Source organism: Micrasema longulum, unplaced genomic scaffold, assembly GCF_059751315.1.
Source record: "Micrasema longulum isolate JH-2025_06_02 unplaced genomic scaffold, ASM5975131v1 h1tg001279l, whole genome shotgun sequence".
In the NCBI taxonomy this organism is placed as follows: Eukaryota; Metazoa; Arthropoda; class Insecta; order Trichoptera; family Brachycentridae; genus Micrasema; species Micrasema longulum.
In genome coordinates, this window is record NW_028278466.1 from 1 (window position 1) to 121,378 (window position 121,378).

Here is a 121,378-nt window from a genome sequence, read left to right on the forward strand (position 1 = left end):
TCACCATAAAAGTTTGTAAAATTTCATATCTGGGGCATATAATGCGTGGAAAAGAGTATCACTTACTTCATTTAATTTTGAAAGGCAAGATTGAAGGTCACAGAGGGGCTGGAAGAAGACAGATGTCCTGGCTGCGAAATATACGAGACTGGACTGGCTTCAGGACTGTGGATCAGATTTTCCGGGCAGCACAGGACAGGGAGACTTTTGCCAGAGTGATTGCCAACGTTGGGGATACCTGACAGGGCACTAAGAAAAGATTATGTGCAAGGCTTATATTTACCGCAAACAGTATGATCCTTTAAACTACACATACTGTTTGGTGAGGATCTGGTGGGAAAATCACGTGCTCTTATTACGGAATTTCTCCGCATTTCCTTTAACTGATATAAACTGCTGACGAACAGTCAGCAGTGGACGTCCGGGACGTCGAGAACCTAATGTCTTGTAAATAAGGCAAGCGTTGTTAAGGCTCTCAGGAGGCATCCGCGGTATATGGTCCGGCCAACCTAATTTATTTATATTTATTTATTCATTTAAAATTACAGTCGTTTAAATATTAATGAACTTATTAAGGCTTATTAGGCTGTGTCCGTGTCAAGCCATAATAATGCAATAGAATAACAATCCAGAAAAACAGAGTATAAATAATAAATAATAAAATTCCAATGACAATAAATAAAAAAACAGATTTAAATATTAAAATGCAAATTATACAAATTTAGATTCATACATAATCAAATATACAAAATAATAGTATCATTGAAATCAATAGAAAAAAAAGTAATTGAAATGATAATTGAGATATGGTTTCTAGATGCTCACTCTATACTGTACTAAGAAATAAGAGTAATAAATAATATGCCAAATAACACTGAGTAGGTACTAAAATAAATAATACAAAAATACACAGTGAAAAATATGTTGCCTTCGCTTGATGACAGAGTAGTTGTTATGGAAGCGTTATACGGCATTTAATTTTCACTTAGTAAATATCCGATCGTAACATTTACTAATCTGATTCTCCAAGAGAAATATAAAACTGTCAAAACCTGATGAGATAAAGGGTGAAATCCAGTACTTGTCAGAAAGTATTAGGACATATTAAAAATCATTATGATTTAACAGTTTGCCTATAACACTTCTATTTCTTAAATCCTAAATCGTTTAATTATTGCTACCAACAAAATACAAAAGCGACTCTTATTTATGAGTATGTAAATTTCTGGAGTGTTATTTAAGGTATTTTCCTGATACACTAACAAAAACCTGTTCTCTGGTTTACTGACAAGGAATAGGGAACGTGGCTTAAATTCCTTTAGACTGTAATATAATGGATGGTGTACTGCCTACTGTCTACCAAAACGAGTGCGGACAGAACTTGTTAAAATTCGATCATTTTCAATTGTAAAACGGTGTAGAATGAATACATAAATATTATTTTTCATCTTGAAACAGTTAAAATTGACAATTTTAGTAAATCTGAGTGAAGATTTTATAAATATTTATCAATTTATTGTACCGGTGCCGATCAAGGAATAGGCATGACGCTAGTCAGGAGTCAAGAGCCAGGATTAGGCAGAAAAGCGAGGCAATAATATCAATTGCAGCCTAGCATTCTATCTTCTCTTCCTTCTTCGAACTCGTTGGAATCTAACAAACAATAGTAATTTATCTATATACAAGGTTACAATTTTTATTTAAAAATACATTTATATCAAAATCATACCCAGACGCATACCTGTACATATAGAAGTGGCAAACCGTGATGAATTTTAAAGGTAATTTACATAAAAATGATAATTAATTTGTACCTACATGTAAGTACATAATATATAAGTAATATTATTATAAATGACTATTTTTTCTGTGGTTCTGTGAAAATCAACTCAAAAAATAATTATTACTAACCACGCAATATACGTAGCTTTATTCTACACTATTTTAATACAATACTTGCACAAAATTTTATTAAAGAATACCACAATGACATTCAGCAGAAATTTCTATTATTATTTCAATGTCAGCACTGATCACTGACCGATTCCTTTTAAAATTAATAATGACAAAAACGGCCACTTCGAACGCCACATGTCCTATGTGATACATAATATGTCTACGGTATCCAATCAAAGAAAAATACTTTTTCGGATATAATGTTCGAAATACTAGATTAAGTGTTTTTACTGATATTTCTTAGTGGAACTTCATTTTAATAATAATAAAAAAATACATATATGGTTTTATTCTACTTTTATTAATAATTTTTACACCAGTCTGACGATGTCGGTCATGACAAAACCCGGTCACTGGTAAAAATTATAAATAAAACTGGAATAAAACCATATATTATCTATTTATATTATTCAAAATATTAGTTTCCAAATAGAGAATTTTCAAATGATATTTATAATCTGAAAGTTTGTTTTAGTGGTAAAAAATCTGACTGAGTTAAATATGTAAAATATAGTGTAGTTTTTTGTATGGAGTAATAAGCTTAAGTAATCGGCTAGTTTCATAGATCACCGCGAACTGGCTGGGCGCTAGGTGCGCTTCATAGATTTTTTTGTAGGAATATATAAATATTTTAATTATTTTCCCATAAACAAGTAGTTACCACAAAACATTATTACCGAAAGACATTTATAACAAATTGATGGTCTTCAGTTAAAAATAGAACACAACAAAATGTTAAAACAAAATATGCATTGAGCATAAACTTTGGGGTACCTCAAAGTAGAACTGCCTTTTTGCAAAGGCATTTTGCAGTATGTGGCCCCAGAGTTTTTAACATGTTGGACCCTGGCATAAAAGCGTCCGTCAGTTACAATGTATATAGGAAAATGGCGAGCAAGACCTTTTCATATCCTGAAAATTATTATTATTATTTTTTATTTATTTTTTAAGTTAGCTTATATTAAAACTAAAATAAACTATTATGTACATTTACATCATCTATATATATTTACATTTCCTTACAGTAACTTATACATTTATTTTTAAATTCTTTCAGACACTTTTCATTCTTCATACATTCAGGCATCTCATCATACATTTTTAAACCCTTATACATCAAACAATTTTGCGACTCAGCTCTTTTCAATAATGATAGTCTTATTTTATCCTTTATGACTAAAAGTTGTGTTGCTTTTATTCTTTTTATTTATACTTTATATGTTTTGTAATTTATATTTGTTTTAATTTTCTTATTATTTTTAGAATTTGCATTTATTCTTTTAATTATTAATGGTCTATTTTCTAATTTATATTTGTGCTTTCATTTTTATTGATATTGGTATATTTTCTAATTCATATTTATGTTCCATTTTTAAAAATGATTAATGGTATATTTTCTAATTTATATTTGTATTTCAATTTTTATTATTATCAATATGTTTTCTAATTTATATCTATTTTGAATTTTTTGATATTATTATTATTATTTAGATTTTTTTAGCATAATTTAATGAAATTAAAAAAAAAAAAAAAATGTAAAAAGAAGGTCCTTCCTAAACACAGGAATTTCCTAGCTAGTCGGTACCTGAAACAAAGAAACTCTGTACATTTTAAAACTGTGAAATAAATAAACAATGGTAAGCTGTGCATAATTGCTTATTTGGACGATTCGTCCCTGACATATAGTTTTAAAAAACACATGCGTGCATCATTTTTTACATCATTATGCTTATGTTAACGGATTTTAATAATTTGGTCTTATTTCCCAAAGAACATAGGTAGGTTAATTAACCTATGTAATTACATAGATAGGTACTAAGTTCATTAACTGATTAACTTCGAATAATGCGAGAGGGAATGAATTTCGCCTAAATTCATTATCTTGTAAATTGTATAATATACAGTTTGAAGGTATTATATAAATTTTTCCAAAAATTCCCAATAATCGCGATAAATTATATTTATTGCACTATTATTGTATTAAGTAGTCGATAAAAAATCATTATTATTATTCGGTACATGGGTTTAACTCCTTAAGCTTTTTTGTCTTTGTATTTGAAGATACGCTTTGATAGTGGAATCAATGAAAACATAAAAGAAAAAGTATGTATTTATTTTTTCATTCGGCCATTGGCTCGCTTTATACACTGAACAACGAGATTCTCTATGTAAACGAGTTATAAATACACTTAAAACAAAAAAACATTACCTACGTGTTCCTACTCGAAATAACTTGGGCAGGGTTATTTTGTTGTTTCGCGCTTGGAACCATTACACATACGCTGGGATTAGTATTTTTAAAGACAGGTGGAATATGATTTCCTTCGATAGCTTAAAAGTGATCTATAGTAAAATTCTGTCGCGTTTTCTATACATAAATGCGTTCTTTTTTAATGAAGTTCTCGTTTTTTTTTTCTTTTATTGAGGAAACATACAGTACAATTACATAGTTTTATAGACATAGGAACTCTCGTGGCTATCAGGAGTCATCTAGACAGCAAATCTGGCGGTGGGACTTCCGCATCCGGGGTTCAGGCTCCTAACCAAAATATAGAACAATCTACTGTAATTACATCGGATGACATGAAAAAATATATAATCCAGTTGAGATTGAAGTTTCACGGATGAAAATGGAAAAATCATCATCATGTCCGCTCCCTAGTTGGAGCATATGGTATCCACAAAGAGCCTCCATGCATCTCTATCGGTTGCCACTCCTTTTCCTCTATGTTACTTAACTCTTATGGATCAGTAAAGTTTCCATACTATTTATTTTTTTATTTATCTACACTTTTTTAATTTTTGTATTTTTTTTTTTTCAAAATAATGTTCCCTCCATGAGGTGTCCCGTGTCCGGTATATAATCATTATATCTAATCTTAATTCTATGATCTAAGGTTATCAATTAACATAAAAAACAGTAGTTTGAAAATTAGAATCAAAGTAAAAAAGTTATTTTTAAAAGTTTGTATAACTACTACTAACGTATTTATATAAATGTAAATAATACAAAAATATAAAAGTAATTAAAAGGTAAGAATTGAAATAAATAAGAATTTAAAAAAAACATGCTCAAATGCAGCAAAAAAACATTTACAAAAAGGAAAAAACACATATATATTTATACATATTTTAGGGGATTCAAAAAAGAAACGATAAGAAGAAACTTAAAAAGAAATAATAGATAATAAATTTAAGTTAATTTTAAAAACATATTTAAAAATAATGACACATTATAGCAAGAGAAGCAATATACAGTATTTAGAAGCAATTATAAAAGCAATTAAAAGTAGTTTCAAAGTATAAAAAACATGTCAAGCGTAGCTGAGAAAAAAGAAAGAATAACAAGTGCATCAAGTAATATTTAAAATTTGAAAAGGCAATATTAAGAGAAGATTTTAATCCAAAGGTAGTAAATAAAATTTGATTAAAGCAATATCAGCAGTAATAAAAGTTTCAGCTAAGAAATTTAATTAAAAAGAACAATATTAAAGTATGTAATGTGATGTGATGTAAGAGAAAATGGGTAAGAACTTATAATAGATCAACGGGAGTTTTATTCAAAAGTTTTCAATACACTGTTTTTAAATAATTGTAATCCTGTATGATCAATATCTATATATGGTTGAAAAGGCTGTTTAAAGTTGAACAATATCCATGTGAAAACGAATTCTGACGTTAGGTATTCGAAAGGTTGGGTAATTTTGTAGGGCACTCGATGGACCATTAATTTGAATTTTATTTAGGAGCTGAGACGAATCAGCTAGACTGTTTATAATTGTATAAAGGAAAATGAGTTGTTGAATATTATTTATTTTACATAAACGGCATAAATTGCCTTTAACATATATTGAACATAAATATGAAAAAAAAAATACATATATAAAAACATAACAAAAAATTATAAAATTGCATAACTATAACAATAGTAACAAGTATGTAAATACACATAAGCAACCAAAAATATTAACGAAATAAATACAAAAATATGAAAAAACAAAAAAAGGAAAAACATTTTTAAATATAAAGAAAGTTTAAGAATAATATTGCGAGAGAAAAAAATAAATCAGACTCGTTTTATAACTATCAAGTCCAGAACCAAATATATCAGCCTTGTGCTCATACTGATTACCATATCTATGGAGCCTAGGGATAGGCGAGTGCATGTGATAGTTGGTTCTAGAACTTGCAGAACAAAAAGGAGATCTGTGGCGGGTATGTCGACCAGGTACACAGAAACACACCAACTCCAGCAAATCTGAACAGTCAATTAATGAATTGATCACCTTAAAAAGTAATATTATCATTATTGTGCTACATTGTTTATATATAATATTCGTCTCAACTTAACAAAGGACTATGGTCCCATGGAGTTCAGACTTGGGTCCTGATAAATGTTGATAAAATTATATTGTGAATAAAGAAATAAATAAATTGGCACAGTTAGTAATTACTTCCTAACATTTTTTGCTAGTAAATATTTAAATTAGCCCACCGTTTTATCATATCGTTGATTTGTGTGGGTGTGCACACATATGGAAGTATATGTTGATATAACATGACGTATTAAAAAAACATACATACACATTACAGGTATTAAAAAAAACTAACTGCTGTTTTAAAACAGTTACTCTCCCGAAACACCTTAAACAGTTTCACAAAAATAAATTAAATTGTATAAAAAAAAAATTAAAAACCAAAGCACCAAGCGCAGAAGTAAATAAAAAAAAACATTTGCAACAACGCCCCACCACTTCCAGGGTTGGGATCGCACACTACACTAAACTGTTATTTTTTAAACGTCTACATGAAACAGCTTAATTTTTGAAACGGTAACTGTTATGTTATTGGCATCTCTAATACACATACACACCTCAAGCAGAAGTACGCACGCTCCTAATTAATAAGTGGTGGTTGAAAATACATTTTTGCAGAATTTTTACTAAAGTATGTATGTATTTTATGCAACAAATATGTACAAGCAAACATGCTTTAGTATATTGTTTGCTTTTGTAAATAATAAGTCAAGTTTTTGTTTGGCAAAATCAAGTTAACTCAACAGGCCTTCAGTTGAATTCCTGGTAGCAACAGACCAACTTCAATAAAGTCATTGGACATAATTTTAAATTTATAATGTCTACTTTTCATTCCGGTTTTAAAGCCCAACCCTCCCGCACAAAATGTCACAAGACGATTAATTACATTCGATGAACTAAACTTGAATTAAAATAAATAATAATTGTAATAATCAGTCGGCCTCGTGGTATGGTCAGCGCGTTTGCCTAACACGCGAGAGGTCTCGGGTTCGATTCCCGATATGGTCGATATGAAATTTTTATTTAAAAGTTGTTTTCACATCATAATATTCCATAGTCCCTAGACTAGTACCCGAAACGTAAGACTGATAATCTTATCTTCATGTTAAAAAAATGATCAAGATACGCTGCGATTGGTGTACCAATGCAGTGCCTTATGAACCATTAGGTGCTGAAAGGGAATGATGATGATGAATAATCATGTGCATATTGTATACATGTGTATGTAAATATTACATTTGTGTTAGTATTATAATTATAGACACATTGCATTAAAATTCAATATATTAACATTATCAGCATCATTCTCCTTTCCAGTGGAGCATGCAGCGTAGTCCGATCATCTGTCCCATTAAGGCAAGGTGATAAGTCTTACGATTAAGGTGCCAGTCCAGGAACAATGAAATATTGCCGTTCCAAAAACCTTTATTTTATTTATTTGGATAACCAACAGCTATAATTATCTCATATATATATATATATATATATATATAACAAAACAAATAACAAATAAGCCAATTACAGGTTTTCACAAGTAGCATCACAGTAAGTTAAAAAAGATTCTCGAACATAAAATGAATAGTAATTAAATGTAAATTTAAAAGAAAAGAAAAAATACTACGAGTTATTTCGAAAGCAAACGCCGCACGTTATTAAGATATTTGCAAATAAATCTATGTTAAATTATTTATTTATTACATTAGAATTATTAAAAGTTCGCCATAAATATGAATTTTGCCTATAATTAGATGAAACAAGAGGTATGTGAAGAAGAGGGTTATTTCTTAAAACTTTGGAAGGAACATTGATAGAAAGTTTGCAAAGTAGTTCAGGAGGCAATTTTAAGTATATAAATTATATCCGCTATTTCACGACGTTTTTGCAGAGGCAGTAGGTTATGTTTTTAAAAATCAATATTTCACGCCTATCTTGCCAGGAATCGAATCCAGGATCTCAAGAATGGTAGGCGAATGCGTCAACCACTTTACAGAGAGACGGATTTATCTCCACTCGATTTCTTTATTCAGGAATTTTACACGAGAGTAGCCATCGAGTCGAAAACGCTCATCCAGGAGTCTTGTTCTATTTTTTACATAGAACTGTTTTCTTCTTCCGTCTGGTCACATATATTACTGATGCTTATTAATAATTCTGTTGGAGTACTCATAATAAAAAAACACATCACTTTTGCTGTACACGAATATGGTTTAAACCTTTATAGGACAAATGAATTATTTTAAAATACTTATTGCCCACATAAAATAAATTTGATAAAAAAAAAATGTATATATTTTCCATCGGTCAATATACAGGGTGTTCTTTAAACCCTGTCACATCTGAAACCACGGTGATCAGTATGGGCAAGAAGACATATTAGCATATTAAAAAAAATATTTAGAACAAAGAATTAAAAAAAAAATAATAATAAAAAAAACAAATGGTTGCTTACTTCTGCAGGGGAGAAGTGAGGGGAGCGCGGCGCAGTATCACACTCCCCCCTTCCCACTCCTAATTTTACCTTTGCAAAAGTAAACAACCATTTGTTTTTTTGGATATATTTTTTTTTTTTAAATTATTCGTTTAAAAAATTATTTGAATGTGCCAATACGTATTCTTGCTCATACTGATCATCGTGGTTTTGGATGTAACAGGGTTTAATGAACACCCTGTATTGACCAATGATTGTTTAGAGTCATGTGAAAGAATAAATTTATGTAATAAAAATACACAGATATTCTTTACAAATTATTATTATAGATTATAAACAGTTAAAAATACAAGTATAAATATCAGTAATTACATTTTTTTACAACCGTTTGGACAATGGCATGAACACATGGATTTATAGGTAACCGCGCCAACTTCATGCGGTTGAAACAATTACTTAACCAACGACCGCTCTGGACAACGTATTGAAGTAATATTATTGAAATTTCTATTATTGGAAATATGAGCCTTAAAGTGACTGGTTAATATATTACCCATTTCGGCCTTTGCGCTATAAAGGGTTAAAACCTTTCAAAGCAAAAAAGTATAATAAAATAATTATTACAGCTAGTTCCCCATTATTTGATGTGCTGTCGTAAGTCGTGACATTTTCATATTTCTAAAGAAAACGTCACACGTGGAAACATGTGTACAATCTAGATATTTCCAGTTCAATTTTCCAGAAAACCTATTGATTTACTTAGAGAGTCAGCAAATGAACATTACCTACGTTGTGTGCACGGATGTTTAAATCAAATTTGTATGTGTATGTTGGAAAAAACTGTATGTATTTATTTTTGTAAAGATATCTCACAGGATAATATGTTTTATTTATATATTGGTAAAATTCTTTTTTGTGAAGGTACACAGACATTAAATGGACTCACTGGACTAAAAAATCACGACGTATTGAATATTGAAGTATCAGGGGACAACCACAAATTCTATTATTTTTATAATTCGCCGCAAAACAAATATGTAAATAATTAGAGGATTAATAAGACACCAATTTTGTTAGCGGGTAGTCAAAGATTGCTTAGTAAGTTAGACGTATCTTCTCCTAATGCCTCTTAATGTCAATGGTACAAATATCCAATACAGGAAATCTATAAAAATCCAGGAGTACTAATGGATGAACATCTCTGCTGGCGAGCTCATACTAATGAATTAAGCCGCAAAATATTTTTCAGTCTACACTCACTTAGAAGGTTGCAAAAATTCTTATCCATCAACAATAAATGCTCACTAGTACAAGCATTACTACTACTCGTTTTAGATTACGCTGATGTTTCCATGACTGATTTAAGCTATGAGCAACTCCATAAATTTGAACTACTTCAGAATACATTTATAAGGTATATTTTTGGTCTTGGGAAATATGACCACTTTTCTGATTATCGTAGGCAACTGAAATGACTCAAAATTAGACAGCGGAGAGACTATCACTCCCTTTCACTTTTAATTTTGTTGCAACGGAGAGGGAAAACATTTTTGAGAAGGGAATATGGGAGTCTATGCATTTACAGGGCTTATGACCTGTCATTGGCTGGTTTAAATGGCCACTTTACACACAGTGTAACATTTACCATTCTGCCTATGTTTGAACAACCAATTGAACAGCCAACGATAGGTCATAAGCCTTGTAAATGCCTAGACTCCCATATTCCCTTCTCAAAAATGTTTTCCCTCTGTTGCAAGGTCATAAGCCTTGTAAATGCCTAGACTCCCATATTCCCTTCTCAAAAATGTTTTCCCTCTGTTGCAACAAATTTGAAATGAACAACTTCTTAGGGAGAAAATCCAGCCAGTCTGCAAGCATTTGGACATACTTAAAACATTGTTGAATTAGAAGATTTATTTTTTGATCTTGTAATGTAGAGAAGTTGAGGGGAAGTAAATTTTTGTTTTCTTCTTCTTGGACTAGGTCGTATGCTGATGACATCCAGCTGTCCTTACATCTTTTCACGGCCTTACTGGTAGTCTTCTGATGCGGGGGTTTCAGACCCAATGCTTTTTGCCAGCCTAGTATCTTCCATGCGGTCCACATGGTCCCTCCTGCTTCTTTCCCACCTCACTATGTCTTCAACACCACAGACCTACCTAATCGTCTCATTTCTGATCCGATATGCCTGCGATGGAGCCTAGGGTTTTGCTGTATAACTGTGGCTTTATTAGTATGTGCTCGTATTTCACTATACGCGGGTTTTCAGGGCCAGACTGCGAAACTTCAGAGAAATATTCCTCATTTTAAGCTTTAAAAAAAATCCTAATAAAATATCTCCAAAAGGTAATTTAAAAAAAAAGTATTCTTTAAATATAGTAAATCCTTAATTTCTCAGACAAGCAGTCCCTTCACAAACCTCGTGTTATAATGAGGGTTTAACTGAAATTTTGCAATTCCTTGGTAATTAAAAATATGACGCTCCTTGACAGAACTAATCAAAAACCTAACAACTACCGATACAAATAATACAATCAGCAAATCATAGTACAAGTCATGTTTTTTCAATCAAAACAAACACCCACCACAATTAGTTTTATTAAATTTGAACGTCATTAAGATCCATCTAAATACCTATTACCTGCATTTTTATCGAGGTTACCAAGTTTATATAAAAATATGACAATTATAATTAGTATAATGATGTTATATGTTACAGTAAATACATCGCATTCTGATATGTAAATACATGCTCGTAGCACAAGTAGTTATCGTCATTTTATATAAATTGATGATAATTTAATTAGCAATCTTTACTTTAGTAGACAAGTGAGAACATTGTATTGCTATTTTTTTGTAACTATACAAGTACATTAAGTACTTCTACTATCACATACTTTTCCACAGGGGTAGGCAGACAATTTTTTTTATAGATTCACAGTATTTTAAATATCAATTCTGTAAATTAGATAGTGTGAAATCTTACTCGATATTTTTTAGAAAAAAAAAAATATTTTACATTTTTCTTTTGGTAAATGATATTGTTTAAGAATAAGTATTTATTATTGCAAACAATTACTTTTACTATTAATACTTGAATACTCACGACTTTTTTATTTGTTTTCAACATTCCTTAGTAATGTTATATGTTCTTTTCATAACTGTTATTTTTTAAAATGATTTTATGTTTTTTTTTCAATTGAAAATAATGTTCTGAAATTAATTATTTAGTTTGAATTATTCTTTAAACTATTATATTGTATGTTATCTTATGTTGTAATTAGTTCACTGTTGTGATTATAGTGTTTATGTTATGATTTTTTGAAAGGTTCTTTAAAAAATGTATGTATTCTGGGTTTGGGTCGAGAAAAATCGGAAAATTTACTCAAAATACATTCTTAAACAATAAATTGTATAAATTAATATTGTATAACTGTATAGTCAATGAACTAGTAGGTAGTAATGTTATTGTTTATTTTTGCATAAAAATGTCTGCCTTAAAACAGGTTGTACCTAGTTAGGCAGACTAGACATGATCCAGAGAAATCTATTACCTAAGTGTATATGTAGTAGATAAAGTAATTATTATTTTGTTAATAAACTATGATTTTTATTATTATTACTATTATTATTCAACTTACGAGATGTAATCCTGAATTTTGACACTCCTAAAAAAAGAAAATGATTCCGCGGAAAACTAATGCATAAGGTCGGTCGGGCAACAGTGTAAAACGGGGTACATTATAACAGTAATAATGTTTCCTTTATTTGTATTCATTGCAACCCTATTTTTTCTATAGCCAATGTAAATTCAATATCAGCCATCTTAATACTGAGCTAATTTCATAACTTAACGTTCTTACGATTTACCCAAATATTTCAATTTTGGGGGTTATTTTCAACGAGTTTCAACGAGAAAATATGAATCAGGTTGTGATAGAGATGTTCGAACCTCGGACCTCTGATCCGGGAGTCCAAGATGCTAGCCACGGGACACAACCCGGTTTTTAAAACCCTCTGAGACCCCCCAGATCTGGGGTACAGTGTAACAAGTAAGCGACTAGAGAAAATAAATTATTTTATTAATCACAAGTACGTTTTTCTGTTGTTTTATTTTAGTTAAGTCAAGCTTAAGGATAAACCATTGATTTACTGTAAGAAAAGTGTTAAAGAAAATAAAAATAAAAGAAGTAAATAAATACACATTTCTATAAAATTTAGGATAAAAATTGTTACACTGTGCCCCATTTGACGCTATAGCGATTTATTCTCTCTGTTTTTCACCGTAGGCGTAGAGAGCAAAAAATGTGAGTCTAATGAACGAGTAAAAAGGTGATGTTATTGTGTCCATTCGCAACAGGAAGGAAGCTGTTATTATAGACACGCCAAGGTTGCGCGTAATATAACGTACATGATTGTACCTGGGGATATTTTTAATAAATGTACTCATAAGTTGCAAAATAACAACTAAATTAAAAATAAATATAATTAGTTAGTGTCAACATATGCCTAACAGGTGTTTTAAAACAAATGAAAATCCGAACATAAGTGTTTACATTATAATGTAAAATTGAGATAGCTCTCTGCTATTAAATACATGTTATTAATTCATTTTCCATGTCCGCTCCCTAGTTGGAATATATGGTATCCAAAAAGAGCCTTCAGGCTTCTCTATCGTCTGTTAACTTCCTTACATCCTCCCAAGTCAGGATCGTTTTCCTTGGTTCTGACATGAACTGCCGACGAACAGTCAGCAGTGGACGTTCAGGACGTCGAGAACCTGATGCCTTGGCTGGAGGCATCCGCAGTATATGGCTTCCTCTCAGCTTGATAACAGTTGTCAATGGAAGTTTCTACGTGCACTACCGCTTTTTTTAATTTCTCACAAAGTTAAACCACCATTTGAGTGCATTTGAGCCTTTCTGCATTTTTCTTTGCAATTGTCCCCGTCTCAAGTCCATATGTAATTTTCTATGGTAGTGTAACTTTATTATCTAACATGTTTTACAGTCAATCAAAAACATCGTTGGGTTGTAACAGGGGTTAATCTTGAAAAACCAGTAACAATTTTTAATGAAGGTTGTTTCCGCTTACTCGAGATTTTGATCCAATCGCTATGCTAATTAATTTTTATCAGTAGGACGTTCAATAACTCGGCGAATGGCATTTCGCACTACGCTGGTTAGTATCTTGCATGTTGTAGACTGGACACTCAAGGTCGAAAAAGGTGTTATACTCGTACCTGTACCTGTAATATAAATATAGCGTTCGTAGAAAAAGTTTTCCTTTATGATTGAATATTAATTTATTTAAACACTTTATGTACATAATATAGTTTTCATAAATATAATGACGAGTAAACCTACCAAAATTTTTTTTTTTGAGAAGCACATAATAAATCGTATTGTATAACATACGAGTACACAATCTGAATTATAATTTTATATCAGAAGTAGGTAAAATAATTTTAAAAAAGGTTTGTAAATAATGATAGTAAATAAAATAGCTTTCAATTTAAGCAAACATCTACACTATTTTGGGGTGATGAGAGGGTAAAAATAGGAAGGAAAGAAGGAGGGGAAAAAAGCTCATATTCCGATATTTACAATTTGATTATGAAAAAGTATGTTCGTTCTAGCTGCTATAACTATTGTGTGAGGGTCTGGCGGTATAGTCAGCTGTGGTCTTGTTGGGGAACTTCTCCGCATTTGCTAACTGAAGAAGAGCCACAGAAAACTCATTCGGATGAAGCCGGACTATTGACAGACATCAACAGACCTTCAACAGATTTTGTGTTTCTTTTTCTTATTCCGGGATTGTGGAATTGGGTTGTGGTCTCAGACTCACCGACCAAAGGTCCGTGGTTCGAATCCTACTCTACCCCAACTTGGTTCCCATTTTTTAATAGTGAGTTATTTACAACTCGTTGAAAATGGCGCTCAAAATGAAATATTTGGGTAAATCATAAGAACGCAAATATTTCTTTTAAAAAAAATAAAAAAATTCCAACAATTGCCTTTACTATTTTCACCATGATATTACTTCAGGCGATTATTTAATTAACATGTTAAGACTATTTTCAAATCACTAATTTTAATGTTTAATGTAAATTTGGTGTATTTTTTTGGTAAAACGTTTTTCAGGTAATGTTAATTCATAAACGCAATAAATTGTAAAATATGACATTTTAGGTAAAGGTGTTATAATATATTACAGTTTATTGTATCCTTAAAAACTCACCTAAATATTCAAGAAAGTCATGTCCGTGGTATAATTTTATAATAGAATCACACCATAGGAAAAGAAACTGGAAATCTTCGTATATGAATCAAGCCGTTATACTTCAAGAGAATTCTTATATCATGAAGTCTTTTTTATGTTCGTGCTTATGTGTATTTTTTTTCATTTATTTAAGTATTTAATTTAGTAAATTTATTTGTAATACTGGTAAAAAAAAGTATTCTACCTAGTGCTTAATACTTAGAAATATATACTTTAAAAATATAATTTAATTATTTATTATTTTCGAAAATTCGTTTGGATTATAAAACATAAAATATGTCAAGTTATGTCTCGTCTAGTTATTATTATACTTATCATAATGTGCTTTTTAATGTTGATTTCAAATTTAAAATTCTAATTTTTACTTCCCCCCCCATTAATCAATATGTTTGTAACTGTACATATAAGTACGTATATGTTTACTGGCACAAAGCATTTATTAACATGATTTATAAACAATTACAATATTTACATAAGAAATACACATTAAGGCAAAGAGTACAAAATAAAAAAACAAAACGAAATACCACCCTAAAAAAAAGACAGCGGCATACATACATAAACAAATTAATGTATTAAAAACTGATGTCATGTGTGATCATTGATCATTAAAAACTGAGCTGTTTCTAATTTACTATGTGGACTTTGCTATTGCAAATTGGAAGGTGATAGTGCCAGTATTACATTATCATTATAGTATTACAGTATTTTCAGTGAGAGTTAAATTATAAATTGTTTAATCATACAATATATGTATATTTTAATAATTAAAATACTTCAACTTTTCATTCCTTTAGTGGTGAAAATGATAAATAAAGGAGGAATTAAAGTAAATACAAAATTTTATTGAACAATAGAAAAATTCAATGTACATAATATTGATTACTATGATTATATATTATTTCATTAATATATTGTACAAACAATGAGAAATAAAGAAAAGTACATTCGTTTTAAAATATTTCTTGAATAAACAATTCCGTATTGTTTCAGTAGGTAAAAAGGTATATTTTCATTATAATTTTATTTTATCTGTTCGGGATTCAGGCATTAAATATCAAAGTAAGTAAATAATATGTACACAATAAATAAATATAAATATCACAATGATCCAAATCATAGATTAAGAAAAGACGTTTGTATTATGTCTGTCTGTATAATCAACTAGAATTGTCAGAAAACTGAAATATTGTACGAATTAATATTGATATTTGCCTTACATGATAATACATTCATTTGAATTTGTCCAAATGTTTTTAGACAAGGGATGAAAATCAACAGATGAAAACTGAAAAAAATGTGTAATTTTAAACATAGGCAGAACAATGAATATTTTAAAGTGATCACTTTTGTATAGGTATAAATACTATTTGTGTAAACCACGCTGTAAAATTCCTACGTGCGTATATATCAGTCATCCATATGTGAACTTTGTGGTGGAATTTTATTGTGAATTTAAATGGCTCGAAATAGATGAAACATTAGTTTTTTTTTTCTAAAAACTACAAACAATACTGTTTTTAAATATGTTCGGAGTTTTACTCAACGGTATATGTATATTTTTTTCAATGAAATCAAATTGTCCGATATGACACAGATTTTACAGATCCTAACAGTCGGATTCCGGATAGGAGATGAATTTTAATTTTATTTTGATTAAATTGTGAGTACTTAATTGAAAACTTTAAAAATTACCGTTATAATGTTCCAGAAGAAACCGAAAGGCAATATGTTATGCCTTTTCGGGTGCAGAAGAGGCAAAAAGAAGGAAGTTAAAAATAATGCACAACTTGATAAAGGGAGGAACAGTCAGCCAGTGGGTTCCAAAGTCACCGAACGGCAACAGAATATCAAAAGGATCAACAAGCAAGACCCTAAACCTCCTGTAGTCGTTGCTGAGATTACTAAGCCGACCAGGGTGTCAGAAACGGTTAGAGCTTTGGTTGAATTGGAAAAGGCCCATTTGTTGTAATTTTAATGTTGACATTATCTGCTAAAATCAGGGCCTTAAGTATGTGTGAAATCGTAAAACCGTCCAAGCGGCCAATTTTTTCGTTATCTTACGGTTTTGGTGAAGCTGCAGTTCTTTTGTGTTACTGGGTCGAAGCTTCATAGAAAATAGAGGCCAAAGAAAATATTGGAAATAAAGATTTGATGGACTTTTGGTAATTCATTGTACATAGGTAAATGTCATTTTATTTATTGGTGGGATATCCAATATAAAAATTCACTGCATTTATTTCTACATTAATTTATTAATATACAGGAGTATAATGATACGAGTATATTGTTTTCGAAACCTTACCAATAATCTTTTGGTTACCTTCCCTATAATTTGAATGAAACTGCAAACGAAAGCATTGGTCCCTGGATGGCTATTAATAAACATACGACATATAAAATAGAAGGTGACATTTGTAGTGTAATGGCTTGGATACTCGACCCACGTACGGAAGGTTCCGGGTTCAATTCCCTGTGAAAACACAAAAAAATAATGTGACTTTTTCTAAAGCCTGGGTGTTCTGTGCTGTAAGTCAACACTGTGCTTGAGCTTCCTGGCCTGTTGTGGCGAAAAACAAAAAACAACTTAGGTGCAAAAATAATACGATTTTGCACATGCTTAAGGTTCTGTTATCATTATATTACCTGTAAAATTTCGTGGTGTGAGCGTGTCGTTTAAATGCAATCTGCTTATCATTTGTATGTCTCATATTCATTTTCCCCTCAGCAAAACGCACCATGTACGTTTATAAAAATATTCGTTATCGTTTTGGTAACTTGGTAATACAACATATTTATCAGTTGAATATCCGTTGTATTTATCACAAAAATTAACTTAATTTTTAAAGCTGGGAGGAGTGTGCTTATTCATCACTGCAACTGGATCCCTTTGTATATCGTGGTGCAAAAAAAAAACAAAAACAACTCAGATCCGTGGCAGCTATGTTTCGGTTAATTAAGGATTAAGGGTAAATTTAAACTAAGTCTAAAACTACATTTGGTGATGGCTATACAGTCATAACCCACGCCCCTGCCATTAGCGATAAAACTACGGTATGAAAGTATGGAATCTATAGTTTTTCATGAAAGACCGATACTAAAAAGTAAATTCGAAAATATTTGTGTTTTTTCTATTATTCTATCTATAGATTTTTAGTTCTTTTTCAATTTTGTATAATAATAGTGAATAGTGACATAGCAGGGGCGAATCATCCAAATAAGCGATTATGCACAGCTTACCATTATATTTAACTTTTGATAATAATGTTTTATAGTAACTATGTATGTTTAAGGGAAAATAAAAAAAATAATTGTTATTCATTATAAATTATTACCACAGTTTATATCTTCTACAAAATAAATCTATAAAGTGCACCCAGCGTCCAGCCTGTTCTTAGTGAACGATGAAACTAGCTGATTACCTCAGCTTATTTCTCCATACAAAAAGATACACTATACTTTTCGTCTTTAACCTAGTTACGTTTTTTCAGTACCAAAACAAGCTTGCAGATTACAAATATTATTTAAAGATTCTCTATTTGGAAACTAGTATTTTAAACATTGTTTCTAAAGGACTATTTTTCTTTGGTAGGATACCGTTGACATATTATGTATCACGTAGAACACGTGACGTTAGAAGTGGCCGTTTTTGTTGCTTTAACCAGTGCTCACAGATGTATTGAAATAGTGTATTTTAATTGTTGTTTGAGTTGATTTTTACAGAACCACAGATAAAACAGCATTTAAATTATATAACTTGCATATTATGTACTTGCATGCAGGTAAAAAATAATGAAATTTTTTTGTAGATTACTTATTTAAAAAATCACCGCTCAATACTGTGACATAGTCCACATAATTTAATATTTTTATCAGCAATTAAGTTATGAAATTTTTACGTTCGGAAGATGTAGTCATGTAGGGATAGTATTTTAATCTAACTAACAATTAAAGAATAACTATCCAAATGGAAGATATTACATTAAATAATAATAACAAATTAAACAATGTTAAAAATAACAATCTAATTTTGGAATAACTTATTTAGTCAGCTATTCATTTTGTGCTAGAAGCCGATTATTGTTTTTAAAAATTCATACATTTTTTTATGTGCATTTGTTTATTTTATAATATATTGCATAACTACACATGTTAAATATACAAAAACCCACTTTAAAAAAGTAAACCCGCTAAGGGGGTTGAACATATTTATGATTTTTTCAAATAAACACAACATTAACTGAAAAGTAAGTAAAAAATAAATAAACCTTGAACGAAATGTAATTTCGTGTTAATTTGTTCCATAAAAAAAAGTCTTATGGTATTAAAGTTATTTTTGTAAATAAAATAATTTATCTGTTTTCTACGGGTTTGCAATATTATAATATCTAAAGAACAATATTATAAAATCTAAAAAGAAAATCATGTTGAAAAACCTGTCAAAAGTTTTAAATTATTTGTTTCATTCACTGCTCGTATACATTCGGCTCGAGTAAAGAACTAAACGACAAACAAAAGAACTAAACGAACTAGAGACACGAAAGATATGAGGATAAAAATGATACGAAGATGCGGAGATATGATGACCTAAATGAGGTGAATGAGCTAAAGATACATTCGCTCAATTGAACTATGTAAAAGATTCGGTCCCTTCGGTGATACAGATCAATTGATACGTATCTTCTCGATGACAGGGTCTGACCCACGTCTGTATGAGAAACTTCAGCTCTACGAGAAATTAGATACAAAAAATGATAAAAATTAGAACATTATGTACGGCAAAGTTTCTTGAAAATGTACGAAAAAATAATAATAAATATTTTAATAAAAACGCGCTACTCTCAACGACGTCACTGGTTCATATGAACCAACCAATAATATGAGAGCTATAGGATATCCGGTTTGCTTACCTTAAACAAACCAATCGGAAGAACTGACAGAGAAGGACCTCTGACAGTTCTCTGTCAGACCTCTGTTATTTCAGAAATACACAACTTAAAAAAAAATAAAGCGCTGATGATACGATATATAAAAAAAGGCTTTGTTTATGTAAGGAATGTAGGTATTTTGTTGGTGACAACAGTATATCTACAGTCGTCTGCATACCCACACAGCTTGGCAAGTCATTCTAGATTTGTCTCTCCTAGTAAACAGTCGCTCTCTAACCACAGTAATATAGGCATTTAGAATAAACCTTAGTGAACTACAATAAGTCTTATTATTGATCTTTATATACCACCATAGGGTATAACAGTTAAATAGTCTATTAACAAATACAAAAATTAAAGAAGCACTGAACGTCGACAACATTTTACATACAACACAATCATTATTGTAATGCACTTATACTCCTACGTGGCTGTTGTATTCGGCAAGGTGAGCGGCTATTGGCTATCCACTCTTAGAGTATGCATAATATAAATAAATGTACCTACAGTAATTGATCATATGGGAAAATTCATGGTCAATCATATTGAAATAAAACTGTGATATCGACACCGTTATTTGAAAGGAGGAAATGTATGGAGCAGAAATGTGAATTCGAGAAAATACTTCCGATATAACCCAAGATACCTGTAACCCATTACAATAAAAACCTACGAGTATATCATCATTTGTTCGCACTTCTCCGTGTCCTGGCGAATAAATAATACAGTTCTGTGCGAGACTGTAAAATAGAACCAGAATCCTGGTGGCTACTCTCGGCTAAAAATCTTGAAAAAGGAAATCGAGTGGTGATAAGTCCGCCTTATTTATTTTATTTATTTATTTATAAATTTATAGCAACAAAATAATATACATACATAATAACAGGGAGTCTATATAAAACCAATAAATGTAAAATGAAAACTGAGTGTTCTCTGTTTATGATAGTCTCCATCTAACATGGCACAGCCTATTCTAAGATGGAGACTTCATATCTTTAAAGCATAAGTAGTCCTATACTAATAAAACAATAACATAAAAAAGAAAAACTAAAACTACTTAATTATAAATACCTAGATAATCAAATGTAAGAAATTAAAAATCATTATTATACAAATATAAAGTATTTATATGTGCCAAGAAAACATGTTACTTAAACATAAATTATACAGTATAATATATAATAAAACAAATATAAAGCAATGAAATACATAAAAATATAAATAATATGTGTACCAATTATATAAAGTACTATGTTTTTTTTATTTACATATATTTTTCAAAAAAATCTCTCGCTACACTATTTATATGTGCAGTTATTTTTACTTGAAAGTTTGTTTTACATTTTGAGTCTTTTATATTTGGCAATAAACCATTAAATATTTTTGGAGCAATTACATTGTATTGCTTTTTACCAAAGGCGGTTAATACAAATGGGACAATTATATTGTAATGGTTGGAGCGTTCGTCGACGTTCGCGGTTTGACCCGAAATATTTATTGTAAAGGTGGTTTTGACACTGCAAAATTTAATTAGTCTTGTTCTGACACCCTCATCGTAAGACTAATTACCTTACCTTTATGTAAATTCATAGAGGCCTCCGTAGTGTAGTGGTTAAGATGCTTAAATCACACTCGGAAGGTTCTAGGTTCAATTTCCGGTGAGGGGACAAAAAGTTAATTAGATTGTTAAAGACTGGGAGTTCTGTGCTAGTAATTTAACACTGCATTCGGGCCTCCTGGCCTGTTGTATTGCAAAAAATTCAAAAATTATAGGATGGTAAATATACGCTGCATTTGGTGAGCGAATGCAGTGCCATATGCGCCACAAAGTGTTGATGATGGTGATGATATGTAACTTACAAGAACATACTAGAAATTAGAACTAGAATTTTTCATATAGTTTAATTATTTTCATAATTACTACTTTAATATTTTTTTTAACACGTTGATTATATTTATGTCTTGGACACATTTATAATCAAAATACCCATCACTTCTTCCAATTTCAGTAAGGAAATGTAACTTTTTTTTACATTTTTAAAGTAATAAAGGTCTATGAAATACTGTCCAGTAAAAAAATATTTTTTTGTTACTTAAAAGTAGCATAAAAAATTGTAATTTTGAATTCCCACAAAAACGGCAATTCCATCGGCCACGCCCCTAATACGTCACGATTCATGTTCATTTATTCCTGACTATTCAAATTTGTTCAGAAAATTGTCACAAATCTTGACGTCACAACTAACAAGGCCAAACATGTCGCGTTTTTTCTATTTTAAAAAAAAAATCTTTCTTAAATTTATGTATAAAAACATTTCTCTACAATATCCATATTGATTTTGAAAATACAATTAATGTTCTTATATTCTTACATATTAATAAATATTATTATATATTAAAAATATAAGTGGTATCAAGTGCCACATCCCCTTTAGAGACTAATAAAAGGTGTCCATAGTAATTTGATGTGGGTCAAACCTTAAATTCCTGCCTCAAATAAACAGTTGTTGTATAGACAAACATGAATGAGAAATAAACCCAAATCCATTGATCTCACAGCGTTATCAATTAAAATAACAGGCTATAAATTATATATTATACAATTGGTAATACTTGCAATTCTTTAGCAGAGGCTTTTTAGACACAATCTGCCTTTCAATTTGACCCTATTCGTAAATGTGTTTATGTGAGGGATTGTGTTACATCGGTAGGCACTTCGGTGTAATTTGTGGTTTAGGTATAGGTAATATACATACCATATCTTTATCAGACTGCTCAGCTGTAGCTTGCTTCAACTCCAGACATGCTTTAAATACATACAACATACGAGTATATACATATATCTACATAATATTGCCACATAATATATGAATTTACCACTCCCGGCGACATGACGCCAATGCAAGCATAATAAATTGCCACAAGTCTAAATGCTTCAAATTGAGAAAACGACTTTGAAGTTTGCAATTTTCGATCACATAATTTTTTTCTCTCAATACTGTAATATTTATTTAATAACAACAATTATTTATTAAAGAATATCTTTAACAGTTTATTTTGACACTAACTAAATATATTCTCACTATAGATAAATATCATGTGAGAGTGCTATTATGCACTGCGTTTGCGGTTTTATTTTTTTTTTTACTTATAGCAGTTTGACACAGTGTATTCGTTTCCAAATTCTATTAAATATCATGCTTAACTCACAATAGTCACAACACGTTAATTTTTCTTTTAGCACCCTTGGCAAGGGGGTGCGATATTTTTGTTTAGTCTAGAGTGGCGAACGGCCGATATCGAAAACCCACACGACACCGTAAAATTAGGGTGGATTAATATTAATTATTTTATTTGATGTTTTTAGTGGCTACTCTCAAGCAAAAATCTTTCAAACGAAATCGAGTAAAGATTAATCGGTCTCATAGTGTGCTGGTTTGCCTGCCTTAAGATAAACATAAAAAGAAAATAATTATAATACAATAAAAATCAATCCTTCCTACGTAATTTTGCGATAATATAATGAATGAATAATTTGCAAGTACAAAAATAAAATGAATGTCAATCCACGGTAAGTAAACCATGCCGTGGGGATTTGGACGAGTCGTGTGAAATGGGCTAAAAGGACAATAGTTTTGAGATACAGTCAAAAGGCGCACAGGACGATGAAATGAGTTTGTAATTCCCTCCCCTTTAATGATCATCCGCTTTAATACTGGGTGCTTAATTTTTTTATTATAAAAGAATATTGAGGAAAATATCGCATGAGTAATGGGTTAGAAAAAAATAGATGCGAAATATGTCTGACTTGAGAAAAAAGTAGGTTGTATTTATATTCAAATGCCTATCTAGTAAGTATCATGGTTCTCTGCAATTTTATTATGACTATAGTCTGTATTTATTCAGGAAAATTTGACAAAATACTTTGGTATTTATGTACATCAGCCCAGACTTCATTAGGCTCTTTGAAAGCAATCGTAAAAAAATTAAATAAACCATATGGACGTAATGAAGAAAAAAAAAGTTTGTTTATTTTAAGAATAGCGTATTTTTTTGTTTATTATTATGTATTTATTTGCTTTTTACAATAAATTCAACTAATACAGAATTTACTATAACATAAACGAAAAAATCTCACAAAAATATTTTTATTCAATTTCATTAAAGGCTACTGGAAGAATGCCATATGGTACATTAAATAAAGAAGCTATTTAAACCTGCTTTATCATCCACATTAAAAAAATATGTATTTCGTAACAAATTCAAAAAATGTCTCTATCATTTAAATTGAACAGTTTTAAAGCTATGATGAACTGTATAAAATAATGTGAAATAGTCCAAAATACCAATGAAATAATCATTATAAGAAACTTAGGTTATTCAGATAATACAGTTTAATAAATTTTTATTTTAATGTAAAAGTTTAAATTCTAAATGCGTACCTACCTCGACTTCCTCGAGCCGGTCATTTTTTTTGCCATATTCGCGCTTTCAAATAATTATTGTAATTATTATTCTTGATTCCAATCTACGCATTTGGATTATACCCTGTTTTTGATTTCACATTTTTTTATCTTTCGTCTGGCCGATTCCCGTTATGAGTTATGAGCCTTATCGCAGAACCATAACCACGAGCTAATGAATCTCAGGAACCAAGTAACTACATGTAGCTTGCCTTATTAAATTTGCGACTATTAGCGAACCCGTAACTTAATAATTATTTTAAGTAATTACATACGATAGCATTTCAAAGGCTCCGATTTAGCGCTCAGTGGACTGTCTCGTCCCGCTTGTCAATAACGAAAAGTATAAAAACATAATACCAATTATATTTTTATTTGTAAATTTACACCACGGACATAAGTTGGAGTTTAGAAATATGCCGCAATATTTATATAGTTTGAAATATTTGATTTACTGCTGTTACTATGCATAATTTTAATCCTGATCGTTTAAAACTTCGTTAGTCAACTTTTAGGCTCTAGACCAGGACATATTGCGGGACAGGCGGCCTCCGTGGTGTAGTGGTCAAGACGCTTGACTCACACACGGAAGGTTCCGGGTTCGATTCCCGGTGAGAACACAAAAATTAAAATGTGATTTTTCTCAAGCCTGGGTGCTCTGTGATGTAATTCACCACTGTAATTAGGCCTCCTGGCCTGTTGTGGTGCAAAAAAAAAAAAAAAATGTAAAATGTAAAAAAAATGTAAAAAAAAATATTTTGAATGACACGCATCGTTTACGGATGATCCGCGTACTTTTGCGAGACCTTATTCTCAGCGTTGAACAAATATTATTTTTTTTAAATACCCCGACTGACTGACTAATGAAGTTTTTAAAGCTTTCTAATATTTAAAATGCACAAAATACCGACTGAAATACTGAAGATTTAGCAAATGCAATTCAGCAACAAAAATATCATTTAAATAATGATAAATAAATAGGTCAAAAACAAAACTCTTTCATTTAATAGGGCTGCAAAAATTATTAAAATTTCTAGGTGACACGGCACCCGGGTTAAGCTAGGTTTTTTTTTGAATTTTGATACGTCGAGCTAAAAAGGTTTAATGATTTATTTATGATAGTTTATTGAGCGCCATTTTTGTGCGGCGCTGTACAATAAACCCCTTGCAGCTATAGAGCGTATAGGCGGTTGGGATTCTAGTTCCCCATTTCCAATAAAGTTAATTTTAATAATTATGTAGGAGCTAGATTAAAACACGTCTTGCAGCTACATAGCGCACAGACATATGAGCAGAATGGTGAATGTTACACAGTGTGTAAAGTGGCCACTTAAACCAGCCATTGACAGGTCATAAACCCTGTAGATGTCTAGACTTCTATATTACCTTCTCTTGAATGTTCTTCATCTCTGTTGTAATATGCAATAATTATGATTCTATTTTATTGAATACTGGTTATGTTTGTTACTACATAACATATATGTATGATTTTTTTTTATATTTTTTATTTTTATTTAAATCTTAAAGTAGGGCACACATATCATACATATTGTTATGTGTGTTCTAATAATAACATTGAAAATATATTTAATTTATAAATTGTTTATCACATATGTCTTGACCATTATTTTAAATTTTGATATGTTTTTTTCTTCATAAATATTTTTTTCCATTTCGTAATACTTTTTAATTGCTTTAAATAAAATTGAATTTTGTGACTTTGCCTTTTTCCTAAATGGAAGTCTAATTTTGTTCTTTTCTCTAGTATTGTGATCGTGTTCATGCTGGTTCCGATCAATTTTTTTCCAAAATTCTGTTTTTTTATTAGAGTTTATAATTTTATGAACAAATATCATTGTATTGTAAAATATTCTTTGTTTATATGTTAATAATTTCATTTCATTTACCATCGACTTTACCCTCGTATATCTGTTTTTTTTCAAAATGATTCTAAAGGCTTTATTTTGTAATACAGTTAGTTTATCTATGTTTTCTTTGTTTGATAAAAATAAAATGCTACTACAGTAGTTAACGTGTGGTTCAATAATTGCTTTGTAAATAGTTTTGCAGGAGTCCTTATCAATAAATCTTCTGATCCTTCCCAAAATCGATTTTTTTTTTGCAATCTTATTTATTACCATCTTAGCGTTTTGGTGAAATGTAAGTTTTGAATCCAACATTACACCTAAATATTTAATTTCAGTGACTTCATTAAGTTTTTCATTTTCTATTACAATTGATGGTGTAATTTCTATTCTTTTGTTTCCTATATTCATATATTTAGTTTTGTTAACATTTAATTTTAATTTATTAATTTTTAGCCACAGTGATACACTATTAAGATCATGATTTAGTCTGTCCATAATTGTTTTATAATTTTCTCCCGATATATATATTAAGGCATCGTCTGCAAAGAGTCTTATTTTTGAATATTTTAATGTTTCGACAATATCATTTATGTATATAATAAACAAAACCGGTCCGAGAACCGATCCTTGTGGTACTCCCAATGAAATTTTGAGGGGCTCGGAAATTTCATCATTGATTTATATATTTTTTAAAGTATTTCATGTTGTTTCTTTTATTTGGATTTTTTTTTAATTTCAATATTGTGTCATATAGAATTATTATTCATTTTAAGTTACTTTCTTTTTTTTTCGTTCATTATTATGGCTTAACACGGGCATACTCTTAAAAAAAATAGATTAGTGAATTTGTAACAAATTTAAATTGAAATTAATAAATTAATTAATAAAGCTTACGAATCTACATGCTTTTACATAATAAAAAATGAAGGCAACCTTATTTTACCGTCTTTATTAACACTAAACACGTCGATTACACTTTCTTTTACAGTCACATCATGTTTTTTTATATCACATGAAATAAATGAATTCGTGACATGACTGATAAATTAATAATACTATTTGCGGTAGCAAATGCGCTGGAAATAAAAATATATTATATTGCTCAAGACGGAGGTGAAAATTTTACAGAATGCATATTAATAGATAATAAAAATAAAAATGGTTAATTAACAAATAATTACAATTTCTTTATCTACTACATACATGCTTAGGTTATATATTTCTCTGGATTATGTCTAGTCTGCCTAACTAGGTACAGCCTGTTTTAAGGTAGACCTTTTTACGCAAAAATAAACAGTAACATGACTACCTACTAGTTAATTTATTGTAGAGTTATACCATTTATTATTTTAGAATATTTTAAAGTAAGTTTTCAGATTTTTCTCTACCTAAATCCAGTAACCATTTTCTTACACATTTATTTAATTGAATTCGGGTCATGGTTTTGTAATGCTCGGGTAACATATTGAATATTTTGGGGCTTAGAAACCTGAAATTTCTTTGCCCGAATTCAGAATTTGTGGTAGATCCCATGACCCATTCTTTAGTTGGACTGCTGGTAGTGTGGGAGTGTTCCTTTTGGGATTTTGTAGAATAATTTGCTTTCACAAACGTAATTATTCGAGATATATATAATTGCCTTATATCTAATATATTGAATTCCTCGAACAACTTGACGCTGGGGTACCTGAAGGACTTTTAAAAAAATATTTTAAGTGTCGATTTTTGAGCAGATTCGAGAGGTTTTAATATTGATTTATTGGTGCCTTCCCATCCTATTATGTCATAAGTTATAATTGAGTTACATAAAATATAACATAGTTGTTTGAGTTTAATTAGGGATAATATGTTACGTATCGACTTGAAGATATTGGAAAGTTTTCTAATTTTTTGAGTTCTATATTCTATGTGTTCTGTCCAATTTAAAATATTTATCAATAATTATTCCCAAATATTTTATATGGTGCACTGATTCAAGTATTTCAGGGCATATTTTTAATTGAAGGTTTTGTTTAGGCTTTACTAAATATTTTGTTTTGTCAATACTTAAAGTTAAAAAATTGTTATCCAGCTACATTTTTATTTTATTGACACCGCTTTGAGCAGCATAATAAGTTTCATCCCGTTTGTCACTTCAGATGTAATGGAGATATAAGATATTCTAATCATTTTAGTTTGATAGAGCCGCAGCTCGCAGATATACGTTATTAACATGTTGCAACAATGATGGAAAATACTTTAGACTGGGAATATGGAAGTCTGGGGATTTACAAAAACAGCCAAGACGTCATAAGCTTGACTTCAATATTCCCTTTTTTGAAATGTTCACCATCTCTGTGGTAATATGTTAATCTTAATAACTCTATAGGTGGTGAAATCTCATCTTTGTCCACATAAATTAGGATAAACTCGAAATATCGTTGAAATATCTATTTTATCTCTACTCAGTATAAGATCGAAAAGTCGTAATAATATTTTATTCCCAGATAAAAAAAAAGTGAGTTTATCCAACTGGTTATTAACTGGTGTAATATTTATTTATTTATGTACGGACATAGTATTTACATTACTTAAAGAAGAAACTTTTTGATGCTTGTGTTCTCCCTGTACTGACATATGGCTGTGAAACTTTTGTGTTCACGAAAAAAAATTTACCCAAATTATCAGTGACACAGAGAGCCATGGAAAGGAGAATGCTGGGTATTTCGTTGAGAGACAGAAAAACCAATACATGTTTTAGAGCGAGAACAAAGATCACCGATGTGGTCCATAGGGCTGCCAACCAGAAATGGAGCTGGGCTGGTCATATAGCCAGAATCACAGACTCTAGATGGACCAAAAAAGTCCTGGAATGGCGACCCAGAACGGGTAGAAGAAGTGTCGGCAGGCCTCAGACAAGGTGGTCTGATGACATAAGACGAGTTGCAGGAAGTGGTTGGATGCGGTTGGCTCAGGATAGGGAAATATGGAGACTAAAGGGGGAGGCCTATGTTCAACATTGGACAAGAGACGGCTGATGATGATGATGATGATGATGATAGTCCATTTCCACCATTCATAACATTTAAAAATTAAAAAGAAGCATTGACAAACATAAGGGACATCAAGACGAGATAAGGACTATTTATTTAGTGCTCGTTAAAATCGTTATAAACTTAAACCAAAAAAATCCAGATCTTGTCTTTATATTTATTCTGCGTCCAGATGGATGAAGATACAGGTATGTTTACAAAATGGAATCAGAACCCTGGACGAGTGTTTTTGACTCAATTACTACGGATACTCTCAGGTTTAAATCCTGAAAAAGAAAATTGACGAAATACAAAGGTAATGAAATAAAATAAAATTGATCATGTCCTTTTTTTATAATCGTGAAACATCTTACTTATTCAATGCGCATTCATTTCGGTAAAAAAATTAATGTTAATATTATCTTTCAAGTTTAGTTTTCGGTGAAGTTATTTGTTGTAATATATTTGATATTTTCTTTTCTATTTATTTACTCAACAATGTACTAAAAATACAATATAAAAATAACAAAATACCTTCAATTTGATTTTCTACACTGAAAATACTGCAATTTTACTAGAATACTGTCGGTATTATGTTTATCTAGTAAAAACGTTAAATTAAAACATTTGTATGCGTTCTAAAAACTATGCAAAAATTAACATATTACTGTACTAGTAAATGTACAAACCTAACACGTTATGCATATTTAAAAAATGCGTTTTATGCATACGTTGTACACACACACACACACACACACGCACACACACACACACACACACACACACACACACACACACACACACACACAGCTGAAGTCCAAATGAGGAACTACAGTGTTTTTTTACATATTTTTATTTGTTTAACATTTGTTGTGACAATCAAAATAAGCCTTTTTTTCTTTTTTTATCATTTTTTAAGATTTTGTAAAGTTTTGTAATTTTGAAATTACTTCACCCGTGACGTCTCGAGTTTTCGTCGGTGAGTTGCACTGCCATTTAAAATTAAAACCTCGTAGTGGTCGAAATACGCTAGAGGTTGAAAAAAATGGCCACCCTGAAACCGGAAATCTTATCACGTTTTAACGCTATAATTTATTGGTCTTTGTTCATATGAATCTGTGATGTTTTAAAGTCGTTCATTTTCATACGTTTCATAATTATTTTTTTCATACGTTTTCGAGAAACTTTGCCGCACATTGCTCTAATTTTTACAGCGTGTAAGAAATCCAATGTCTCGTACCACTGAACTTCCTCGTTGTTTCAGAATATAGCAATAAAATTATTGGTGACTCAAAAAGGTGCAGCATTTCGCGATATTAATGTGATTATTGTGTAAAATTTAGGATAAGCGTTATAAATAAAATTGCGATTTAAAACAGTATTAGCGCTGTCACGCGGCACGGTATAAAGATGATGAAATTGCAAGGCGCCGTGACGTCAATCACATACACACCCTCACATTTACATACATTCCGTTAGCGCACAGTCGAGTCGGGGCAAAGTATGGAATATCGCACACACAGACAAGTCGCGCGTGTGCATGGCGAATACAAAATACAAAGGTCGAGCGTGTTGAAGCAGACGTGCCCGCGTCTAGACCAATCAGAAGCCGCAGCTGGAGGGCTCGACTTTCCACAACATAGAAAACTCACATACACCTATACAATTTCAGCTGCTCCGGCGTTTGGCTCGCCGCGCCGTCATATCAAATGGACTCATTTCATACTAAAATTAACAAACTAAAAAGTTTCACATGCGCAATCGTGTTTTATTTTAGTTTGGTCTTTCCATATTTGTAAATATTTACATTATAATCTCTGGAATTCGCAATTAATTCACATACATATTTAGATAACATTTCAGGGGTCAAATTAATGTCTAGAAACAAGCGTGATGTGTATTATTCATTAGGTACCACAAGAACTTTGAACGGTTCCGTTACTTGGAATGGCAAATCAGAAATACCCATTAAAGTCTGATCGTCAGCAGTAATATTAAATAACAATTTCTGTGAAAATAATTCAAAGACCAATCAAATGTTTATTTATTTTGTAATACGTAAAAAGGCATTAACCACTACGATAATAATAATATGTTTTGTGTAAATGCATTTAAATTATTTTATTTTAAGTAAACGCAACGATTGATATTGCTACCCTTTGCTATAGGATCATTTAGTTCGTTAATTTTTGTTTTCTCTCTAAATGCACTTATTTATGAATTTCTTTAATTAATACTTTTCTCTTTAATAAAAACGCGTAGTACCAAATCAAACTAGAAATGTTCTTTAAAAAATATAAAAGCACGAGACAGTTCAACATTATAATTTTATGCTTCCAGATTTATGTATAAATTTTCGAACTTATTTAAAAGCCACAAGTTAATTAATTCAGTTAAACCCTTTGTCGAATAAATTATGTGGTATTGAAACTATCAATCTTAACCGGTGTTACGCATTAAGTAAAATAATGTTTATTTAATAAATATGTGTAGATCATAAAATATCATACTTTGTTATAGGTACACACAATTTCCGATGGCCATGAATTTCATTTTAATGGCTGTAATTTATCAAATATTCGTAATACTCTCGTATAATAAAAAATGAGCCGCTACACTTTCGTAAATTAAATGTATCTTGCATATATATTTATTATTTATTAATTTAGATTACCAAATTGTATATTGATACAAAAATATACACAATTCTGATTTTATGTGCGAATATGTACATGTTAAAATCATATTTGTATCTTAAAGGATAAATCACGAAGTCGAATTGAACGAAATGTTCCGGAAACAAGATTTTATGAGTGTGCGATTTCCGCGAGATAATTTCAGCCTATAAAGAACTCCCAGATAAACTATTTTAATAGTATATATTAAAATAGTTTATCTGGGACTACTGGTATTTTTTTCATTAAAACAAAGTGGACTTAAGATTTTTATTTCAATTTTAAAAAGCATTTTTACAACGAAAGTGGACTTTAACTTGAAAATGGCAAAAAGTGTTCTACCTTGTTTTTATTCTTTATGGTACAGATATATATATATGTTATACAACTCTTTCATTCCTGTAATGCCTATAGCATATTCAAAATCGAAAAAAAAAACTTTTAAAAACACAATGTTTTTCACAGATTTATTACGATAGTTTTGACGAAGACAGAGTAAGGAGGTTATTAAACATTCTTGGAACTTATTTTTCAAATTAAAAAAATAATTTCCCTTTATCGTGACGTTTACATGAGCCGTGGATTCCGCGAATCGAAGTGCGCATGGTCGTCCTACTCGTTTCCACCGCTATCAGCAGTCGTCGGAAAGAGAGAGAGAGGTAAAGCCTCTCGCCTCTATATGTATAGGAGTCTAGAGTCTAGCAGGCCGGTACGCGGTATTTGCTCAGTCGCGAAAAGTCCCGCTGAAGGCTCGGCCGTGTGGCCCCGTATCTCGCGCCTCGATCCTTCGCTCCGCTGAAATCGTTATCGTGCCGTGCGACAATCGGGAAATAAAGCGCACAACCAATCGGCGAGATGGGAATGGCAACAATGGTTCTCCCCTCGGTGAGTATTACCGGTGCTCCAGTTTGAATTTGAAAGGTGTTCGATTTCCTAACTGTTGACCGTTTTGACCTTGCCATGGTTTGAAGTAGTTCGGTAAAATACTGAAACGGCTTGAATTTTCTGAAAGGACTTGTCCTGTAATCGCGTCTTATGGCTCTTCCAAGTATAGAATAATTATCGATATTTTTAGAGATCTTTTAAGTGTCTTATCATGTCGGTAGTATTTTATGTACGACTGCAGTCTGCGGCGGTTTTTGACCCAAGGGCTAGCAACTGTTTGACACGCGGATGACTGGTGGCGCCGACGTATTTTGAAGGCGCGTAAATATTTGAAGTGTTCCACTTAAATTCAGTGAAAAATTCATTCAATAAAATACTAAGAATTACCAATGTTTCTGAAGTTAGTTAAAATAACTTCTCAATACTAAGTACAAAATATTTATATGAAATTGGCATTGTGTAACTGCTTACGATAACTAAAAGTTATGTGTAAATTCATACATTTTGCAATTTAAAATTTGGGAAGACTGTTTAAAAACATGGGTTAATTTTACCGTCTCTTTGTCATAATGGCCCGGGACTATTGAAAACATATTTCAACTACTGTAGTTCTTAAAAGCGAAATAAATATTAAAATGTGTTTCTATATTATCTGTGTACTGTACTAATGGATGAACAGTTTTACGATAAAGTTTTATTTGTTACAACATAAGTAAAGTCATTTTTTCTGTACATTTCGCAACACAAAAAAAAACTATTTCAAACACAAATTGTTGTCCATCACTCTCCCTATTCTACGGTAAACTCGTAAGTTTGCAACTCGGGAGGTTTTAACCTTTCCCTTGCCATGACCTTCAAACGGTGACGTCATTTCATTGAGGATGAGGAAAAGTGGGGTGGGGGGGTATGTCCTTTCACCCTTCTGCATAAAACGCGAGTTCCTCTTTGTTGTTTCATCAATTTTCCCTTTCCGCACCCAGTGAATGGCGCATAGGGCACTGCATTGGCACACTATCATCATCATACTATCCGCAATCGATGGTGCATTGGGCATTACATCGGAACACCAAATGCATCGTACCTCAATCATTTGTTACATGAAGGTAACGTGATAAAATGTAAAATTAGTGTTTAACCGCATTAAAAACAAATATTTCACGTCGACCCTGTCAGGAATCGAACCCGCGATCTGAAACATAGTAGGCGAATCTGCCAACCAGTACACTACGGGGACGACTCATCCTATTATATAAAAATCAAACAGACGTATTAACAAACAATGAAAAACGAAGACCTTACTATGTCGACTAAATGGACAAACACAAACTTACTTACACTTAATGAAAAAAAATGCAATATTATCCATTTTGAATCTAGAAAAAAATGACATAAAGTAGATGCTTACATAAATAATGAACGACTAACTGAAATTGAACATGTTAAATACTTAGGACTAAGAATAGACATACAATTGACAAAGACAATTCATATCAACAATTTAATTAGCAAAGTGGCGACATTATCGAGTTTTTTTTTTTAAACAAAAACTTTGTTCCATTAACGGAAAAAAATCTTATGTATGAAGCCTATATAAAAACTAAAATATGTTGTATGCAACTACTACGGGGAACAGGAAATCGAAATGACATAAACAGACTACAAAGAAAACAAAATAAAATATTAAAAGTTAGTCTATGACCTACCCTATCTAACAGCAACTAAAGAACTTTTTTAACAAACTAAATAGTTAAATGTAACTGAACTCTTCAAACTAGAATCCTTAAAATTTATTCATAAATAAGCCGCTGATGTAATTGTAGACGAAGAATTAAAACTTGAAAAAATCTGTAGTAAACATGAACACAATACGAGAATATCAGAAAAATATAATATAGAACATTCTAAAACGAGAAAAGGACAATCGAGACTAATAAAACATGGACTGAAATTATACAATAAACTACCGGACAACATAAACAAAAGACTCAGACAACATTTACAAAGGATGTTAACAATATTATCCGTAAAGCTAGGGTTTCCTAGGACAGCGGTGCCCGTATCTTAACGGCCGTGGTGAACGGTGATGCGGTGGACAGCCGTCGTAGTGGTGACTAGAGAGTGGTTTTATTTTTTAACGGTGTTATCAACACCATTTTTATAGGAAATCACTCTCTAGTCACCATTACGACGGCTATCAACCGCATTAATGTTCACTACGGCCGTTACAATACGGGCGCCGCTGTCCTAGGAAACCCGAGCTTAACAGTAGAATGTGAAGTTTAAAATTAAAAATATATTCTTAAATGTATGTAACCCGTAAGGGTTTTTCAATGAAATTTTTTTAATAAAAATAATTTTTAAATCCCCACTCGATTTCCATTTTCGGGATTTTTATCTAAAGCTAGGGTTTCCTAGGACAGCGGTGCCCGTATTTTAACGGCCGTAGTGAACAGTGATGCGGTTGACAGCCGTCGTAACGGTGACTAGAAAGTGGTTTCCTATAAAAATGGTGTTGATAACACCGTTAAAAAATAAAACCACTCTCTATTCACCACTACGACGGCTGTCTACCGCATCACCGTTCACTACGGCCGTTAAAATACGGGCACCGCTGTCCTAGGAAACCCTAGCTTTACAGTAGCCACTACCCCGTCAACTCGAAAACATTCATCTAGGGTTCTGGTTCTGTTTCACACACAGAACTGTAGTCTTCATTCGCCTGGACACAGACAGATGTCATTTCGATCGATTCAAAAATTGATAAAAAATCGTTGACAAACGAAACATTTCATCGATGTTACGGTCCACTCTATTATTTCATTTTAATATTTACAATCTATTGCCTGAAATTCGTAGGTCGTTCGAATTGCTAAGCAACGCTATTCCAAACACGTATAGTTTCGATTAATTTTAATAGAAACACTTGTTTTCGGGGCAGACTGAAAGTTTCCTTAACCCCTTTTCCTGAAAGTGTAATTTTTATGTTAAAGTTATTTTGCAAAAATCCGTGGTAATCAAATCACTTTTCTGTATTTCAATTCTGAATATTCATGAAATTATGAGAAATATACGAAAAATACATTTTCATTCTGAGATTCGAATCCCATAATGAGAAAGGGTTAATATTTTTATTCACTACTACGCTACTAAGCCAAAATATATTTTTTCAAATAGTTTTTACACCTGATTTAACTTTTTCCTCCTTTTGTTTAACAAAATCTACGGATTTTTTTATGTCGTTGGCTTAAACGGTAGTTTATTATCCTTATTTTTTTTTACAGATGATGTTTTCTTTTTTATTTTTATTTTATTTTATTTATTAGGGATATCAACAGTAATACATGTAAAAAAAAAATATAACAAACAAAATATACAGAGAATAAAACCAATGACAGATATCCACAGAAATAAATTAAAGATTCGTACAATGCATGCTAGTGTGTTTGTGTGAGTGTAAGTGTGTGAGAGGGTGGGTGAGTGGGTATTATAATGGAATGAGGTTGGACTTGTGTGTAAATATTATTGCACAAGTGTTAAAAATATAAAAATATATAAAATATTAAGAATTAGAGATGAAATAAGATTTTATTATTAACTAAGCATAAGACAAAAAACAAAACTAATATCATCATTAATAATTGACCACAAATCAGTGATGTATAGGGCACTGCATTGTTAAATTAAATGCACCGTATCTCGATAATATATTACATCAGAGATGAAAAACACTTTTGAGAAATGAATAATGAAGTCTAAGCATCTGAAGGGCCTCTGACCTGCCATTGGCTGGTTTAAGTGGCCACTTTACACAATGTGTAATATTCACCATTCTGCCAATATTTTAACATCTATATTCCTTTAATTCTTCCATCAGTTGATGTTTGTGGAGTTAACAGCTGGAACATTTATTGATGCTGGTGAGATTCATTTGATTGAATTATTTCACATACATACTAGGCAGCGCCTGAAAATATTTTTTAATTTTTATACTTCTTGGAACAGATGGATTCACAACAATATAATATTGAGTTTATCTAAATTTTTAAGACAGTAACTGGATTCAACCTCCTAGGGAGTCGTTTATATTAACATATCTGTTATATAAAAGTAAGATTTTTATTTTTTCATTTTTCACGCCCATAAGGCACATAACATACGTAGAAATTATTTAAAACATTAATACATAAACAACATAAAATTTAAAAAATACAATATAAAGAAATAAAAGATTGAACAGAGTTTAGAATTAAAGTTGCAACAAAAAAGAAGATGACAGTACAGAAACAGCATACATTTAAAAATTACAATATAAAAAAATAAAATATAGAATAGTGCTTAGAAGTAGAGTTGATATAAAAAAAAGATGAGTGTATTAACAACATAAACTTCAAAAAATACAAAACAAAGAATTAACGACAGAACCGTGTTTAAAAGTATGGTTGGTTTATAAAAAAAAAAGCTGTAAAAGAGAGAAAAAATTGTATAAGATATTTAAAAAAAAAAATTAGATAAACAAATCAAATACAAACATATGAAAGAAATACAGTTTAAAGGTTTAAAGCAGCTAGGTACATAATACAATATAAACATATGAATATTGAGTTCTAATTTAAATATTTTATGTCAAGCATGCTAAAAACCAAACCAGAGGGTATGGCATGGTAGGCAAATGCGCCGACAACGTGGCGGACATAAAAAAAAAATTAATCGAAATAGATACTATCTCAAGAAATATCAACAAAGAGTAGAATTTAAGAAATGGGGTGTTTTTTTTTTAAATATAAGGAATAACCCGCTAAGCCTCTATTTTGAGGCTTGTCAGCAGGTGGGATAGAGGGGATATGGAATAAGGTAATAAAAAGAACACCAAAACACCCAGACCAACTAAGAAAAAATCTGTCTTGGATTTTTTCTTGCAACTGGCGGGAAATGAACCTGCGACGCCAGTTTCATAGTTGGGCGTCGAACCAAACTGCGCCTGTCAACAAAAAAACATGCTGAATGCTGTACAGTGTGGAAAATGACCACGTACGTCCTAAATCAACCGGACTAAAACCTCTCTGAATGCCTAGACTACCCCATATTTCCTTCTTACAAAGGTCCGCATCACTCATTTTATTTATATGACATAACATTTATATGACATAACATTTACATACAATGACAACTTATTTAGTATCTATTTTTAACAGCAATACGTAGACCTCGCCATACTTTTATTACATTACAGATATACTAGTTTTGAATAGGTAAATTGCAGAGAAAAGTAAGACATTCTCCTCGTTCACAGATTTACGCAATCGTTTCACTAGAGCAGTGACTTGTGACTAGGTATGCCAGAAGTATGTATAAAGCAAGTAGCTGGCTATGACAACTCTGTCATTTTTGTCTACCAATGTCAAATACATCGGTGCCAATCAATGTGCTCCTCAAACTTAAAGCGTGGTTTAAATTACATGGATTGTTGTTCTTGTTTGAAGACCGTGTCATGTGACTCAAATAACAAAAAGTAATCGATGACTAATCAAATTGCCAAATTTCTTAATTAGAATAAATCATTGTTATTTGAATTTTATTAGGCTTCATTGGCTTTCGTATAAAAATGATGATTCAAACAAATGTTTAGGAGAGTTGGTGACAAATAATATTTTCTATTTTTATTTCATTTCGTTTGATTTGATAACTACAGTCCAGTGAGGAAGTTCAGTATTTAAAAAAAATAAATTAATAGACTATCAAACTAAGCCCAAAAAAAAAGTATCATCAGCGCTATGATTTTTTTAAAGTTTTGTATTTCTGAAATAGCTCCGCGTGTGACATCAGAAGTTCTTGTCTGACAGTTCTTCCGATTGGTTTGTTTACGGTAAGCCAACCGGATATCCTTCACAGCTCTCATAACATTGGTTGGTTCATATGAACCAGTGACGGCGTTTAAAGTAGTGCGTTTTTATTAAAATATTGTTTATTATTTGATAAAAAAGTTTTTTCTTACCCGTGGTAAAAATAAGCGCATTAAATTTTACTGCAAAGTTTCTTGAAAATGTATGAAAAAAATATATAAATAAATTTAATAAAACCTATTTTCTCACTATTTTACAAATAAAAAAACACTCAACATTCTCATGAATACCTACGCAGCTACGGTCAGAAGCTTTATGGTATTGGTTGGACTGCAAGGCTTTTTCCTTTTTTGCCAAATGGATTATCGATAATCACATACATATAATCATATTATATCATCATTTCTTTTTATTTTTTCTTTATATTTTACAAAAGGTATACAAAGTTACAAATACAAAAACCACCATTAGGTACATAAACACAAAACAAACAAACATACATAGGCATGGCCTGTCTGTGGGGGGGTATACATATCACTATCATAATTATTTACTGACTATTAAATTTATTAATAATCTATAATTGTTATCAAGATTTTATAGTAAAGTATTTTATTCCAAATTAATAAAATCACATATACATAACCATGCCCAAAAATTTTAATGGCTTTGTATTACCGTGGGTTTAATATCTATTTTAGTTTCACAATTTGGTATTAAACTTACAGGCAGCTACACACGCTAACTACATTTTGTAATCTACTTAATTATTCATTACCTAGCCTAGTTGTACCAATTCATTATTAATTTGTGCGTGTACGGGTTACATTTCCATTAATGTGTTCAAATATTTTATTTTCTTTTGAAGTGACTTATCAAATGTATTTTCAATAAAGTAAATTAATTATTCATTTTTTAAAATATGTAAAGCTAGCTTTTTCCATTTCATATAAATCTCGAGTTAAGTTAATGTTACGATAGGGAAATATCACATAACCCGAATACAGATAAAAACACATGAAATGGATTTAGGACAATTAATTTTATTTTCGAAGTCAATATGTATATTGCGGAATAATAAAAATACGTCGCTAGAAAAATGCGAGATGTTTGGTCTCGATAGTTGTTACGTCCAGATTCGTAACAATGTTTTAAACAAATTTGAATGGTCAGGAACAAATAAACACGAATCGTGACGTATTAGGGGCGTGGCCAATGGAATGACCGTTTTTGTGGGCATTCAAAATAGCAAATTTAAAAATATTTTTTATGGTACTGATAATAAGCAAAAAAAAAATTTTTTACTAGATAGTATTTCATGCACCTTTATTACTTTAAAAATGTAAACAAAAACAAGACATTTTCCTATTGCATCCTAGTCAAATGTCCTAATTCCTAAGCATTTTTAGATTGTGATCGATGAGAAAAATTAAATTTATTAAATCCTAATACCTAATGTAAACATTACATTTAATATAAAAATTTATAATGAATACATTTTTTAATTGGTTTAATTTTTTATTTTTTTAAAATAAATGTTTGCGTTCTTCTTATTTACCCAAATATTTCAATTTTGGGGCCATTTTCGAGTTGTAAACAAATTTTATATTTGAAAATGGAAATCAAGCTGGGGTAGAGTGGGGTTTGAACCTCAAACCTCTGATCCGTGAGTCCGCGACACTTGCCACGAAACGACAACCCAGTTTTAATATTTTAATGTTTTCAGTTATTTCTTCAGGTCTAGTTCGTACAATTTTAAATCCTTGAACAATGAGTTTTAAGACTCTGTTTTTTTTCTTATTTGTATCGAATTTTATATTTTTAACTCTATAAGTTTCTAAGGATGACATTTTTAGTTAAATGTTACTGTATTTGTTCTTTTTTGTACTATAACTATGTTATTAAAACATTTTTATAATAAAAAATGTAACATGTATTTTTACTTCTTAATCAATAAATGTATGTTATTTTACCCATATTATTATATCAGTCGTATTTTTATCTGAATTTAAAATTATAATTATCAAGAATTAATTAGATTTCACGATATGAATAATATGAATCACTTATAATTTGATGTTTTTATATCATGCATAAATATGTATTGTACATTGTACGTAGGTGTTTATATGTATATATTTTGATTAAAAACAACCATGTAACGTCTCATTTATAGAATTACGTATACAAGTGTTGAAAGAATTACAATTTTTTATAAAGAAAAAAATAACTTGGCTCTCGGTTTCTTGATTCTTTCTGAGAATTCAATTATTACCTTAAGTTATGGAAATCGTTTAATGATCAGATATTTTAATAATATCAGTCAGAAAAATCAACGAAATATTGCGCAATCATTCGTGACAGAAACACTGTTCAAAGTCTCTTTATTTCAGCCCCATATTAGAGTGATTACTTTATTGAATGATTCTAAGTAAATAGAAATGAATTTGCAGATTTGTTGTTTTTTAAAAGTAGGTAGGTACCATCGAATGTTTTGAATAAACAAGGAAGTTCAATGCTACGGGAAATTGGATATAAAAAAATGTTTTTACACTCGGTTTATGTACAAATATTGTAATTTTTGTTTTTGTGTTTAGTTTTATAATTTTTTTATTTTCTATTAAAATTGAACTTAAATTATATAAATAATACTTGTATTTTATTGATTGGTTAAAAATAAATTTCCATTTGGCAATAAGCCCGCCAATGTACAATTCAAATTATGTCAAAAAACTAAAATAAAAAATTTAAAAAACTATTTAATTGTACCTACTGCGAAGTTTCGCGAAAACGTATAAAAAAAAAAGAGCTTACGTCACAAGTTCTTCCGAATAAACCAATGATAGAGCGTTGTGATAGATTTCCGGTTTGCGGGCAGTCAATTCACTAATCAGCAGAATTCACTGAAGAGAACTTGCGACGTCACACTCGACGTAAGTTCAAGATCACAAAACTTTAAAAAATCACAGCTCTGATAATACGATGCATAAATTATTTTTTTTAAAGTTGTCTTAGTTCGACAGTCTAATAAATTAATAAAGTAATTTTAAAAAACATCTGAATTTCTTTATAATAATAAAGTCCTAATTTATAATATTTAAAGTATTATTTTATTGTCACTTGTATAAACTTACGTATATTCACTACTTATTTTATATCTAGCCCAGTGTTTTTTACGGAAATATGCAAATACTTTATAAATTCAATTTTACATATTGCATTAACATTTTTTGTTTTCGGGTATTTCTTCAAACAACTTTATTCCCTTGTACATAAGGCAGTTCTGTTAAATACGTACATTTTATTTTACTTTTCCAGATATCTTAGGTTTGCGTTCAATAAATTTAAAGTGTGTAATTAATTTTATCCTGCTAGAGAACTAAGTGTTTTCCAATAAAATGTTCGGTATGCCACCGGAAACCGATAATGGATAGCTGCTCGCTTGATATGACAATTTAAGATAAGTAATTAGTTTTCAACGAATTAATCAAGTTTGTACTTCACTAGGTCAATAGGGATTTCAGTGATTTACGTAGTTTTTTTTCTAAATTTGTGGCAACGGAGATGGAAAACATTTTTGAAAAGGGAATATAGAAGTCTAGGCATTTATTTATTATTTATTTTACATACAAATAACAGTCAACAATGATTAAATGACATAATAAATATAAGGTTTAAAGACAGACCAGCGAAGTTTCTGAAAAAACATTAGAGAAGAATCAATGAAACCAATATATATTCTATCAATACAATTTACGGAAAAACAATCGCAAGTAAAAGATAACAAGCTTATTTGTATATATTTAACATATTACAACAGAGATGAAGAACATTTAAGAAAAGGTAATATGGAAGTCTAGGCATCTACAGGGCTTATGACCTGTCAATGGCAGGTTTAAGTGGCCACTTTACACACTGTGTAACATTCACCATTCTGCCTATATTTGAACATCTATATTCCTTCAATTCTTTCATCTGTTGAAGATGTTATAAATAAAATACGTAGTAAAAACAAAAACCATATTAAAATATAAAATAAAAACATGTAAACATCTATTATTTTTAGACGCCACACAACACTTCGTCATTGTTAACATAAATCTATTATTTTTAACACCACACAAAACTCGCATCATTTATTACACGTTCATACAAAATAATTTTAGTTTTCGATAATCAAATAAAATAAACACTATCAACTAATTTAAATAAATGTAATAAATATTATTTTTATTTAACCAGTTTAAGAGATAAATCGGAAATGGGTTCTGGTTTTTACACACAGAACTGTATTCTTCGTCCGTCCAGACACAGAAAAAGACAAACAAAAAGCGTACTGGTTTTCGCGTTCACCTGCCAATCTTCCTAAAATCGATTCCTGGCCGTCAAATATTGGTTTTAAAAGTGGTTCGACACCGCTATATTTCATTATTCCTAGACTGGGACCTGAAGCGTAAGACTGATCACCTTACCTTCCATGCAACGAAAATTATCCAGGTATGCTATGATTGGAGTACTAATGCAGTCCCCTATGCACCAATGGGTGCGGATCGGGAAATGGTGGTGACGAAGAAGTGATTGTTCTTTTTAATATCAAAAGTATATTTATTTTTTTATAGTATATGAGCACTTACAGGGACGATATACATTAAAATATATTAAAAAAATGGTTCTATACTAATATAATATTATAAATGAGAAAGTGTGTTTGTCTATTTGTTTGTGTATCCTTCACGTCGCAACGGGGCGACCAATCAACTTTTTTTTGGCATAGAGATAGCTGGAGAGCTTATAGGCTACTTTTCGTCGCGAAAAATATCACTCTCTTGAGAAAATTCTTAGCGGAGAAATGAATTCTTCTTTCACGTGTTTTTTTTGGTTTGCATATGGATAGCCGGAGAGCTGAAAAGTGTCGCAAGCTACTTTTTAGTCGTAGTGGAAAAGTAAATTACATAGTAAATTAAAATAGAATAACGAAGTAACGTCGCCATAGACTAACGGATCGTCGTTTTTTTGTATAGCGATAGTCGGAGGGCCGGCAATCGATACAGATTACTTTTTATCCCGAAAAAATATAACATTCTTTCGGGAATATTCTTATTGAATGACATAACTAATTTCTCTCCAAAGCTAGTACTATGATTATAATTTAAGTACAAATATTTAGATAAAAGCATTAAAAGAAAGAGGTGGAACGAAATTGGACTAAGTGGGAACGGAAGAGCGAGTGAGATGGTTAAGTTAAATTTGATTCAGTGATCGCATGAAAGAAAATAATTTGATATATTAGCCAGAATAGTTAATAGGTGTCACCGAGCAAATAATTAACTTTAATATCGGTCTTAATTATTTTAGTGGCCTTTGTTTTATCGCCACAGCCAATCAAAGGTCTCGTTTGTTAATTGACAAATGAAAACATCATCGGAAATTGAATATATTTGCTCCGACAGTTATATTATTTTTCTGTTATGTTGTTTCAGATTCGCGACCAATGCGAAGAGCTGATCTTAACAGAGAAGCACACCCGGGAGATCATGACGAGGCTTCTCAAAGACATCAACGATGGACTTAGCAAAAAGACTCACGACTCGGCTACCATCAAATGCTTCGTCACATACGTACAAGATCTGCCCAATGGAAAAGGTAACATCATTTTTTAACACCTCGCGCCTGACAGCAAGCATCCGCAATCAGCAGAACCTCTTTCGTTATTTTACTTGCAAAATACTCGTACATTCATAAAATATTGTACACCTAGTACATAAGTAGTACCTACATACGATTTTAATATGATATTTGAACATATGAATCTAAAAAATGTTTCTTTATTACATAATTGGACTCAACCGCTTTGAAAATACCTGCAATCTTAAGCTTTAAATTTTATGAGTTTGATATACAAATATACATTATTTGTTATCTAGACTAAAAATAACATTTAAGTTCTGGGCTGCAGTTTGTCAGTCTTATTTTGACATATTTGGATATCACTTGTCTTTAATTTTTAGGGACCACGGTAATGTGCATTTTATGTCATAATTGAGAAAAACGTACACAAATGACTTAAAATGAATATGAAAATGTAACGAGTTTTGCATACTTTCCACCTTTCTACACACAAAACACGTTATTGTTAGGTACATTTTTTATTATATTAAAACATAGATTTCTTCTTTTTCTATGGTATTTGTATCTCTGGTATTACAAGGTGTAGATTTTGCGTGCACATTTTCTCGCAAGAAAGTATCTTGTATTATGCATTTCCTTTCCTTTTGGTTTTCACCGTTATGTTACATTTATAATAATGCATTATCTTGAAAATGGGTGAAGATTGACTTTCTTATCACTACTGATAAGTTTAATCTAATTAAACAAGTACACACTCGAGGTATATTTTACAACTGGGCATAAAGCAATGTCTACTTGGTGGCGCAGTTGTTATCGCGACTGGCTACTATGCACGAGGTCCAGGGTTCGATTCCCGACGAGGTGGAAATAATTTATTTCGAAAATATATTAACTCTAAAAACACTTTACTGCTCATTGGTTCGTCCCATTCTTGAATACGCCTCCGTAATATGGTCTCCTTCATATGTTACTCATATAAATTGCATCGAATCAGTTCAGCATAGATTTATAAGAAAAATTGCGGTCAAACTAGGAATCACAAGATTATCACAAAAATTACAAGAGATCACTATAACTATTCCGACATGGAACTTTTCCTGAATATATCCAGTCTCTCACAACGTCGATTTAATGCAGATTTAATTTGCATGTTTAAGATACTTCTTACTGTTCCTTCACGTAGACTCAGAAATAATGAAATTCTGTTCCTCGGTCATCATAAGACTAATTATGGTTTCCATGCGCCCTACCCAGAATGATTAGATTTGTAAATGAAAATCAACATCTAAATTATTTTGATTGTAAATTGATTTTTTTTACAAATAGGCTAAAGAAATATTCCCAATAAATTGACCGTATATTTGTAGAATTAACCTGGTTTCCATAATGCCTGTCTAATGTATAAACTTGTCTTTGCTTTTCTTTGTTGTATTCCTTCTATTATTTGTTGCTCTATTATTATTGTTTTTCGTTATATAATTTGTTTAAATTGGACATTGTCCGTAAATTTGTTAAATAAAATAAATTTTCTAAAAGGTGCAATAGTCAAAGTGGCTAGCTCCCAATTACAATAAAAACGTAAGATATTTACCTATGTTTATCAGTAGTCGGTATAGTATCTAAAATCGATCGTCAATATAGACATTTTGAGACAAAAAAAGAGTTAACTTTACCTTAAAATATCGAACTAAAGAAAGAATACTCACCTTTTGTTTTCAGAACGAGGTAAATTTTTGGCACTTGACCTTGGAGGGACAAATTTCAGGGTCCTTATAATAACTCTCGCAGAAAACCATTTTGACATGCAGTCAAAGATTTATGCCATACCACAAAGTATTATGGTGGGAACAGGAGCTTCCCTCTTCGATCACATCGCAGAATGTTTGGCTAACTTCATGAAGGTAATAATATCATAAGTAACCCCCAAAGTCACAAATATCAAAATAATTATACCTATATGCATAGAATTAGAATAGTCCAGAAAGAGCCTAGAATCACATTTGAATACATCGGACTGTGCCAAAAGCCCCCCACTTTGCCCCCCTTTCGCCGCGAAGTAGCCGCGTGTTGCCAGATCGCGAAAAATATAATCATAACATAAATGAAAGATTATTATATTCTAATAACAGCAATTAGTTAATTTCTTTACAATTTTATTGTACACGTGGAAACATTGATTGACACAACTGAGTAGATAAGTAAAGGGTCAATTAATAAGAGTAATTTAATTAATTAACTTTGAATATAAAAAAAAAACAAATTTTATCTTACATAAAACGGCTGTTTTTATGTCATGTTAAATAATATTTGATGTTTTAAAGATAATATCGGTCAAATGTCCACCACGGGGTTGTTTGATCCGAGAGGTCTAATTTTCATTAGTTCTCTCATTATATAAGCAAAGTAGCGTAAAAAATGGACTACCCTGGCAACACTAGCAAAATATCAATTTCGTTTTCTTTGACAACCTGGCAGATGGAAAAATAATTTAAGTAATGCTTTTAATACTTACACATGCATTTGCTACTTACCCATGAAATGTGATCCCATCCAACAGGATACATCTTTAAGATCCCAGCAGTATTTCTACACTTTAAAACGACACAACACGGCATGGTTGAATTCAAATCGGGAGTTACGTACTGAGCGACGTCTACAAAGAAACTAATGGGTCAAAACGTAAAACTACTCGTTTAAGAGTGGTTTAGTCACCTTCTGTTTAATGCGCGTATGCGGTTTCTGGACTATTCTTAATTCTATGCCTTTATGCTTATTTTCGTACAGTAAAGGAAGAAAGGCGTCTTAGTCGATATAGTGTTGCCCATGCCTGAACAACACCCCAATTTAAAAAAAACTATTGAATAAATATTAGTTTAAAAAATAATATCACTTTTTTAATACTAATTTATTAATTAATTTATAAAACAGACATACCAACATTTATTTGGTTGTTGAATCAGTGTATTGAATAGGGGAAAAAAATATGCATGTAAACACTTCACCTGAAGTGAATCTGACAGCAGAATTACGAATCCAAAATGGCGCCATTAAATTTTGATTTGTTCTACTGATAAGTTTATAACCTGCAATTATGATTTTAGGATAATGATGTGTACAAAGAAAGGCTGCCCCTTGGCTTCACATTCAGTTTTCCTCTAAGGCAGCTTGGTTTGACTAAAGGCCTACTAGAAAGGTGGACAAAGGGCTTTAAATGTTCAGGAGTAGTTAATGAAGATGTAGTTCAACTTCTTAAAGATGCTATTGCAAGGAGGGGTGTAAGTATTTATATAATTTATTTAAAACTAGGGTCAGTTGTAAATAATAAACTCACAGTCAGAGAAAAAATAAGTGTGCCTTGTTTCCTTCCTTCCCCTTTTTCTTGTCCCTACTAGTTCTTAGTGACTATGACAGTTGTCAGAAAAACTGACGACATAACTTTGTAGTAACGTCTAAGGAGTGATTTATATTGAGACACGAAAAATCATTCGTATTTGGTATGTTAATTTTTTTTTTATACAATGCTTGACATATAAATCAACATAAATATATAAAATCAGCTTTAAAACTAAAATAAACCTTATTATTAACGACGTTCTTAAAAGGTTACATCATTTTGCAAAAACGTTAGAGATGGGACAAATTGATCAATGTAATTTGATCGAAAAAAAAATTCGTTTCATAATGTTCACAAAAAAAGTAAAAATGTCTTTATTTTTTGGTGAATAATTGTATTCAACACACTATAATAGGCTTGTTTTTGCGTTTTTACATCCATTTTCCGAAACAGAGTTTCATGTTATGGATTTTATCAGTACATGATCAGTGATCAGTAATTTCCGTCACTATTGACAGGAGTTTGACAGCTGTCATTTTAATCAAGCTAAATTTTAAGGACTATAGGTACAAAGTTTTAATGTAAAATGAAACAGATAATAAAATTGAAAAATATTAAATAAAAGCAATGGAAAAATATTATTTTGCTTCAAATTTTTCAATATTTCTATATTTCATTCATTTTTAACATTTTGTGATGTTAACTATTTCGTTTGTGTCCGGGCAGATAAAAAATACAAAATATAAACAGAATCCTGGAGTGTTTTTGATAATTGAGAGCAGCCATTGTCTCAGGTAAAAATTCTTAATAAAGGAAATCGAATGGAGAAATGTCTGCCTCGTAGTGTAGTGGTTGATGCATTCGCTTACCATGCTCGAGGTCTTAGATTTCTGGGAAGGTTGACGTGAAATATTTGTTTTTAAAGGTGGTTTTTCACTGAAGTATTTCACAGTCCTTGGATTGGCACCTGAAGGGTAAGACTGATCATCTTACTTTCCTGCAACAGATGATCGAGATATGTTCCATTTGATTTAACAATGCAGTGTCCTACCCACCACCGGGAGCAGATAAGTGTGAGATGATGGTGTTATAAGAACCTATCTCCCCTAAATGTTTTAAAATCATATTTTATTATATTTCATTTCAAACATAAATTTTGTAAATGGGGTCTAGAATTTCAACAGTCTATGCGCTCTGTAGCTGCAAGACTTGTTACAATCTAACTATTATTTTAAAAAATGAGTTTTTTTAATGTTTTTATTTTAATATCATTCAAACACTTTACTTTATTGTCGAATTAAAACAAAATGTAAATGGAGGCTAGATTACTTACTGTCCATGCGCTCTGTAGCTGCAAGACGTGCTGTGACCTAGCTACTTATGTTAAAATTGAAATATATCATAATTGGAAAGGAGAAACTAGAATTCTAATCGTCCATGCACTCTGTAGCTGCAAGACATGCAGGGATACTTATTTGTTGTACAGCGCCCTTGAGGTGATTTTCACAAAAATGACGCTATAAAAATTATCCAACTATATATTCATGTTATGCAGTTCCCATTCAAATAACATTAAAGCGTTATGAAGTCCTTTCTTATCTCTATACAGAGTAAAGATAATTCTTTACTATGCCCACTGTCAAATATTTTAGTAAATATCATTTTATCAATGACGTCATAACAATATACTGTGTATTATATATGAAAGAATATATTTATTTTATTTACAGGACGTCCAAATAGATGTGTGTGCTATTCTCAATGATACAACAGGAACACTGATGTCATGTGCATGGAAAAATCACAACTGCCGGATAGGTCTTATTGTTGGTAAGTCATAATTAGATTTGAAATTAGCATACCTAATGCCAGATAAATTCAAGAGATTTTGGAATGCTTTTGGCAAAGAAAAATACTGTCAATAGGGATAAGCTTTGTTAGAAGATATCATGCAGAATCATTGGTCTCCATTCATTTTAGGCAGTGTGTCAAACATTTTCTAGATAATATTTACATGCAAATGTTGATGTTCCACTGTAAGACCATGCGCGAGATATCTCGTTTGCGCCTTGGCATCTCAGATGCCGAGGCGCAAAATAAATTACCTAAATAATAAACATCAAACCATGTATTCTGAGTGTTTCTAAATGTTTATAGACATAAGGTTTAACAAGACCGAAAGATATTTCAACAGAGATGTAGAAGCTATTTGAGAATTTTATAAAAATTAACTAAAGAATTGAATAAATCAGATGTTCAAACATACCCAAAATGGTGAATACCGTGCTAAATGATTACTCCAACCAGCAAATGACAAGTCACAATCTGGTTGTTCTGTGATGTAATTCACCACTGTAATTGGGCCTCCTGGCCTGTTGTTTTTCAAAAAATATATACAGTGGTGCCTCACACAACGAACTTAATTCGTTCCAGGAGCAAGTTCGTTATGCGAAAAGTTCGTTATGTGAAACGCGTTTTCCCATAACAATACATGTTAAAAAAAATAATTCGTTCTGTAGCATAAAATATGGTAAGATGACATAAAAAAAAGATAAATTTTTTGTTATTATTTTTATTTAGATACATCTAAAAACATAATGAAAAAAACACACATTTTTTAATTTTAAGAAATAATCGAATCTTGCACATCTTCATCCATTTTCCGCTTTTTGGCCGATGGTGCAGTGAAAAACCTGTCCAAAGTCGTTTGTTTCTCTCTTTTCTTCAACATCTGCCGGAAATAACGGACAAGAGTATCGGAGTACAGGTCGTTGATCCTGTTTGCTTCAGCGGAATCCGGATAGTGGGCATTGGTAAACTCCTGAACTGCTTTCCATTTGACCAGGATGTTCTTGATGTCAGCAGTTGGAATTGGTTGATTGTTTGATTGTTGCTCCTCGTTATCAGATGACGCTTCCCTTTGAGCATTGTCCTGTTGTTGGGCCAGAAGTGTTTGGAGCTCTTCAGTTGTCAGCTCTTCTTTGTGTTCCTCAATAAGCTCCTCTACATCCTCTTCAACGATTGCTGCGACACGTGCGTAAGTTAAGCGTACTGCTCAGTGACTAACGACTGCCTGCGCGGAAGGATGCAATAAATCGGCAGTGATCGTGTGAAGTGGGCGACTTCGTTGTGTGAAGCGAAGTTCGTTGTGTGAAGCGAAGTTCGTTGTATGAATCGTGAAATGAACGAAAAGGAAGTTCGTTGTGTGCAGCGTTCGCTGTGCGAGGCGTTCGTTATGCGAGGCACCACTGTATATATAAATATAAGCCCTGTGAATACCAAGACTTATTCACTTCTTTATAACATTAGCTTATATTGAAATATCTTTCTATCGTGTAATCAGACTGTGTTGATATGAAAGATATATTTGTTTGATTTTAGTATAAACATTGGCTATATCCAGGGTCATTTTTAATCCCTGATTCAAATCAAATTTTCATTAATTATCTGGTTTAACAATCGGTAGATGATTTTCATATTTCGTTTTTTAGTGGACTTCTAAAAATATTTTACATACTCATATAATATTATCAATTCAGTATGATGCAAGAATACAATTAAATAATGAATGTGATTAAATTTCTGTTATAAAAGTAATATACCTAGTTGTTTTTTTTTTTTTTTTAATCAATTAATAATGGATCCGTATTCTGGGTTTATAAAATACGGTTATTACATATTCGATTTGGTAATGTATCTAAAATAAAACAAGTTTATTGGATTATAATTCTACTTTATTTTTTTATATTTCTTTATATTTGAAAATGTCCTAACAAGACGAAACGCGTCACAATATACCCTTTGTATATTTTATAAAAAATAAAGTAGAATTATAATCCAATAAACTTGTTTTATTTTGGATACATTACCAAATTAAATATGGAATTCTACCAATTGTCTGCATACACAATAAATAAATTACATATTCGCTTTATATTTCCACACATAGATTCTGACAGTTACAGTTTGTCAGAAAAGAGCAGAAAATAATCGAGGATGCTTGTGTGTGTGTCTTTTCTCTTATGGTAACACTTAAAAAACAGCAGTGACTACTGAAATAGATCCTCCAGACTTTATCGTAACCCAACCACAAAACAAATCCCTTTTGGTAAAATTGGTACTGACAGTATAAAAATCAGTGTATGTTCCAATTTTCACTGTTATTTTTACTATTTTTGACAGACTGTATTTAATGACTGCCCCGTGGTATAGTGGTTAGCATGTTTGCCTATTCTGCAAGAGGTCTCTGGTTTGAATTCCAACATGGTTAACATTAAAAAAAAAAATAAACATTTATATTTTTTGTCATCATCCTTGACTTTAGAAACTTTTGAACCTTTGGACTTTGTAGTTTTATATTGCTTTCTTCTGTCTTATTAGTAGTCAAATTCCGGAAACTTCGTTGAATACGACATTTATAATATAGATAATTACTTGTTGATTGATTTGGTGTTTATTTTGTAGAACTCCATATTTAAACTTATAATTAGAAATCAAACACTGATTTGAGTATACTGAACACTTTATTTTATTTTAATATGTTTATATTTGTAAAAATTAAAAATAAAAGTTTAGATAATTACTGCACATTCAGCTGTTACGATATTTTTTTTAATGCCTACTTTTTTATTTCTTGTTAACAGGTACCGGAAGCAATGCTTGTTATGTAGAGAAAACGAAGAATACGGAAATGTTTGAAGGAGTTTCCACAAAGGATGATGTGCTTATAAATACTGAATGGGGAGCATTCGGTGATAATGGAAACTTAGACATCATAAGAACTGAATATGATAGAGAGGTTGATAACTCTTCAATCAATCCAGGAAAACAAATGTAAGACAATCATATTTTTTCATTAATATTTGTTCGTCAGTTGCTCAATTTAATTTAGTCAACCACTGGCTCGGGTATTTTTTTAAAAATATTCTGAGTGTAATACTTTTAAGGCACTTCGGTTCCCTTTCTTTACTGAAATAATTAACTGTATATTATTGAATGTTTAAATAAGGATGAATAAGATAACAGTACATTTACTTACCACCATGCGTATTTGATTGATCAAAAATTAATAATAATTAATAATGCAGTCAGGGGTACAATGAAAATTTCTGTGTTTTGATTGTAAAGAAATTTTACATTTTTACTAAATTAGCTTTATAAAAATTGAAAGTGAATATGCGAAACTGAAGAATCTAAAAACTCATAGCTATGATATACTATACTCATTATTGTCTTTGCTACCTGAGGAACGGCAGCATATGCGCAACAGCACCTGGTTGCGACCTTTCCCTGAAAACGAAAGTCACCATCTTGCTGGGTTAAAACACCGAAAGGAATGGTCAGTCAGGCGTACGGTCCCTGTAGTCATCTCACCTCGGATGCTGTTTCGGTCTTACAACCCGAGGCCAGGAACTGGAGCAGTAGTCGGACTGGCGGTTTTTCTTTGCTAAGTGACCGCCCGGCACCTTGTTGGTCCGGGCGCGCGCTCGCATTGGCTACAAGCTATGATAATAGTCTATTAACAATTTTTTTTAAATGCATAAAACTAACAATTATTTGATGGATTAATTTTGTTTTCAGACAAGAGAAGATGATATCAGGAATGTACATGGGAGAGTTAGTAAGGTTGGCACTGGTAAAGTTTACAAAGGCTGGACTTCTGTTTGGTGGGACTGGTTCCGATCTTCTGTATCAGAAGGGAAATTTTTACACCAAGTATGTTTCTGAAATAGAAGCAGACAAGAAGGGGGACTACACCAGTTGCCGAGATGTCTTGGATGAACTTGGTAAGTTTCCTTACACATCTAGTATGGGATATAAAATTGTATATTTAATTATTCTTGATTTTAAAAATGTTTTCTTTTTATATTTTAATATTACAGTTCAAAGATGTTGATTTATTTTATAAAGAGATAATCACATTGATGTATCGACACATCCTACGTACAACTATGTAACTGCCTCATCTACAGTTATACGACTGTTGCATTTTTGAAATCTACACCTTTAAAACATTAATATCAAATATTTAAAAAAGTATAAAAAATCGTTGCAACATGTTTTTTTAAACGTATAAATGTTTAACTGCATATATCTAAAACAAAATCCGAGGAATAATTAAGTACGTGCCAGCTACAGACTATTACGCAGGGGTAATGCGGCGCGGCGTGGGCGACGGAGATCTGCCCGTCACCCAGTTCTACCTCGGACAGCGAGAAAGCGCACAGGCTCCGTCAAAAATTTGAAAAAATTTAAAAACACAGATATACTTATCAAAATAATGAAAATGATCTAATATTAATGTCGTGACAGCGATACATAAACAAATATAAGACTGTATTTAATTAAGATTTGTTGGTAAAAGCTGTGTAAGTAAACATTTTAGGGAAAGATATCAAATGAACTACAGAGTAAAACTATGTAACTAGGCAGATACTTGTGAAACATTTCAATGAATCCCATTGAATAAGCCTGCACTAGCGACTTACAGTATTGATAAAATGTTACGCAGCAAAGTATAAGTGTGTATGTGTGATAAAACAAAAACTAGTGATCTCAGAAAGAACATTTATTTTTTATCTTATTAAATAACTCAACTAAAAGCGTTATGCCAAATTTCACAGCTTTACTATGTAAGAAACGGCGAATTACCATGAGTTGATTTTTAAAAAATCTTTAAAACGCTCTCCTGTAAAATGAACTTTTTTCAGTTACAGTTTTTCAGTTTGTTTGATGTTTTTTTATAATTGTTGTGTTTTTATTTTAAAAGATATTTTTTACATTTGTGCATTTATAGAATGCACCCTAGAATTTCTTATTTCTATGGAATGCATTGTTTTTAACATTGTTAAACATTTTGTCTAAACACATAAAAAAATATCCAGGCAATAAAACTAAATTATAATTTACACTGTAAAATGTATACTTTATATCATATCATATTTTTAATGGTACTTTAGTTAGGTGTACGTTATTTAACTGTATTTATGAAATGTCTTGAATTCTTCGAATAACACAAGAATTATATTATATCTAGGTACAATATAAAATTATGTGTGCAATAAAATTGGCTTATAGGGTTTTGATATATCCACCTGTTATCTTTAAGTGTTTTATAATGCTTGTTTTCAACAAAAGAAGTAAATCTTTTAAAGATACGCAAAGACTGTAAAAAATCATAAATTTTTATTGTTACCATGAAAATAATCTTCATGTATTAACCATTATTTATAATGGATTTAGAGAAGTATTTTTTTAATTTATGATAAAGCTAAATATTAAAATATTATGCCTAAGTTATTTACTATCCATACATATTGTTGTAATGTCTTCTAACTTACCACAAGATAAGAAAAATCTTCCAAAGTTCTATAAATAAATATGTTTTTGAGTTCACCAAATTACTTATAAAGCGTCAAATCGGATTAGTAATATTTTAGTAGTTTGCCTTAAGTTTGATATACTCATCTCGTTCTTATTTTACATTTTTTCTTGCATATAAATAATTTTTAGTTGTATGTACAATACATAATTACTTAATAATATTACTTAATAATTTAATAAAGGAGAGTTGTAAGAGCACATTCATAAATTAAATCAAAAAATAAAAAACTATGGCACAAAATTGTGTGACGTCTCTAAAATATGCAGCCCTTCATAAGTAATAGTATTCTCTTTAATGATTACTTAAGTTACTTTGTTGAAATCTTTCCTTTTGTAATCACTTTTAAAATACATATGCGAACTTTTCTCCTATCGAACGCATTTTATTTAGCAGTTTATTGATAAATAACTTTTTTCAGGTTTACCCCATGCTAACGACCAAGATTGCGCGAATGTACGGTACATTTGCGAGTGTGTGTCCCGTCGAGCGGCTCATTTAGTATCTGCTGGAATAGCTACTCTTATCAACAAGATGGGTGATCCTCACGTCACCGTTGGTATTGATGGATCAGTATACAGGTTCCACCCACACTTCCATGATCTCATGGTAGAGAAAATTTCACAGCTCATCGACCCAGGCATCAAGGTGAGAAATGTCCATGAAACAAGACAGTTATAGAACTATATAGAATAATTTATAGTTTCAACTATTGTTAATCCATCAAAATAAACATAACTGTTATGTTTTTACATTCCCATTTCACAGTCATAAATTATCTATAATAAAAACATACAAATATGTAAAAGCGGACTAATAACAATTTTAAATAAACTTATAATGTTATTAATTGAATTGGCATTCACTTCGTAACACTTCATTAAAAATTATTATGAAAATAAGACTATTATATTAAATTGTGTAATACTAATAACAAAGTTTTATTTTCATAATAATGTATGATAATGTCATGAAAATTTTACAAAACTCACATCTAAAGATTTCCTAAATGTACAATAATTATAGACATTAATTGAATCGGGCTGTGGCCCCGTGGCTAGTGTTGCGGACTCACGGATCAGAGGTCTGAGGTTCGAACCCCACTCTACCCCAACTTGATTCCCACTTTTAATAGTGAGTTATTTACAACTCGTTAAAAATGGTTGTGAAATTGAAATATTTAGGTAAATTATAAGAACAGTGTCGGCCTCGTGGTGTAATGGTCAGCACGTTTGCCTACCATGCGAGAGGTCTCGGGTTCGATTCCCGACAAGGTTGACATGAAATATTTATTTTAAAGAGTGTTTTCACACTAGAATATTTCATAGTCCCTGGACTGGCACTTGACGCGTAAGATTGATCATCTTACCTTCATGTAACAAAAATGATCAATATACGCTGCGATTGGTGTGCCAATGCAGTGCCCTATGCACCATTAGGTGCGGAAAGGGAATGATGATGAAAGCACAAATATTTATTTTTAAAAAAAATTCAGCTATAAAATAAAGTTTTTTTTTAAAAATATTTTAACACCCCCATAAAAAGTCAACAAAAACTTATATTTATTATTGACTTATTCCTCAATATTAATGTAAGTTTTAATACATTATAATATCGAGCCAACATCATACCTGACAAGACAATAATTATTAAGGAATGTACTTTGAAAACAATATTTTGTTTCCAATATTTAATTTATTAACAATAAAATAAATAATTAAAACAGAGTTTGACTCTCAAATTGTATTCTGCTTTAATCGAGAGGAAGAAGTGTTCTTCTATACAATATTTTGTTTTTGTCGGTTACAATGTTCTGGCGATCGTGGCTCGTGGATCGTGATATGTAATGAAACATTCGTGAAACCTACTTGATGTTATTCAATTTTACATCTATTAGAGCTGACCACAGCGACTGTTATGCATTGTCGTAATAAGTATCAAATTTAAAAAAGACAGTGGCAAAAAATAATTCACAGCTCAAGAAGAGACAGTAAGCAAACAAGCACGTGTGAATTAGGTATTTTATATGACGCAAGACTATTAATTATTCTCTCTAAGGCATTTTTTAGCGGTTTTGCTCAGATTTTCTGTGTTTATGTATGACATATATAAATATTTGAACACTTCACTATATGCCGGCAGTTATGCTAACAGTATACCTTGTTTGCCTATTTTGCGCCCATAAAGAAAATTAAAAATGACTGCTATAAGTAAAAACGGTATCATCTCCCGGTATATGAAGATAATGATTTTGTAATTTTGCAGTTCGACTTGATGTTGTCGGAAGATGGCAGCGGTCGTGGAGCGGCATTAGTAGCGGCCGTGGCTTGCAGGCAACAATAACACCCCGGGATTATCGCCCACAATCAACATTAGCATCTTTTCATAACATACCAATAGATAAGAATTGGATTAGGATAGTAAGAATAGTATATTTAATTCGCCTCGGGTGAAAAGTATCGGAGTATTTGGCCATGCGATAGATCTGTGTTCCGTCTGTTGCTACGTGATGTTAAAATTATTAAAGAGAAAAATAATGTTTAATGTCTAAAAGCTTTCAAAAATGTACAATAATTATAGACATTAATATGATTTAATCGGTTGATATTAAATTATGTTACTTAATGGACACAATCTTAATTATGTAGCTTAGGATTTGGGTTCCTTGATAGACTGCATTTTAGTGTGATCTCTATGAAAGTAGAGTAAACAAAAAGTAAGTTATATAATAATTTTACGTTTTTTAAATTATAAAACTGTTAAGTTTTTTTTAAGTACTTATACAGACAGTAATCCATCACCCGCTATAAATATTATATAATATTATTGTTCCGAAACAAATGAATTAATAAAATGATCGAAATTATTAATACAATATAAAGTTGTGATAAATTAGTTCCTATAAAAAACATTATGTACTGTATCTACCTATTTATCTACATATAATATTTTAATGATTTTAAAATGCCCGTTAGGAATGTCACATATTTATAAACTTATATTTATAAAACAAAATATTATGAATTTGAGTAATTTGCTCTTCTTGGGAAAGGATTACTGTCCATTACGTTTCTTAAGTGTGGTATTTGTGAAATCAAATGTAAATATTATATTTATTTGCGTACATCATCCTCGTTCTACTTTATAATATTATATTTATGTATATATTACAATAATAATGTGAAATATATTTTTAATGTTGTACATTGGAGATATTTTAGATTATTAATTATTTTAAGTACATTATTGGGAAATAATTCATAAAATTGATTGTAAATATTTATTTCACAGCCTGGAGCTGTTACAATGGTATTATTATTATTGTTTGTTATATCTCCATTTAGTGAATTTAGAAATAGTTTATATACTTGAAAAATGGACAGTCAGGATATTTAGTTTGGTAGTCATCAGTTCAAGGGACCCACCTTAACAGAACTTAACACCGAAGACTCCACGGGACAGACAGCATTGTACATTAAACAATTAAATCTGCAATTTAGTAAGACAAGTGTTTGCAACAAACTTTACAAAGCAGAGTGATAAATATGAATATTTATGTGACATAAATGAAGTTTAAAGTAAGTTGGCAACTTTGCAACTTTCCTGAACCTTTCTCCAGGTAAATTACATTCACTTCACTTGCAAACTCTGGCTTAGCTTAGCAACTGGAAGATTAATTTGAGATGCAAGTGCAATTTTTTTATACCTGATTTATTTATTACTCGACAAACTAGATTTCGAGATTTAAGTATTGACATTACAAAATATACATTTATATGACTAATTTTTCTATTCACTGATGGTTAAAGATATAAATACCCTAGAGATATTTTAAGCTTTAAAAATGTATTTCTCTTTTTTGAAAGAAGTTAAATAGCAAATTTTTAGATTATATTTATGTAAAAACTATCACAATAAAAGTTTTAGCAGAAAATAAAGACATGTTAGTAAGTACGAGTGTTTTATTTATTGTTACGTATCTAGTATCTACCTATAGCTGAAGAGAACTAGTGGAAGAACGAGTGGGTAGTCAAAAAATTACAAAACTTAAAAATAAAAAAAAAGCACAGCGATGATAATACGATACATAAAAATCTTTTTTAGTTTAGTTTGCTAGTCTATTATTATATTAACAATTTTTATTTTTTAAAAGATTGTGGTCCCGTGGTTAGTGTCGTGGGTTCACAGATCAGAGGTTCGAGGTTTGAACCCCAATCTACCCACAACTTGACTCCCATTTTCTAATAGTGAGTTATATACAACTCATTGAAAATGGCCCTCGAAAATGAAATATTTAAGAAAATCATAAAAATGCAAGATTTATTTTTTTCCTAAAATACCATCTACATTAAATCATTATGTGAAAATATGCACCTACCAATCCGACCTATGATGAACGGCACAAGGTCTAATTACATAAGTGAAAATTAAACCCCTTTAACCCACACCCAATGCTGCATAGGGTACGGCATTGGTCAAATAAATGTAGTGTATCTTGGTCATCTGTTACAGGAAGGTAAGGTGATCAGTCTTAAGCTTCTGGTGCCAACCCGGGAAAAGTGAAATATTAAAGAGTAAAACTACCCTTTAAAAAATATTTCACATTGATCCTCCCAGGACCTCGAACGCAATTAGCAAACGCGCCAATCACTGCACTACGAGACGGAATTATCTCCACTTGATTTCCTTTTTATGGATTTTTACCTAGGAGTAGCCACCGAGTCGAAATCGCTCGTCCAGGTTTCTCTGGTTTTATTTCAAAGTTAGAACTGTATTCTTCATCCGCCTGGACACAGAAAAAACAACGCAAAGATAACAAAAATAATTACCAATACACACAAAATGCATATGATTTTTAAGTTAGTAATTAGTACTTCTGTACCCTGATAAAATTCCATTTGGGATTTTTGTTAGTTTTAAAGGGGGTTATTAATCAAACAACGGTACTGATAAAATATTTATGTATACGCTGATTGGAAGTAATGAAAATACATTCATACTAAAGAATAATTTATATTTAGTAACATACATTTATAACATTAATTTAAAATATAAAAATATTTAGAGTTAACCATAATTTGCAACTCATGAGAACCTATATTAGTACCTACAATCATTTCGGCTTCGAGAGAAAATTTAAATTTTGGATGGAGATATAATGTGTTTATTATGCCAATAATTAACTACGCATAATAATTTACGGATGAGCATCTTGTAATACCACTATAATTAATTTTTCAAGATAAACAAAAATATAACAAACCAGAAAAGGGATGAATTAAGATCATGCGAAAAGTCTTTATTTCAGATTGGCGGTAATGCACGGCCGAGTAATATTTTATTATCAATTTTTAAATTTATAATTTTCCTTATTTACGATTCTTACCAGTAAATAAAATGGACAAGATTTCAATCACACCCCTGCCACTCAATATACCCAGGTGGTTTACTCTCCACTCCTCTCCGAAAGAGGAGGGGGTAGTAATTTACATAATTATTTCGAATTGCGCGACGTACTTGGCGCTCCTGTCGCCTGAATTTCCAGATTCGAACTGTCATGGAGTCTTCTTTCATGTTTTTTGCTAAGACAACGACCAAATAGTATGTGTTAAATTTTTGACAATTTGCGTCAGCTTTGCCATGTTACTACTTTTGAGTTTTGCCATTGAAACGTCTAAAAATCTAATGATCTTGTTATGTCTCCACATCTAAGACTTAAAAATAAGACTTCGTTATTTGACAGTGTACTTCTATAAGTGTAGACTTTTAGCTGAAAATTAATGTTACGTTTTTTTTTAACTAAAATATACTGTAACTCTTTTGAAACGTCTGTTTAAAATTGACCATGTTATGTTTTCCAGTTGAAATATAGATTTACAAATTATTGTTTCTTTAACATGCTATTATGTTGTATTGTACTTGGACAAACAACAATAAAAGACGCCATGATAGCTCGCTCGTTAGTGCTTTTTTAAAAATATATATAAACTACATGATTTAAAAAACGTATTCCACTTAAAGAAAGTCTTATTTATTTTGTCTCCAATTTAATAAAAGCCTCTCCACCATTAATGATTTATGTTAGGACGATTTTTATTTTATTTTAGAAATTAGATGTTAAATTTTTTTTTTTAAATATTCAACTAACATTTTTTTTATTACATTTCATGTGTTGGCAATCAAATACCAAAATGTATATCTCAGTATTTTCTAAATGCAACATCATCAATGATAGAGAAGTTTCAATTCTTTACAATTTACAATAAAATAAAATAAAAGGTGAATACCTATAACTGATTTTTAACTATTGCTAATGATTAAATGACGAGTAGTAAAAACTTTTATCTTTTTGAATTTCCCGCAACGCAAAATATCAAAAACTAAAATATTATTATATACCTAAACGTCAAAATGTTGTTTTGGTACCGTCGTTCTATGTGGCACATCTGAACTTGTTATAGTTCTACATTATCTCTGATTTCAATAATAACACTTTGTAACAATAACACATTAACATTACTTAATAATAAATATTGAGGAAAATAGTTGATATTATGTGATAATTTCACCAAAAAAATCATTTTAGAAACAATATTGTAATATTAATAATAATCATTAAATCAATCTTAGATTATTCACATTATAATATTGTTGCCATACAATCATAAAATTGACCAATTTCAAACACAATGAAATTTGGCCTGTCGAAAATTTTAGAATTCTCTTAAATATTGAGACAAAAAGAGCAGTTACAGAAAGTAAAATACACACCAGAATTAAAATATTGATGTATACTAAATATTTAATGCTATCTTTTTACTATTTTTATTGATTTTATGGCAACAATATTTGCTGTAAACCGGATTTTTCTGGAATGCACATGTCCTAAAGATCAATAATATTTAACAATAATAAAAATAAAAACAAAATTTGTAATACCGAGGATAGCATTCATTGATGAAATAAAGTAAAATAACCCAGTAAAATAAAGGTTTAATTTATCTCTGAGTCTAACAACAATGCAATAAATACAACGAAAGAAGTAAAAATATTAATAATAAAATGTGGCTGAACAGATGAATTTACATAAGTATAGGCCAAAGTATGGCTAAATTTTTGGTTATGAAATTTGAGGTTATAAGCGCAATAATTAACATAGAGCCATCTGAATAAATATTTTTCATTTAGAAGCAAAATAACAATAATATAATTTATTAGAGTAGGTATATTATCAATTACAATGAAATAATGATATAGAAAATTTATCTATGCATCAACATAGTTTTATTCTTTTATTTTATTTATCAAGTTATTGAGAAGGTGCGTATTTATATTTATAATGTTTTTAATAAAATTTAAGTTGGAATTTAATAGTACAGCTTGTAGAATTAAGAGAATAACTATTATAAAATACAGTAATTAAATTTCATAATTTAAGTAGTATTAATTTTAATATTTCTTTTAATGACCGGTTTCATCGCTTTCGCGATATCTTCGAGACTGGTATCTTTATTAAGAAATTTAATGTATTTATACAAATCATTTTATTTCTTTAATAAATTACAATGAACTTCCATCGAGAATTTTCAATAACAAACATAAAAGTTTTAATTTTTATTAATTTAAAAATGTAATAAAATTGAACCTAGTTTGACAATCCAAGAAAAGATTATAAATTTTAAGACTTAACCCATAGAATTAAGAATAGTCCAGAATGAGCGCAGAATCATATTTGAATTCATCGGACTGTGTCCAATAATTCCCCCACTATGCAACACTCTCGCTGCGCGCATTCGTGATGCCGCCGTGTAATGTTGCACGATGGGAAAAAATATAATTATAACACAAATGTAAGGTAAAAAAAAGCAATCTGTTAATTTCTCTAAAAATTTATTTTGCACGCGGAAATATTGATTGACACAAGAGAGTGGATGAGTAAAGGGTCAATTAATAAGAGTAATTGAATTAATGAACTTTAAACTTAAAATATAAAACAAATTTTATTTGACATAAAACGGATATTTTTTTTATCACGTTAAATAATATTTGATGTTTTAAAGATAACGTCGGTGAAATGTCCATGATAAAGTTGTTTAATCCGAGATCCAATTTTCATTAGTTCTCTCATTAGATGAGCAAAGTAGGGTAAAAAAATTTACTACCCTGGCAACACTAATGAAATGTTCATTTTGTTTCTTCGACAATCTGACGGATGGAAAAATAATTCAATTTTTAAGTAATGGAAATGCATTACAAATGTCACATGACAAATGTCACATACACATTAATTTGCTAATTACACATGAAATGTGATTGCATCCTGTTTCTTTTAAGGTCCTAGCAGTATTTCTACACTTTAAAAGAACATAACACGGCATAGTTGAATTCAAATCAGGAGTTGCGTACTGAGCGATGTCTACAAAGAAACTAATGGGTCAAAACGTAAACCTACTCATTTGAGTAGTTTAGTCGCCTTCTGTTTGATGTGCGTATGCGGTTTCTGGATTATTCTTAATTTTATGACTTAACCCTTCAATAGATTGATATATAAATAAAAACATGCACATTCAAAAGGAAAATTGACATGAACCATAAAAAACTTTTTTTTTCTGATTAAATTCATATAATTGATAATTCAGTGTCTCTCTCCAAGCACAATAGCTTGTCTCTTTTTTGGAGAGAAACAGCATTAAAAACAAAAAATATTCTACATGTATTTAAACTGTCATAAATGTACCAAAATTTATGTTCTGTGTTAAATTAAATAAAAAACGAAAGTCTAAAAATTATCAAATAAAAAGAATCTAATGTTGGAATATCAAAAACAAAATTGATATGTTAAATATAAATACATATGGTGTATTCTATCCCGTTAAGCAATTTTTATTTTCAAGCTTATAATACCGGGGTTAATAAGGAACACAGTGGGGTAGCTACAAAAATTTTAATTATGAGTTTTGCTCAGTTTCAGAAATGTCACAATCATATTTCAAGAGTTTCATAGGATCAAAATTTATATTTGCGTTTACCACAAAACCATATTCTTGTAGTTACATTCTTGTAATTCTAAACCCCGAAATATGAATATGGCATCACTGAAACTAAGTTTAACTCACAATACATATTTTTGTAGTTACCCTCCTGTGATCCTAAACCCCCGATAATTATTACAAAATCTCAAAAGTTATTTGGCGGGTACATATTTCCTATTTTTGGTCTGATATTACGAATCAAATCCACGGATTAACTTTTACAGTAAATAATTGTTTATAAAACAAGATAACAAAATAAATTAAATAACCTCCTTTCAACAGGTACACAAATCAGAAGAATAATAATTTTATTAATCATTCAAATAGTCAAAAGAAAAAAATATGTGATTATGTAGTAGCAATGAACATCCACAAATGTATAGGTGTTCCAATAATATTGAGTTTTTAATAAATAATCAGATAATTCTTACTCCACTATCCAGACGGCATATTCTGAAGTAGATTTTTACTTGTGGTAAACCATTTGTATTAACACAATAGAAGATGGGAAAAAATACAAGTTTTCAAACCTTCACTCTTTGTTCACCGGCAACTTTGGCATGTAGAGCAACTGCTCGCAGCAAAATTCACTGACTGTCAGGCGGATATTCCAATCTGAATGTTAAATCTCACTACTACTTTGTATGTTCTATTGAGAAAAAATGGCTTGCCACAAGAATATACACACATTCACAGCCAAATTTCACACCTCATAAATATAATTTCTATTTTGTATTTTATTCAGTAAAAAGTAATGAAGATCTGAAAAAAAACAACAACAATGAGTGGAGATATAAGAAATTGATCTTACGTACGACAGAAGCACTCGGGTTGATTTCTTGTAGGTGGTTTGTTTGCTGTCAGTTTCTGTGAAGCAGCACCATATTGGATACCCGAGCCTATCCTTTCTGGGTCCAACTCTCCAGTTTCAATCTTGGCCAGAATGCTTTTTGAGCATTTGAGAAATGCTTCTTCCACATTTTCTCCAGTTTTTGCACTTGTCTCAAGGAACATCAATTCTGGAAAAGAGACAAATTATTGAATATAATATACTCAATAGATTTATAACATTTTAATCTAATAACATAATATTAGTAATAACTATGACTATTTTCATTATTGTAACAAGTAAGGTATTATGAAAATAAAATAAAAAAATATTGCAGCATTAATTCAATTCAAAAGAGTGGTGAAAATGATTTGAATAATCATTATCTGTTTTAAATGAGAGCTATACAGATTGACATTCTGTAGTTTAGGTTATTCGAGAAGTATGAAATATACACATAATTATTTTTTAACCATTTTTTTTTTATTCATTCTTCAATTGTTTTATTGTTTACTACTTTTGAACATTTATCAAATATATAAATAAATATAAATATTTACTGAGACGAATTTCAAAATGAAATAAATTAATCATACCGTTTTCTTGAGCAAACTGACTGGCTTCCATAAATGTAACTTCTCTATCTTTATCCAAATCTTTTTTGTTTCCTACGAGTAGGATGATGATGTTGGGACTAGCCAGAGTGCGAGCGTCTCGCAACCAATTAGAAAGGGCATTGAAAGAATCCCGAGAAGCAATATCATAAACCAGCAAAGCTCCCGCTGCCCCGCGATAGTAGGACCTAGTAACGGACCTAAATCTCTCTTGTCCGGCAGTATCCCAGATCTGTAGCTTGGTACATTTTCCACCAATGTTGACAATTTTCGAACCAAACTCCACTCCAACTGTGTGGCATCGGTCCTCTTTAACTAAAATAAAAAACAGAGGAAATAGTAATTCAAAGCAAAAATGTCATAAGAATCATTAAACAAACAAATGCTTTGATACGATTAGGTTTTTTCTTTTTTTAATCAATTTTATATTTAAATTCTACATGAACTGAGTGGCATCAGTCATTTTTATACTCATTTCGAAAAAAAAACAGAAATAAATAATTATTTAAGCAAAAAGAATTATTCTGGTTCAGAGGATGTTCAGACATTTAATTTATTCAACAATGTTTTGAGTATGTCCAAATGCTTGCGGACTGGCTGGATTTCCTCCCATGCCTAGACTTCAATATTTTCTTCTCAAAAATGTTTTCCCCCTCTGTTGCAACCAATTTGAATTAAATTTATTACTGGAGAAGGTCCAATAAAGTAACTTGACTTTCAATCGTGCATTTTGATATTTTTATTTTTGTGCAGTAATTTATATTTGTATATTTACTATTTAAATAAGTGAATAAATAAGGCAGACTCTTTACCATCATTTTAAAGTACGCGCATCAGGTTTTAAGACCACTTTTTTCCTTAACCTAAAGTTTGAATCAGGTTGTGGTCTCATGACTAGTGTCGCGGACTCACGGATCAGAGATCCGAGGTTCGAACCTAGGGTTGCCATATCTGATGATTTGACTTTTTTGAGCAATTCTATTTGCTCTTTTATGTATCTGTAATACTGCAATATTGATTCTACATTGTGCAATCCCTGGCAGCAGACGATTTCTTTCATCTGTCCACTGGGTCGACACCAATGAAATTACTCTTTCCACTGTGGTGTTATGGGCAGTAATTGAAAATAAACACTGGTATAAATTCAACAATTGATAAAAATAAATCTTCAAGTTCGGCTTCCATGAATTTAATTAGATGCCAAAATTGCCGAGAGCATTTGCTACCCAATTTACTTGTTCGTAGTAAGTATGGCCATGGAAAAATATTGTTAGTAAGCAGAGTAGCTTCTTGTGCAAGTTTAAATCGCAACATTATGCATTTTGTTGGGACAGAGGGCTGAATAACGGTGAAACTTCCGATGTATCGGGATAGACAACTCTATTCGAAACCCATTTACCATAACTTGTTTCCCATTTTTTTTAAATGAATTATTTCAACTGGTTGAAAATGGTCCACAAAATTTTAACATAAGGTAAATAATAAGAACATACATATTACTTTTGTTTAAAGTAACTTAATAAATTCTTTAAAACTGCAAGTTATTATCATAAAAACAATGGTATAATAAATATGAATCAACAGTTTTAAATTAAAAATTTAAGGAGGACCCAAGAAATTGCAATTAGCTAAATTTAAACTATTATTATGCTAAATACGCAACGCTAGCTGAACATCTGTTTCAACATTTCCAATCAATAGGCTAGTGTTATTAGACTGTGTTCTTCTAATTCACAAATTAATTGCGTATTTTGTGAAATTCTGTAAATGCATCGACAAAATAAACATTAAAACGTAAAAAGAAACGTGATTTGATTCGTTAAACATGAAATGAGCGACAAGATTAAATGATAATAGCGAACTGGGTATTAGGTCACCTGTGCAAAGGGCCCACACCATTTATTTGATACAATAAAATATAAACTTGGAATTATTAACGATTAATACATTACATACATTTGTTTCCAATGAAATTATTCAATAAGGAGGATTTCCCTGAGGCAGCACTTCCAATGATAAGAAATTTAAACAAATATTCTGCAACAAATACGTCGTATTTATTAATGTTTATGAAATGCAACATTTATATAATGGTAACAATTATAAACATGTATTATAAAAAGTAATTACCGTATGATTCTGACATTTCTAATATTTTTGAGAATTGAATACTCAAACACACGCAAGTGATAGTGAATTTGACATTTAGAAAAATATGTCAAAAGTCAAAAAGTTAGTAGCAAAGATAAAGTCACAGATTATATAGTACAAGATAAAGTAATGTGCTTCTTCTTCTTCTTCTTTGTTTTTTCATGGCCTTTTCACATCAAGTAATGTGCTCAAAGATAATAAACTTTGATTGGGTTGCCATTTGTATGTATATTAGAGTCCTCAAAGTGTAACTAAAATAATTATTCAGGCTTGGGGTAACTTTGCGCCACTGATATTTAAAATCTTCATAACATTATTCCAATCAGTTACACTCGGAATAGTTTTATATTTTCACTAAAAAGCTACTGTAATAAAAAAAACCGACTGTAGACAAATACTATCTTCTTTTTATTGAAAATAAATTGTTGCGAAGTAAACTGGATAGAAATTAACGTATTCCTTTGTGTTTTGAAACTAAAAATGCTAAAAAAATAATCCCCGAGCTCAGCAACATTATTAAAAACATCGCTCCAAATTAAATTAAGGAGGTATAATACCACCAACTAGGTCTACCCAGTTATGTTCTATGACGGCTGACACGATTTTATGAATTTTATAAATATTATCGAAAAAAAAAGGATTATGTTATTTTTATCATACCTATCAATTTAGTTCGTTATTATATTATTTACTTGGTAAAAGTTTGAACACAATTAGATTTAGAACCATTAGGTTTTGCTTTGCTAATCCGTGGAGTCAATAAAGTGCGTGCAAAGATTTATGTAAAGTGAAAACATAAATATTGTCCGGTTTAGAATCGCCAAAGTAAAATATGGTTTATGATGATTTTTTTTAACTCTGAACTACTTTAGTACAAAAAGGTTACTTATATACTATGTATGAGTCAATTAATTGGCTCATATAAACCAATACTTTAACCCCAGAGGCTCTTATACTTCATAAAAGTTAACAGATGGAAGAGTTGAGGAAATGAAGATGTTTAAACATGGGCAAAACGCTTAATGTTACACAGTTTGTAAAGTGGCCACTTCAACCAGCCAATGACAGTACATAAGCCCAGTAAATACGTAGACTTCCATATTTCCTTCCCAAAATGTTTTCCCTCTGTTGCAACAAATTTTGATTTGAATATCGGATACTTTTTACCATGAGAAATCCCGCTAGTCGAAAAGCTAGTAAGTCATAAAACAGTTTTATTTATTTGTTTCAGAGCTGAGAGACAAAAGAATGCACCAGACTCTGATCTCCAGTCAATTGACATGAATTATTTGTCATCACATTATGTGACTTTCTTGGCAAAAATAGCCCGTAATTTTTATTATTTATTCAAAATAAATATACCGAGTAATAATAACAAGATATTTTATTTAATATTAATGTTTTTAAGAAGCTTCGTGTTTTTTGTTTTTTTTTTCTGTTTTTTGTTGTTTTTTGTTTTTGTTTCTTTTTTTTCTCTGTTTTTTTTTGTATTTTTTGTTTTTGTTTTTTTGTTTTTTTATTTTTTTTTTTGCTAATAATAAATCCAAACTTTCAAGTTTGTTGGATGGTAACTAGGAAGTTTACTTTAACCTTGCCTCAAGTTTACAGAGCTGCAATCTCAAACTTGGGTCAAGCTTGAACTCTTGATATTTTAAACTCGATACAAGCTTGAGGCAAGTTTAAATTGCTATCTGGGTTAGATTTTAATATTATAAAGTATTCATTAGTTAGTGTTGGAAAGAGACAGCTGATAATAGTGATAAGTGAAAGGGAAAAGGAACAAAGACCTGCTCGGGTGTTCTATAAAACTACCCCAGCCCCTGGAAACAAGACAGTCTAATTTGTGGTCGGAACAAAACAGTCTGAAAAGTGAGTCGGAGAAGGTTGTCAGTCAGAAGTCGAAGTTGGGTGGTGGAAGTGAAAGTGAAGGGGGGGGGGAGTTGTTGAACGGATCGTTGGTCCATGCCGGAGATCCACGCATCGAACGTACAATGTAGCCAGCGTTACGTAGCTAACCTCGTGGGATCCGATTGCTCCACGAGGGTCATCCGAGGCCACCTTCCAGCCGCAAAAGTTCCTCCATAACCAGGACATCCATCGATCTTCTATTACATCTCAAGTTTCCGTCCGGTGGATGTTCCCGCTTTCTCTAAGTTAGCGAAGAGACGGACAGCTTCCGTCTATTCATACGCGCGAACGCGGAACTCGATTTTTACAGCCTCCGAGATAATCAAATCTCCTCATTATTTTCTCAACCTCGCCACTCTCTCAAATAACCAAACTATCCCATTAAATACATTATTTATTCATTTTCCATATAGAATATATATTCCCCCGTGAAAAGCTGATAAAGAATCTACCGATTTATTTTTAGGAATCTACCGATTTTAGCTTGATGGATGTTGTAAAGCTGCTTGCAACATTTATTATTTTGACATTGACATTTCTATTACATTATGACATTTCTATTTTCTATTACGATTGTTGTTTTGTAAAATTTTCTAAGCGGATAATTATCCTTTTTTCAATTAGCATAAAGATACACTGATACTACTTAATGTTTCGTCTAATAAATAAAAGCGTTTTTTTGCCACCGAAATGCCAAAGCCGATCACTTTGGGAATGGGTTAATATGATGTTTAACAGTCCCGATCAAACTAGAATAGAAAAAGTTGGTCCTGACAAAGCTTGTGCTGAGTGGTTGCTACGAAACGGGGGTGCCGTACGATGGGCTGGAGAATCTTCACTATCGAAGGATTATAATAGTCTAGAAGCAGGTTCCGCTGCAAAAGTAATTGTTGAAATTGATGCATCAGGTTCTAGTATTTCTCACTACGGATTTGGACATTTGGGTAACTAGAAATAAATGTAGCTGAAGCTGGTTGAAGCATACAATTGTGTAGGTACTAATTACATTTTGTTTTCTAGTTGGATGCAAGAAAATTGCAAGAATTATATTACACGACTGCGGTTATATCGATGATAGGGCAATACCCGGCCTTTCATACATAGACTCATCACTTGCATACCTTCAAATAACAAACTGTCGTAATATTACCGACAATGGACTTAAACAGATACCACACCTCAAAAACTTAAAAAATCTTGTTATTGCCAATTTAGATGCTGTTAAAAATATTTCAGAATGCAAGTTGCACCTAGAAACCATTTTACCAGCTTGCAAAATAGAAACCTCTTTGGAGACTAAATAATAAATAAACGCATCAATGAAATGTTATTGTTTTAGTTTTTTAAGCATAAATCATTTTGGAAGCGTAACAAAAATGTCCTAACATATTCATGGACAATAAATTAACTCTTTGAATTAGCAGCAATTATTGTGTAAGTAACTATATATTACTTTTCCAGCTTCATTTTTGTTTGCCTTGTTTAATACCCTGTGTAAAATGAATCCTTTGTTTTCTCATAATTGCCTAATCAAAAAAATCTTTGCAGGTAAATGGCTGGATCTCCAAAAATTTGGATACTCAACATTCTTGTTTCTACAAGTTATTTGACTACAGAAGAAAAAATCGTATAATATGCTTTATATTCGACAATATTATGTTGCAAGAAAATGAAGTTTTTATTTGAAGGAGAATATTTATAAATTATGAATTTTTTAAATCTTCAGTTATTTCCATCACTATCTCCCAAAAGAGTAAGCATGTTTCCTCCTGCTATTTATTGTGATGAGTAAATATCACGATTTAAAGTAACAACATATTATATAAGGCGTTAAAACCACTACCCCCATTGAAAGTAGTTTACATTATGAATTTCGGAAACCCCATAGCCTATAGATACCTACTAAGAAATTTTAACCTTTACTTTAATAACATGAGATAGTTAAAAATCAAAGCTAGGCCGAAATACATAACGGGTCAATGGGAACACTAGGCTATATTTCTCTAGAACCCCGTCTATGTGGAAACTATAAATACGCCCGTGATTTAAAGTCATCCATGTCTACTTAGCTAAATTGTACTAGTTCTATTTCTGGTTACGGATTCGAACAAAGAAGATTTCAGCTTTTTGTATATAAAATAACTCTTAAATTTTAACATATATCAGTACAATTAAAATAGTTTCATTTATTTATTAGAGATTAAAAATTGCATTGTTTTACATATTTATTAAATCAGCAATAATAATTATTCAAAATATTATTTTAAACAAGAAACACCAACAAAATACTTTGCAAATTAAAAAAAAACTGAATTATTTTTGTAAAAAATATATATTTATCAGAAAATATTCAATAATAAAATCACTAGACTAGATTTACAACAAATGATTCTTTTGTCAGGATACAATAAACATGTTAAATAAAACAAATTAAAGTACGAAAAAGTTTTTCATACTTAAAATTTTTAATTATATAAAATAATAAAAACATGAGTCTTAATTAACAATTATTACTAATGTGGTGTTGCTTTCCGAACACCAATATATTTTAATTGTATACGCATAAAAAATGGCCAACACTTTAAACATAAATGTTGGCACAATAAACAGTGCAGGCAAAAAAATATTTTAGACATCTTTAAATTTATATATTTTTAAAAATAAATTGTTTTAAAAACGTAACAAAATAATATAAATGCACATTTTTTTGTGTTTTGTAAATATGATTCTGAAAATAAAATCTTAATATTTTTGCAGATTGTTTTTTAAATTTAAAGAAATTAGATTATTGCAAATACCTATTTTAATTTTTGTGCAATCTTTATCTTAAACTGTATAGAGTAGGTAGAGATTTAACATACAAATCGAGTCATGGCAGTGGTAGATTAAAAAAGAGATCTTACCGTTTAAAACAGCGTATCCCAACCTTTTTAAGCCTGTGGACTGGTGAAAGTAGGAGAAAAATTTTGCATGCCGGTAACGCAGGTATAAAAACTTTTATTTATGTGATATTTTGTTTTTAATATTATATTATAAAAGGTAAAGAAATAGCAAATGACGCTTTCTTTAGTAGAGGAATTTTAAAATGGGTGACAAGTATTTCTGTGAACTGGCAGAAAATCTCAACGGACCAGTAACAGTCTGCGGACCACCGGTTGGAAAACGCTGGTTCAAAACTCATAATTTACAACAAAATTTTCTAAAATTAGTTGAAATAAATTAAAAAAAGTTTTATTTTACTTGTATGATACCTATACATAGTTTTACATCGGATTTTATTGTAAAATCATCATCAGTCTTTGTGTCAATATAAAAATACTGCAGTAAATTGAATAAATAGATAATAATTTTTATGATTTATAAGCACTAGTGGTAAGATTGAACAACTTTCTTTTTTTAAAAAGAAAATTATTTAACATGCTCTTTTCCAACTGCATCATTGACATTTTTATACCCATTTTGTTTTAAATGTTCAGAGAGTTCACTTTTGATTTTGCTAATAACAGGTGGACCTTTAAAGATAAAGGCAGAATAGATTTGTACCACACTCGCTCCTGCTAAAATTTTCTCATAGGCATCTTTACCTGTAAACACTCCCCCAACTCCAATTATTGGAATGCTTCCTGAAAAAATAATGAATGTCAATTAGATTGCTTTAAAAAGAATAGCCAACTTTTTGTTAGGAATACTAGACTTACCAATCATTACGCGAAAGGAGGGAGTGGTCACATGAATAATTTAGATAAATTTCTGCATAAAATGTCGTACCACAAAATTGAAAATGTTTTAGATATTAAAAATTTAGGTTGTAACATTTACTACAATGCAGAACCAACCTGCCAATGGTTATGCCGATAGAGCAATTTCTTTAATATAATTAAAATTAATTGCATAAATAAATATTACCTAAATTTTAAAAAAAAGAACACCACCTCACAACCCCATATATTATGCATCATTTATAGTTTCTGATTTATTTTTGAAATAAATGGTATGAAAATTAGTTAAATAAATCTAGCTACATTAATATCTTAAGAGGATTAATATCCAGTTCTTACTTACAAATATTTGGACATGAAAAAATATTATTTACCCTTGGTCAGTTTGAACATATCCCTTATCAAATCCGTGGACATATCCTTCAGAGGCTGTCCACTCAAGCCTCCAATTTCATTAGCGTGTGTTTTACTTTGTAAATTAGGTCTCTGTACTGTTGTGTTGGAGATAATAAGGCCATCAACTTTGCACTCTTTTTTATTCAGTATTTCAGCAATCTCTACTCGTTCCTTAGCTGTGAGGTCTGGAGCTAATTTCACTAGTAGTAATGGCTTTTTCTCGGTAAAAGAATTTTTGGTTGATACAAGTGTGGAAAGTAATTTCTTCAGTTGATTTTTCTCTTGTAAACCTCTTAAGCCTGGGGTGTTGGGACTGAAAATATTGAAATTCAGTCAAATTGATAGAAGATTGAAAAATCACACTATAATAAATAAACTTGCATAGAACGGAAGACATTATTTCAAATTAAGAAATATAATTTCAAAATTTAAATTATAATATCAGCACAGGTAACAAAGTATTTTATTTAACACACATAATATTTATGAAGATTTGATTTTGTGTACCAATGTATTTTTACACAGTAAAATCTACTGTCTAAAGGAAAAAATATTCTAAGTTGCATTCTAAAAGCTTGTCCAGAAAGGGCAAATTTGCTGCGATTTTCTCATGCGTAATACGCAATCGCGAATCAAGCGCGAGTCGAGGGTCTGGCGAAGTGCACGCGATTTACGCGCGTATTTAGAAATTGCGCGATGGTTGTGGACGCAATGTATTGGCACCAAGTATCTCACTAACGCGCTAATGAATTCGCGCTAAACGTTTCACGGCGAATTCGTCCCTTCTAGACAAGCTCTAAGGTTGACGTTTCTGATTTCAGGTAAAATGATTTGGCAAGTTTGTGTCATCAATTCTCGGCCGTTAACCCCTCATTGCCATAATATATAACACAATAAAAAAAGATAAAAACCTTTGTTAATAATTATTATACCTTAATAAATTTAAACGAGCTATAAAAAAATATGTCTCAAAAATCTTAATTAATTTCTTTTTATGCAAACGAGTGGAAGGTGTATAAAAATTTATATATTTTTTTACTTTTGCACTTATTTAAAAACTAGTTATTAATGTTAACAACAGAGAGGGAAATATGGAAGTCTAGATATTCACAGGGCTTATGACATGTCATTGACTGGTTTAAGTGGCCACTTTACAGTGTGTAATATAGTGACCATTTAAACCAGCCAATGACAGGTCATAAGACCTGTAAATGCTTAGGCATTCATATATCCTTCCGTTAAATGTTCTCCGTCTCTGTTATTTGTTAATCTTAATAACTCCATAGGAAATCCAATATTTTGCTTACAAATATTTGGACGAACTCAAAATACTGTACTTTTTAATGTTTTTAAATAAGCTCTCCTCTCCTAAATAGAGAATTTCTCTTTTTTTGAAATATTAGAGTTCTTATTATTTACTCAAATATTTCAATTTTCAGACCATTTCCTAAAAGTCGTAAATAACTTGTGCTAGAACAATGGAAATCAAATTGTGGTAGAGTGGGATTTGAACCTGGGACCTTTGGTTCGTGAGTCCACAATACTACCTCGGGACCACGACCCGATTATTTAAATATTTATGCAGAGTGAAATTTAACTATATTGTACACGCATATTATTTAATTTAATTTAATTTGTATTGTTATAAAATGTACTCACGTCTAAAACAAAACGTGTTAGAAATTACAATGCAATGTATTTATGAACACACCTGCTAACATTTATAACAACATAGTCTGCCAGTTGTCCAAATGTGTTTATACCCAAAACATAATCATTAATGGGATCATCAGATTCTTTATTTTTTCCCAAATTTACTCCAAGCATAGTCCCATTGCTTTTAACAATTTCACTCAATCTTCCATATACTTTAGAATGTCCATCGCTGTTGAATCCATATCTGTTAATAATAGCTTTGTCTTCTAAGAGTCTAAATACTCTAGGTTTTGGATTTCCTGGCTGAGGTTCTGGGGTAACAGAACCGATTTCGACAAATCCAAATCCCATTTTTGTTAATCCATTTATAGCTTCTCCTTGTTTGTCAAATCCTGCAGCTATACCAATTGGATTACTTAATTGTTTTCCAAGGAATACAGTTTTCTGTAAAATAGTATTTTTTAAGATGAAAAGTAAGATAAAAACTATCTGCACAGCAGTAAACACACAATTAACATATCAATGCTAGAAATCAAAATTAGAGAAGGCACCTTTATTCAAAATTGATGAAACAAACTGATGTGACTGAATTAAATTTCGGCATATTTTTTTCATACTCAAGTTTTTTTTAGCAATTTAATAAAAGTGAGGTAGGAAGTTGCAAATGCAACTTACAAGTTTACTTAAGTAATCTGTTTGAACCTCAGAGTAAGATTTCTCTAGAGAAGCCCTTAAGCTCTATTGCATAGAACAAAAGCGTTCCAAATTTTTAGTTTAGTTTTTGTTTAGATAATAGTTTAACAACAAATGTGTAATGGATGGTTTCAGTTTGGGCTCACAATTCTCAATGCAAGTACCTACTGCCCGTTGTATTGCTGTAATCTTTGGCTAAGTTAGTGGTCAATAATCTTAGAATGGTTTTTCTCCATATAGGCGACTCTATTAGGTTATTACTCTAAAGTTTGAACAGATTATAGAATTATTTATTGAGTAAATGAGCACCTTCAAAGTGTTGAAAAATTACATTTGTAATAAGCTCCTTTAGTTTACAACTTTCATTATGATTGTGAGCATATTTTCTGTTCATTTGACATTATCATAATTACAGGTAAATTAAATAACTTTCACCACACCATACCATACCATGTTAAATTAATACAATTTACTAGCAAGTAAAATAATTTTATACATACCAGTATTGGTGGATCCAAGAATTTACTCCTGGGAAATAATTGGTACTTAGCTAAAGTCAATGCTAAACTATGGGAAGTTTCGGGACTGAGATATTGAGAAAGTGGCATAAGAATATTGTCATAAAATCTTTCATTATTTTTGTATATGCTTATACCACTGTAAAACATCAAACCACCAGAAGATAGATAGCACATAGACCAAAGTTTTTCCTTCAACAGAATAATAATTTATTTAAATATAAACTAGCTGACGTAATTGATTGAATATTATCAATAAATTAAAGTATTATTTAATTCCCGAGATTTACTTTTAAAAATGTTTGTTTAAAACGTTACTTACCAAAAAATTTCTTCGAGCCATACTTTCAAACAAGTACACCGTACAACAAACGAATCTGAATTATAAATAATGAATTAATTGAAGTCGACTACAAAGGTTATGTTGACAATCAATTCAAATGAAAGCTGAGATAAAAGTGAAAGTTAAGCTGTGTTGGTGTGTGACGTAAATTAGTGTTACAAGTTGTAAAAAAAATAAAAACCTTGCATAAAGGAAGCCACACACAAGATTACCAAATGTTCCCAATCTTGTTTTAGAGCCGTTTTTTTATTTATTAGATAAGCGTCCCTTCTCGGTACCACGCCGCCACAACAATAAACTTGTGTAAATTAATAATAATACTTATTTGTCAATATATGTAGACCTGTATGCATTACAATTAAAGTTTATATAAGGTACACTTGGTTGGAAGAAATTTGGAAAGAACCTTTAAAAAAAACTTCACATATTTCAAATTAATTATTTTTTTTAACTTGACAGACGCAGTTGCTTGTGCTTGCTGTAGTGTGATGAATAATGACCAGCGGTGCTATTCTGCACGGCTCTCGCGGCCGCAGAAAACACCTTTATCACCATGTGTATTGACATACAAAATACGCTAGATAAAAGTGTTTTCTACAGCCGCGAAAGCGTTTGGAATATCACCCCAAGATGTTTACTAATAGAACACACGAGTTTGATAATTTTTCTTCATACGAGTATTGCTCAAGGGGGCAGACTGATTTTCAACAGTTCTTATAAGTATCTCAGTGCAGTAATGCCCCCTTAAAACTTCTGTGCTCACCAATTATATATTTTATTTGGCTATTTATAAGAAAAAAATTGGAATAGTAGTTTACTACAACCAAAAAATACCCAGTGAAGCAGGTTTGCAAAGTGAGATAAAGACAGCATATGTAGTGACAAACAAATTAAGCAATAGCTATTCTCTCATCAAACAATTTTTTTTTTTTTTGCATTTTAAACTCTACCAGTTAATAAATTCTAAATGGGGTTTTTGAATGCAAGCAAAGCCAGATTCCTTTACCTCTTTTTTTTCCACAAGAACGCTTAGGATTATATCTAAAAAAGGTGAAGGATTTATCTGACACATATCTCAAGCAATGTAAAGGAATTATTTGGGAATGTGGAGTGATAAGCACTGTAAATGCCTAAACTGCCACTTTTTCTAATAATGTGATGACCTCAAAAGCGAAGGATATTCTCAGTAGCTGGGCGCAAGCAGAAAACTTTGCAATGGCATTTGCCTAATCGTCCACTATATAATAAGAGACAACTAAGAACATTATTATATTATGTTATTAAAAATAAAAATGCAATTTTATTGTAAAAAATTAAATTTTAATTTAATGAAACATAAAACTAATGCTAAAATATTATACGAATCAAATAAAATATTTGTACTACATTAATTACAATGTATGTCTAATGTTAAAAAAGGTTTTTTTCAAAACTGCAGCAAAGAATGAAAATACTGATATTGAGTAAATATTTCATAGACAAAATAAATAATTTACATGTAATGGAATGAAGCGACTACAAATGATAGGTTGAAAATTTAATTTTTAGAAGTTATACAATTTTGTAAAATGTCAGCAAAACTTAAATTAAAAGTGTAAATTTTTTCTAATCACGGAATTCATATTTGGTATAGGGTAAATAAGTCATTACTTACTAGGTCGAAACCTAAAGTTAATACGTAAATTATTTATCAACCAATATGTGCACTTACCAGTTTTATTCTTAAAAAAAAAAACCTAAACTAACCTTAATTCTATAAAAAAACTAAAAATTAGAATTTGAGCTTGCATAGATTTTCAGAGGAGTAATTATGAATAACATTTGGCAGATTTATTAATTTGGTCAAATCAAAATTTTTATATTTGTAAGGATATGGATACATAAAACTTAATAATTAATTTGCCGAATTAACAAATTCCTCAAAATGCCTCAGCGATTGCTCTGCCGGTTACATAGTATTGAAATATATATAACAGATGTATTGCTATAACTTTTTTTGTTTATTTTATGAACCTATTTCTTTAAACAAATTATGAATAAAATATACAATATTTATGGATGTCATTTTGATTTTAGATTTGAAGGTACATTCAACCTTCTTAGCCTAATAATAAGCGTTTGACTCTACTTTTGTTAAAACTACAAAATATTCCAATAGGTAGGGTTCACAAAATTGAATTTTTAAATGTTATCCAATTTATATCAAAGAATTTTTTAATATTTTTATACAAGTGCATAAAGGGTTCAATTTTTAAAATAATGGGTACAATACAGGTAAATTACAATGACCAAAAATACAGGTTTTTTGGTCATTGCATATTTTTTTTCTTATAAAAAATGAGATTTCATTGTTATACACTAAGGTAAAAACAAAACTGTAAGAAGAAAGTAGAGATATTAACTTATTTTACTTAGATTTTAGGGAAACTATATTTCTGCATACATACAAATAATTAATGTCCATTTTACAATTAAATTCATTTCACAATAAAATTACTATTTTTTAGATAAAATTATTTATGAAATAACATTTTGTACTAAATTACTTGAAAATATGTTTACAACTAAATTAAAATAGTCCAAATAAATATTGGCAATTTAAAAATCAATGCTTAAAACCACTACTCAATTTCAGAATTTACCACACACTAATAATTGAATAATATGCATCACAAATTGCAAACAGCAAAATACATCAATATGACACATTTTTAATGGCAAAGAGGCATTATGATAAATAAATATTAGAAGAAAATACATTCCAGTCAAATCGAGATCACATGCTTTATTAGTCCTGGTTATATCCTCCCGAGATATATATATATATGTAGCAGACACATTAATAACTTCAATGTAAAAATTTAAAGAATTTCAATAGCTACAAATTAATCCCTGTAAATTATTAGTTCAAATTTTAAACATAACGGAATTGCTACATCTCCAAAAAAGAATTAATAAAATAAGAGTACATAATAATAAATTATACACTTCAATATAATTTCAAGGATTGTAATTAAATAAAAAAGGATGTGATGTGAATACAATATATGCTTTTTATCAATGAATTATATCCATTACCAAGGCTTAAAAACAAAATTTTAACTGTTAAAGTAATTCCTTAATCCAAAGTGTTCATGTATTTCATTTGAAAATATTGATAAAAAAAATATTTAATTGAATGTGAATAAACTCTATGGTATTTTTTAATATTGGAAGAAAAATGTTGATGGACTTTCACAGCATTGAGATTTGAGGGGTTTTCTTTTTTAAACTGAAAGTTTATTATGAATGTTTTTTTTGTTCCACAAAAATTGATACATATTTTCAATTATCTAACTCATAAATTTATTCACACAAAAATACTAAGACGTAAGTTTGTTTAAAATACATTAAAATAGAATACACTAATACCAAATTGCAAAACTATAATGTAAATTATGTACAAAATTTGATGAGTGACAGTAACACTGATTATAAATTTGAGAATTATTGCAAAACATTTGTTTATTAAAAATAACATTACCTTCAAATACATAAACTCTTTAAAAATATTTAAGTCTTATTTTATACGAAAATAATGTATGTGGCGCAGTTTAAAAATATGTTTATAAAAACATTTATTTAAAACTATTGAATTATGCTAGGAGTTTTTTTTTTAGATTAACAGGGTTAAATACTCTCCAAGTGATGAAAAAGTATTAAACTAATTAAGTTGTATGTATTTATAGTATAATAATCAATCCGTAAATGTATAAATCTCTTCCAATTATCAATTGAGCTTCTCCACCTAACACGTATTAGAATCTATATTAATAAATAAAAACACATTATTTATTCCATTTATATTTTTGTGAAATTCATTTCATCGTCTCAAGGCATTATTAATCTAGAAAGCGAAGTGGTTACAAAAATACCAAAATATAAATAGTTACAAAAATACCAAGAAGATAAATGGAACCAAAACGAATACATTATTATTTATTAATACAAAATAGTTTTACAAATTGTACACCACATCAATAAATACGTGTCAGAATCAATTAATTAAAAAAATCCATCAATACTTCAAAAGCTGTGGTCTGTTTATTATTACTAGAATTTCCAAATAAACAAACTAACTGTGTGATATCTGACAGAGAATGGCCCACGTATCGTCCAAATCCACAGGACATGGTAAAATTAGGGTGGATTGACATTTATTATATTCTTTAGTATTTATTTAAAATTTATTCAGTGATAAGGCTCAGGTATAAATCATGCAAAAAGAAATCAACTCGAGATTAGTCGGCCTCATGGTGTAATGGTTATTGCATTTGCCTGGCATAAAATAAAACAATATAATAAAAAAATAAAAATGTGCAATACAATAAATATCTATCCACCCCATGCTATTTTATCACACCATGTGGATTTTATCCACGGTGTGAAATAAGTCAATCACGTAATATCACGCAGTGGGCTCGTAGTCCAGCCTCCGGAATGTACTTTAGAGAATTGGTAGGATGAATATTTACGTGGGGATGATAAAATACATGCATTACTGTAATGAGTCAGTTGATTTAAAATACTTTAGGAAAAACTTTGTAGGGCACTCTTTGGCAGTATCTGTCCCAAGCTGTGCCATACTTCCTGCGGCAGCGCTGGGCGTCGCGAGTGGCTCGGTGCATGAGGAACAGGACGGTGGCGAGAATGAAGAGGACCGGTGGAGCGGTGAGGGCGCCGGCTGCCCAGCTGAGGTGGAGCAGGATGTCTCCCAGGTAGTTGGGATGCCGCACTGCGCCCCACCATCCACTGATCAGGAGCCTCTTGCCTTGGAAGGTCGGGAGTGAATCCAGATCTGTTTAACATTCATTGTATTCGTTATACAAATAATCTCAAATCTCGTCTCAAAAGAAAGCATAAAAATAGTAAAACGGCTTATATTTATCTGTAAAGATCGGGTTGTGGTTTTGTGGCTAGTGTCTCGGACTCACGGACCAAAGGTCTGTGGTTCGAATCCCACTCTACCCCAACTTGATTCCATTTTCTAATAGTGAGTTATTTACAACTCGTTGAAAATGGCCCTCAAAATTAAATATTTGGGTAAATCATAAGAACGCAAATATTTCTTTCTTATTAATATAAAAAAAAAAAAAATGGGCTCGGAAAAATAGGAATTTTAGTTTATAAGCCTAATTCTAGTGTTAGTAGATGCATTGAACATTTGTTTGTCCAGGATTTTTTTTTAAAATAGTGTGTTTACACAAAATGCTGAAAAATTTCTGAAGAATCCGATGGTATTATATAACGCAATATGCCTAAAAAACCGACATTTCATTTTTAGAATTCTTTCAACAAAAATAAAAAACCAACAGAACATTCAATTGTACATAAAAAATTCAAAGACATCAAGAAAAGATCTGGACTATTTATTTAGGGCTCGTTTAAATCCAAGTTAAAAAGGAAAAGATGACAATCTAAAAAAGTTCGGATCCTGTCTTAAGTTTACAATATGACAAAAACAAAACATCGGTGCATTAAGACCATAGTTACAATTATTCCATTAAATATGCAGAATATAGTCAATATTAGTTAACCATTTTTGGAAATACAATAATATAAAAATATTTAACACTGACTAAAATTCAGCATATGAATAGTCACCTCTCTCTATACGAAACATCCACGCTACTTTTCGGAGAACACAATGTTAGACTGATTCAACGTGATTTATTCGGCCCATGTAAAAGGGAGATCAGACCATGGGTGCATATTCTAAGAGAGGGCTAACAATTGAACGGTAAAAAGTTTTAATCGTGTGGACATCAGTAAAAAATGACATAAAAACAATTTCACTGGAAAAACGTCCTGTTAAGTAAATATTATTATTATCGGTAAATATTTTATTGGAGACATTCTGAAATGCACAAGAACAATATTTTTATCTATCTTTCATAAATTTCAAGAAATATAATACCAAACATGGCTCTGTGTTGTGCCCAGAACTATATACTGTGACCGGTGCATTGAGTTTTGCGAGCGGCGTGACAGCCCGGTGTTAACTCGCTGCATCTATAATAGTAGACCAACACAACATATGGCCATGTTTGGCGTCGTATTTCTTGGAATCTATGAAAGATAGATAAAAATATTGTTCTAGTGCATTACAGAGCAGCGGGGGTCAACCGATTATGATCGACCAGTAGATCGTGGATATCAGGCCTTTCGATCGCAAGAAATTAAGCGATTGATCAAATTTATCAGTTAGGTATCCATCCGTTCAATAATGATATTAAGAACACTACGATATGTTCCATAAAGTTGCAGAGATGTTGCATACATATCATATTTTGCAGGAAAATGAAATTCTTACTTTGCGCTGCAATATATTGCTGAAAGCAAAGTCAGATACTGGTTTAGATTTCTGGACATTGGTTCCAACGAGGAATATCCTTATTTCGAAAAATGTGCTTAACAATTGCACTCAAATGTGTTTTGGTTCAGCATATTCATACTTAAAACAAACGAAAAGTAAGCACCGTTTTCGCATGACAGATGCCCATACGTTGGATTCTATAAGGTTGGCAATATTCAACTAATAACTTGACTTCCCTACCCTAGGGAAAGATGCTCACACTAAGTCGTTACTCAGAACTATTTTGAGCCCTGTGTTTTTTCCACACAATAAACTAATTTCAAAAATTGCCTTTTTTGTTTAATTTATTTAATCATATTGAATGCATAATAAAAATAATAATATAAGGTAAAATTTATTTTAAAACTCTGATTCAATGATTGGTTGATCGCACGGACTCTGTTCAGTGAAAAGTAGATCTCGGGCTGATCAAGTTGGCCACTCTTGTTATAGTATACTTAACAGGACATTTTTGTAATTAAATTGGCATTAACATTAAAAAAAAAACCATTTTTAAAAAAATATAAAAAATTAAAATAATTTTTTCTAGATTTTTTAAATTACTTTATAGAGATTTAGTAAAATCTTACAATTTCTCAAAATAGTGTAAGAGAAATGACTTAAGTGATTTATTATATATTTTTATTAATATTTTCATATCGTCTGTTGGCGTACAGTAAATCAACTTTTTACAGAAAATATTATTTTTGTCAAAATTGTAGATTGGAGGTAATACACGCCGACCAACAAATGATAATGACCAGTCACTTGAGTTCGGGACACATTGTATTATTTAGTAATTTACCTAACCAACCTCTGTGAAAAAGTAAAAACTTTCAGACAAGTTGGTCGCGCGATTTAGGGGGTTTCTATTTTAATTTATTTTGTATTTTTAAAATAATGATAATACTGTACCACTAGATATCGAATTGGAAAGAAACAAGCGAAAATCTACTTTTTATAGAAAAATATTTGATGGGTCATGTAAGTAACATATTTTTAGGCATAAAGAACTAATATATTCTAATTTTAAAATATTTTCTTTTCTTAAAAATGATTAAAACATGGATTTTAACGTAAAGAATATGAAATGACATATTTTGATACATCAGAAAAAGACTTACTACGAAAGTATTTACTTCACTAATTGTCTTATTTATTTTGTTTTAATTTAGAATTTTACCTGTTAAATAATTTTCATCACCGTTGTGCCGGAAATATGTCAAGTGAGGTTATTTTTATTGTGAGGGATAACACTTTCCATTGGTGATTAAAATTATTAAGTTGTCAACAAAAAAAATCAAACACCAATTCTTATTTAAACAAAGAGGAGCATTTTGTTTTAACTCCTGTAAAGTTTTGACAATGTAGATATTATTGACGTAATTATAATATTTTGTATTATCAAAGTATCGAATGGAAATCAACAACCTTGAAAATGAACAATGACCTTAACCAGAGTACAAACAATGTAACACCAATTGATCAAACAAAATTATTACCAGAAATAATGGAGAGTTGAGCTACAAATAATATACAAGTTGAGAATAATACTCACGAGATAATTTGGGGTCCATTGGATTTTCTCTGAAAGCACTCTTCTGAGCATTACTTGATAAGAAAATGTAGAATCCGATCAGGTATAATGCGACAACAGCAACCAGGGCAGTGCTGGGCAGAACCACATTATGTTCCAGAATATATCTTGTAATAGACGGGGTTGTAAATGGGTAAAGAGAGTACCCAAGGGATACCATCAAACCAGTTCCTTCATATTGGTATTCAAACGTAGTAATCATTTTAGCTTCTCCAATAATGGCGTGAATAAAGTATAATATCTGAATGGACACGAACACTAGCAGGGTAGGGCTGATAATTATGGATTTTACAATCTGTTTGTACGTTTCCAATTCTGAAAGAGTTTCAGAGGAAATTATGGGGAAATTCTTCACGCTGATTCCATGGTACAGAGTCACGACATTCAACATAAGCTGAAAAGGTAAATCACAATATATTAAAATTGAGTTAATTGGAAATTTATTATTTCATATACGGTGAAAAAATCTGTGTTAGGTTGATTAATTGACAAAGAATACTTACAGCTGCGATTAAAGCTGTGCGTAAAAATATTAACTTCACGTGCAATTTCCTGAATAGACATGGATTCACTTCTCGGCCCATCCAGAAATCATACAAAGCAATTCCGGTGTTTCCAAAAGAGTTACGAGTTTCATTGGGTACTTTTCTACTCAAAACAAACAATGCAACAGCCATCGACAAGCCATATATGGATGCAGTTATCATTAAGGTAAAATACTGAGTGTAGATAAGAAAGAATACTGGAATGTTGAAATATTCGAGTCCGATGATCAAAGAGGAGGTAACAAAAAGCGAAAAAGCTCCATTTGCATAAAAGTTTGGTTTTTTATCAGGCAAGACCACTTTCTTTCCAAAATACGGTATGAGAGACACCAATACTTGCAGCAGAACGAATGAAAAATAGAGGAGAAGGCTTTTTAAGTTTATCCAATTTTCTAGTTTGCCCAGAGGTTGAAGTTTGGGCCAGGATGTGAAACTACAACGAGAATTGTTGCAAATAAGATTCACCCCAACCACGAAGAGGGGCATGAATACCATCTGGAACAGTACACCGACTAACCCTCCAAACTCACGCTTGTCACGAGGAACGCTCATTTCCCTCAAGGGTGTGATGAGGTTGCGGGTGATGGACTTCTCTTTCTTAGGGATGGATTCATCGTCAGAAAAGCTTTCACTGTCGGAGAAGTTTTCAAATAAACGGTCACTCTTAGGCAATTTAGTGCTTTGAGCTAAGCGCATCAACTCATAATTATCGGTAGCTTCCTTCAAACGGGTGGATCTACGGGATGCAATTTTGGAGCTCCAGTCTTCAGAAACCTTCGATTTTCTTTCCCTGAGTCCATCCAGAGCTGCGTTAGGCAACTCTTTACCATTGAAAATATCAATTGGTTCCAGTTGAACATTTTTTGCCAGGTACTCGGAGCTATTCGGACGAGGTTTGGTCGCTAAACGGGTGATTTCGAGCTTAACACTGGCATTTGTGAGTTTTTCCGAGTTCTTTACGTTTTCGTTTTTGATAGCTGGTCTCCTGGAAGGTGACTTCGAATTATCATCAGCCTCCTTCGAGTTTCGCGACGGAGATTTTCTGGCGGGAGATTTCCTGGCGGGAGATTTTCTGGAAGGAGACTTTCTAGACGGCGATTTCCTTCCGGGAGATTTTCTGGTGGGAGATTTCCGAGCGGGAGACCTGCGGGAAGTGCGCGGTCCAGGGGACTGTTTCCTGCCTCGTGCCGGAGATCTAGAAGGAGACGTTCTCGTTCGGTATTTTGGCGGGCTTTCACTTAACACTGTCGTTTTCGTCGCACGACCCGACCTTTTATCGTTTTCTCCCTTTGAAGACTTCATCCTAGAATAGAAAACAAATATTAGGATATTGATAAATTAAAAATAACATAGACTTAAATATTTCGCGGAATTTATAGCACGTCTCGATGGGAATTTTCAATGAGCGATTTGAACCACTAACGAGTCACTTGGAATCTTTTAAGTGGAATGTAAAGTTGTTCTAAACACGGTAGAAACCTCTAAATCGATAGACGTTTATGTTTCAGTTAACATTCAATTGAAATTGAAACGAAAACAATGATAATATCGTAATTGAAGGTTAATCCTTGCACTTGTGAGGGAAACAAAGCGAATTCTAATGAAATATGAGGAATAATTTAATAATATTGAAACATTAATGTTATGCCCGAAAAAATATAAACCTACACACTAAATCAACTATAACAAAATTGTAATTATTTATAAAAAAACAAAAAATATTCGGACCTCACGCTCAAACAACACAGAGACGCCGAATCAGAAATTAACGTTTCAAATAAAGCGTTATGATTGGTTGAAAATATAAATGAACGCTTGAGCACAACAACGAACTTTTGGTATTATTGCCATTAAAAATATATCAGCCAGGCAAAATAAAATATAACAATCGGGGTAGGTTATACAACAAAAAATTGACGACAATGTTGTTGGATTTTAAAAAAAATAATCTCCGAAAAATAGTTCCTTTACACGTGGTGATGCAATATCGTGTAAAAGACGGAATATTCTAACATTTATACAAAGAAAACAGACATTTGAAAAAAAGTTAATGGTTCCTTTTCCATAATTTATAAAAATTAACGCATAATGTAGTCCTGTTATAGCAAAATACATGAAAACAATCATAAATACCCTGCTCATTTTACATGCGTGTATCACTGTAAATAATTGACTTGGATTAATCTGTTTTACACAAACACTGGCCACAGAACAGCGTCTCCATCTTTCTTGTTATGAGTTCTATCTTTGTACTCTCTCTTATTCAGAGTTATTGACATTCGTTCTTCACGTAGCAAGGATAAATATTTATTTTACCAAAATCCAGCATAGTTATACAAATTTTACTTTCCAAATCCGGTGTGAAAATCAAGATTACAAAAAATACAACTTCATCATTTAAAAAAAGAAGAATGATGTATATATATATATATATAAAGTCTTGCATCGAATGTAGACTAGTGTGACATCACAGCTACACCGCGTTATACTTTCTTATACAGTAATAAAAAAGCAATCATTAGATAATAAAAAAGCCTATTGGGCGAAATAAAACTTTAAAAAAATATTAGGTAAAAGTAATATCAAAAGGTCTGATATTTTTAACATAACCACTGTTTATTTTCCACTAATTTAAAATGGTCCTTAAATTTTAATATTCGGATCAATGAACGCAATGAGGAAGTTCAGTGTCTTTTTTTTCTTTTTTTTGTTAATAGAATATTAAACTAAGCCAATTTATTATTTATTTATTTTTTATAAATCATATGACACAAAGTATTTTACAAGTATATAATACGTTGAATAACATTCCCACAACAACTCAATTCGGGACATAAATAATATTAGCATTTAGAAAATAACACATATTGAGAACAACATGGTCTGGTCTCCATTCTATGTCAATCGCATAAATCACATTGAATCAGTCCAACATCGCTTGCTTCGAAAAATAGCGTGGATGCTTGGGCTAGAGAGAGATAATTATTCTTATGCTGAAATAGAGTCAATGTTAAATATTTCTAGTCTACAAAAACGTAGAACTAATATTGACTCCATATATATGTTCGGCATACTAAATGGTATAATCGATGTTCCATCATTACTGGGACAAGTAAAATTCAATATTCCGACTCGTAGATTGAGAAACAATGAAGTACTGTTCATCGATCAGCATAGAACAAACTATAGCCTTAATTCTCCAATCACCCGTCTATGTCTAAATAAATAGTCCAGATCTTGTCTCGATGTCCCTTATGTTTGTCAATGCTTCTTTTCTTTTTTTTTAAATGTTTTAAACTATTATTTTATTGTAATATTTAAACCTTATAAATTGTTTACATGAACAATGTCCGTTAATAAATAAATAAATAAATAAATAACAAAAAAACAAAGCAAGCTTAGCACTTTTATAACTAAATATACAATAACAATATATACGCCTAAAACCTTTTCTTACACAAGCAAAATAAATATATATAAAAAAAAACGCTTTTAAGATTTAAAAAAAAGTAGTGAATCTACTAAGGGAGATAAGGTCATTAACATTATATGCCATTTATTTTATTTTTATATATCGTATTATCAGCGTTACGATTTTTTATATTTCTGAAATAACTCCGCGTGTGACGTCAGAGGTTGTTCTATGAGTTTTTTTCCGATTGGTTCGTTTACGGTAATACGGTGTCCAAACCGGATAACCTTCAAAGCTCTCATATTATTGGATGGTTCATATATGAACCAGTGACGTCATTCAAAGTAGTGCGTTTTTACTAAAAAAAATTTTCGTACATTTAAAAAAAAATTTACCCTACAATTTAATGCTCTAATTTTTACCGCGCGCAAAAAACCCTTTTTGTATCTAATTTCCCGTAGGGCTGAAGTTCCTCATTATGTATTTTTTTTTAATGTATCATGCATGTGATTTATCTAATAAGTTGACAATCCGTTAAATAAAATAAATATGAGTCAATATTATGGTATAAATTTTTTTATATACTTGCTTACCTTGTGTAATGAATACTAGATACGAATAAGATTAGCAGGGGAGTTTCTAGAACTTCACGCTATTCTCATTTAGAGAAATCTTCTGGTACCTGTGATAATCTATTTTTAGAATACCCAAATGAGAACGTAAAAGGGACTCGGAAGACATTATTTAGGAAAGTTATTTGGCACGCTAGACCACTCTTCTGTACCTACTGATAAACAGATTGACAAAATTTACGTGTTCAGATGCCTCGATGTTAAGCCACATTTAGATTAAATAATTATTCTTTTATATTATTGATTATTATTGTTGTCCCATCTCTGTTGAAATAAATTTATTTTCATGTTCCCAACCATGTCCCCAGAAGTCAAAATCTGCTAATTATTATTTTTTTTAAGATCAACTTTTGTTTTTATGCCCCAATATCCAGAATGTGTAGATTAGTCAATTCACACGACTTAGAACTTCCGGCTTTTCGTAGATCTCTTCGCGACTAAAACAGTGTGGGATAAAGTTGGATTGGCATGGTTTAGTTTGAAGTCTTATGTCTTTCGTTTTTATGAATATATTGTAAACCATTATTGTATTGCTGTTGTTTGTCTTTGCTACACAGTTTTGTGTTCTTTTTGTTCAGTTTCTTGTATTTATGTTTCTTTATGTAACTGTTGTAATTGGCTTAGGCCGTATATTTAATAAATAAATAATAAAAATTGTACAGTATTAAATATTTTAGAATATTGGTTAGGTACATCAATAATTTAAAACAGACAAAAAATAATAAAGGCACGGGTTTTAAAACTCGTGTTTCCATAACATTTGCATACCTTTTAATATATTTTTTTAATTTTTTATTTTCTACCCTTTTGAAATTTACTATTTATAGTTTATCATACATCCATCCAAGGTGTTTGTTTTTGCATTATTTTTTTATTATTAAAAATTGCTTTCTTATGATTTAGCCAGATGGGTACTGTTAACGAAAAGGCGGACTGTAAATGAAAATCGAATTTCATTCAGTTTTGTGAATTGGGAAATATTTGAGAAAGGAATAGTTACATGGAGTGGATGCCTACCTTTAATATAATCTGAATGTTCTTCAATTTCTGGCACTGGATCACAAATGAACTTTAATATAACAATATTTTCCACGACGCGCGACGATTCCAACCACTTTTTATCCGATTTTATGTCAAGTCAAAAATGTTGTTTTGTTTTTGTTCTAAATCCGAAACTTCTAATTTTGAGTATCTTCTTTCTTGATGTTAGGTAGGTACCATAAGGATGGGTCAAAGGAAGGATGGGAACGAAAGGTAATCGGCCAGGAATAGTATCGATAAATGCTGTTATTTACCAGGTACAACGAACAACTCACTATTAGAAAGTGGGAATCAAGTTGGGGTAGAATGGGGTTCGAACCTCGGACCTCTGCTCCGTGAGTCCTCAACACACTAGCCACGGGACCACAACCCGATTCACATTATAACGTAAAACGTCGATAGAAATGAAAAAATAATTTCCATTCCTTCGTATGCCCGTATTTACGGACAAAACTCAAGGTGAGGAAAGTACTTTCCAATATCGTATGCTATGAATAACTTGAACGTGAGAACAGTAGAATATACTTTCCTTATCTTGAGTTTTGTCCCTGAATACGGGTATTAGTTTCGATTTACAGCAAACCCAAGACTGTCTGTTATAAATACTGAATTAATAAACTTTATAAATTAAACTGGTAATAATGAATACGCTGTAGATATAATGCAAAGGCAACCATTGCTGGCTGAATTTTATTGAAACTGAAAATTAAAAAAAAAAAAACATTAAATTCGAGTAGATAGGTATTGCATAAATTTTTTCATAGTCATTCTTTTATTTCTCATCAAACACTTTTTTTTCATATCGCCTTTTCGTCTAGTCTAATTGAACTTTCAGTTTGCAATTTCATTTAAAATATTTTAAAAATTACAATGAAACCTCACGTAAGTATCGAAACTCATGTAAATTTACTATAGGAAATATTTAATTTACTACAGTTTTATTTGTCGGTAGGTATGTTAAACACAAACTGTATTATTAATTGCATCCTGAATTTTAATAGACAGTATTCTATAGTTGGTATCATTCAGGTCCATTGTCGAGTACTGAAACCTCGGCAAGCGATCTGATAATATCCAAATCACATCCTTTTCGTCAATCTGAAACAATAAGAAAGTAAAACATTGGTTACTTGAAGACTGAACACTACAATCTTAGAGGTTCTAGATAGGTACCCGTGTTCGAAGATTTGAACATACCACTAAAATATTTTTGGGTTTGGGCTGGTATTCCAAACGAAATTATAGCGCGGTATAGCGCGTTTTTACGTACTAAATACGCATTATCGCGCGCTGTAAACGCGTTCGGAATACCAGCCCAGTAGCTCAATCACAAATAACTACCGACGTGCGTAAAAACATGCAAAGTATTTGAGCGATCACAATGAACAATAATGAACATGCTTAAGTTATCGCAATCATAAGTCAATGCGTGAGTAATCTCTAAATCAACGCTCGTTTCGGTTTGTTTTTGTTTTCCTCGTAAATAAATACAGTTCACTGGCGAAAAATCGACGTTTATTATTAAAAATAATACAATATATTGCATTTGCAAAATAGTAAGGAGTATCTAATACAAAAAAGTGAAAATTAAATTACAATTATTATGTCGAATGCTTTTCTTGACATTTGGCTTGCCAACCGCCGCGCCGGCTAAATGCAATAAATAGCATAATGAATTATAAATAGATAAATAAAAATAGCAGTTTTGGAATATTTTCCATATTTACACTGGTGAAATTCAAATATGTGATTGCGCAGCAGGATTATACGTCGCGAAACGTAAATATTTTGACATTTAATATTAGGTGTTTACGGATGTTGTATTGTGATCGTGAATACGATAAACATCCATGGTGAGTAATTGTTATCACGTCGCTTATTAGCACATCGATAGTTATTTGTGATTGAGCTACAGGGCTGATATTCCGCACGCAATTATTGCGCGGTATAGCGCGTTTTAACGTACTAAATACGCGTTATAGCGTGCTGTAAATGCGTTATAATGTTAGTACTGGTGGATTTTTAAAAGCTGGCGCGTTCGCAATACTTATACAAACGCATTGTGTAGTATCTGTGAATAAGCCCATGGTATGACATCGCACGGCATGCGCATTATGAAAATAGTATCTGTCTCTCTCGCGCTCAGACGCGCTTATGAACGTGACATAGACTTTTTTAATTTTTTTTATTTAAATTTCATTGATAAACCCTTACGGATTACATACATTTAACAAAATATTTTCACTTTTAAAATTCACATTCTACTGTTAATAATAATATTTTTAACATCTTGTGTAAAGGTTGTCTGAGTCTTTTGTTTAGTTTTGTCTGGTAGTTTATTGTATAATTTCAGTCCATGTTTTATTAGTCTCGATTGTCCTTTTCTCGTTTTAGAAGGTTCTATATTATATTTTTCTGATATTCTCGTATTGTGTTCATGTTTACTACAGTTTTTTCAAGTTTTAATTCTTCGTCTACAATTACATCAGTGGCTAATTTATGAATAAATTTTAAAGATTCTAGTTTAAATAGTTCAGTTACATTTAATTGTTTAGTTTGTTCAAAAAGTTCTTTAGTTGCTGTTAGATATGGAAGGTCATATACTAACTTTAATATTTTATTTTGCTGTCTTTGTAGTCTGTTTATGTCATTTTGATTTCCTGTTCCCCATAGTAGTTGCATATAACATATTTTATTTTTTACATAGGCTTCATACATTATTTTTTTTCCCTTTATTGGAACAAAGCTTTTGATTTTTAAAAATAGACTCGATAAAGTCGCCACTTTGCTAATTAAATTGTTGATATGAATTGTCCATGTCAATTGTTTGTCTATTGTTAGTCCTAAGTGTTTAACATGTTCAATTTCAGTTAGTCGTTCATTATTTATGTAAGTATCTACTTTGTGACATTTTTTTCTAGATTCAAAATGGAAAATATTGCATTTTTTTTCATTAAATGTAAGTAAGTTTGTGTTTGTCCATTTAGTCAACATAGTAAGGTCTTCGTTTATGTCATTGTTTGTTAATACGTCTGTTTGATTTTTATAGAATAGTCCAATGCCGTCGGCATACATAATAATTTTCCCTTTAAAATTACTACTATTGCTTAGTTAGTTGCAAATGATATGGTTATAAAATATACACAGGATGCTTCTGCGTTCGTCTGAATTTTGTTGCGATTCTTTATAGTAAAAATTTATTCAATGTTTAGCTATGGATTAAAAACACTGGTTTATATTTATATATATTTTTTCATTTAATCTAATCATGTAGGTCGATACGCGAACACATTTTTAATTTACAGAATATTGCTTTAAAAAACCTTAATATTACATTTTCGTCAAACGTCCTACGTTTTTTTAAATCCCTTTTGGATTAGATCAAAACAGAAAGAACCAGTTAAAAATGATATTTATTTATTAATAAACGTGTCGCTCCCAAAAAAAAATTTGTGCCGAAAATGCCGGCAGAAAACTAGCCTTTTTATTATTTAGTTCATCGAAAATGATGAACGCAAAATACTATTATTTGAATAAAAAATGTACTTGTGTAAAAATGAATTATTTTATAACATTTTCTTAATCCATTGTTTTTTTTTCTTCATATACACATCCCTCTAATCCAACATAGATTAAAAAAAAGAAAGCACATTTGTTTTAAATTTTATATAAATGTTTTATCAAGATCCTACAGATTTTAAATGCGTTTTTGTAAGTTTTGCGAACACGCCAGCTCTGGTAAATCGACCAGTAAGTAAAAACGCGCTATACCGCGCAATAATTGCGTCCGGAATACCAGCCCTGGTCAACACTAAATACTGATTAAAAGGTAGATACACTGCAATTTTTTTATTTCGTGTTCCTGGACTGGCATCTGAAGCGTAAGGCTGTTCACCTTACCTTCTCAGGCACATTAAAATAATTGTTTAGAACGAATATTTTTTTTTTTAAATATAGAAAAAGGAAATGGTTGCTTACTTCTGCAGGGAAGAAACGAGGGGGAGAGTCTAATACGCCTTCGACCGCACGGTTGCGCTCCCCTCACTTCTCCCCTGCAGAAGTAAGCAACCTTTTTTTTTTAATATTAAAGAGAAAAAAAAACTTTGTTCTGAGTATTTTTTCAAATATGCTAATATGTCTTCTTGCCCATACTGATCATCGTGGTTTCGGATGTGACAGGGTTTATAGAACACCCTGTATTAGAAACTGGGTACCTACTAAGTTGTGGCAGAGTGGGGTTAGAACTTCGGTCGTCCAATCCGATATCCGCGACACTAGCCACGGGACATTAACCCGTTTCAATGTATAGGAAGCAGGTGTTTGTTCATAAGCAGAATGGTAAAAAAAATACCTAACAACATATTGCTGGTTGATAATATCAACTCGACCTTACCTTTATGTCATTTGGAAATTGTAGAACTTCGTTACAGCGACTGACGATGGCGGTATGCCTTTTAACTAACGATTTACTAGTATTCCAACATGCAAGAGCATCCTTATTTACCTGCAATAATAAAACAAGGTTCATTAAAAAAACACACTAATTTATTTAAGGGAAATAAAATAATATTTAAAATATCGCAATCAAATTAAACGAAAATTACATAAGTATATTAAAAAAAAAACAAAAAACATTTTTGTGGCAACCTTAAAAAATAAATCTATAGGCGGGCGCGGGGCGGGGGAAACAATCACATAAGTCAAAATGACTTACTTTTCAGGAGATAGTTTTTTGTGTCTCAAACATTACAATTGAAAGAATATCATTTTTTCTCCATACTTATAGGAATTGGATTATTGCTAATAATCAGGAATACATAGTCATGTGATAACTCTTCAATGTATTTTCGAGTCTATTTTGACTTCATCGAGTCTTTTTTAAATCAAAAACTTTGTTCCAATAAAGGAAAAAAATTTAATGTATGAAGCCTACGTAAAAACTAAAATATGTTTTACGCAACTACTATGGGGAACAGGAAATCAAAATGACATAAACAGACTACAAAGACAGCAAAATAAAATATTAAAGTTAGTATATGACCTTCCCTATCTAACGGCAACTAAAGAACTTTTTAAACAAACTAAACAATTAAATGTAACTGAACTCTTTAAACTTCATAAATTAACCACTGATGTAATTGTAGACAAATAATTAAAACTTGAAAAAAAACTGTTGTAAACATGAACACAATACGAGAATATCAGAAAAATATCATAAACAACCTTTTAAAACGAGAAAAGGACAATCGAGACTAATTAACCATGGACTGAAATTATACAATAAACTACCAGACAAAACTAAACATAAGACTCAGACAACCTTTACAAAAGATGTTAAAAATATTATTATTAACAGTAGAATGTGAATTTTAAAAGTAAAAATATTTTGTTAAATGTATGTAACCCGTAAGGGTTTATCAATGAAATTGAAATAAAAAAAAATAATTAAAAAAAGTAACGTTGTTTAAGGCATAAAGTTAGAAAAGGTTCTTCTTCGAGAATTTTTTTTTTAGCTGATAACAAAAAAAAATTGTCTAATAAATTACATTGATAATACTATCCTTAATAACGTTATTTGACTTCCGTGTTTTGGAACACGTGTGAACATAGGTGCATACTACAAGACGAGATTTTTTTTTTAATAAGTTGACTTATAGGATTTTAGACTAGGTTTGCAAAGGTCTCCGATTGCTACAATGAGGAAGTTGATTGTATTTTTTTTAAAATTTGCTTGTTAATAGACTTAAAATAAGCCAAAATTATTTTTCAAAATGTTTTTTCTATCTTATATCAGTGCCATGATTTTTTAATGAGAGATATAATGACATATTAATTAATGTTTTTTTGGGAGCGAACGGTTATGCCGTGGTAGCAATTCCAGTGAATTTGGGTAAATCTAGATAAATTTCGGTGCCGGGTAATATATTTAGTATTTTGGTTTATGCATTTAAATACAATATCATAAATTATTATGTAACTTGGATTAAAAAGGCAAAATATGAAAACTAAATGTTATTGCCATTATGCTTTTTATACAGGTATCTATTTATTTATGCATCGGATGTCACGCAATTGTCGCGCATTTGTTGGAAAGATCAAGTGCTTTCCTTCACCATTTTAAGAATCAATATATAATTATAGTAATAAAAATGCAGTATTTAACTTTTATATGTACATAAATGAGTAGATATTTTCTTATAAATGTGCCTTTAAATATTAAATCAGGGTTGCCACATTTAAAATAAAAAGCCATTATTTTAGAAAAAATATAAATTTCGTTATAAATAGTTCTTACCTGCGTGTAAAATAGTATTCCTGTTCCAGAATCGTAAAAACTTGCAGAAGACTGCGATTTCGTACCACGATCTCCTACAAGCTATAAACAAAATACAATATTTTATAATTTTAAAACAATATTAGTATAATTACTTAAAAAATCAATAACATTACCTAGCACATAACAAGTACGTATTTGATCATTTTTTTATTAATCGTTATGATAACATAGTACAGAAAGTATCCGTGCGTGATGGCTAAAAGACGCTTGCTCCACGCACTGTTCCAGGTTTGATTTACAAAGATACCACAGTTTGTTTTTCAGTCTTATGCACTGCAATTCGTTATGGTAATTGGGTCTTTTGGCCTTCTGTGCTCCAAATAAACAATACAATAAAAGTAATGTAAAAAATTATGTATCATAAGACATCCTACGATAAACATTTTTCATCGTCTATCCATTAATAAAATCCCTAAAAATAAATGTGATTTATGTATTAAAAATTTACCTGTACATTATGAATATAAATAAAGTATCAACGTGCCAATGTCAGTAATGGCCCAGTCAGTGAAATAGCTATAATATAAAATACAATATGTACATAGGTACTTAGGTTAAATAAAAACAACATTTTTTTTGCAAAATGTTTCTAAAGAAATGTATTGCACTAGCAAATGTTAGCAAAGGTTAGGTTGTTTATGATAATGTGCCACAGAGTAAATTAATCCTTGTACCTGTCTCCTTTTCTCTTGCAAAATTCAATCCTATCCCTTTCCCTCCTATATGAAGTTTCGAAAAACAATTTAATAGTTATTATTTCTCACCTGATATCAGTGTCCGCCTTGAACTAGATATAAGTACAGTAGTTAATCGCAAATCGATTTTCGGTATAAAACGCATCGCAAAATATAATTAATAAAAAACAAAAATAAATTTACTGTGAGGACGAAAACAAAGATAATACAGTGTGGATTGGAGTGTGGAAACATAAAAGCTACAAAAAGGACTCCATTCACTCAATTTCCTTATTATCCATTTGCGCTGTGACATTTACAAAATTTTAAATACCTGCTGTCGTGAACCAGCTTACACTTCGCCAGTAACAAATACTGTATTATTTGACACTAGATGTGTTAATGGTGCCTTAGTGCGTCATAAGTCTAAATAATCACCATTTATGCCCTGAGGTATAATTAAATATAGATGATGCTTCATAGAACGATAGTTTGAAATTATGTTCTGAAAAATGGGCGTTTTCGCGTCAACATTGCCGCGCAAAACGCGTAGTATAGTAAAAAAAAGACTGTCTATCCCAATTTGCTGTGAATTCAAAGCTGCATGTCGTGCCTTATTACGCTGCTTCACATTTACTGACTACAAGTTAAGTTTCGGAACTTCGAATAGAAAGACAGGAACTTACTGTTGCGTCTAGTGTACATATGTATTTATTTGTTTATTTTATTTATTAAAAGAAAACAACAGCCATTACAACAACAAAAAAATATTTACAAATATACCAAAATTATAGGACAATTATAGTTTTCTATACATTACTAAATACAATGTCAAAAAAATAAGAAAAAAAGCGTACATTGAAATAGTCACTCCGCATCATTCTACACGTAAAAAATAAACAAAAGATTACAATTATAAAAAAAATGAAAGAAAAAGTTTTTTGATTACTCAGTCTTAAAAGTCCTTTCGCCGGCGGATCAATACGGAGTAATACGGAGCTATCAGTCCTCCCTTCTTTCTTCTTTCAAACAAGATAAAATAATTACAATATTAAAGTGTACAAAAAATAAAATATTTGGTAGGTACAGTTATATTAAATTATAATTATTATTTTTATTTAGGGTTCTAGCATTTTCTTTAAATTTGTTTAAAGTGAGGAAATATATATCTATTTCAGCAAAAATCGTGTTATAATTATTTACGATTCTGGGCAAAGATGCATTTTTATTATTATTCGTGCTTGAAACATCAACATGAAATAATTGTTGCAGCCGAGTTGGGGATAATTAATTGAGGGATACGAATTTTAATTTTCTCAAGCAGCTGAGGGCAATCTAAGTTGTTATTGCATATTTTGTAAAGGAAAACGGTATTGATGATTCTTCTAGATTGTAAGGTATCGATATCAATGCATATACGAAAAATTGGAAGTAGTATGTAAGTAGAGGGAGCGAAATATGTGTGTAAATAAATATAAAAAGTGGTTTGTTGTTCTATCCTCATTGTTTACTATCAATGAAACGCCTTGGTGGTGAGTCATTTAACTGAGAATCTGTATTAATTATTATTGTATAGTGATAGTGCATGGGTACCGTACGATATTATTTTATTTTAAATCTTAAAATACCTTATACACATAAGAAACTAATATTTCGTGTTCAAATGTAACATGTAATTATCAATTTATACATTATATCAAACATTTTGAAACTATTTCTTTATATTAGATTATTTTTCCCCTTTTTTGTTTGCATTGTACATAATCGTATTATGACTGAATATGACATCATAATATTATAATTGGAAAGAAAATGTAACTGGGTATCAGTATGTTTGGTCTATTTTGATGATCGCGTGATTCGTTCCGACTTTTCAACTACTGTTGCAGGAGCCATGATCAGGGTAAACTATCATAGTTTACCCTGAATAAACTTATTAATAACAGTGACCGTGAAAATCTACGCACCTGTCAAATATGAGGTTCGGGTTGTAAATAGTAAAAAATTCTAAAATGTATGAAATTAATTGACTGTGTTAGGTACAAGTAGAGTTAAAAGTTACGTACTTTAAAATCGTTGTAATTGTTGACGCTTGTAGCTCTGGTCTCATTTTGAAGAATTTTGTTTGAAACTGAAAATTCTTTGGTACTGGACAGTGGATGGAAATACACTTTTCTGTGTCTGAAATAAAATAAAATAACAAATGGAAAAATGCATATTAAATTAAAACTCTACACAGGGTGACTGAAACTGAACCCGCCATAGCAAATTCGCACATAGAGGAGGTCATTTGCTAATTATTGGACCTTACTTTCTAAGGAAAGTTAAGCTAAAGTTTTAAAAAGGTATCCTCCATCCCTGTTGTAATTTGTTAATCTTAATGACCCCCGAGGGGGTGAAATCCAGTCTTTTGTCTATGAATATTTGGACAAACTCAAATATTGTAATGAAACCAACTGGTCCAAGAAGAAGTTTAAAAATTGAAAAATTGTTTTCAGGCGTTGCCTAGTATGTGAAATAATTCAGTCAGATGAATCTCTTCACAACAATAAAGGTTTCAGCTCTTTAACTTCACTAAAATCAACAGATGGAAGAATTGAAGAAATATGGATGTTCAAACATAGGCAAAATGGTGAATGTTACACAGTGTGTAAAGTGGCCACTTAAACCAGCCAATGACAGGTCATAAGCCCATTAAATGCCTTGACTTTCATATTCCCTTATTTAAGGTATTGTCCATCCCTGTTGTAATTTGTTAAAGTTTTATAGTTTGGGAGATATGTCATTTTTTATTCTTTATTGAGATTTTTCCAAAATTTGACCATCAAGCATTCAGAACTTTAAGTTTTTAAAATTATTTTAGTATTTGTTTATTATTTGTTGGTTAAAATACGTCGGAACTTCTCTCAAAGTAAGGTTAAAAAATAAGGTATTACGCTTTTATTTTAAAAGTGACGAACTAGAGAACTTACTTAGAGTAGAACAAATTATTGAAACACCGTATTTTTTTACAAATTTCAGGTTGAATTTGATCGTAAAGTATTTTTTTAAAGTATTTTTTTTAAAGCGTAATATCTTATTTTTTAACCCTAGTTTGAGGGAAGTTCCAACACAAATGTTTATAACTACCAACAAATAGTAAAAAAAATACTAAAATAATAAAAATATTTAAAATTCTGAATGCAAATATGAAGGAAAAATGAAGGTCAAATCTTGGAAAAATCTCAATAAAGTATAAAAATTTACGTATCTCCCAAACTACAAAACTTTAGCTAAGGAAGTAAGATCCAATAATTATTAAATGACCTCCTCTATGTGCGAATTTGCTATGGCGGGTTCAGTTCCAGTCACCTGTATAAATAAAATATAACGTTTTCTAGCCAGTTTAGAGGAAACGCGGTCTCACTTTTCTTCATACAAACATATTCCAGTATTTTCAGTTTCGGGTTCAATTCCCGGTAGGGTCGACATGATGTGATTCTCACCGCGACGTATCATGGTCCCTGGACTGGATCTGAAGCGTGAGACTAATCGCTTTACCTTCATGTATTAAATGATCAAGATTCGCTGCAAGTTAGAGTACCTACCAGTGCTGTTCTCTACGTACCACCGGGTATTAGGGAAATTATAATTATAATTACGATTCTGTATCTTCTTATTGGAAAATATGACACAGTCAAAAGATTGCTGAAAAGGGGTCTTCCTATAAAATACAGGACAGTAGTTGGACTATCTACATTTATCCAAAAACAAGTGAAGTTATGCGTGCAGCTTTTTTCAAAATTTCAGGAAGCTATATATCACCGCCGAATGTTGGGTTATGACTAAAAAATATAAAAATAATTTATTATTATTTGAAAGAAACTTATTGAGGAAGATATTTGGAATTAGGGGCACTGTATAGCGAACCAAATATTTTCAATTCATGAAAATATGGAGATTACAATGGTTGGGCCATGTCTACAAAATAAATTATGAACTTACCCCCAATAAAATTCTTAATACCACTCCGGACCGAAGCAGAGGCAGACCAAAAGATGGATGGATGACGTGGAAATTGACATGAGAGTAATAAGTAAGTTGAGGATAAGTTAAGTATAGGATAAATTGGATACCAAAAACGCGTTAAAATTAGAGAAACGTGCGGTAAAAATTGGAGAATTTAATTGTACTGCGAAGTTTCTTGAAAATGGATAAAATATATATATATATATACATATTAATAAAAACAAACTGTTTTGCATGACGTCATTAGTTCTTCAGAATTAACCAATGCTTAGAAAGTTGCGACAGATTTCCGATTTACGGTAAGTCAACTGACCAATCTGCATAACTCTAAAAAAAAGTGGAAGAGAACTTGAGACGACACACGCGGAGTAGTAATTTAAAAAATATCGAAAAATCATAGTGCTTATAATATGATACAGGAAATAAATTCGCTTAATTTTAATAAGTATGTTGTCTATTAACCAATAATAAAAATAAAAAAGCGACGGAACTTCCTCATTAGCCTGACGAACTGGAAAATAGTGGCAGGGTGCAGGGAGGAATGGAGACAGATTCTGGAGCAGCCTAGGGTCCGGGCTGTAGCGCCACTGATGATGATTATGAAGATACAACACAGATTTATTTATCATCTAAAATGTTCAAAAATATCTAACCCGTCAGGTTGAATTTTGGCTAGCGCCAGCCCAATTATACCGTCAGACCACTGGAAGTTAAGTTCTCCAACAGAGTAGTTTCCTGCCGTAGGGTCGAAGTGGAAGAAATAATGCTCCACCCTCCAGGACCTGTTGGCCTTGAGGCTGTACACCAGCAAGCCATATTCTCCAAGATCAGAAATGTACGCAAAAGCATCCGCGCAATCCGTATTTACGTCCACAACCTGAAAGCAGTTAACTTAAACAATAACACGGTTTAAAACTAGCGTATCTCAATATAAATACTACCATAATCATCAAAAATATCCCATATTGGTCTACTGCAGGACAAAGGCCTCCCCCTGTCTCATCCACTCCTCCCGGTTCTGCTCCGTTCTCATCCACTGTGTACCAGCAAACCTCCGAATATCACCTGACCATCTCATCGGTGGGCGTCCTTGAGGCCTCGTATTCCTCGATCTTCACTCGAAAACACGCTTTTTCCATCTATCATCAGGCATTCGAGCGACATGGCCTGCCTATTTTCACTTCATCCAACAAATGCTATCTACCACATCACATACATTGGTTTGACTTGGGATCCAATTGTTTCTCTTTCTATCTCCTAATGCTATTCCAAGCATAACGCGCTTCATACTTCTCTTGCAATTTATGAGAAGACTCCTTGGTCAGAGTCATAGTCTCCGCGCCGTTTGTAAGGACGGATAGGAGTGGTCATATCTAGTATAGACACATGCAGTATCTATCAATTAAACTATATTATACGTGCCATGCCTTTGTGTTTTTTTTTGCGTGTTTATGCAAAAGTGTTTTTATGTATTTGTAACTTATGTATACCTAATGTAAAATGCAAAAAAAATATATAATAAATAAAAAATACGTCATTGAATTAAATTTCTTGGTTTATTTTATCATTTATTTATTGACAATGAGGAACTTTAGCCCTACGGGAAATTGCAAACAAAAAATGTTTTCTTATGCGCGGTAAAAATTAGAACATTAAATTGTGTTCCAAAGTTTCTGAAAAATGTACAAAAATATTTTTATTTTTTATTTTTATAAAAACGAACTACATTGAAAGACGTCGCTGGTCTATATTATATATAATCAACCAATAATAAGGGAGCTGGGGAAGATTTCCGGTTTACTAACCGTCAACGGACCAATCGGTTGAACTGACCGAGAAGAAGCGGAAGAGAACTTAAGACGTCACACGCGGGGTAATTTCAAAATACAAAACTTTAAAAAATCATAGCGCTGATAATACGATACATAAAAATAAAAAATATTTTTTTTTTGACTTGGTTTAATAGTTTATTTACAGACCTTTTTTTAACCACTGAAATTCATCATTGCACCACGAGGTTAATCCTTCAAAAAATACGAATTCTCCTAGTAATATATAATAAACCAAGGAATTTGATTGATACTTTATATAAAAAATATTAATCGTAAATTAAATTAATAAAATTAAATTTAATTGAAATGAAAATGTAGTGTTAGTTAATAAATGTTTAGTACTTACAATGTTGACAAAAAGTGAATTTGGTTTTACATTGGATTTATTGAAATAGTGTCTTGTAATCAGGGAATCGGTATTTAGGTCAAAAATTAGAAGAGATGGTTCTGCGATCTGATTGGCCTTTCCTGCAATTGAAAATGTATTTCGAAAGTAAATCATTTTAAACATTACAACGTGCCATGAAACACATTTGTTTTTTAATTAAATAGGCTTATTTTTTTTAAGAATTAGGAATTTTTACCTGAAACTGGCCATCAAGTGAAAAACACTCATTCAGGACTCTGGTTCTATTTGATGGACAAAACTTCGTCGACACGGATACGGGCCAATATTTTAAACATGTAATATACACACCTGCGTATACAATTTTTATAGATAATTACAGTAAAAATTATTGTAAAAATCGTTACCAAGGATATTATTTGTTCCAGTATCCATGACCCATAATCTATCGCACTTATCTGTCCATATCCTGAAAACAGATACCACCGAAGAGTTGAACGAACTCATTTCAACCCCCGCTCCCGGGTGCAACAGGTTCGCATCCCAGGATGGGTAAGGTTTTAGTAACGGAGACTTATCTCCTCCCATCGTAAAATAATTCAGAGAAGACGCTACGCCGGGCTTCAATCTCGGAACTGTAATGAAAATCTTGTCTTTCCAGATGGCCAGACCAACTGGGAGATTGTTTTGAGGAATGTAGGATCCATCCTTGATGGCTTCTGACTTCACGGAATCGTTTGGCCAGTTAAAAGCCAACTCTTTCCACGAAAATATTTCGTCAATATAAGCAGCTTCAGTACACAAAATTAGTCCCAAGGCACAAAGTAAGAATAACATCATTCTAAAAAAAAAGAAACGTTTAATATTTATAATTTACCCATTTTTGTTCATAAATTTGTAAACCGGTCGACGCGACGCGAAGTAGGCATAGTTTAAAAATAACGTGATTTATACAAATGAATAAACAAATCAAATGTTAAATGTTTTTAGTATTTGATATCGTTTAAAATATGTACATAATCGTTGTATTTATAATTTGTTTTTATTATCATGTTTATTAAATAAATAAACTGCATGTCAATGAATATCTATTTAATATAATACAAAGGATTATTATCTTTAATTCAGTATAGTGCAACGCATAAAATGAAATTAGGGAAAACACAAATTATGTATTTTAAATGACTAAGAATAAAGATTATATATAACAGTATATATGTGTGCATAGTGCATAGATTTCACATGTTTAGTAAAATAGAGAGAAAATGATTTCAAAAGAAATTAGTTGAAGATTCATATGTTTTATGAAGAAATAAAATTATTATAGAACAAACCTTACCATATATATCATAATATTATAAATATGCAAACGTGAACTATAATTTGATTTTATAAAAATGATTTATTTAACTTATATTTTTTACACAACCTGATTTGCTTTAAACAATAAGTTAATGAAGTGGGGTTATTTGTTATGAAATGAATAGATATATATAGCATATGTATGTGTATATTGCTTATAATTATTTTTTTAGAAAGGGTACTTAACACAATTTGAAGTAAATTCAATCTCGTATTTCATAATTAATTGCAAAGTTCAAATTCTTCTATTCTTTTTACAGAAATTATTTGTCTTTTTCCGTATTTTTCTTAAATAACGAGCATAAAATATAAATGCAATAATTCTTACTTATTATTAATCTTGAATCATTCACGTGACTGGTTTTAATTCAACTATCCAAATAACTTATTTTATTCCAACTATATTTATTCATTTGCAGTACCTCTACATTTTTACAGTTATGAGTTATATACATTTAATAAATTCGGTCAAATTTTAATAAACACCATAATGTGTAAATAATTGTGTTGGTTTTCCTAATTTATAAGGGGTGTTCTAATAACCAGTTTTTATCAGAAATATAATCAATATCAATACAAAAAAATGAACGTATTAGACCCGATAACAATTTTTATATTTCATTACAGTTCGGTTGGGTAGGTAGTGCAAATAATGCTTACGTTTGACGCTTGGGGTCGATTCCCGGTGAGATTACTTAAACTAAATTTATTTTTTCTCGAGCCATGATATTTTGTGCTATAATTCGGCGCTGTATTTGAGCATCTTAGCCTGTTGTGATGCAAAAAATATAAAAATGGTATATTGTATTAAAAAAACCAAGCCCGCCAACCTCCATATTAACAGACTGTATAAACTGTATACCTACAGTAATTTTTTGAATCCTTAATCTCTTTCCGGTCGCCATAGAACCAAATTATTTAAATGAATGATAATTATTTTGACATGCACTCATTATAGAATTGTGATCATTTCCGACATTAATTATGCATAAACTACAAAAGAATAGTTTTCACCCTGCGTCAGAACTGAAACTATAATTATATGGTGTCAATATTTTTTTAATAAATAAAAATAAGTCTATCTTTATAATAAACACTGCGCCAAATTTGAAATAACGAAATTATGTTTTATGCCAATTTAATTAATAAATAAAATAAAATACTCGTATTACAAAATCAAAAAATTAAAATTACTTCGAGTAACTTCCCTAAAATATAATATTTGAACAGATATGGAAAACCTAGGCATCTACTTGTACATAGCTTATGACCTGCCATTGTTTGGTTTACGGGATAAAGCCACTCCAGAATTGTTAGCCGGTCGACAATCTTTGAAGTCAACCAGGAAGGAAAAAGAAAAGGACAATGTTAATTTGAAAGGCCAAGTTCATATTAAGATTAAAGGTAAACCAAAAATTCATATTGCCAAATGTTAGTTCAAACTTTAATGCGTTTTTCTCGTAACATGTTTTTTTAACTGCCCAGACATGTAACTTAGCCAAAAAAGCACCGATTCATTTGAAATTTTAAAATTATTTTCTCAGATACATTCTCATAGGTACACTGATTATGGTTTTGATGCTTTTAGAAAAAAAAACGGTGGGTGCTCATAAATGCTACTAAAAACAAAAAATAATAAAATAAAATAAATAATAAAAAAAAAAAAAAATGTTATCTTAATTACTCCCTTTTCGATGATTTTTTTTGTCATTATTGCTAAAATTTACTGAATGAACTGTACAGTACAGAACAGTGTCAGTAGTAAAAGGTACAAAAAATTGTGTTCTAGTAATAAAAGCAGCTATTTTTTATTTTTTTGAAATCTATCGTATTCTTCCAGTAGCCTTTATTGAAATTTAAAATAAAATTTATACCCACACACAGGCCATGCCTTGGTTGGATTTTTTTTGTGATTTCATAATAGTATATTTTGTATTTGTAACTTATGTATACCTAATGTAAAATGCAAAAAAAAATATATGATAAATAAAAAAAATATTATGTAGTTATTATCATCCCACAGTAATTATTATTCTTTTTAATTTATCTCTTGGGATTCTTAAGTGCTGATAAGTAAGTTGAAATTATTGATAACGTAAAAATACTGAGTTCAGTCGATAAAGTGAAAGCGTCGATGGTGCATATCGATTGAGTTATCTAGTTAATGTATCGGCTCGACCATAATTTATATCATTAATTAAGTTAGGTTGGAAATATTGTAATGGACGTTTTACAAACGGTGAGAAAAATACTGTACGCGTAACGCATTCTGTTTTCAAATAATTTTTATTATAAATTTTACGATTATTTATGTCATAAACGCATACATAAATTGATATGGGATTCGTTGACCGAATTTTTGTATTTTACATCAATTGTTAATTTGTACATTCGTTCTAAAATCACCTCCAACAGGCCAACACCCCACGCCCGTTTTCCAAACATGCTTTGTCCGCAATCTATAAATTTATTTGAAGAATGAAATATAGTTTCGTGATTTCAATTTGACGTGTACCTGCGCTTTTTATATTTTCTTATAATTCTACGATTAAAATATTTATTTTCGTACCAATAAACTTGCTAAAATGTTCAAATAACTTAATTTGTGTGCAATGATTTTAAAACGCATTTTTACGATAGCCTTGATTCTGTAAAATAAAGTCGTGAAATATACATAATTGAGTTATTATCGATAATTTAAAACTTTAGACTGATATGCATACTTACTTAATTGCTAAAATTATTGTATAAACACAATGAGCATTAGTATAAGATACATAATTATTATTACACGGATTATCGTAAGTAACCGTGCGATAAAGTAAAAATTTGAATTATTTCGCACGAGTCAGCATGTTTGCATTTTGAATCATAAAGGCAGTAGCGTTATAAAAGTTGGCTAAAACTAGAGTATATCAGTCCTAAAAAACAAATCAATCCGAAATACGCAGAATCAATCAAGGTTTAGTATTGAAAATAATCTTTTACTATTTAAATGTAAGAAAACAAAGCTAACAATGAATTGCCCTTAGTTAAGTGCTGTTAAAGCCTATTTTTTCTTCATTCCTAACAAAATGCTTATTGCATTACTTAATTATTGCTCTGCCGCCTAAAACAATACAATTCAATTGTGACTAATGCAATATCTCCGTGTTTATCAGTGTGATTAGATAGTGTTACAAAATGTAGTAATTTTAATTAGGAAAATGAGAACCACTACCTAAATCTAATATTTTCATGATAAATCATAATAAAATAATGTAATCGTCCATCTGTGATTCATGCAATACTCGTTCGTGTAATACTTTGTGTGTCACCTAGTTAAAGTATTTTGATTTTAAAAATACAGGCACAATGAATAAATCTAAAACCAGTTCAACTTTTTCTTGTCGTTTCCTATCAGAATAGTACATAGAACCGCATGTACACTAATATTATTTTCATGAACAATCATTTAGCTTTGAAATTTGGTAATGCATCCAAAATAAAGCACTTTTATCTTAATTGATTTTTAATTACGTTACTTTTCTTATTCTACATAAAAATCCTCAATACTTGTTAAATGTAGTAAACATGGACGCAATACGAGAATGTCTGAAAAATATCATCTACAACCTTCTAAAACGAGATAAGGACAGTCGAGACTAATAAACCAGGGATTGAAATTATACAATAAAACTACCAGACAAAACTAAACAAAAGACTCAGACAAACTTTTCAAAAGATGTAAAAAATATTATCAACAACAGAGGAGATAAAATATTATTTTTGTAAAATAAATGTAATAATCCTTTAGGGTTAATAAATAATTTTAAAAATAAATAAAAAATTACCCCCCATAAACTATTAGCATTATTATGCACCTATATCATTAAACATAAATTATTGTTAGTATTTATATGCGCGTATTTATAAACGCGTCACATATATTTTTAAAAATGTATAAAAGTAGAATGAAATCTTACCAAATATTATTATGGAATTCTACCAATTATCTGCGTACACAATAAATAAATAATTTAGCTTACTTTTAACATAATACAGTTGTGCGAAAATATAAAGATTATGAATGAGTTCAAAAAAATACTTTTTCACGGTTACAAGACACCACGTTTGAGTTGCTAGATGTATTTCAGGTTTACACATATTTCAGATTTTTCAGGACAATAATTCAGACTTCAGTTTTGAATTTCTCTTAAATTTCCATGTATTTTGTTGTTGTTGTTTATTTTAGTATTATTTTATTTATAAACATAAATTTTATGTACAATATTTTTGTCATAAAAACAATTTAGCGACAGATATATTACAATATGTTTTTGAAGTAGTTTTTATTAATTACACTTTTTTCATAAACGAGAATTATTATGAACATAAAAGTAATAAAAATAATATTATTATATAAAATTTAAAAAAATCAATTTATGGGTAAAAATAATTAAGAAAACAGATTATAAATTGTATCTCGATAAATCTTCATCATCATCACTGTCATTCTATGTCCGCTCCCTAGTTAGAGCACCAAGGTGTTCAAAAAGACTCTCCAAACTGGCAGCTTCTGTGCATCCTCCCAAGTCAGGATAGCGTCTCGTATTTCTGACAAAGACTGCCGACGAACAGTCTACAGCGGACGTCAATTACGTCAAGAGCCTGATGTCTTGTAAAGTAGGCAGTCGTAATTCGTAATTAAGGCGCTTTAGACCTTCGGAAGTATCCGCAGTATATGGCCAAGCTAATGGTATCGCCTTCGCTTGATACTATCGGAATTCCTCCGATTTTTCTGGGACGTTTATTCTCCAAATATGGTATTTTTCTGCGCTGGGCCCTATTGAGGTGCCACGATTCGTATCTGTATAAAAGAATAAGCGCTATGCAGGCGTGAAACAGGGGCATTTGGTTTTCATTTTCAAAATCTTGATCAACTCAAATAATATTTATTCACAAGTCCTGTTTTCATATTTGGAAATTTTTACTATAAATAAATTTGGCGAATGATCAAACAGTTCAAGTGCTATTTTGTGTTACAAGATTTATTACCAAATTTTGTTGACTTCGCTGGTTCTATAAAAATAAAAAAAAATCCGTGATCGTGTCTTGTACTGGTAGATATCTCTTTTGAAGGACGGTAATTTTTTTTTAAAATTATTTATTTGGATAACCAAGAGCTACGATTATTGTATACAAAAAACAAAATAAATAAGCGAATTACAGATTTTTACAAGTAACATCACAGTAAGTTAACATATTCTCAACTAAGTAATAGTAATAAGCAGAAAACTATTTTTTTTTAAAAGACTAGGAAAGCAAACGCTGTACGTTATTATGATTATTGTCCAATAAATCTATGTTTAATTTTTTATTTATTTATTATTTCACGTTTTACATATTTTTAAAAAAAAATATGAATACCTCACTGGGTACAACCCGTGTCGAGGCATTCATTTACATGATTTAATATATTATACTTATAGTGTCTAAAAACATATATAAAATGATTTCGTAATTGCATTAAAATAAGTAAAAGTTCACCATATATATGAATTTTACCTATAATTAGATGAAACAAGGAGTATAAAGAAAAGGGTTATTTATAAGAACTTTTGGAGGAACATTAATAAAGAACTTGGATAACAATTCAGGACAATTGGTGAAAAAGTTCAGTGCTAGTGCGTTAAATTGTACGGCAAATTTTCTTGAAAATGTATGAAAAAAAATATTTTTTTTAAATAAAAACGAATTACTTAGAATGTCGTCACTAGTTCTATTGAATCAACCAAAGACAGAGTGTAGTGATAGATTTCCAGTTTCCATAAACCGGAAATCAATCACGACACACTAAAGCCAATTCACCAATCAGTAGAACTCGCCGAAGAGAACTCGTGACGTCTCACGCGGAGTAATGTCAAGATTACAAAACTTTAAAAAATCATAGCGCTGATAATACGAAACAAAAAAACGTTTTTTTTAATTAGCTTATTTTGATAGTCTACTTAAAAATATTTTTTAAAACCACTGAGCTTCGTCATCCGGGACCGTCGATTAAATCAGAGACAATTTTTAACAACAAAAAAATATCAGATATTTCACCACATTTTTGTAGAGGTGGGGAGAGATTTCCTTAATATATTTGAAAATAATGTCTTGGTATTGTTTTAGGACGAGACCATAACCGATAGAGATCTTATATACATATGGTGCGGAATACTCTCTGGATTATGGGTGATATTGGCCATCTGTATGCTGGTGATCTGCGGTCGAGTAAAGAAACAAAATCAAGTCCGTCACAACAGACCTTCGATGCACATAAAGTAAGACTCATCTTACTACAATAAATACTACTGATGGCGATTGTTTATTAATTCGAAAAATGCAGTCGTAATACTCGATTACAGTAGTCACTAGAAGTCTGTAATTGTTTGTGTATATTTTTTATCGATAATGTTTTCAATGGATTTTATTAATATTTTTTACCACATTTTTATAGATTTTTTCTTTCAATTAATTTATTTACTTAACATTTAACATTAAATTATAAATTTTCATAATTCATTACCTCCCTGCTGCAACGCGTGTTGAAGATAATCTGGTCCATGTAGCTTAAACGTGGTCATCCTATGTAATTTTTGCCTTCGCACACGCCCTCCACAATCATAAGAAGCAGGCATGGCTATCTTATGTTATGGCCTATCCATTTGGCTCGCTGTTGTGCAACTTTATTGAGCGAGCATCTAGACTCCCCAGCCTCGTTTAATACCCGATGTTCGCAACATGTTCCGACCACCTTTCTTCTCAGAATTTCCCCTTAGCTTTGCTAAATGCTGTATAAAACAAAATACGCGGCAGCTTTGGGAGGATCATTACCGCGCTTCTTCTACAGGTAAAATCACTAAAATGTTTTTCCCAACGCTGGCTGATGCAGCAAACTTCCGTCATCATCACCAAAGTACTTTCAAAACGACCCAAATTTTTACCGGACACGGAGCTATGAGAAGTTATCTATATGGGTTTAAATTAAGGAATGATGACTATTGTCCATGCGATGATATTTCTTCACAGAGTATAGAACATCTGTTATTTCAGTGCCCATTTTTCAGTTTGCAACGCCATAATCTTGAAGCAGAATGCAGGAAAGATGGAATATCCTTAACAGATATCCACACTGTAGTTAAAAGTAGTTATCACGCGCCATTGTTCTTGAACTTTGCAACAATGGTGATTGGACTCATAAAAATAATAAACCAAAATCAGTGATCGAACATCCCATTTCCAAGACAAACAAAAACTTTTTTTTCCGAGTACCTTAGCCTTGTACATGACACGTAAGGCTACTAAATACAGGGGTCCAAATATATATAAAAAATATTTTTAAAAAAAAACATGTTCCGACCGATGAATCCCCAACATGCGCCTGTAGCACCACATCTCAAACTCCTCAACACATAAAAATCCATCACCATAGTAGACACCGAATTCTGCGGAGGCACATATCCTCAAAACAGCTTGCTGTTTGTGGACCTGGCGAAGTGTCACATTCGCGTCTGAAGAGAAGAATGGGTGTTATGCAGGCGTTGCACGTGACATTCACATTTTACCGAGTAAACATCTGATTTCCAGACAGCATTCGTGCTATTAAAGGTGACGCCTGGTAATTCTATCAGCAATCTCAGCCCTTTTTGAAATCTCCCTCTTTCTGCATACACACAGCCTAATACGAGTTTTTTTTAGCAATCCAAAAGCCGTATCAACGAAAGCTAACTCCGTATTCAGCTATGGAAATCCTTCGATAGTTCCGGGAGAAGATTTGGCAAGGAGAGGTTTTTCGGCGCATGTACCTTACTCAGGGTAACAAAAAATTCATTTATTTTATTGATTTATGTGCAAAAAAACAGTAAATGAGCCCAATTACAAAATAATAAGTTATTTTTTACTAGCAATTCTGTCACAAGTTATAGAGCCCTTTTTTTACTCCTCAATCGTGAAAATACCCTTTGTTGAGAAAGATAAAAAAACAGAAATCAAGACTTAGCACCTGAACGTGAGGCGTCATTTTTAGCCTTAACACCACGAGCCGCCTATTATGCTAATATATACATTAAAACTGAATTAAGTAAAGTTAATATCAAATCACCAATTTAAAACAGTTTTATCTTTACTTTCAGAATATTTTTAAAGAACAATAATAATTTAATAGGTGATTTATTAATTTATACATAAATTTTCAATCAATAAGAATTCTAATAATCAATAGCTACTATTCAACAATAGGTTAATTCAAGTCTGTCTAAATTGTATGCCTGAATATTTTTATTTATGCACACTTTCTACGTCACGGTATTTTGATGGATCAATTGCTATGAAGTAATATGTTTATGTTTCAGGAAAACGGAAAGCATAGATGACAATGTTTTCAATGGTGATTTTACGAATTCTCCACCCAATCGACAGTCACAATATCCCACAGGTGGAAATGCTAACTTCTCTTACTAAATTAATACAAATATTTATATCTTGTACCTTTATTTTAATGCTCTGTATTCATAATATATTTTAATATACCTACTATTTATAAAATTGTACGAAGTTTAATTGCATATTTATTTCATATCCACGTATTATGCCGCGCACAAAACTATTTTTAAAAAAAATGTGCAATGCGCTATACATATATTCGTACACATGAAAATAAATAGGTTGTAGGTTCGTGGCACAGTGATGCGGACTTTTGATCCAATGATGTATGATTTGAAATCCAACTTTGCCTCAGACTAATTTTATTTTACCAATGGCATATAGGTCAATTTCGTACACATTTGTATGGAAAAATGTTTTTTAATATAATAATTGAATAGTAACACCATTAAACTTAAATATAAATACTTTACAATAAAAAAACAACAACATAACGAGGTATTAAAAACAATATAACAAATATATTAAAGAATAATTCATTTGTAACGTTTCTTCAATAGGTACTTTGCTTACATAAACAACAACAATTTTTTTTAAAAGACTCATAAAATCAAACCAGAAAGGTTGACAAAATAAAACATATTTATAAAATATTCATCGATTTAATACATATAGGTATTGGCTAGATAGGATGTTACCTAAAACCTGGGCCTGAATGCAGCTCTTCCTCCTCGTCTTGGTCCGACATTTGCTCCTCTTCTGTGAAGGTCCCTATTCCACGACCCAGCATCACCAGCTAAGTCTGTGGCTCTTGCCTTCAACCTGTGAAGATACTCTCCTAAGGCTTGAGACTGCTTAAAGAGTTCTGCAATCTCTTGGGCGTTGGTAGGATCAACGTCTGGGCGAAGTCCGTTCTGTTTCCCACGGTGCACTGCCTGCGCAGGCTTCCTTCGCATATTTTCGCGATACTTTCTTCCTTGAAACCAGCTATTTTTTTCAAGATCAAAAGACGGATTTTTATTTGACGGCTCAAAAGGACCTTCCGGGTATTCTTTGTTGGCCCCTTTTAAAGGGTAATAATCTTGGGTATCGAGGCCCCCATTCGACGGTTCGTGATATTTATTTTTCTTTAATTGCCGCTTTTTCAGTTGAAGTAAGGTATCGAAAAACGTTATTGGAATTTTGTATGTTGATTTTCTGCCGTCTATCTGTTGAGAGTCCAAACCGTCGGAGTCAGTTTTCAAAACGTTTTTGATGTCTTTACTGAATTCTTCCCAATAATTCCTTTGAAAATCATCAGAGTAAGAACTTCCTTCAGCTGGGACTTCTTCGACAATTGGTTCTGCCGAAGAGTAGTCTGTGCCGTGAGTTATGAGACCCGCGATGGATTCTTTTGAAAATCCATACGTGGGATCGTAAAATCCAGGGCTATTGATGTTTTCTGGAGAGTTCTGTGATTCCTTTTGAGGCATTTCAAATGGCGGGTATAGCTGACGGTCATTCGGGAATACTGAAAAAAACACATATAATTAAATAAATCAGTGAATTTACAGTAAACAATACAATAGTACTCATATTACTAATTGTTAATTAGTTATATAATTCACGCGACTATTATTATGATGCATCGTTAAACTGAATACTTAAGTTTAAAAAGCTACCGGATAAATTAGATTTAAGTTCAAGAACTTATTTCGAACTGGTTTTGCAAAATAAACGTCAAGGAAACTGGATCTCTAAGAGAAATCATTGACCACAGAATAATGTCGAGTACGCACGTAATACGAATACTCGTACGTGGTGCACTTCAGTAAAATGGAAAGTGGTTTAATACGTATAAGTGTGGCAAAATGCATCATTTTGTACTAACGGTAAATTATTATGAATTGTCATAAATGCACTTCTCACGTATATAATTAATATAAATAAAATACCATTTAATTAAAAATATTACAACTACCCATGAGAATTTAGTCATCTGAACATGTAAGTTACCCACGTTTTTTGTGCTTTTGTTTCTATTCTCGGTTAAACGATTTTTTGGTTCATTATTATATTTATTCATGCATTGTTATTATTGTCTGAGAAAGAACGCCATGATTAACGCAAAACACGTATTTTAAAGAGCATATATTATTTAAGTGCATTTAACTGAATACTTTAGAGCGTCTCTATTCTGTGGTAGGCAAGTAAGTGCAAAATGCTACATACGTAATGCAAAATTCAACGCCTGAGTATAGGCAAAAGTAACACAATCTTGTTTAACCGGAAAATTCACATTCTACAACAGAGTAGGTATCTAAAACGCAAAAATAAATCATTCTTATTTTAATACAACATGAAGGTAATATTTATTTTTATTAATGTGGTTTCCCTTCATTGCATGCTCGAGTTCTTCTGTTTACGGGTTTGAATCTCAGAGTAATAATGCGTAGGTACGTATTATTACTTTGAGGGTTGGATTAATGTTTTGGCACTACAATATTTTCTACATAATACATCATTTTCACAAGTCGGGAATAATGTTTAAAATATAAATATGTTTAGAGTGATTTTTTGCGATTGTAATGCTATAACTATCAATGTATTCTAAACAAGTTTTCTTTTATAATATTCGGGTTTAAAAATGAGCAAATACAAAACGGCTCGCAGTAAACCGTCGTCTGCGCTTTTTATAAACGTTGCGTACAAGTTTGGCGCCAAAATGTAATACATGCCGTTTGTCCCACAGGGCGCGTAACATCTTTTTTTCGGGTAATTCAAAATATGCATACTTTAAACCGTTGTTAATCCGACGTCGCACGAAAAATATAACTTTAATACCATTACCATCATAATGTTTCCTTATATAAAAATAAAAATAATAAAAACACGTGAAAAAATCCCATTATTTTTGAAAAATCGCCTTTTTACACACATTTGTTCACCATATAGCATTATTATATTTTAAACTTTGTTATACTAGTTATTTGTTAATTATTTCTTGTAGAACTATCGATAGTATAATTTCATTCGATAGACATATTTTCCTGTTTACAATTAGTAAAAGTATTATTTTAATGTTTTGAATTATTAAGATTTTGAATCAATAAAATAGATATTACCCACTGACTATTTATTGATTGATAAAAATAATCTGGACTTTTAAAAAGCATGGCAAAAATTATGATAAATATCAGAAAGAAAAATTATGTAAACCAACAAATGAGTTAGAAAAAATATTTCTTAAAATTTAATTAACAAAATTAAAGTAAACAATTAAACAAAATATACATATAACTCACATTTTGCTCCAAAGACTGGAAAACTCACTGCACTTTGAATAGCTAATGTCACGACCATATAACATCCGGAGAGGTTCATCTGAAAAGAGTAATCCTTTTAGAAATATGATATGTTAAATTAAAATATTGTGTGCGTATCTAGGCGGATGAAGACTATAGTTCTGTGTGTAAATTAGAACCAAAACCCAGGACGAGTATTTTGGACTCTCAGGTAAAAATTCTAAAAAAAATAATCGAATAAGTCCCCCTCGTAGTGTAGTGGTGGCACGTTTGCCCACCATCCTTGAGGACCCAGGTTCGATTGCTGGCAGGGGGTGTGAAATCTTGGTTTTAAAGGTGCTTTTACCCTGCAATATTTCGTTGCACCTGGACTGGCACCTGAAGTGTAAAACTTATCACCTCACCTTCCGTGTAACAAAATTGATCCAGATACGCTGCAATTGGAGTACCAATGCAGTGTCCTTTGCGTCACTGGGCGCGGATAGGCGAATTATGAAAATATTGCTTACATCAAGAAAGCTAAAAGAAAATTAAAAAAACAGAAAAAAGTACCTACAATGTCAATGTGCCTGTCGGTGATCCAAGTTAACACACAATTTTTGCTAGCATATTTAAATTATTTGTTTGAAAACTTTTTGCTACCCACAATTTTATCAAAGATTTGAATGGATTGTAGAATTATTTATAAGATTAGCTAATTAAATAATTGAAGTTTTTATTTTGAGTTTTTTTCTACATTTCTAATAACATTTCAAAATATATTAATAAAATATTTTTTTAAATCGTAGCAATAATTTCGTCACTTGTCAAATTATTATAAAAAGGTGTAAGAATCATTCTTAAAGAATGATCCCTTAAAAATAGTGAACAATCTAAAAATATATTTACCTGATGTGTAAGTATATTTCAACTGAATAAAAAATTGATCAGACAAGGCAACTTAAAACATTCATAATTCGGCGTATTTCAAAAGTGCAATAATTTTATTCGCTTAGCTTAATATAAATTTATTATTGTGAACAATCCCATGCGCTCTGTGGGTGCAAGAGATGTTGCAATGTTTTGGACAGATGATTAGAGACGATTTCACAAAATGGCCTTATGTAATGACAGTATTTTTTTTGGACATAATATATTAAAGAAAAAATGGATAAAATCCAAAAGTAATTACCATAAGATTATTTTCATACGATATGTATTTGAACAGATGTAAGCGTAACTGCTGTAATTGGATTATCATGAAAGTGTTTATATACATTTCCCCACCAATGGATAGAGAGGGGTCGAAGATCTCTAGCAGATTAGCTGCACAAGATGAAAGAAAATGCTTTCATTAAGGAAATTATAGAAAAACCAACGTCCTACAACATTCTTGGTCAAGTACATTTCTACCTGACAGCTGAAACACATACCTGTTGATTTATTTATAGTAATAGTTATATTATATGAATAATAAAGAAGTGTATTACGTACTAATATATTTTTAAATATGAGTCATTACTCCATTACGCCATTGTAACGTCATTTTGTGAGGAGTGTGCAAAATGTCCAGATTTTCTTTTAAAATAAAAAAATGTCAACACTCAAATGTATCAACATATTTCAAAAATTTACAAAAAATTTAAAATTTAATTATGTAGAAAAATTGTGCCTTTATTGGTTGACAGTTACGCTCTGTGTTTGTTGTGAGAAAATGCAAAAAGTAAGCCGAACAAATAAATACCGATCAAATTCCTCACAAAATATGCGCTATTCACCAGTGTCGCTCAACTAGTAAAGATGAGAACCTCTCCAAAATGAGGACAATAATTATGTCCGATCCAGTACCAACGACAATTTTTTTTTTTTTTTTTTTTTTTTTTTTTTCCTTCTTGTTCCCGTTATTCATTGCTTTGCTTATGCATACAAAGCTTTTTTCCTGGTGTGTATATTTTGCACAATAGTTATTTTTCACGGGCCTGAGTCGATTCCCTCATTAATTTTTTTCATTTTTGTAACTATGGCCTTTAGAAAGTCAATGTACTTTTCGGAAGTAGCTTCATTTTTTATAACTTCCTCTGGGTTTTCAAAAATTTGGCTGAATTGTGCGCACATTTGTTTGCAGTTTAACCTCTCGGCATCAAACATAGGACAATCTAGTAATATATGTAGGACGTCCTGAGAGCTGAGTCCATCGCAAGGGCAGCAATCGTTATCTCTTTTTTTAAATCTATGAAGATACTTTCGAAAAGCACCATGACCTGAAAGCATTTGAGTCAGCTCGTAAGTCCGCCCAAAAGTATCCAATATCTCGGCATCTTTTATATTTTTGAAAAACAATTTCGTTATTTTGCCTGTATCACTTGATAAATATCTTTTGTTCCAAGTATCGTATGATGTTTCTTGCACTATTTTTTTAATATATGATATTGGAATGTGGTCATAGGTAGGGAGAGTTCTCATTTTGGAAGCTTTTTTCGCTAATTCATCCGCTCGCTCATTTTCCATGTTGCCGTCGTGTGCTTTAATCCATGTCATTGCAATTTCGTTTTTTACATGTTCGGTATTTTTTTCAGCAAGCTCTTTAATTTCGTAAATGATTGGATCTGTGGACTTTGGATCATTCAATCCTTGTAAACTTGACATGCTGTCACTATGTAGCATAATTGTCGAATTTTTGGCATTTTTTAGTGTCCACTTCAAAGCTTCTCTTATAGCTACTAGTTCACTTTGGAAGACAGTACACTCATTTGCCAACTTTATTTGTCTTTTAGCAGTTTCAACTTTATTTTTAAAAATGACAAATGCTGCTCCGACTCGTCCTTCCATTTTACTGCCATCGGTAAAAATGTTTATTTCATATAAATTGCGCGTGATTTCAACATGCATCCTTTGGTATTTATTTTACGTTTCTTTTCGTTATAGTGTTCTACTTCAGTAATGCGGTTTTCTAAGTAATTAACTAAAACCATATATATGTTTTGAGGTATTTCCTTTTTTCTTAGATTCGCCATTATGCCAGGCCACCACGCATGGTCGAACGCCCCTCTAATATCAAGAGAAATAACCAGGACAAATTTTTTGTTGTCTCTTTCCTTCTGAATAAAAGAAGTTGCTGCATTGAGGGCATCTTCGGCACTTCTTTGTGGAAGAAAACCATATTGGTTTTTGGATATTTTTTCAAATTTTAACAAATACCAAGTAATTCTAGCACAAAGTATTTTTTCAAAAATTTTGCCATAAACCGGTAATAGACCAATTGGACGATAAGATTTTATTTCATGATAATCGTCTTTTTCTGTTTTTGGTATTATAATAGTTTTCGCTATTTTCCAAGACTTTGGGAAGTAACCTATGCTTAGGCAACGATTATAAAGCGATAGAAAAATTTCAGCGTTTTCCAATAAAACTTTGCAACAGATGTCTCCACTGAGATTGTCATTTCCCGGAGCTTTTGTGTTATTTAATCCGTTTGCCGCATAAACCATTTCGTCATTGGTAATAGGAGGGTCTTCAAAAGAATAATAATTATTTCTTAATTCACTTCTTAAGTTTTTGTGAGCTTGATTTTCATTGATAATATCATCGTCAGGATAAAATGTATTAACAAGAAGCGAAGCACTATCTTCTACGTTTGCACACCAATTTGTTCCACTTTTAAGAACAGCAGGAACAATTTTTGTGTTTGACGTACCCATAATGTGATTCACTCGATCCCAAACGCTATCTTTTGTTTGACCTTGACAAAATTCTTTCCAACTACGTATTTTAGCGTCCTCGATAATTTTTAAATATGTATTTTTATCAGCAAGATATTCAAGCAAAAGTGCAGTCTTTCTTCGCCCTCGTGAATTACACATTTTCGTTTTCAGTCGTTTGAGTTTTATGGATGCAGTGTTTATATCTTTATTCCACCACGGAGGTTTCTTCTTGACAAAGGGTTTTATTTTTGGACAAATTTCATCACACCCCTTTTGAATAGATTCAGTCAAAAAAAGCACAGCTGTGTCAATTTCATGTTTGTTCATTTCGATGAATTTCTCAGGTTTAAGTTCTTTATTAACATTTATGATTTCTTTGACTTTATCACATAATTTTTTCCAATTTACAGTTTTTGTACAGTATATTCTAGTATTTGTGCGATTATTTTCTATTCCTAAGGTACACGATTTAAGGTTAAACTTTATTGCGTTGTGATCGGATAATAGGACGGTTTGTTCACATACCTCCCAATTGTCTATCTTTTGAACGATGTTGTATGTACATAAGGTAATATCTATAATGCTTTCGGATACTTTCCCCCATCTAATTGCTCTGAATGTAGGCGATTTACCCTGATTTAAAACGCACAAATTGTTGGAAGCTATAAAATCTACAAGGTCGTTTCCTCTGGAACAGTTTTTTTGGCGAACCCCACATCATATGTTTGCAATTAAAATCTCCCACAAGAATAATCTTACTCATGTTAAGTTTAACCTTAATGTACTCTAAATCGTCGAGTGTTTTGTTTATATGTCCACCAGGCTCTGAGTACACTGATATTAAAGCAATATTTTCTTTGGGTAAAATGGCACATACTATATTGTTGTTATCGATATTCTTTGCTTTATAAATTTGTAGGTTTTGGTTCATTACAAAAATAGCAGATTTATTTCTACGGTCGATGTTTGAA

The 121,378-nt window shown here is 31.1% G+C and overlaps 8 protein-coding genes across 12 annotated transcripts; 3 read left to right on the plus strand and 5 right to left on the minus strand.

Annotated features, from left to right (window-relative positions):
* Positions 1–16,448: 16,448 nt before the first annotated feature.
* Positions 16,449–58,947, plus strand: Hex-A (Hexokinase A). 2 transcript variants are annotated; one of them, XM_088234749.1, is made up of 9 exons: positions 16,449–16,912; positions 44,133–44,295; positions 46,000–46,181; positions 47,382–47,555; positions 49,345–49,444; positions 52,258–52,447; positions 53,195–53,400; positions 55,417–55,643; positions 57,261–58,947. In XM_088234749.1, the coding sequence occupies exons 1-9, from the start codon at positions 16,685–16,687 to the stop codon at positions 57,336–57,338; spliced, it is 1,548 nt and encodes a 515-aa protein (XP_088090875.1). In that variant the 5' UTR covers positions 16,449–16,684; the 3' UTR covers positions 57,339–58,947. The 2 variants fall into 2 exon arrangements, with proteins under 2 accessions (XP_088090875.1, XP_088090876.1); XM_088234750.1 differs by lacking the exon at positions 16,449–16,912 and adding an exon at positions 32,647–32,812.
* Positions 58,948–63,875: 4,928 nt separating this feature from the next.
* Positions 63,876–67,737, minus strand: Rab4 (RAS oncogene family member Rab4). The gene is made up of 4 exons (XM_088234760.1): positions 67,601–67,737; positions 67,427–67,507; positions 65,453–65,785; positions 63,876–65,046 (listed from the first exon to the last, which is right to left on the minus strand). Exons 1-4 carry the CDS (start codon positions 67,614–67,616, stop codon positions 64,835–64,837), a joined length of 642 nt encoding a protein of 213 aa, XP_088090886.1. The 5' UTR covers positions 67,617–67,737; the 3' UTR covers positions 63,876–64,834.
* Positions 67,738–69,588: 1,851 nt separating this feature from the next.
* Positions 69,589–71,248, plus strand: LOC148276102 (ATP synthase subunit s, mitochondrial). Its single transcript, XM_088234757.1, has 3 exons — positions 69,589–70,473; positions 70,550–70,963; positions 71,078–71,248. Exons 1-2 carry the CDS (start codon positions 70,179–70,181, stop codon positions 70,831–70,833), a joined length of 579 nt encoding a protein of 192 aa, XP_088090883.1. The 5' UTR covers positions 69,589–70,178; the 3' UTR covers positions 70,834–70,963; positions 71,078–71,248.
* A 1,292-nt stretch (positions 71,249–72,540) lies between these two features.
* Positions 72,541–77,013, minus strand: Dhod (dihydroorotate dehydrogenase 2). 2 transcript variants are annotated; one of them, XM_088234755.1, is made up of 5 exons: positions 76,834–77,013; positions 76,494–76,703; positions 75,356–75,744; positions 73,623–73,957; positions 72,541–73,152 (listed from the first exon to the last, which is right to left on the minus strand). In XM_088234755.1, exons 1-5 carry the CDS (start codon positions 76,852–76,854, stop codon positions 72,938–72,940), a joined length of 1,170 nt encoding a protein of 389 aa, XP_088090881.1. In that variant the 5' UTR covers positions 76,855–77,013; the 3' UTR covers positions 72,541–72,937. The 2 variants fall into 2 exon arrangements, with proteins under 2 accessions (XP_088090881.1, XP_088090882.1); XM_088234756.1 differs by lacking the exon at positions 72,541–73,152 and having other exon boundaries at positions 73,919–73,957; positions 75,304–75,744; positions 76,834–76,958.
* Positions 77,014–80,501: 3,488 nt separating this feature from the next.
* On the minus strand, positions 80,502–87,197 carry LBR (lamin B receptor). The gene is made up of 4 exons (XM_088234754.1): positions 87,119–87,197; positions 85,349–86,693; positions 84,807–85,239; positions 80,502–81,691 (listed from the first exon to the last, which is right to left on the minus strand). Exons 2-4 carry the CDS (start codon positions 86,690–86,692, stop codon positions 81,414–81,416), a joined length of 2,055 nt encoding a protein of 684 aa, XP_088090880.1. The 5' UTR covers position 86,693; positions 87,119–87,197; the 3' UTR covers positions 80,502–81,413.
* A 3,935-nt stretch (positions 87,198–91,132) lies between these two features.
* On the minus strand, positions 91,133–105,457 carry LOC148276105 (dopaminechrome tautomerase-like). 2 transcript variants are annotated; one of them, XM_088234759.1, is made up of 8 exons: positions 105,363–105,457; positions 104,080–104,513; positions 103,673–103,794; positions 102,148–102,371; positions 99,553–99,667; positions 96,771–96,851; positions 94,869–94,979; positions 91,133–91,573 (listed from the first exon to the last, which is right to left on the minus strand). In XM_088234759.1, exons 2-8 carry the CDS (start codon positions 104,510–104,512, stop codon positions 91,433–91,435), a joined length of 1,227 nt encoding a protein of 408 aa, XP_088090885.1. In that variant the 5' UTR covers position 104,513; positions 105,363–105,457; the 3' UTR covers positions 91,133–91,432. The 2 variants fall into 2 exon arrangements, with proteins under 2 accessions (XP_088090885.1, XP_088090884.1); XM_088234758.1 differs by lacking the exon at positions 105,363–105,457 and adding an exon at positions 105,222–105,341 and having other exon boundaries at positions 91,141–91,573.
* A 1,689-nt stretch (positions 105,458–107,146) lies between these two features.
* Positions 107,147–114,858, plus strand: LOC148276106 (uncharacterized). 2 transcript variants are annotated; one of them, XM_088234751.1, is made up of 4 exons: positions 107,147–107,273; positions 111,191–111,342; positions 112,760–112,876; positions 113,413–114,858. In XM_088234751.1, exons 1-4 carry the CDS (start codon positions 107,256–107,258, stop codon positions 113,519–113,521), a joined length of 396 nt encoding a protein of 131 aa, XP_088090877.1. In that variant the 5' UTR covers positions 107,147–107,255; the 3' UTR covers positions 113,522–114,858. The 2 variants fall into 2 exon arrangements, with proteins under 2 accessions (XP_088090877.1, XP_088090879.1); XM_088234753.1 differs by having other exon boundaries at positions 107,157–107,287.
* On the minus strand, positions 113,789–119,535 carry LOC148276107 (uncharacterized). Its single transcript, XM_088234748.1, has 4 exons — positions 118,751–119,535; positions 117,132–117,246; positions 116,728–116,806; positions 113,789–114,953 (listed from the first exon to the last, which is right to left on the minus strand). Exons 1-4 carry the CDS (start codon positions 119,533–119,535, stop codon positions 114,142–114,144), a joined length of 1,791 nt encoding a protein of 596 aa, XP_088090874.1. The 3' UTR covers positions 113,789–114,141.
* Between the last annotated feature and the right edge of the window lie 1,843 nt (positions 119,536–121,378).

Bases quoted from the DNA above. Each gene is read 5' to 3' on its own strand.
- Hex-A (XM_088234749.1), top strand. From the start codon at position 16,685: ATGTTCCAGAAGAAACCGAAAGGCAATATGTTATGCCTTTTCGGGTGC. The intron at 44,296-45,999 runs GTAACATCATTT...TTTTGTTTTCAG, and splicing joins AGATCTGCCCAATGGAAAAG to AACGAGGTAAATTTTTGGCA. The intron at 49,445-52,257 runs GTAAGTCATAAT...TCTTGTTAACAG, and splicing joins CCGGATAGGTCTTATTGTTG to GTACCGGAAGCAATGCTTGT.
- Rab4 (XM_088234760.1), bottom strand. The intron at 65,786-67,426 runs GTATGTAATGTA...TTTTTATTTTAG, and splicing joins TAATTTCATTGGAAACAAAT to TTAAAGAGGACCGATGCCAC. The intron at 65,047-65,452 runs GTATGATTAATT...TCTCTTTTCCAG, and splicing joins TCAGTTTGCTCAAGAAAACG to AATTGATGTTCCTTGAGACA.
- LOC148276105 (XM_088234759.1), bottom strand. From the start codon at position 104,512: ATGATGTTATTCTTACTTTGTGCCTTGGGACTAATTTTGTGTACTGAA. The intron at 102,372-103,672 runs GTAAGTACTAAA...AACTGCTTTCAG, and splicing joins ATTCACTTTTTGTCAACATT to GTTGTGGACGTAAATACGGA. The intron at 99,668-102,147 runs GTTAGATATTTT...ATTTTATTTCAG, and splicing joins GCCAAAATTCAACCTGACGG to ACACAGAAAAGTGTATTTCC.
- LOC148276107 (XM_088234748.1), bottom strand. From the start codon at position 119,535: ATGGAAGGACGAGTCGGAGCAGCATTTGTCATTTTTAAAAATAAAGTT. The intron at 116,807-117,131 runs GTGAGGTGATAA...TACTCTTTTCAG, and splicing joins TCAATTTTGTTACACGGAAG to ATGAACCTCTCCGGATGTTA. The intron at 114,954-116,727 runs GTGAGTTATATG...TGTTTTTTTCAG, and splicing joins TCCAGTCTTTGGAGCAAAAT to TATTCCCGAATGACCGTCAG.
- LOC148276102 (XM_088234757.1), top strand. From the start codon at position 70,179: ATGTTTCGTCTAATAAATAAAAGCGTTTTTTTGCCACCGAAATGCCAA. The intron at 70,474-70,549 runs GTAACTAGAAAT...TTTGTTTTCTAG, and splicing joins CTACGGATTTGGACATTTGG to TTGGATGCAAGAAAATTGCA.
- LBR (XM_088234754.1), bottom strand. From the start codon at position 86,692: ATGAAGTCTTCAAAGGGAGAAAACGATAAAAGGTCGGGTCGTGCGACG. The intron at 85,240-85,348 runs GTAAGTATTCTT...TTACCTTTTCAG, and splicing joins GCACAGCTTTAATCGCAGCT to CTTATGTTGAATGTCGTGAC. The intron at 81,692-84,806 runs GTGAGTATTATT...AATGTTAAACAG, and splicing joins AATGGACCCCAAATTATCTC to ATCTGGATTCACTCCCGACC.
- LOC148276106 (XM_088234751.1), top strand. The intron at 111,343-112,759 runs GTAAGACTCATC...AGTTTTTTTTAG, and splicing joins AGACCTTCGATGCACATAAA to CAATCCAAAAGCCGTATCAA. The intron at 112,877-113,412 runs GTAACAAAAAAT...TTTATGTTTCAG, and splicing joins GCGCATGTACCTTACTCAGG to GAAAACGGAAAGCATAGATG.
- Dhod (XM_088234755.1), bottom strand. From the start codon at position 76,854: ATGGCTCGAAGAAATTTTTTG. The intron at 76,704-76,833 runs GTAAGTAACGTT...ATTCTGTTGAAG, and splicing joins TGGCTCGAAGAAATTTTTTG to GAAAAACTTTGGTCTATGTG. The intron at 75,745-76,493 runs GTATGTATAAAA...ACTATTTTACAG, and splicing joins TCTTGGATCCACCAATACTG to AAAACTGTATTCCTTGGAAA.